The sequence below is a fragment of the Corylus avellana genome, chromosome ca2 (genome assembly GCF_901000735.1).
Source record: "Corylus avellana chromosome ca2, CavTom2PMs-1.0".
Lineage (NCBI taxonomy): Eukaryota > Viridiplantae > Streptophyta > Magnoliopsida > Fagales > Betulaceae > Corylus > Corylus avellana.
This window is the reverse complement of record NC_081542.1, coordinates 12,898,935-13,039,093: the sequence shown is the minus strand read 5'-3', so window position 1 is coordinate 13,039,093 and position 140,159 is coordinate 12,898,935. Positions and strand designations below refer to the sequence as shown.

The window sequence follows — 140,159 nt, the reverse complement described above, 5'->3', positions numbered from 1 at the left end:
AAGACATATGGTGGAATGGATGATATCTATCTCATTACTTCTTAGAGTTGAGAATAACTTCAATGTAGGTGGTACACACACCATTTACCATCTCACACACCTAAAGAAAAAAACACAACCACATTGAATCAAGATGGGTGGCCACGCGCCAACCCCCACGAATCTGGGGGTGGCGCTGTGGGGGGTGGCTACAGCCATCCCATGACCTGGATAGGGTGGCCGAAGAGCCACCCCATGGCCTAGGGGTGGCCGACCAGCCACCCCAAGTGTTGGAGCAGTCACTCCTTCAATTTTTATTTATTTATTTTTTTTACAAAAAATTAATTAATTTTTAAAAAAATTTTGGCTTATATTTGAGATGATTTATTGTGGTTGTATTTTTTTCTTAAGGGTAAGCTTGGTATAACGGGTTGAGGTGTCATCAACTAATTGGTGGCACAGAAGTCCCCTTTTGTGCAAGGACTACACAAAGATGCTCTGAGTAGTATTCATATTGAGCTCTTTAAATACAGGCTAAATTTGAAGATAAAAAATAACTTTTTTAAATTTGAAAAGTCACTTTTAAAATGAACCAAATATCAAACTCTCTATATCTTCCTATACTTTAGTTAAATTTTTTTTTTTTTTTTTGGTTCTTGTAGATGAGAGAGAAGGAATGAAAATCAATATATATAAGATTAAAAAATTAAATAACTTTCACTTTTTGGCACTTAGTATTTGAATAGCCTTGTTGATCAAAATTAAATTTGAAATAGAGTAGAGAGCATGTTGAATAACTCTTTTCGTGAGTTTTTCAAATTTTTGAAGAAAATCCAAATTTAAAGAGCTTAACGGGATACTCTTATTTTTACAACTCAAAAGTTTAACTTCATAGGTTAAGGATAAAAGTCATTTAAAAATATATGTCATTGAATTTTACAATTAAATTTGTCATGTGGGACATATAACGTAAGAAATAAATATTTTTTTAATAAAATATTTTTCAATTTTTTTTAGTACCATTAAAAAATCATATATTTTTTAAGACACCAGCGGCCTTGTTCGGCAAATGATTGTGTCTTTAATTATTATTGTAATAGAAAATGATTGATGTAATATAAAATTTTGAATTATTTTCATGAAAAAGTGAAAAAGTTTTGACTAGCTTGTAATGATTTTTTTATTTTAAAAAATAATAAAAAGTAAATGATGTGATAAAAAAAATAAAAAAAATTAAAATGTTTTGATGTTATTTTTAACGAACAGATGAATATTCCTATGTGCCTAATTAACTGGAGAAATGCATGGATTTAATAACAGGAGAGAGAGAGAGAGAGAAAGAGAGAAATTAAATATATATGAAGTTTGTAATTAAATTTTGAACTTCATAATTAGTATCACAACTTCATTGCAAAGTTCCTAATGAAAAGAAAAAAAAATATATATGTAAAAAAGATTATAGGTCTCAAGAAAAGCCAAATAAAATCCAAAGAGACAAAAAAATCCTTTGTAGATAAACCCAAATTAAGGGCAGCAACTGCTCACATAACAGTGCAGGTCTTAGTGTTATCATCACTTAAAGAGTGGTAGACGGAGTTCCCAACTGGCGGATCCGGCGGTTTATAGCAAGGAATATCATAGCCATAATCATAAAAGCCAGGAGGAGGCGGCGGTGGCAGTGGCAGTGGCGGCTGATGGTGATAGTCCTCGTACCCGTGTTGTGATCTAGCTGGAGGTGGCACTGCCGGAACGTACCGGCTGTAGCCTCCGGTTGCAGGAGGAGGAGGAGCAGCAGCAGCTGGAGGATTGCAAAACAGCCTGCCTCCATTAACATTCTCTCCATTGGCATGCACGTTGTAATGTTGTGGATGGTGATGATTATGATGATGCCTATGATGTACATCATGTTGATGGCCATGGTCATGCTGCATCGGCTTCATTTTATGAATGTTATGATGATGATGATGATGATGATGTGGAAATTCACCACTTTCATTGTGAACCACATGATCATCATCATCATCGTCATCAAAGCTAGAATCAGAATCATGGCAATGGGTACTATAAGTCTTCTTGAACGGGTGATGATTTGGTACTTTCTCTGCCTCTGTTTTCCCAATATTTTTTACTGCAGGCTCCCTGAATTTCATTGGGTTTTTCTTACCAGAATGATAATCTTCATGGGTTTTCTTCCCAATCTTCTTTACTAGAAGATCCTCCAGTTTAACTGGATTTACCTTCCCAGAACCATCTCCATTGTTTTCACCAGACAAACTATGTGTTTTCCCAATTACCTTTTTTACTGGATCCACGAGTTTAGCTGGATTTACCTTCCCATAATCATCTTCATGCTTTTCACCAGACAAAACATTTGTTTTCCCAATGTTTTTCACTGGATCATCTTCACGGGCACTGTAAGGGGATTCCTTTACATATTGCAAAATCTCTGCCTTCTTTTTCACGGTGTTTCTTATTGCCTCAATGAGCTTGGCTGGGTCTACCTTCCCTTTACCAATTACTTGTCCTTTTTCTTCATCTACGGTGATGGAACTCACTCCTAGGCCAAAAATCAAAATAACCAAAGAAAAAATAAAATTATAAGAACGTATTAAAGTATTGATTAAATTTACTCTATAAAACAAGAGAATCCGTCAATTCTTATCAAATATATTATTCAAGAGATTGTTCAAACAAATAGTTCAACACTATTAAGGAGAGATAAAATCATCGGTGGCTTGTTAACTTGATATCAGAGCTAAAGATTTTGAGTTCAAACCTTAACTCTGTCAATTTATCCTTATTTCAATTAAATATTTCATATATTAGAAGGGAGTTTGAGCCCATACTTTTCTTATAAACTCAAGTTTTTAGGAAAAGTGACGATAGAATAAATAATTCATCAAAAGTAGGGGAAATTGTAATGTAAAATAATATTCTAGAAAATAGAATATGTACCGAAGATCTTATGCAACTTTTTCCTCAGTTTCGCAGGACATGCCTTGCAACAATTAATATTCACTTTAAGCACACAAAAATTCTGCAAAATATCAATCAAAGAACATCATTCAAAAAAAAAAAAATTATATATATCATTGAATTTTACAAAATTAAATAAAAAAGAGATTGATAGATGATATTATATATATATATACCGGAGGAAAGGTGTTACTGGGCTTTGCTTCCATGGGAAGCAACTGCATGGAATACCTCAAGAACCCTAATGGAGATTGATTAGTTGGGTCTTGAAGAAGACAAAGAAAAGTTCACTGCAGGAAAATTCGTTCAAATATATATATATATATATATATGCCTGAGCTATTCTAGAAAAGAAAAATATATATTTTTGATTGAAATATATATGGCAATTAATTAAGTCCTTCCTTCCATACGAGTTCTTAAATACATATATTTATTCGAATTTTAATTAGGTCTAGAATATTTTGTTTATTGTAATAAGTATCACGATCGAGTAAATGGTGCATAGATTGGCTCTTAATTATTAACATACCAATAATAGGATTTTTTAACTAAATGGTATCACCGACCCATAAATGGTTAACATCACCTTAGAATCTATATAAGAGATTCAATCCAAATTTAATTAGAAGAGAAAAAATTATATAGACCTATATATAGACTTTTTTTTTTTTTTTTTGACATGTCCGCACAAGAGGAGGAGGGAGATTCGAACTAGTGACCTCCACTTCATTAGGCGTGGTCTCAGCCAATTGAGCTACCTCTTGAAAACATATATAGATTTTTTTTTGGAACATATATACAAACACTTTCACTGCTACTTTTTCGTCTACGCATTAGATCGTTAGCTTCCCCCTCTACTTCTTCACTAGATGTCCAAAGCTAGTATCCTTTCTTTTTTTTTTCTTTGAAAAACCCTAGATTTGGTTGCAGTACCTGTTTTGGTGTCCACCAAGCTTTTCCTGTTGGGTACCTCTCTTACCGAACAACGTATTTATAAGTTTCTCTTCGGCAACTCCAATTTAATTTTCAGTGCTATTTTTCTTGTTGTGGTACGTCTTTTCGCTTGTTGATGTCGTTGTTGTTGAGTAGATATAGTTCCGTTTTTAGAATATTTTCTCTACAAACTGCCCTTTGTGGCTACCCCAATTCATCAAATGGGCAAGATCATTTATTAGTAAAGTTTTTTTGCATTGATTTCTAGTTGTTTTAGGCTCTTGTTTAAGTTGTCCGCCCTTAATTTGTTTGTATTTTTTATGATGTAGTCCATCCTTTCCCCTAACTAACTAAATTACCAAGCAATATTGAATCAAAATAGGAAGTTGGGAAAAATGGTTAGTTATCTCCTATAGTATATAATAAAAAGAAAAAATATTAGACTTATAACTCTTTTAAAACTTATTGACACATGTCAGTATGTGATTGAAAAGTATTAAAAAAAAAAAGCAATTCAAGTGTCTAACGTGACTTCATTCACATGTTAACACATGTGAGTAAAGTGTAACATAATCATATGTATAACCAAAAAAAAAAAAAATTTGTTAAAACAAAAATTTTTAAAACATGGCCCAAAAACAAAAAATTTACAAGAAAGGAAAATCTTATGGAAATCTATATCTTAGATTAGCTGTTGACTTAATCTCATAGTAGAGAGACTTAGACCTGCAAAAGGAAAAACCATCCATGCAACTTGATAGGGCGGCCCAAAATAGACGAAAAAAAGATCTGCTCCTCCGCTCTGGTGTTGCTCTTAGCTTGGAGTGGAACGAGGACACGATAGCTAATCAATAGGGATAAAAATTAGGGGTGAAAATGCGGTTATAATTAGTAGTTATTGGCTAAAACCGCTAACCGTAACCACCTAGGCGGTTAGTGGTTTTCCTAACCGCCTTTAAAAGTAATTAGAGGTTAGCAGGAGGTTATTAACCACTAGCCACCCGCCTTTTTCACCCCTAATAAAAATAATGGTTTGATTTAAAGGGGAACTAGGAAAATTAAGCGGAAAATTGATACCTTTTTAGGCAAAATGCAATAGTTGAATGTGTGAAATCATTGTATTGTAATTTTCTTTTCATCTCTCTTTCTTCAACTTTCCAAAAGTTGGACAAAATATATAAAACTAAGAGGTAAATGGGTGAGAAAGAGATAGGCCAAAACTTCTATCAAACACTCTCCAATTTAGGGGTGTACATGCAGATGTGAATGTGATTATTTGCAGTATCCACATCTGTATCATGTTTTTACTATTTGCATCCATGCAGTCATTGAGGTTATTAAATGCGATTATTATTCGCTATGTGATGTCTGCATATTAGGTAATGGGCCTATTTTAGTCTCTTGGGCCTTCTTTGGGTCTCTATTAAGGCCTATTCTAAATAATTGTGAAAATTATTTGAGCTTCTTTCTTCTTTTTTTTTTCTTTTTTTTTTTTTTTTGAGTGTTTTAGGCTTATTTTAATTTTTTTAAGCCCTAATGTTTTGAAAATATATATATGTTTTTTTATGTCGGGGAACCTCTCCAAGGCAGGGACCTTCGAACCTACCCCTGCAAAGTAAACCCCGGTCCCGTGCACTGCACCCTCGAAAATTTTCCTCCACGGAATTGGTTAAGTCATTGGCTTTTCACGAGGGAGTGTGACCCCAAGGAATTATTTTCACCCATGAGGTGTTGAATTTGGGATCTTGAAATAAGCAATATCTTAAGACCAAAACTTTCACCACTTGAGCCAACCCCTTGGGGTGTACATACATAACCTAAGCACAACAAGAACAACAGTGAATAGCACAAAAAAACATAGCTATCTATTTAAAGCCAGGTTATGTGACATGTTGTTTGGCACAAATATGTTGGTTGTTTCTTGATTGATTGAACGTTTCTGTGTTTGGAGGACGTACTCATGACTATTTTATTTTTCTGTTATGAGATTTTTGTTTTTGGGTTTCAAATTTCTACGTGCGTGGGTATGATTTGTTCGAATTTTTGAAAGAAAATCTTCACAAAAATGACTAAAGATTGAATTCTTTTGAAGTTTCATATTTAATAATGTTTTTGTGGTTTTGGAGATTAATCTTATGGGTTTTGATTGTGTAAAATATAATATTTTTAACCAATTTTGAAGTCTTTTTTTTTTCTTTTTCTTTTTTAAGAAAAAATCCGGCCATGTATTTTGTTGAAAAGATGATTTCTTTTCATTGATTTTAAATACCCATATGTTTTTTAACCCACAAGTCAATAGATTTTATTATTTTGGACGAAATTCATGCTATTAAATGGAGTTTTAGTGTGAAAATTCAAAGAAGAAGAAAAAATGAGAAAAATGGTTTAGAGAATAAAAACTTATATCTTTTGTACTTTTCAGCAAGGGAATGACACATGCATGGAACATACAAATTAAAAAACACAAAAACACCAGATTATTTGCTATTATCTTCTACAATCTTTTCTAAACTCTCAAATTCTCATTTCCCCCGTGCCATTCCAACACTACAGAAATCATGCAGAATAATTAAAAAGAACACCCAAATCCATTTCAAGAAAATAGATTTTTGGACTATCTCTTTTTCACCTTCAAGTTGTGACCGATAGAAAATCATGAGCTTATATATAGATCATGTGAGTTTTTTTTTAAATTTTAAATTTTTATTTTTTTTAAAATAACGTCAACGAAAAAAATTGATACAGTTGCTGATATGTTATGATTGGCAATGAATTTTGACGTCGTCACTAATAGGTATATATATATATATATATAACACCTAAAGATCACAATATCATGAACATAAGCTAAACTCAGCTGGCAATATATTAATTTTATATTTTGATTAACAAAATACAAATTGTAGAAATGGTCTCTCTCTGTTAATCAAAATATAAAATTAATATATTGTCAGCTGAGTTTAGCTTATAATGTTCATGATATTGTGATCTTTAGGTGTTATATATATATATATACTGTTGGCAAAATGGCAACCCTCTCTTTATCCAGAACGCGCGGTACGTGTAACTAGCGATGGAGCCGTGGAGGAAGGGTCTTTCATTCTCTCATGACGGGGGCTCTTCTTTTAAATATCTATGCACGAAACCGTGTACAAAAAGTCATGGATGGGCTATAATGTGATGGTTTTTTTAGTTCTATAAAGAATAAAATATAATCAAGTGGAAAATGGATCAATGGAAAAAAGAGAATCCATTGAAAATTCCTCCAACTAGCTCACCTACTCCCAAGAGTTTGGGGCGTTGATATAATCAAGTGGAAAATGGATCAATGGAAAAAAGAGAATCCATTGAAAATTCCTCCAACTAGCTCACCTGCTCCCAAGAATTTGGGGCGTTGAGTCTTTAAGTCGCCCTCTCTGTGGGGTGCCCTAATTACACTACAATTCAGACATTCCAATTGTAAATAATCCTAGCCTTCAATTTTCATAATTGTTGACTACGGTCATCTTTGATAGCTCCTCAGTGATGACCCATGCATACTCGTCGCTAATAGCCTCTTATGAAGGTAGAGTTGTGAGCATGATGAGTAATGTTATAAGTTACCCTTGTGTCACATTAAAATTTAAAAATGATATGACTCTTAAAATTATTATTAAACTTGTGATTGATCATTATTGGATTTTGATCAAATAGTGATTTTAAAAGCCACATCATTTTTAGAGAAACACAAAAGTAACACAAAAGGGATTTCTAGAATTACCCAAATATTATATTTATTAATTCTACATCATACTTTTTTTTTAGAGTAAACAAGTCAAATAAGTACTTTTAAAGTTTTACCAAACATACCAACTTTTTGAATACTTTTCCTTTGTTTTTTTGTTTTAAATGTCCACCTTTCGGTATGAGATGTTGATCCAAGGAAGGAATTAAGACATTTGAACATCTTTATTAATGAAGCATGACTTTTATTAATTCCACAATGTCACATTGCTGTTCTAGTTACGTGGTTAGGAGAGTTTTGATAATTTCCTTAATGACATTCCTGCATCGGCTCAAACATTTGCCGTCACATCCTAATGCAACGACTATTTCCAAAGTAGCACCTTTCGGTATGAGATGTTGAAACCTAAAGTCTCTATTTAGATCTATTAATCTTCAAGGAGCATCGTAAGGTTACAATTTTTTATTTACCTTTTATTGATGTTTGAGAGGGAATATAGTTTTAAAATAACTTGATCTTCAAGTGGTGCAGACACTTAGAAAAGATGGAAGGAGTTGGAGTTGCTATGGACATATTATTGAGGAAGTTTGAGGGGTGTTAAGTAGTCTACAAAGATAGAAAGTTAATCATGTTAGACGACATCTCAATGATGTCGCCCATTGTCTTACGAAAAAAGCGCTTTCTCTCACCGTGGAACAAGGTCTTATTGAAAAAGTTATTCACTGTATTTCAGATATTATATTTGTAGAGCGTTGTGTTTAATATAGTTTTCAATCTATAGAAATTGCTCTATTCTTTACCAAAAAAAATTAAAAAATAACCTGATCTTAGAAATAGATTGGTGTTGAAGGTAGATTAGGAGTTTTTGCACATTCATAGGGAATGCTGTTAGGATGTCAAAAATGCATATGCAGAGTATATTTGTTCTATTATTTTCCATAGTTCCTTTTTCTTTTCTTTTTTTTATTAAATCTGAAGTCCCCCCCCACCAAAAAATGGTGACCCTCAAATAGGGATATTTTGCAAATATCCTCAATCTGACACTTATCTGTTTGGTTTTGAGGATAATTGAGGAAGATGTATGTTGATATGACTATTGGTTTTGGGTTACTGTTTTCTTTCTGCTTGAGTTCTCCTTTGTTTGATTGTTTGGGTGCTGAGAAAAATGAAGAGAAGTGACATAATAGAATTTGAGTATGTTTTTTATTTTTTTGTTTGTTTGTTTTTTTTTTTTTTTTAACGTTTCCTGAGTGGCTGAGTGTTCCAAAAAGAGAAGTTTCCCTCGACCAAGCAAATATGGGGGCAATCATTGGGGGAAGGGTATTATTGATTTAAGAGAGATCCTTCTGGTGTAACTGTGTAAGGCCTGATGGGGATGTTTATTTAAGAACAAGGCAGCTAAGTTGTGAATGTGGTCATGTGACATGTTGCCGTGATAATGTGATTCTGCTATTAAATTTAACTAGCTTATAACCCTATGCGTAAGATTCTTTATTATAATTTAATTTTAAAATTTAAATATATTATTTTTTATTATAAATTAAAAAAATGTATAAAAATATATCTCACATCTTTAATTAAAAAATAATAATTAAATATTTGTTCCTATAAGCATATATAATTTAAAATGAATAGTACAAATGAATATATATAATATTTTATTATTATTTTTATTAATGGGACAAATGTCTTATTTATGACCTTAAAATCTTTTTAAAGAAATTTTAATCATTAACTAAATATTGTCCGATCTAAAGAAGACCGTGTTTAGTGGTACAAGCCCACCATATTGTGCCATCCAATGAGAGATTAATACCCCGCAGACAATTAGTGTCAAAATTGTCTACGGCTTCTATTTCTTGGGCCATTTCCACCAAAAACAAACAGCAAACAAAGTACTACAAATGTTTATGTTGGTTTCCTTTCCCTTCTTGTTTCTAAGGACAAGTCTTACTTTACTATTTACAGTCAACCCAAGCAGCTTTCACGCATAAATATGAGTTGGGATCTGACTTTTGTGATTAGAAGAAGAAGGATCGGGTAGTGATGGGGGTGTCTGTGGAGGCAAGTGAGCTTTGGGAAGGGGTACTGGAGCTGACCAAGACGGCGCAGGACAAGAAGAGCGACGCGCTGCTCTGGGCGGTGCAGCTAAGCGCCAGCCTCAGCGCCGCCGGGGTGGGCCTGCCCTCGGTGGAGCTGGCCCATCTCATGGTCTCGCACATCTGCTTCGGCAATCACGTGCCCATCGCGTGGAAGTTCCTCGAGAAGGCCTTGGCCCTCAAGATTGCCCCTCCGATGCTCGTCCTCTCCCTCCTCTCCATCAGGTCCTCTTTTTTCAACTTTTTTGCTTTTATTTTTTTTTCTTCTTCTTAAGAATGTATTTATGTTTGGTTTGGCGTTCATATTTTCCTCTATGAATTGCATGTATTTGCGTACATCAACTAATGATTTATTGGGCTTCATATGCTTCAACTGTATGGTTTTGAATTGACATCCGCTGCTTTTCATTGTCCGTGACAGGGTCATTCCGAATCGGCAAAACCAGCCTGGAGCATATAGAATATATATGGAGCTTCTCAAGCGACATGCATTTTCATTTGCACCTCCAATCCTTGGTCCAAATTATCAAAAGTAAGGCTCAACTTTTTATTATTATTTTGTTGTACAAAGATGCGTTGATGGTCTCTTTGTCAGTGTTACATTCAAGATTTACTATCAGTGGACCTATGATACATTGCAATCTCTAAGGTTAGTTAAGTTGGCTTAAAAGCTAAACAAAGAAAACTCGAACACTTCACAATACAAGAGTGCTAAATGAGAAAGATCTTAGTGATTTGTCCTTGTGTTATTAGATTTTGCACTTTAAATTCCTTAGTATGGCCACTTGTTGGCTCGCGTTATGCAGCAGTGGCTGTTTTCTAATGTCAATTGGCATTCCACTAAGGACATAAATTTCCTTCAAACTGGGTTGGAGTAATAAACCACTTAGAGGCCAACTCAAAGTGGATCATGATTTTGGGCCAAGTTTTACTAAAAGAGAGATCACAAGATCCCCATCACAATGCTCATCTTTTATTGGGGGTTGTCCATTCGATTTCTAACATCTGGACAACAACGAAAAAAGTGTCCCACCAGACTGCTGCAAATATGATTAAGAATATCAAAACACTTTTTAGAGTATGATTTGTTAGTATTTGGTTGAATACACTATCTTTCTTCGAGCGGTTGTATTCTTTCAAGTTACGTCATGGAGAGGGAGATCAATTAGGATGTAACCCGTCCAAGAGGGGTAAGTTTGAGGTGAAGTTGTTATATAAAGTGTTAATTGGCTAGGATAGTCCTGCATTTCCATGGAAGAGTATTTGACAAGTAAAGGCTCCATCGAGGGTGGCATTTGTTTGTGTGGACAACAACTTTAGGGAAAATATTGACGCATGATAATCTGCGAAAGAGGAATATTGTGGTGGTTGAGTGGTGTTGTATGTGTCAGAAGAGTGGGGAGTTTGTTAATCACCTTTTGCTTTATTGCGAAGTCGCAGGCGAACTCTAGAGTTACATTTTTATGTTGCTTGGCGTAGAGTGGGTTATGCCTAGATGGGTAATGAATTTGTTGACAAGTTGGGGTGGTTCGATTGGGTGCGGTCTAGCTAAGGAAGTATAGAGGCTGGTTTCATTGTGTTTAATGTGGTGTATTTGGCGTGAGAGAAATGCTCGGCTTTTTGCAGACGTAGAGATTTTGGTGGTAGAGTTGCGGAAGTCTATTCTTAATACGTTACATATATGGATAGCGGCTCATGATAGCTTGGATTTTCCTACTTTTGCAGATTTTTTGAATTTATTTTCTTTTTCTTCTTATTAGTTGTTCTCATGTATACTCCTCCCTGTGTACTAAGGGTAGCGCCCCTCTATGCTTTATTAATGGTATGAAATTACTTATTAAAAAAAAAAAGTATTTGGTTGAATAAGTAGCTTGTTGATGCTCACTTGAATATTACTGTATGTAAAAAAAAAGAATTTCTACATTGTGAGTGCTCTTCAATGCTACCTGTCCTGAAAATCCTGAAGGCATCTTCGTTGACAATGAATGATTGTGTTCATGCTCTATTATTTTCTCTTAATAAAGTCTGTTTTCATCGGATTCCACACCTTCCCCCCCCCCGGGAAATAAAAAAAGCATGAAAAACCCTTTGTTGTACTGATGAAATACGCTGTCTTTGGTTTCATTTAACATGCCTAAAGAAAAACTTGAAGTCTTATCTTGACCTCTCTGTTAAGTGGTCTTTTTTATTTTTGTTTCTGTTAGATACCTTTCTTCTGTAGATTTAAGTACTGAAATACATTTTGGATGAAATTACAGGATCATGAAATCCATTGATGATGTTCTTCATCTTTCCCAGATTTATGGCCTTCAAGTGTGTGAGCCTGGGGTGCTTCTTGTTGAATTTGTCTTTTCAGTTGTGTGGCAGTTACTTGATGCCTCTTTAGATGATGAAGGGTTGCTGGAACTTACCCCAGAAAAAAAGTCTAGATGGCCAACCAGGTCACAAGATATGGATATAGATGGTCATGATAGCTTTAGTGAGAAGAGAGCAGATCACAATGAAGGGCTGCAGAAAGTAAATACTGCAATGGCTGTTGAGATAATTGGAGAGTTTTTGCAAAACAAAGTGACTTCAAGGATTCTATACTTGGCACGTCGAAACATGTAAGAACTTATATTCATAAGTGAGAACTGAAAAACAAGCAGCTCATTGAGTGGCTTGTCATTTTCAACCCAAATAATACCTAACATCACTGCAGTAATGTGATTAAATAAACTAGAGTGTCCAATTAGAATTTTGAGAAATCCAATGAATAGAAGGTACTTGAGGCATAAATATTTTCTTCTTGTAGGCCATCACATTGGGGAGTTTTCATCCAGCGAATGCAACTGCTTGCAGCAAAATCAGCAGTCTTGAGGAATTCAAAACACATAAGTCCTGAGACCCTTCTGCAGTTGACATCTGATACACGTGAAGTTTTGTCTCGAGAATGCAAAACAATGTCAGGGAAAGAGTTTCATGCTGTCATGGCTTCTGGGTCTCTGATATCATCTGCTAATCAATTGCATGGGATAGGTTGCTCTGCTCTTTGGCTCCCTATTGATCTGTTCCTGGAAGATGCTATGGATGGATCACAAGTGGCAGCAACTAATGCTGTTGAAATTCTTACTGGTAGGACTCAATTTTTGATTCTAATGTTCAAGTCATTGATTTACCTGGAGTGGAGGATACTTCAGTTCTTCTAAGCAGTGTAATTGAAGAAGAATTACTGTTGCAGGTTTGGTACAGGCTCTGCAGGCTGTTAATGCTACCACATGGCACGATACATTTTTAGGTTTATGGATTGCAGCTCTACGACTAGTGCAAAGGGTAGGAATTAATTTGTAAGGAAGTAATGTTTACCTTTAACCATTGATTTTTTCTATTTTGTTGGAAATACAATTCTTAAAGAAGAGACATTTCAAACTAATCGAGTTGCTTATGTATCAAACAAAGGAAATATTGAGAAATGATCAATTTGGCAGTCTGTAAAGAAGTTGCATGATACACTAATTAAGCTTTAACTTCCTTCCAATCTTATTTGGAATATAATTTTTCTTCATTTCCCACCCAGTAGGGCGCACCTATGATAATCAGGCATGCTGAACACTTGAGGATGAGTATTCAAACCTCTTTTAAATATTTATGAGAAATGTCCTTATTCATCATAAAGAAGTGCAGACTTATCAAGGGAGTACGTGTTTTCTTTATGGAATTTACATGTGATGAATGTTTGTGTGATTCTTTTTCTTTCTTGCCACCTGACACACATATAAAATGTTTAAATATTATAATTTCAGGAAGACACGTGTATAAACTCGGTCCCCTGTCTAGACTAGAATGCAGTTGGATCTCAGGAAGCATCATTCTAAAGATTCCCCTATGTCCTATATAACTTCAGTTTCTAGATATCTACATTGATCTGCCTTCTCCTTTCTTTTTTTTAGGAGAGAGATATCTGTGAAGGTCCTGTGCCTCGCCTAGATACTTGCATGTGCATGTTATTGTCTATTACAACACTTACAGTTGCTAATTTTATTGAGGAAGAGGAAAGTGAACTGATTGATGAAACCGAACACATCCCTACCAATCAAAGCAAAGAAAAAGAGGTTCAGGGAAAGCGTCGCAAGGATTTAGTTACCAGCTTGCAGCTATTGGGTGATTATGAGGGCTTGTTGACTGCACCCCAGGCTGTTAGTTTGATAGCTAATCAGGCTGCTGCCAAAGCAATAATGTTCATTTCAGGCCTTCCAGTCAGTAGCGGGTACTATGAATGTGTGAGCATAAATGACATGCCAATGAACTTTTGTAAGTAAATTACTTTCAGCATCAGTACTTGATTTTGTGAAGGCTTTTAGTTTGGTGCGCAGAAGATAGGTGTAACAATAAATATTCCTGGATGCACCTGATCTTGATTATATATATATATATATTCCTGGATGGGCTTGCCTCTGCATTTGTTTTGTTGCAAATCAACCTGATTGTTGATTCTGCATTCTCCCCTGGAGGTTACCTCAGATATAAGTTTCATTAACAAAAGATCAGGTTGATTATGCTGAGTTGCATTGCTTTTGTTGGACCTTACCAATGATGGTTTCTCATGTTCTGTTTTGTCTTGCAGCTGGAAACATGTGGCATCTGATTGTTGAGGCTTGTATCGCCAGGAATCTACTGGACACATCAGCATATTTATGGCCAGGTTATGTCAATGTTGCACGGAGCAACCAAGTTCCTCGTAGTGTTCCTGGGCAAGCACTTGGTTGGTCGTCATTGATGAAGGGGTCCCCTCTAACTCCGTCATTGATAAATGCTTTGGTTGCCACCCCAGCTTCTAGGTATAATATCAGTTGTATCTCTTATTTATTTCTTCTTCTTCTTCTTCTTCTTCTTTTTTCTTTTCTTTTTTCCTTTTTGAGACTTTGGGGGGATTTAAGGAAAGTAAGCTCAGATGGTAGCATTTCTTCTTTTGACGCCATAGAAAAGTATCACTACAACAAAAGAGACCACATGGTGGTTAAAATCCAATCTCCAAGTCCAAAGCCTGCCCCTCTTTAGAGAGATGTCTTCACAGTCACAGCAGTATTGACCTTAAAGCATATGCAATCAGTCAAAAACTTCCATGGCTTTCCCCCTTTTTCATTTATTTCTGTTGTGGATAATTCCTGTCATGTACAGTATCTTCTACATTGCTGGTGTTGAGCCGGACAAAGGACTAGGTTTGCAGACTATAGTCAAAGTCATCACACACCTTATGCTAGTTCATCATGAGCTGATCGCATTTGGTTGGGACTAAGGTTTTGTCAAGATGAGTATGATGTTCCATGTCAAAGAATACCAAGATGGGGGGGTGGGAGATTAAAGAAATTAAAGATTATTACTAACGAAATAAATAAACAATTTGAAAAAGTCATCACACGCCTTGCAATTTATTTTTTCACGCCTAGCATTAATTTATTAACACCATATTTTTTTCAAATTGTCTTTTTGGAAAATCTGGTTAACTGTTTGGCAAGTTCCTTTTTGTTGGTCTCTATCATTAGGATGGTAATTAATTTTTTTTTTTTTTTTTCCTTAAGCAAGGATCTATTGGCATATTTCCTAAATCTATCACGACACAAACTTGTTTAGAATTCGATTGACGCTCAATAGAATTATTGTTGTTTTTCATAATCTCAAGTATGTAATAAAAATTATGTATATTCTTCAACAATTAATTTAAAAGAGCAATCTAAATATAAAATTCTGCATAGTCAAATTTATTATTTACTAGTAAATTTAAAATATATCTGTATAAAAATTTGATTACATACTTGAAACCTTTCAAGAAAGAGAGAAATTGTCAAAAGGGGATGCCTTTCGCCTTGTTCCATGAACTATCTTTTCACCGCACACCTCCTAACCTATAAAAAAAATAGCTAGTTACTTGATTTGTTGATCGGCATGAATTTTTAAGCAAGTTTGAAGAGAGGGCTAGAGGTTGTACCATAATTGTTTGACAATATTTTTTGGGGACTCAAAATTTTGATTTTTGTTTCACAACTCACAAGTTCCATATTTACTAGGTAACTAGGTCGGTAGTTTTTTCATTAAACACTAGGTTTCCCAAACGATGACGTTTTCAGTAAACACAGTGAAATAAAATCGAATGTTATTAAATGTAGTGTTTAATGAGCATGTAACAGTGTGGTGTCAAATACACTAGTCTAACATAGTAAACACTGAAGGCTCAGCATGACCTAGCAATGTTATCGTTTGTGATTCTAGAAACGCTTCCAAACTCATGTCAGTGTTAGGAAACGCGTTGCCGGTAATGTTAGGAAAAGCCAATAACACTAACCGGCACTAGTAATGCTATGAAACTCATTGCCAGAGTGTATTATCGGCCATGGGTGGTTTGGTGTCAAATACATTGACTGGCGCTGGAGTGCTTAGTCTGTTGAGACTGAGAGATATAGCCGGTAATGTTGATGGCCTTGAGCGAGTAAGGGTGGGCAACCAGGACAACTGGGGAAACTTTTCCTGGGCCAAAGAAATTTTTTGGCCAGCCAGGGGGAGGCGTTTGCCCCTCTCGCCTTCTGCTGGCTCCACCCCTGCCATAACCAATACACGCATACATTCATGTGCATATGTCTTAAGAGTATATGTATATACATATAGGGAAATGCTAGGTGTTCTTCTAGTGTTCTCCCAACTGTGATGTGGCTTTTAAAATTAGTGTTGAATCATTATTGGCTTTTAATCTATTGGTGATTTTAAAAGTCACATCACAATTGGGAGAACACTAGAAGAACACCAAGCATTTCCCATACATATATATGCTGGAGATGGTAGGTGTCGAGTTAACTATTATAATTCCTGACTGTCACCTGGTCTTCAGTTACGCCCTTCTTTTTCCTGAAGCCAGGTATATCAGATGCTCTTTTTTGTAAATTTACCAGGTATATCAGATGCTCTTTTTTGTAAATTTACCCGGTGGTAACACAACTAAATTTAAGCTCATGGATTTGATGGAAGCTTAGCGGAACTCGAGAAAATATATGAGATTGCAGTCAATGGTTCTGACGACGAGAAGATATCTGCTGCTACTGTTCTCTGTGGGGCATCTCTGGTTCGTGGTTGGAGTATACAGGTAATGTGTAGGCCATAGACTTTTTACTAGTTTTGTGCAAGAGCAGATTACTTATCTTCTTTATTGCATAAGAAGATTGTCTCCCCCCCCCTGCCTGTCCACTTATTTTAATTTGTTATGATTTCAATTGTTTGCAGGAGCACACCATTCTTTTTATTATGAGATTGTTATTGCCTCCAGTCCCTGCAGATTACTCTGGGAGTGATAGCCATTTGATCAGCTGTGCTCCATTTTTGAATGTCCTCCTTGTTGGAATATCAGCTGTAGACTGTGTTCAGATTTTCTCCTTACATGGCTTGGTGGGTTGCTCTTTAAAATGGTCTACTAACTAAGATATGCTTGTGGATGTTGCATTTGAATTAGTTACTGGAACGGTGTTTGGGAGGAGGCAAGATTCCTTCTTCTGCATCTGCATACACTCACACAGAATTAGTGAATATACTTAAACTTAATTGAAACAAAAAGAGAGGATAGCATACGTGGACCATACAAAGAAATTAATAACTCCATTGCTTTCATGTTCTCCATGAACTGATATTGTTTTCCATTCATTGCCAGGTTCCATTGCTTGCAGGTGCATTAATGCCCATCTGTGAGGTTTTTGGGTCTTGTATACCCAATGTGTCATGGGCTCTCACAACAGGGGAGGAACTCTCTTGTCATGCAGTGTTCTGCAATGCATTTACACTTCTGCTGAAGTTATGGAGGTTTGATCAGCCACCTGTTGAGCATGTGATGGGAGATGCACCGCCAATTGCTTCCCAGCTAAGTCCTGAATACCTCTTATTGGTTCGGAACTCACAATTATCATCCTTTGGAAGATTACCTAAGGATCAGATGAAAAGCAGAAGACTTTCCAGATTCTTAAGTTTTTCTAGAGAACCTATATTTATTGATTCCTTTCCAAACTTAAAACTCTGGTACCGGCAGCATCAAGAATGTATGGCTTCCATCCTCTCTGGTCTTGTACCTGGGACCCCTGTTCATCAGATTGTTGATACACTCCTCGATATGATGTTCAGAAAAATAAATAGAGGCGGTCAGCCTTTAACTCAAACTTCAGGAACCACTAATTCCTCAGGATCTGGGGCTCTGGATTCCTCTGTTAGACTCAAAGTGCCTGCATGGGATATCCTGGAGGCTACTCCCTTTGTGCTTGATGCTGCTCTTACGGCCTGTGCCCATGGAAGACTCTCTCCCCGTGAACTTGCTACAGGTATATCCAGTTTTCTTAGAATCTCTAGAATTCAAATTTTATTAATCTTCATGCTTTAAAGGTTATCAAATCATAAGAACAAGAATTTTAAAGAAAACAGGCAAAGCACTGACCCTGGATGTGTGAGCAAGTTGAACCTTATTTTATTATCACAATTTCTTTTTCCTTAGAATTTTTAATATAAATTTATCCACAGAAGTCTGGTCACACTCGTGACGAAATATGTGGTGAATTCGCTAAAGTTGGTGTTTCTATATATCTTTGCGGTTCAATAAAAAATTTACAATCCTCCCTTTACCTAACAAAAAAGAAATGTATGGCCCTTTCCAAAAATAGAAAAGGACTTTTGGGAATGACTGAACGATTGATTTCCTAGTCGTGTCTTCTCTTTGAACTTTTAGAAAAAGATTATGTTCTATTGTTAGATTGTTGATTGAATTCCTCAAGACTTGACGCTCTTCATCCCAGGAGTCAAAGATCTAGCTGATTTTCTTCCAGCAACTTTGGCTACCATTCTAAGCTACCTTTCCGCCGAAGTAACACGAGGCATATGGAAGCCAGCTTTTATGAATGGAACTGATTGGCCAAGCCCAGCTGCAAACTTATCCATTGTTGAGCAACAGATTAAGAAAATATTAGCTGCCACTGGTGTTGATGTCCCAAGCCTTGCCGTAGGTAATTCCTTGTATTCTCTAGATAATGGATTGTCATTATGGGTTGTTGAATATGTGTTATTTAACAAATGAAAAATCTCCATTCACTCTGCCTCCACTGCAAAGATCAAATATCCTATCCTAAGTGACTTTTCAGCAAAAGTTGGGACGGTGGACTCTGAACCAAATTATATATCATATATTGTGTAAATCTATTGGATTATATGGAAAACACTTCATCGAAGATCAGTAGATTATTGTAATATAAGTAAACCCTATAATTATTGTTGCACAATGATCTTCTCATGGTGAAGATGCAGGAAAATGGAATTTTCTGAGCTTGCATGTAATTTTAACATATGTTGGACTAGAAACTTGGGGTTTGACAAGTCAATCTGTCGTCATTAGAGCTAACTGTTTTCTTTGCAGGTGGGAGCTCTCCAGCTACACTTCCTTTACCGTTGGCTGCCCTAGTAAGCCTCACAATTACTTATAAATTTGACAAAGCCACTGAACGCTTCCTCGGCATGATTGGCCCAGCCTTGAATTCCCTTGCTTCTAGTTGCCCCTGGCCATGCATGCCGATCGTAGCCTCTTTGTGGGCCCTGAAGATAAAGCGTTGGAGTGATTTTTTTGTGTTCTCAGCTTCGCATACTGTTTTCCACCATAACAGTGATGCTGTGGTACAGCTTCTTAAAACCTGCTTCACATCCACTCTTGGGCTATGTTCCTCCCACATTTACAGCAATGGTGGTGTGGGTGCCCTCCTTGGCCATGGCATTGGCTCCCACTTCTCTGCTGGGATCACTCCAGTAGCCCCTGGAATTCTTTATTTAAGAGTGCATCGGTCTATCAGAGACGTTATGTTCATGACGGAAGAAATTGTCTCTCTGCTAATGCATTCTGTAAGAGATATTGCAAGTAATGGGTTGCCTAAAGATAAAGTGGCGAAATTGAAGAAGGCCAAGTATGGTTTGAGATATGGGCAGGTTTCTCTTGCTGCAGCAATGATGCGTGTCAAGCTTGCGGCTTCACTTGGGGCTTCATTGGTTTGGATATCTGGTGGATCAGGTTTGGTTCAATCTTTGATCAGAGAAACCCTACCTTCTTGGTTTCTGTCAGTCCATGTGTTAGGGCAGGAAGTTGAAGAATCTGGAAGTATGATTTCTATGCTGGGGGGTTATGCTCTTGCATACTTTGTGCTGCTTTGTGGGACATTTGCTTGGGGAGTTGACTCGACATCGACAGCATCAAAACGACGGCCAAGGATTCTTGAGGCCCACTTAGAATTTCTTGCAAGAGCACTAGATGGAAAGATATCTCTTGGTTGTGATTGTGCCACTTGGCAGGCATATGTATCAGGGTTTGTGAGCTTGTTGGTGGGTTGCACCCCAATGTGGGTGCTGGAGGTTGATGTGGATGTGTTGAAGAGGCTGAGTAAAGGATTAAGGCAGTGGAATGAGGAAGAATTGGCTTTGGCACTGCTGGGACTTGGAGGGGTAGGTGCAATGGGTGCAGCAGCTGAATTGATAATTGAAAGAGAGTTTTAACCAAAAAATTGCTGATTGAATTTGTGTGTTCTGTAATCTTTAACACTATAGGTAGAGGCTTCATTAGAATTCATCTAATTACACTATATAGCTTTCTGTACAATCATAGCTCTAGTAAAATCTCAAGGAGGTTGTAATGAAGAACAGAGATTTCCTCTATAATTTTCATGGTTATTTTGGTTATCTTGGCCCGCAAGGCAGGTAGGATGGCTCTTATTAAAGCTGTACACAGAAGATCTCTATATATATAAACATTAAGATGGCTCCAAAATCTCAAGGAGGTTGTAAAGAAGAACAAAGATTTCCTCCTCTATAATTTTAATGCTTATTTTGGTTATCTTGGCCAGCAAGGCAGGTAGGATGGGTCTTATTAAAGCTGTACACAGAAGATCTCTATATATATAAACATTAAGAAGGCTGCCTTTGGGAGCCATTTATCCTGTCTTTTGGAGTTGATCAACTAACTTATTCATTTCTTTTGCAGCATAATCGTCATTGTTTATATTTATTTATTTTTGAAAATCTATATTAATAAACATTTATTTAATTATTGTTAAGATTTTATCATTCAAGTTAATTTTCTTTATAAACTCGTAAAAATTATGGATAAATGCAAAATTGGTCCATGGGTTGGCCTAATTTATAAATGACATAAATTTCCTCCAAACCGGTATGGAGAAAATATCCTCAAACTCATGTAAAATAGTCTTAAGTATCTATAAATATTTAAAAGGCACATTAAATTCTTAACCTCATTAATGGCAGTTTACTAATTTATACTAAATGTAATGTGCCTTTTAAATGTTTATAGACATTTGGCACTATTTTACATGGATTTGAGGATATTTCCTCCATACCGGTTTGGAGGAAATTTTTGTCCATTTATAAATCACTCCATGTGGTTTAAAAAATAATTTATAGGTCCTTAGGGTAAGCCAAAATAACATTTTACTCTTTGAACTCATTTTTCGTTAAATGACTTAATAGAAACCGTTACATTGCCACATCACACACAATAAAAATAAAACACGAGTTTTTTTTATTTTTTTTTTTTATTTATGCTTTTAAAAAATGACAAATAAGCTTTTCCACGTCATTTTGAGGCTCCAACACACGCTCCCCGTCAAATTAAATAAACATAATCACTCTATATCTCTTGTGCCACCGTCGTCTTCATCTTTCCCAACGATTCTTGCCGTCGTCTTCATCTTCCGATGGGTGTGATCTTCGATTTGTGAGTTACTCTGAGATTTTTGAGCATCTGCGTTTTTGGATTAGTGCATTTTTGGGCAGTCTTCCTATGGAAATTCGGATTTGTTTTTGGGCATTGAAGCATCTTCAAAAATTGTTTCCGGGCATCAGAAACAATCTATTCCCCTCTCTCTCTCTCTCTCTCTCACAGTTTTTTTTGGGGAAGATGAAGACGACGGCAGCAAGAATCTCTCTCTCTCTCTCTCAGTTTTTTTGGGGAAGATGAAGACGACGGCAGCAAAAATTGATGGGAAAGATGAAGACGTCGATATAAAGACGAAGATGAATATGACAGCAAGAATCGTTGGGAAAGATGAAGACGACGGTGGCACAGGGAATATAAAGGAGGGATATAAAGGGATTATGTTTATTTAATTTGACTTGAAATGTGTGTTGGAGCCTCAAAATGACGTGAAAAAGTTTACTTATCATTTTTTAAAAGCATAAATATTTTTATTGGGTATGATGTGGCAATGTAACGGTTTCCGTTAAGTCACTTAACGAAAAATGAGTTTATGGAGTAAAATGTTATTTTGGCCTACCCTAGGGACCTATAAATTATTTTTTAAACCACATGGAGTGATTTGTAAATTAGGCCAACCACATTGACTAATTTTGCATTTATCCCTAAAAATTAATATCACCAATCTTAGATTTGTAATAAATCATATAATTGTTTTTTTTTCAATGTACTATTTACAATATCTTATAACCATATATACAATTTTAACAAGCTATTCTAGAATCATCTCCATGCTTTTCACCAGACAAACTATTTGTTTTCCCAATTACCTTTTTTACTGGATCCACGAGTTTAGCTGGATTTACCTTCCCATAATCATCTTCATGCTTTTCACCAGACAAAACGTTTGTTTTCCAAATGTTTTTCACTGGATAATCTTCACGGGCACTGTAAGGGGATTCCTTTACATATTGCAAAATCTCTGCCTTCTTTTTCACAATGTTTCTTATTGCCTCAAGGAGCTTGGCTGGGTCTACCTTCCCTTTACCAATTACTTGTCCTTTTTCTTCATCTACGGTGATGGAAATCACTCCTAGGCCAAAAATCAAAATAACCAAAAAAAAAAAAAAAAATTATAAGAACGTGTTAAATTATTGATTAAATTTACTCTATAAAACAAGAGAACCCGTCAATTCTTATCAAATATATTATTCAAGAGATTGTTGAAACAAATAGTTTAACACTATTAAGGAGAGATAAAATCATCGGTGGCTTGTTAACTTGATATCAGAGCTAAAGATTTTGAGTTCAAACCTTGATTATGTCAATTTATCCGTATTTCAATTAAATATTTCACATATTAGAATGAAGTTTGAGCCCATACTTTTCCTATAAGCTCGAGTTTTTAAGAAAAGTGGTGATAGAATAATTAATTCATCAAAAGTGGGGGAAATTGTAATGTAAAATAATATTCTAGAAAATAGAATATGTACCGAAGATCTTATGCAACTTTTTCCTCAGTTTCGCAGGACATGCCTTGCAACAATTAATATTCACTTTAAGCACACAAAAATTCTGCAAAATATCAATCAAAGAACATCATTCCAAAAAAAAAATTATATATATCATTGAATTTTACAAAATTAAATAAAAAGAGATTGATAGATGATATTATATATACCGGAGGAAAGGTGGTACTGGGCTTTGCTTCCATGGGAAGCAACTGCAGAATACCTCAAGAACCCTAATGGAGGTTGATTAGTTGGGTCTTGAAGAAGACAAAGAAAAGTTCACTGCAGGAAAATTCGTTCAAATATATATATGCCTGAGCTATTCTAGAAAAGAAAAATATATATTTTTGATTGAAATATATATGGCAATTAATTAAGTCCTTCCTTCCATACGAGTTCTTAAATACATATATTTATTCGAATTTTAATTAGGTCAAGAATATTTTGTTTATTGTAATAAGTATCACGATCGAGTAAATGGAGCATAGATTGGCTCTTAATTATTAACATACCAATAATAGGATTTTTTAACTAAATGGTATCACCGACCCATAAATGGTTAACATCACCTTAGAATCTATATAAGAGATTCAATCCAAATTTAATTAGAAGAGAAAAAATTATATAGACCTATATATAGACTTTTTTTTTTTTTTTTTTTGACATGTCCGCACAAGAGGAGGAGGGGGATTCGAACTAGTGACATCCACTTCATTAGGCGTGATCTCAGCCAATTGAACTACCTCTTGAAAACATATATAGATTTTTTTTGGAAACATATACACAAACACTTTCACCGCTACTTTTTCGTCTACGCAGTAGATCGTTAGCTTCCCCTTCTACTTCTTCACTAGATGTCCAAAGCTAGTATCTTATTTTTGCCTTTGAAAAACCCTAGATTTGGTTGCAGTACCTATTTTGGTGTTCACTAAGCTTTTCCCGTTGGGTACCTCTCTTACCGAACAAAGTATTTATAAGTTTCTCTTCAGCAGCTCCGATCTAACAATTTTCAGTGCTATTTTTCTTGTTGATGTCGTGGTTGTTGAGTAGATATAGTTCCGTTTTTAGAATATTTTCTCTACAAACTACCCTTTGTGGCGACTCCAATTCATCAAATGGGCAAGATCATTTATTAGTAAAGTTTTGTTGCATTGATTTCTGGTTGTTTTAAGCTCTTGTTTAAGTTGTCCGCCCTTTGTTTGTATTTTGTATGATGTAGTCCACCCTTTCCCCTAACTAACTAAATTACCAAGCAATATTGAATCAAAATAGGAAGTTGGGAAAAATGGTTAGTTATCTCCTATAGTATATAATAAAAAGAAAAAATATTAGACTTATAACTCTTTTAAAACTTATTGACACATGTCAGTATGTGATTGAAAAGTATTAAAAAAAAAAAGCAATTCAAGTGTCTAACGTGACTTCATTCACATGTTAACACATGTGAGTAAAGTGTAACATAATCATATGTATAACCAAAAAAAAAAAAAATTTGTTAAAACAAAAATTTTTAAAACATGGCCCAAAAACAAAAAATTTACAAGAAAGGAAAATCTTATGGAAATCTATATCTTAGATTAGCTGTTGACTTAATCTCATAGTAGAGAGACTTAGACCTGCAAAAGGAAAAACCATCCATGCAACTTGATAGGGCGGCCCGAAATACACAGAAAAAAAGATTTGCTCCTCCGATTTGGCGTTGCTCTTAGCTTGGAGTGGAACGAGGACATGATAGCTAATCAATAGCAATAAAAACTAGGGGTGAAAAGACGGTTACAATTAATGATTATTGGCTAAAACTGCTAATCGTAACCACCTAGGCGGTTAGTGGTTTTTTCTAACCTTCTTCAAAAGTAATTAGCGGTTAGCAGAAGGTTATTAACGGCCAGTCGCCTGCCTTTTCACCCCTAATAAAAATAATGGTTTGATTTAAACGGGAACGGGGAAAATTAAGCGGAAAATTGATACCTTTTTAGGGCAAAATGCAATAGTTGTATGTGTGAAATCATTGTTTTGTAAATTTTTTTTCATCTCTCTTTCTTCAACTTCCCAAAAGTTGGACAAAAAATATAAAACTAAGCGGTAAATGGGTGAGAAAGAGATAGTCCAAAACTTCTATCAAACACTCTCCAATTTAGGGGTGTATCCGTGTATATGGATGTGATTATTTGCAATATCCACATCCGCATCATGTTTTTACTATCTGCATCCTTGCAGTTATTACGATTATTAAATATGATTATTATTCGTTATGTGATGTATGCATATTAGGTAATGGGCCTACTTTAGTCTCTTGGGCCTTCTTTGGGTCTCTATTAAGGCCTATTCTAAATAATTGTGAAAATTATTTGAGCTTTTTTTTTTTAGTGTTTTATGCTTATTTTAATTTTTTTAAGCCCTAATGTTTTGAATTTTTTTTTTTTTTTTTTTTTTTATGTCAAGGGAGAACCTCTCCAAGGCAAGGACCTTCGGACCCACCCCTACAGAATAAACCCCGATCCCATGCACTGCACCCTCATAAATTTTCCTACATGGAACTAGTTAAGTCACTAACTTTTCACTAGGGAGTGTGGTCCCAAAGAATTGTTTGCACTCATGAAGTGTTGAACCTTAGATCTTAAAATGAGCAATACCTCAAAACTAAAACCTTCACCACTTAGGTCAACCCCTCTAGGTGTACATACATAACCTATGCACAACAAGAATAGCACAAAAAAACATAGCTATCTATTTAAAGCCAGGTTATGTGACATGTTGTTTAGTACAAATATGTTGATTGTTTCTTGATTGATTGAACGTTTGTGTGTTTGGAGGACGTACTCATGACTATTTTATTTTTCTGTTATGAGATTTTTGTTTTTGGGTTTCAAATTTCTACGTGGGTATGATTTGTTCGAATATGTGAAAGAAAATCTTCACAAAAATGACTAAAGATTGAATTCTTTTGAAGTTTAATATTTAATAATGTTTTTGTGGTTTTGGAGATTAATCTTATGGGTTTTGATTGTGTAAAATATAATATTTTTAACCAATTTTGAAGTCTTTTTTTTTTCTTTTTCTTTTTTAAGAAAAAATCCGGCCATGTATTTTGTTGAAAAGATGATTTCTTTTCATTGATTTTAAATACCCATATGTTTTTTAACCCACAAGTCAATAGATTTTATTATTTTGGACGAAATTCATGCTATTAAATGGAGTTTTAGTGTGAAAATTCAAAGAAGAAGAAAAAATGAGAAAAATGGTTTAGAGAATAAAAACTTATATCTTTTGTACTTTTCAGCAAGGGAATGACACATGCATGGAACATAAAAATTAAAAAACACAAAAACACCAGATTATTTGCTATTATCTTCTACAATCTTTTCTAAACTCTAAAATTCTCATTTCCTCCGTGCCATTCCAACACTACAGAAATCATGCAGAATAATTAAAAAGAACACCCAAATCCATTTCAAGAAAATAGATTTTTGGACTATCTCTTTTTCACCTTCAAGTTGTGACCAATAGAAAATCATGAGCTTATATACATATATTTAAAAATAAACCAAGACTTTTATCCATGATAAACTAATGCGTCCTTTCATTGAAAGAGACAACTTTAACTTTTATTTTATTTTTTTAATTTCAAATAGACTATGAGCGACACCATTTTGTTGTCACTGATCGATCATGTGAGTTTTTTTTTTTATTTTTTTTTTAAATTTCTTAATTTTAAAAATAACGTCAACGAAAAAAATTGATGCAGTTGCTGATATGTTATGATTGGCGATGAATTTTGACGTCGTCACTAATAGGTATATATATATATATAACACCTAAAGATCACAATATCATGAACATAAGCTAAACTCAGATGGCAATATATTAATTTTATATTTTGATTAACAAAATACAAATTGTAGAAATGGTCTCTCTCTGTTAATCAAAATATAAAATTAATATATTGCCAGCTGAGTTTAGCTTATAATGTTCATGATATTGTGATCTTTAGGTGTTATATATATATATATATATATATATATAGAACGCGCAGTACGTGTAACTAGAGATGGAGCCGTGGAGGAAGGGTATTTCATTCTCTCATGACGGGGGCTCTTCTTTTAAATATCTATGCACGAAACCGTGTACAAAAAGTCATGGATGGGCTATAATGTGATGGTTTTTTTAGTTCTATAAAGAATAAAATATAATCAAGTGGAAAATGGATCAATGGAAAAAAGAGAATCCATTGAAAATTCATCCATCTAGCTCACCTGCTCCCAAGAGTTTGGGGCGTTGATATAATCAAGTGGAAAATGGATCAATGGAAAAAAGAGAATCCATTGAAAATTCCTCCAACTAGTTACGTGTTTAGGAGAGTTTTGATAATTTTCTTAGTGACATTCCTGCATCGGCTCAAACATTTGCAGTCACGTCCTAATGCAATGACTATATTCAAAGCATCACCTTTCGGTATGAGATGTTGATCCAAGGAAGGAATTAAGACATTTGAACATCTTTATTAATGAAGCATGACTTTTATTAATTCCACGATGTCACATTGCTGTTCTAGTTACGTGTTTAGGAGAGTTTTGATAATTTCCTTAATGACATTCCTGCATCGGCTCAAACATTTGCCACGTCCTAATGCAACGACTATTTCCAAAGCATCACCTTTTGGTATGAGGTGTTGGAACCTAAAGTCTCTATTTAGATCTATTAATTTTCAAGGAGTGTCATAAGGTTACAATTTTTTATTTACCTTTTATTGGTGTTTGAGAGGGAATATATTTTTAAAATAACCTAATCTTCAAGTGGTGCAGCACTTAGGAAAGATGGAATGAGTTGGAGTTGCTAGGGACATATTATTGAGGAAGCTCAAGGGGTGTTAAGTAGTCTACAAAGATAGAAAGTTAATCATATTAGGCGACATCTCAATGATGCAACCCATTGTCTTACGAAAAAAGCGCTTTCTCTCACCATGGAACAAGGTCTTATTGAGGAAGTCTCCCATTGTATTTTGGATATTATTTTTGTAGAGCGTTGTGTTTAATGTGGTTTTTCAATCTATAGAAATCGCTCTATTCTTTACAAAAATAAAATAAAAAATAACTTGATCTTAGAAATAGATTGGTGTTGAAGGTAGATTAGGAGTTTTTGCACATTCGTAGGGAATGCTGTTAGGATGTCAAAAATTCATATGCAGAGTATATTTGTTCTATTATTTTCCATAGTTCATTTTTCTTTTTCTTTTTAAATCTGAAGTCCCCCAAAAAAAAAATAAAGGGGACGGACGCTCTAATAGGGATATTTTGCAAATGTCCTCAATCTGACACTTATCTGTTTGGTTTTGAGGATAATTGAGGAAGATGTATGTTGATATGACTATTGGTTTTGGGTTACTGTTTTCTTTCTGCTTGAGTTCTCCTTTGTTTGATTGTTTGGATGCTGAGAAAAATGAAGAGAAGTGACATAATAGAATTTGAGTATGCTTTTTTCTTTTTTTAATGTATCCAGATCAGGAGTTTTTAAAAATCATGAGTGGCTGAGTGTTCCAAAAAGGGAAGTTTCCCTCGACCAAGCAAATATGGGGGCAATCATTGGGGGAAGGGTATTATTGATTTAAGAGAGATCCTTGTGGGGTGTAAGGCCTGATGGGGATGTTTAATTAAGAACAAGGCAGCTAAGTTGCGAATGTGGTCATGTGACATGTTGCTGTGATAATGTGATTGTGCTATTAGATTTAACTAGCTTATAACTCGCGCTATGCGTGAAATTTTTCATTATAATTTCATTTTAAAATTTAAATACATTATTTTTCATTATAAGTTAAAAAGACGTATACAAATATTTGTTCCTATAAGTATATATAATTTAAAATGAATAGTATAAAGAAAAAAAAATTAGCGAGAAGAATACATGAATTATAATATAGTTAACGCAATTAATGACGTCATATAGATATATAGATATAATTAATATAATTAATTATATTGAAATATAATTAAAGCAATTAATCATGTTAATATATATATATATATATGACGGCTTTTTTTTTTTTTTTGAGAATCCTAAACTTATTAATTTACATATTAAATTGACTAAACGTATTAATACATAATAATTTGATTTATATTATTTGTTTCCTTATTTGATTCGGACATTAATAATTCTTAACTTATTAAACAATTTATATATGGAAAACTCTTGAAATATAATTAATGCAATTAATGATGCTAATTAATGACCGTTAAAAAATTATGCCTTAAAAAACGGTTTAGCCTTTAAAAAAAATGGGTTCATGCCATATGTCGCAATTTTAAGGCATTTATGGGAGGGATTTTGGCATAGCATAGAGTGGAATTTTTTTTTTTTTTTTTAATTATAATTTACTCAAAAAGTCTTTAAATAAATAAGGGGCAAGATAAAATCTAATAAAAAAATTATAAGAAAAAAATCATAATCTATTATATAACCTTAAAAGTCAATGTTTTTTTTTTTTTTTTTTTGAAAGAAATACATTCCAATTTCATTGATAATAATCACGAGTATAAAGCAATTACATCGCAAGAGCACAAAGCCCTGAAAATGCAAATTATAACCAAAGCTATAAGGATACAACATCACCTAAAACCTCCGTTAACCTATGACTAGTTTTCAGTTGAAATAACAGATCTGCATAAGACAAATGCAATCCAATGCATAGGTAGCGCAAATTCTTCCTCGACCCAAAAGTCAGGGTGAAAGTTCACGTCCACAACTCGAAGCTTTGGACTAAAATTCACATCCACGACCTAAAAGATCTGGAGCAAAGTTCAGTTCACATCGAAGCAGGCAGATCGAGTGGTCAAGCCTTATTACAAAACAGAAGCAAGAAAACCGAAGTAAAATGTGGGTGAACCAAAGAGGCAGGGCCTTATTACAAGCAAATAACAAGAATGAAATGCATACAAGGAAAATTATGAACAAAGACAATACAAGGAAAATAAAACAAATGGGAACAGGCACACGTAGTGTGGATGCCGATTGTGCACTCGCCGAAAACCAACACTGGACGGGAACGATGGAAGCTCGACGCGGTGGGGACGCGGAAAAAGCCCAAAACAGTGGACGGATGGTGGCGAAACCGATCGCTAGTTGGCTAGAAAGCCATCGCAGCAGGGGACGTTGAAGCTCATTGCTGGAGCGGCACGAGGAAAGACCCAGCATTGGATGGTGGGCGGCAGAGCGGGAGGAGGAGATCGGCGGCGAACACAAAACAAAACCGGGGGGAGTTTGAAAGAAACCCCCAAAATCAACACCCACACCGAATGGCACACAAGCAAGGCTACAAGAGCATCACACCAAAAACATAGCAAAAAAACAGAAAGGAAAGGAGCAGAAAACAACCAGAGAGCCCTGCCAAGGACAAAAGCGGAACAAAGGGGAAGGGACGGCAGAGAAAGGGTAGGGAGGAGGCAACCTAGGTCAGGAACATCAAGTAAACTACTAGCACCCGGTGCAAGGGCAGGCGAGGGGGAGGAGGGAGGCAACAAACGGCCATCCCTCCTCCCCTCACCATGGGGGAGGGGGCTTACCTGAGGCTGCGGCACTAGAGAGAAAGTGAGAAAACCCTAATAAAACAAAGTTGTTAATCCTTAAAAGTCAATGTTGTTCATCAATCAAGCACATAAACAATGTGCATTACACATAGACAAAAAAAAAAAAAAAAATGTAATCAATAAGCAATAGTATAAATTAAAAAATCGTCATATCTAGTACCAAAAGTAATAGTAAACTCTTTCTCTCACTGTTATTTTCCTAAATTCAGTATAAAATTTACAAAGCAAAAATAATCAATTTGAATAAAAAAATAATATAAAAATTAGAACTGAAAATAAATAGAGAAAAAAAAAGGGAACGGGGTAACAGAACCATAGAAAATAATGACAAAAAAGAGAAAAATATGTACACTTTTCTTGGTTCCTATGAAACCTTGAAAACCAATTTAGTCAATCAATTAACCACATAAACAATGTGCATTTGTTTTTCTAATTACACACATACACACATACACAAATAAAAAAACAACTCGATGAACACAAATATAAACAAAAAAAATCAGCATACCTCTTACCAAAAATAACAAAAGAAAACTCGCTCACCATCATTTTCTTGAATTTAGTGTAAAATTTACAAAAGGAAAAATAAGCAATTTAAATAAAAATAAAAATATATAAATTATAACAAAAATAAGGACAAAAAACGAAAACGAAAGAGCATAACCACATAAATCAAAGATTATAAATTATAATAGAAAATAAATTTATTTCTCTATATAATTTACAAAATGAAAAATCAGCAATTTGAATAAAATAATTATAAGTTAGAATAGAAAATAAAGACAAAAAACGAAAACGAAAGATCAGAAGCATAGAAAATAAACACAAACAAACGGAAAATGAAAAATACTAATATAATAAATAAAAAAACTATATATCTTTTTTGTATATTTTTTTTTGGTTTCAATGAAATCTATAGGTATAGATAGTCTTTCGGCAATCTTTTGCATATATAACATAAAAGAAACTGCTTTAAGAATAGAAATAAAAAATAATAATATATAAATTAGAACAAAAAATGAAAACCGACAAATAGAACCACCGAAAATAAAGAGAAACAAACGGAAAATAAAAATATTCACATAATAGAAAAGATTTATCTTTTTTGTATACTTTTTTCCGGTAGGAATGAAATTTATAGGTATAGGAAGAATTCCATTCAAAGAGAATAACTTCTATGGGGTTAGCATACAAGGAATATGACCTTCTCCGATCCATTTTGGACCAGAGAATATTCAGGCTAAAATTTCTTATCTCACTAGCAAAAAATAATTAAAAAAATATTATTTTATATTAAAAAAAAATTAAAATTAAAATAATAAAAAAACTAAGGGGTGGTTGGCTACCCCATCTTAGCCATAGAGGGTGATCGGACCACCTCATTATAATTGGGGTGGGGGTGGCTTTCAAGCCACCCCCAATGGTTGGCTAAGAGTGACTGGACCACCCCATGGCCCTTAGGAGTGGTCCGGCCACCTCCAATGGCCAAACTAAAAATAAATAAAAAAATTTTGGCCACCCCTAAGGGCTAAATAATTTTTTTTTTTTTTTTTTTATCGTTTGGCCCTTAAGGGTGTTCGAACCATTCTCTTTGGGCCTGAGGTGGCCGAAGCCACCCCATGTCCCTTGGGGGTGTTTCGTGGTATAAACTCACCATATTGTGTCATCCAATGACCTCACCTTAAAACAACTTAACAAAAATAAACAAACATACCAAATCATACTAAATCTACTAAAAATAAAAAAGACCCGCACGCTGCCGCCCAGTCGGAGGTCACCGCCCCTGCAGACACCACCGCCCACGTCACTACATGCGGCCCACCCCGGATTATCAAAAGATCTATCTTCATGTATATAAAATATAATGGAGAAGACACTGAAATCAATGGTTTGCACAGTATCTAGTTTTGTTAGTTGATTTTCCTTGAAAAGATGTTTACCACTCTACTTTTTCAAAAGCTCGAACTAAAATAGAATACAATGTGTGGTGTGGAGTGAGATGTCAATCTCTCTCGTTGAAGAGCACAAAAATATAACTTTGTGCTACAACTCCATAGACATTATTCTCGTATATGATGATTGGCTTTAGATGGGAATATATAGATCATAGATGGTACTTTAACCAAACCAAATTAAAAACATTCAGATTCCTATTTGTTACAAATTTCCCAATTTTTATTTCAACATCCTCTAAATTAAGATATTCGAAATCAAAGAAGATATATAGAGTTGGAATATTGTATGGGAAAGAATCGTGTCGCACTATTCTAATACTTTTGGAGAAAAAGAGTCCCACGCCAGGAAGTTAATTGGAAGACACAACCGATCCCTGAGAAATTGACAATGACATCAAACATATTCAATTTCGAGTACTGTCGTTTTAAGATTTCTTGGGCCATTTTCACCAAAAACAAACAGCAAACATAGTACTACAGATGTTAATGTTCGTTTCCTTTCCCTTCTTGTTTTTAAGAACAAGTCTTACTTTACTATTTGCAGTCAACCCAAGCAGCTTTCACGCATAAATATGAGTTGTACTAGATACGCGCCTCCGGGGTCTCAATGAAGCTTTGTAAAGGATCCGACTTTTGTGATTAGAAGAAGAAGAAGAAGAAGAAGGATCGGGTAGTGATGGGGGTGTCTGTGGAGGCAAGTGAGCTTTGGGAAGGGGTGCTGGAGCTGACCAAGACGGCGCAGGACAAGAAGAGCGACGCGCTGCTCTGGGCGGTGCAGCTAAGCGCCAGCCTCAGCGCCGCCGGGGTGGGCCTGCCCTCGGTGGAGCTGGCCCATCTCATGGTCTCGTACATTTGCTTCGGCAATCACGTGCCCATCGCGTGGAAGTTCCTCGAGAAGGCCTTGGCCCTCAAGATTGCCCCTCCGATGCTCGTCCTCTCCCTCCTCTCCATCAGGTCCTCTTTTTTCAACTTTTTTGCTTTTATTTTATTTTTTCTTCTTCTTCTTAAGAATGTATTTTCCTCTATGAATTGCATGTATTTGCGTACATCAACTAATGATTTATTGGGTTTCACATGCTTCAACTGTATGGGCTGGTGAAATTATTTGGGATTTTTGGTAGTGATTTTTTTTTTATGGTGTTTGAGTTTTGAAGGAAATTTTTTTTTTTTTTAAAAAAAAAACTTTGTATAGTTTATATGTGATTGTCATTCTTATCATTGTCAATTTAGTTTTTTCTATTTTTTTTGGGTGTCTTTGTGACTTTGTGGAAAGGAGTTTGCTGAAGTTCTCTCATTTGGCTATGTGCACTCTTCCACTGATTGAATTGACATCCGCTGCTTTTCATTGTCTGTGACAGGGTCATTCCGAATCGGCAAAACCAGCCTGGAGCATATAGAATATATATGGAGCTTCTCAAGCGACATGCATTTTCATTTGCACCTCCAATCCTTTGTCCAAATTATCAAAAGTAAGGCTCAACTTTTTCTTATTATTTTGTTGTACAAAGATGGGTTGATGGTCTCTTTGTCAGTGTTACGTTCAAGATTTACTATCAGTGGACCTATGATACATTGCAATCTCTAAAGGTAGTTAAATTGGCTTAAAAGCTAAACAAAGAAAACTCGAACACTTCACAATACAAGAGTGCTAAATGAGAAAGATCATAGTGATTTGTCCTTGTGTTATTAGATTTTGCACTTTTAATTCCTTAGTATGGCCACTAGTTGGCTTGCCTTGTGCAGCAGTGGCTGTTTTCTAATGTCAATTGGCATTCCACTAAGGACAGAAATTTTCTTCAAACTGGGTTGGAGTAATAAACCACTTAGAGGCCAACTCAAAGTGGATCATGATTTTGGGCCAAAGTTTTACTAAAAGAGAGATCACAAGATCCCCATCACAATGCTCATATTTTATTGGGGGTTGTCCATTCGATTTCTAACACGTGGACAACAACCAAAAAAGTGTCCCACCACACTGCTGTAAATATGATTAAGAATATCAAAACACTTTTTAGAGTATGATTTGTCAGTATTTGGTTGAATACACTATCTTTCTTCGAGCGGTTGTATTCTTTCAAGTTACGTCATGGAGAGGGAGATCAATTAGGATGCAACCCGTCCAAGAGGGTTAAGTTTGAGGTGAAGTTGTTATATAAAGTGTTAGCTGGCCAGGATAGTCCTGCATTTCCATGGAAGAGTATTTGACAAGTAAAGGCTCCATCGAGGGTGGCATTTGTTTGTGTGGACAACAACTTTAGGGAAAATATTGACGCATGATAATCTGCGAAAGAGGAATATTGTGGTGGTTGAGTGGTGTTGTATGTGTCAAAAGAGTGGGGAGTCTGTTGATCACCTTTTGCTTTATTGCGAAGTCGCAGGCAAACTCTAGAGTTACATTCTTATGTTGTTTGGGGTAGAGTGGGTTATGCCGAGATGGGTAATGAATTTGTTGACAAGCTGGGGTGGTTCGATTGGGTGCGGTCTAGCTAAGGAAGTATAGAGGCTGGTTTCGTTGTGTTTAATGTGGTGTATCTGGCGTGAGAGAAATGCTCGGCTTTTTAAAGACATAGAGATTTTGGTAGTAGGGTTGCGGAAGTCTATTCTTAATACGTTACATATATGAATAGCGGCTCATGATAGCTTGGATTTTCCTACTTTTGCAAATTTTTTGAATTTATTTTCTTTTTCTTCCTATTAGTTGTTCTCATGTATACTCCTCCCTGTGTACTAGGGGTGGCGCCCCTCTATGCTTTATTAATGGTATGAAATTACTTAGTAAAAAAAAAAAAAAGTGGTTGGTTGAATAAGTAGCTCGTTGATACTCACTTGAATATTACTGTATGTAAAAAAAATGAATTTCTACATTGTGAGTGCTCTTCAATGCTACCCGTCCTGAAAATCCTGAAGGCATCTTCGTTGAAAATGAATGATTGTGTTCATGCTCTATTATTTTCTCCTAATAAAGTCTGTTTTCATCAGATTCCACACCTTCCCCCACCCCCCACCCTGCAAAAAAAAAAAAAGCATGAAAAACCCTTTGTTGTACTGATGAAATACGCTGTCTTTGGTTTCATTTAACATACCTAAAGAAAAACTTGAAGTCTTATCTTGACCTTTCTGTTAAGTGGTCTTTTTTATGTTTGTTTCTGTTAGATACCTTTTTTTCTGTAGATTTAAGTACTGAAATACATTTTGGATGAAATTACAGGATCATGAAATCCATTGATGCTGTTCTTCATCTTTCCCAGATTTATGGCCTTCAAGTGTGTGAGCCTGGGGTGCTTCTTGTTGAATTTGTCTTTTCAGTTGTGTGGCAGTTACTTGATGCCTCTTTAGATGATGAAGGGTTGCTGGAACTTACCCCAGAAAAAAAGTCTAGATGGCCAACCAGGTCACAAGATATGGATATAGATGGTCATGATAGCTTTAGTGAGAAGAGAGCAGATCGTAATGAAGGGCTGCAGAAAGTAAATACTGCAATGGCTGTTGAGATGATTGGAGAGTTTTTGCAAAACAAAGTGACTTCAAGGATTCTATACTTGGCACGTCGAAACATGTAAGAACTTATATTCATAAGTGAGAACTGAAAAATAAGCAGTTCATTGAGTGGCTTGTCATTTTCAACCCAAATAATACCTAACATCACTGCAGTAATGTGATTAAATAAACTTGAGTGTCCAATTAGAATTTTGAGAAATCCAATGAATAGAAGGTACTTGAGGCATAAATATTTTCTTCTTGTAGGCCATCACATTGGGGAGTTTTCATCCAGCGAATGCAACTGCTTGCAGCAGAATCAGCGGTCTTGAGGAATTCAAAACACATAAGTCCAGAGACCCTTCTGCAGTTGACATCTGATACACGTGAAGTTTTGTCTCGAGAATGCAAAACAATGTCAGGGAAAGAGTTTCATGCTGTCATGGCTTCTGGGTCTCTGATATCATCTGCTAATCAATTGCATGGGATAGGTTGCTCTGCACTTTGGCTCCCTATTGATCTGTTTCTGGAAGATGCTATGGATGGATCACAAGTGGCAGCAACTAGTGCTGTTGAAATTCTTACTGGTAGGACTCAATTTTTTATTCTAATGCTCAAGTCATTGATTTACCTGGAGTGGAGGATACTTCAGTTCTTCTAAGCAGCGTAATTGAACAAGAATTACTGTTGCAGGTTTGGTACAGGCTCTGCAGGCTGTTAATGGTACCACATGGCACGATACATTTTTAGGTTTATGGATTGCAGCTCTACGACTAGTGCAAAGGGTAGGAATTAATTTGTAAGGAAGTAGTGTTTACCTTTAGCCATTGATTTTTTCTATTTTGTTGGAAATACAATTCTTAAAGAAGAGACATTTCAAACTAATCAAGTTGCTTATGTATCAAACAAAGGAAATATTGAGAAATGATAAATTTGGCAGTCTGTAAAGAAGTTGCATGAAACACTAATTAAGCTTTAACTTCCTTCCAATCTTATTTGGAATTTAATTTTTCTTCATTTCCCACCCAGTAGGACGCACCTATGATACGTAGGCATGCTGAACACTTGAGGATGAGTATTCAAACCTCTTTTAAATATTTATGAGAAATGTATTTATTCACCATAAAGAAGTGCAGACTTATCAAGGAAGTACGTGTTTTCTTTATGGAATTTACATGTGATGAATGTTTGTGTGATTCTTTTTCTTTCTTGCCACCTGACACACATACATATTTAAAATGTTTAGATATTATAATTTCAGGAAGACACTTGTATAAACTCGGTCCCCTGTCTAGACTAGAATGCAGTTGGATCTCAGGAAGCATCATTCTAAAGATTCCCCTATGTCCTATATAACTTCAGTTTCTAGATATTTACATTGATCTGCCTTCATCTTTCTTTTTTTTAGGAGAGAGATATCTGTGAAGGTCCTGTGCCTCGCCTAGATACTTGCATGTGCATGTTATTGTCTATTACAACACTTACAGTTGCTAATTTTATTGAGGAAGAGGAAAGTGAACTGATTGATGAAACCGAACACATCCCTATCAATCAAAGCAAAGAAAAACAGGTTCAGGGAAAGCGTCGCAAGGATTTAGTTACCAGCTTGCAGCTATTGGGTGATTATGTGGGCTTGTTGACTGCACCTCAGGCTGTTAGTTTGATAGCTAATCAGGCTGCTGCCAAAGCAATAATGTTCATTTCAGGCCTTCCAGTCAGTAGCGGGTACTATGAATGTGTGAGCATAAATGACATGCCAATGAACCGTTGTAAGTAATTATTCCTTTCAGCATCAGTACTTGATTTTGTGAAGGCTTTTAGTTTGGTGCGCAGAAGATAGGTGTAACAATAAATATTCCTGGATGCACCTGATCTTGGTTATATATATATATTCCTGGATGGGCTTGCCTCTGCATTTGTTTTGTTGCAAATCAACCTGATTGTTGATTCTGCATTCTCCCCTGGAGGTTACCTCAGATATAGGTTTCATTAACAAAAGATCAGGTTGATTATGCTGAGTTGCATTACTTTTGTTGGACCGTACCAATGATGGTTTCTCATGTTCTGTTTTGTCTTGCAGCTGGAAACATGTGGCATTTGATTGTTGAGGCTTGTATCGCAAGGAATCTACTGGACACATCAGCATATTTCTGGCCAGGTTATGTCAATGTTGTACGGAGCAACCAAGTTCCTCGTAGTGTTCCTGGTGAAGCACTTGGTTGGTCGTCATTGATGAAGGGGTCCCCTCTAACTGCGTCATTGATAAGTGCTTTGGTTGCCACCCCAGCTTCTAGGTATAATATCAGTTGTATCTCTTATTTATTTCTTCCTCTTCTTCTTCTTCTTTTTTCTTTTCTTTTTACCATTTTGAGACTTTGGGAGGATTTAAGGAAAGTAAGCTCAGATGGTAGCATTTCTTCTTTTGACGCCATAGAGAAGTATCACTACAACAAAAGAGACCACATGGTGGTTAAAATCCAATCTCCAAGTCCAAAGCTTGCCCCTCTTTAGAGAGATGTCTTCACAGTCACAGCAGTATTGACCTTAAAGCATATGCAATCAGTCAAAAACTTCCATGGCTTTCCCCCTTTTTCTTTTATTTCTGTTGCGGATAATTTCTGTGTCATGTACAGTATCTTCTACATAGCTGGTGTCGAGCCGGACAAAGGACTAGGTTTGTAGACTATAGTCAAAGTCATCACACACCTTATGCAAGTTCATCATGAGCTGATCGCATTTGGTTGGGACTAAGGTTTTGTCAAGCTTAGTATGATGTTCCATGTCAAAGAATACCTATATTCCATAACCCAGTGGTAGGGCCAGTATTTTGGTTTGGGGGGGGCGGAGATTAAAAAAATTAAAGATTATTACACGAAATAAATAAACAATTCGAAAAAGTCATCACACACCTTGCAATTTATTTTTTCACGCCTAGCATTAATTTATTAACGCCATATTTTTTTCAAATTGTTTTTATGGAAAATCATGGTTAACTGTTTGGCAAGTTCCTTTTTGTTGCTCTCTATCATTAGGATGGTAGTTAATTTTTTTTTTCCTTAAGCAAGGATCTATTGGCAGATTTCCTAAATCTATCTCGACACAAACTTGTTTAATTCGATTGACACTCAATAGAATTATTGTTGTTTTTCATAATCTCAAGTATGTAATAAAAATTATGTATATTCTTCAACAATTAATTTAAAAGAGCAATCTAAATGTAAAACTCTACATAGACAAATTTATTATTTACTAGTAAATTTAAAATATATCTGTATAAAAATTTGATTACATACTTGAAACCTTTCAAGAAAGAGAGAAATTGTCAAAAAGGGATGCCTTTCGCCTTGTTCTATGAACTATCTTTTCACTGCACACCTCCTAACCTATAAAAAAAAAAAGCTAGTCACTTGATTTGTTGATCGGCATGAATTTTTAAGCAAGTTTGAAGAGAGGGCTAGAGGTTGTACTATAATTGTTTGACAATATTTTTTGGGGACTCAAAATTTTGATATTTGTTTCACAACTCACAAGTTCCATATTTACTAGGCAACTAGGTCGGCAGTTTTTTCATTAAACACTAGGTTTCCCAAACGATGACGTTTTCAGTAAACACAGTGAAATAAAAACAAATGTTATTAAATGTAGTGTTTAATGAGCATGTAACAGTGTGGTGTCAAATACACTAGTCTAACACAGTAACACTGAAGGCTCAGCATGACCTAGCAATGTTATCGTTTGTGATTCTAGAAACGCTTCCAAACTCATGTCAGTGTTAGGAAACGCGTTGCCGGTAATGTTAGGAAAAGCCAATAACTCTAACCGGCACCAGTAATGCTAGGAAACTCATTGCCAGAGTGTATTATCGGCCATGGGTGGTTCGGTGTCAAATACATTGACTGGCGCTGGAGTGCTTAGTCCGTTGAGACTGAGAGATATAGCTGGTAATGTTTTTTTTTTGATAGGTAAAATTGTATAATGGCCTAGAAGGGTGGGCAACCAGGACTACTGGGGAAACTCTTCCTGGGCCAAAGGAATTTTTTGGCCATCCAGGGGGAGGTGTTTGCCCCTCTCGCCTTCTGCTGGCTCCGCCCCTACCATAACCAGTACACGCATACATTCATGTGCATGTGTCTTAAGAGTATATGTATATACATATATATGCTGGAGATGGTAGGTGTCGAGTTAACTATTATAATTCCTGACTGTAACCTGGTCTTCAGTTACACCCTTCTTTTTCCTGAAGCCAGGTATATCAAATGCTCTTTTTTGTAAATTTACCAGGTATATCAGATGCTCTTTTTTGTAAATTTACCCAGTGGTAATACAACTGAATTTAAGCTCATGGATTTGATGGAAGCTTAGCAGAACTCGAGAAAATATATGAGATTGCAGTCAATGGTTCTGATGACGAGAAGATATCTGCTGCTACCATTCTCTGTGGGGCATCTCTGGTTCGTGGTTGGAATATACAGGTAATGTGTAGGCCATAGACTTTTTACTAGTTTTGTGCAAGAGCAGATTACTTATCTTCTTTATTGCATAAGGTCTCCCCCCCCCCCCCCGGCCTATCTCCATTTATTTTAATTTGTTATGATTTCAATTGTTTGCAGGAGCACACCATTCTTTTTATTATGAGATTGCTATTGCCTCCAGTCCCTGCAGATTACTCTGGGAGTGATAGCCATTTGATCAGCTGTGCTCCATTTTTGAATGTTCTCCTTGTTGGAATATCAGCTGTAGACTGTGTTCAGATTTTCTCCTTACATGGCTTGGTGGGTTGCTTTTTAAAATGGTCTACTAACTAAGATATGCTTATGGAGGTTGCATTTGAATTAGTTACTGGAACGGTGTTTGGGAGGAGGCAAGATTCCTTCTTCTGCCTCTGCATACACACACACACAATTAGTGAATGTACTCAAACTTAATTGAAACAAAAAGAGAGGATAGCATACGTGGACCATACAAAGAAATTAGTAACTCCATTGCTTTCATGTTCTCCATGAACTGATATTGTTTTCCATTCATTGCCAGGTTCCATTGCTTGCAGGTGCATTGATGCCCATCTGTGAGGTTTTTGGGTCTTGTATACCCAATGTGTCATGGGCTCTCACAACAGGGGAGGAACTCTCTTGTCATGCAGTGTTCTGCAATGCATTTACACTTCTGCTGAAGTTATGGAGGTTTGATCAGCCACCTGTTGAGCATGTGATGGGAGATGCACCGCCAATTGCTTCCCAGCTAAGTCCTGAATACCTCTTATTGGTTCGGAACTCACAATTATCATCCTTTGGAAGATTACCTAAGGATCAGATGAAAAGCAGAAGACTTTCCAGATTCTTAAGTTTTTCTAGAGAACCTATATTTATTGATTCCTTTCCAAACTTAAAACTCTGGTACCGGCAGCATCAAGAATGTATGGCTTCCATCCTCTCTGGTCTTGTACCTGGGACCCCTGTTCATCAGATTGTTGATACACTCCTCGATATGATGTTCAGAAAAATAAATAGAGGCGGTCAGCCTTTAACTCAAACTTCAGGAACCACTAATTCCTCAGGATCTGGGGCTCTGGATTCCTCTGTTAGACTCAAAGTGCCTGCATGGGATATCCTGGAGGCTACTCCCTTTGTGCTTGATGCTGCTCTTACGGCCTGTGCCCATGGAAGACTCTCTCCCCGTGAACTTGCTACAGGTATATCCAGTTTTCTTAGAATCTCTAGAATTCAAATTTTATTAATCTTCATGCTTTAAAGGTTATCAAATCATAAGAACAAGAATTTTAAAGAAAACAGGCAAAGCACTGACCCTGGATGTGTGAGCAAGTTGAACCTTATTTTATTATCACAATTTCTTTTTCCTTAGAATTTTTAATATGCATTTATCACAGAAGTCTGGTCACACTCGTGACGAAATATGTGGTGAATTCGCTAAAGTTGGTGTTTCTGTATATCTTTGCGGTTCAATAAAAAATTTACGATCCTCCCTTTACCTAACAAAAAAGAAATGTATGGCCCTTTCCAAAAATAGAAAAGGACTTTTGGGAATGACTGAACGATTGATTTCCTAGTCGTGTCTTCTCTTTGAACTTTTAGAAAAAGATTATGTTCTGTTGTTAGATTGTTGATTGAATTCCTCAAGACTTGACGCTCTTCATCCCAGGAGTCAAAGATCTTGCTGATTTTCTTCCGGCAACTTTGGCTACCATTCTAAGCTACCTTTCCGCCGAAGTAACACGAGGCATATGGAAGCCAGCTTTTATGAATGGAACTGATTGGCCAAGCCCAGCTGCAAACTTATCCATTGTTGAGCAACAGATTAAGAAAATATTAGCTGCCACTGGTGTTGATGTCCCAAGCCTTGCCGTAGGTAATTCCTTGTATTCTCTAGATAATGCATTGTCATTTTGGGTTGTTGAATATGTGTTATTTAACAAATGAAAAATCTCCATTCACTCTGCCTCCACTGCAAAGATCAAATATCCTATCCTAAGTGACTTTTCAGCAAAAGTTGGGACGGTGGACTCTGAACCAAATTATATATCATATATTGTGTAAATCTATTTGATTATATGGAAAACACTTCATCGAAGATCAATAGATTATTGTAATATAAGTAAACCCTATAATTATTGTTGCAGAATGATCTTCTCATGGTGAAGATGCAGGAATATGGAATTTTCTGAGCTTGCATGTAATTTTAACATATGTTGGACTAGAAACTTGGGGTTTGACAAATCAATCTGTCGTCATTAGAGCTAACTGTTTTCTTTGCAGGTGGGAGCTCTCCAGCTACACTTCCTTTACCGTTGGCTGCCCTAGTAAGCCTCACAATTACTTATAAATTTGACAAAGTCACTGAACGCTTCCTCGCCATGATTGGCCCAGCCTTGAATTCCCTTGCTTCTAGTTGCCCCTGGCCATGCATGCCCATCGTAGCCTCTTTGTGGGCCCAGAAGATAAAGCGTTGGAGTGATTTTCTTGTGTTCTCAGCTTCGCATACTGTTTTCCACCATAACAGTGATGCTGTGGTACAGCTTCTTAAAACCTGCTTCACATCCACTCTTGGGCTAAGTTCCTCCCACATTTACAGCAATGGTGGTGTGGGTGCCCTCCTTGGCCATGGCATTGGCTCCCAATTCTCTGCTGGGATCACTCCAGTAGCCCCTGGAATTCTTTACCTAAGAGTGCATCGGTCTATCAGAGACGTTATGTTCATGACGGAAGAAATTGTCTCTCTACTAATGCTTTCTGTTAGAGATATTTCAAGTAATGGGTTGCCTAAAGATAAAGTGGAGAAATGGAAGAAGGCCAAGTATGGTTTGAGATATGGGCAGGTTTCTCTTGCTGCAGCAATGGTGCGTGTCAAGCTTGCGGCTTCACTTGGGGCTTCATTGATTTGGATATCTGGTGGATCAGGTTTGGTTCAATCTTTGATCAGAGAAACCCTACCTTCTTGGTTTCTGTCAGTCCATGTGTTAGGGCAGGAAGTTGAAGAATCTGGAGGTATGATTTCTATGCTGGGGGGTTATGCTCTTGCATACTTTGTGCTGCTTTGTGGGACATTTGCTTGGGGAGTTGACTCGGCATCGACAGCATCAAAACGACGGCCAAGGATTCTTGGGGCCCACTTAGAATTTCTTGCAAGAGCACTAGATGGAAAGATATCTCTTGGTTGTGATTGTGCCACTTGGCAGGCATATGTATCAGGGTTTGTGAGCTTGTTGGTGGGTTGCACCCCAATGTGGGTGCTGGAGGTTGATGTGGATGTGTTGAAGAGGCTGAGTAAAGGATTAAGGCAGTGGAATGAGGAAGAATTGGCTTTGGCACTGCTGGGACTTGGAGGGGTAGGTGCAATGGGTGCAGCAGCTGATTTGATTATTGAAAGAGAGTTTTAACCAAAAAATTGCTGATTGAATTTGTGTGTTCTGTAATCTTTAACACTATAGGTAGAGGCTTCATTAGAATTCATCTAATTACACTATAGAGCTTTCTGTACAATCATAGCTCTTGTAAATTCTCATGGAGGTTGTAAAGAAGAACAGAGATTTCCTCCTCTATAATTTTCATGCTTATTTTGGTTATCTTGGCCAGCAAGGCAGGTAGGATGGCTCTTATTAAAGCTGTACACAGAAGATCTCTATATATAAAAACATTAAGAAGGCTGCCTTTGGGAGCCATTTATCCTGTCTTTTGGAGTTGATCAACTAACTTATTCATTTCTTTTGCAACGTAATCGTCATTGTTTATATTTATTGATTTTTGAAAATCTGTATTAATAAATATTTATTTAATTATTGCTAAGATTTTATCATTCGAGTTAATTAGATAAGTTAATTTTCTTTATAAACTCATAAAAATTAGGAATAAATGCAAAATTGGTCCTTGTGGTTGACCTAATTTATAAATGACACAAATTTCTTCCAAACCGGTATGGAGGAAATATCCTCTAACCCATATAAAATAGTGTCAAGTATCTATAAACATTTAAGGACAAAGTTTTCCTCCAAATTGGGTTTGAGGAATTTCCTTCAACCTAGTCTATAAAAGTGTCATGTGTCATTTTTTTTTAATAACATGTGATATGCAAATTTTTTTTAATAAAATTTATTCTAATTTTGTCCCTACTATTAAAAAAACATGTGCATCTCACATGTTCAAGGAACACATGTAACTTTTATAGATTATGTTGGAGGAAATTCCTCCAACCCAGTTTGGAGGAAAATTTTGTCCAACATTTAAAAGGCACATTAAATTCTTAACCTTATTAATATCAGTTTACTAATTTAGACTAAATTTAATGTATCTTTTAAATGTTTATAGACACTTGGCACTATTTTACATGGGTTTGAGGATATTTCCTCCATACCAGTTTGGAGGAAATTTCTGTCAATTTATAAATCACTCCATGTGGTTTAAAAAATAATTTATAGCTCCCTAGGGTAGGCTAAAATAACATTTTACTCTCTAAACTCATTTTCCGTTAAATGACTTAACGGAAACCGTTATATTGCCACATCACACCCAATAAAAATAAGACGTGTTCTTTTTTATTTATGCTTATAAAAAATGACAAATAAGTTTTTCCACGTCATTTTGAGGCTCCAACACACATTTCACGTCAAATTAAATAAACCTAATTATTCTATATCCCCTGTGCAACCGTCATCTTCATCTTCCCCAATGATTCTTGCCGTCCATCGTCTTCATCTTCCGATGGGTATGATCTTCGATTTGTGAGTTACTTTAAGATTTTTGGGCATCTGCATTTTTGGATTAGTGCATTTTTGGCCGGTCTTTCTATGAAAATTCGGATTTGTTTTTGGGCATTGAAGCATCTTCAAAAATTGTTTCTGGACGTTAGAAACAATCTATTCCTCTCTCTCTCTCTCTCTCTCTCTCTGTGTGTGTCATTTTATTTGGGGAAGATGAAGACGACGGCGGCAAGAATCGCTGGGGAAGATGAAGACGATGGCATGAAGATGAAGATGAATACGACGACAAGAATTGTTGGGGAAAGATGAAGACGACGGCGGCACGAGGGATATAGAGGGATTATGTTTATTTAATTTGACGTGGAGTGTGTGTTGGAGCCTTAAAATGACGTGGAAAAGCTTATTTGTCATTTTTTAAAAGCATAAATAAAAAATATCACGCGTCTTATTTTTATTGGATGTGATGTGGCAATGTAACGGTTTCTGTTAAGTCATTTAACAGAAAATGAGTTCAATGACTAAAATGTTATTTTGGCTTACCCTAGGGACCTATAAATTATTTTTTAGACCATATGGAGTAATTTGTAAATTAGGCCAACTACATAGACTAATTTTGCATTTTTGCATTTATCCCTAAAAATTAATATCACCAATCTTAGATTTGTAATAAATCATATAATTGTTTTTTTTTTAATGTACTATTTACAATATCTTATAACTAGGGGTGGGCAGATTAACCGGTTACTGATTACCGACTAATTACCGAATTTAACCGAACCGATAGTAACCGTAACCGATAGTTATCAGTCAGTAATCGGTTAAAAATTTTATACCGATAAGCTTATCGGTCGGTAATCGGTCAATTAATAATTTGTTATCGAAAAACCGATATGACCGATAAGATTTTTTAATTTTTAGTTTTTTATAATTTTATATTTATTATTGAAACCAAAATGACGTCGTTTTGGTTTTTATTTTATATTGTAGTGGATCAGTATAAAAAATAAAAAATAAAAAAAAGCTTCAATAAGCTATTTTAGCCAAAAATATACCCCAAAATAACTAATTTTTAATAAGTTATTTTTGGCTTTAACCCAACAAAACGTATTTGGGCCTCCAAAACAATTAATTTTTAGCCCAATTAGCAACCAGTTAAAAGCCCACCAAAAGCCGATTTAACTGACCAGTTAACTGATTACCGATATGACCGATAATTTCAGTAACATTTCTTACCGGTCGATAATCGGTTAGGATTTGGTTAACCGATAGCTTATCGGTTACCAACTGATAAGACCATTAACCAGATCGATACCGAGCCCTACTTATAACATCAAGATTTACAATCACAACAATTCAAGTGATATCTATAACATTAAAAAGAGAATTTCCTTTTATCTTTTAAAATACTAGAGATATTTTTATTATAAAGTTAAAAACAAAACTATACAAAATAATGAAAATAAAGTAATATGAATTCAGACGAGCTTATACGAATTGAACCGAGTTTATAGATGTTCAGCTCGTTTTAATAAATGAGATAAGTTCAAGCTTGATTCGTTTAATAAATGAACTAAACTCAAATCAAGATTATACAAGTCGATTCAAATTGTTTATAAATAATTCGATTCATTTACGACCCTATTTGGATTCACTCAAGCATATCTAGAATAATTTAGAAAAATGCTTTCTTTTGGACTGTGAGACATTTGTTTGTTATTAAATATGAGTTGAGAGATAAATACTGAGATAATAAATATAAATTATTTAATTAAAAGATAGTTAAAATTTTAAGAACTCTACTGAAATTTTCCAGAAAAATCAATGGGGGATCCAAATCCGCTGAGAGGAGCCCAAAGTGAGTGGCAAATCGCAGTCGTTGTCAGGCCCAAGTACATGCTAAAATGAAGCATTATTAAAAATATAAGGAAACTTCATTTTCGTCATTTGAGCTTTCACTCAATTTTACAAATTCATCATAAACTTCTAAATCTCTCATTTTGAATTTTTGAATTTTCAATTACTCTCAATGTGGACCCTTTCGTCAGATTTTAAACGTTACATGATATTTATACTCCTGACTTTTGTATAAAATTTTAATTTTCAAATTTTTTTTATTTTTTAAAAAATAAAAACCAAGGATATTTTATATTTTTAACGGTTAAAATTAACAGAATGATTATAATTAAGAGTAATCGAAAGTTTAAGGATCTAAAATGAGAGATTTGAAACGTCATAGAAAGAGTTTGTAAAATCGGATAAAAGTTTAGGGGTTAAAGTACATGAATATAAATATCCTATTAGTTCTCTCTGGGAGGTATCTCAGGAGAAAATGGAGGCAAGGGTCCTGGAGCTAATGTGCTTACTACCTCCACCGCCATTATCAACTCGCTCTGTTGTCCTTGCAAGGCTTCCAGTATTTCCATACCCGTCTCCTTTCAAGCCTAAATACTCAACCCACTCAGGTTAGTACCCGCCACCACAAATACGGCTTTTGCTCCTTTAAAGTTCAGATTTTGCCAATTATACAAGCTTTTTTTTTTTATTATTATTATTATTTTTTTTTTTTTTATCTTTTTCTGTTGTGGATTTGATAATCAGTTCTGAGGAGGAGCACGAGTAAGGATGAGCCGCTCATAGATGGGCTTCCCAAGGAGTATTATGATGATGTATGTAGCCGTTGTTATGAGCTATGAAATGCTTTGCACTTTTGCTTAGTTGGGTGTTTCTCATTTTCTTGTTTTGCTATGTCGATTTTCGGATATTCATTACTTTTGGAGGATTCAGCTGAAAGGGTGTTCAAATTTCTCGGTTTCCTGAGATGGGTCTATTGTAGATTTAGTTATATGTATTTTTGTCCATAGATATAGTGTACGATCAAAGGTTTAATTGCAGCCTCTATGCATACATTTGCTAAAGGAAATTATTGTAATGGGCCCTATTGGTTTGTTTTTGAGTAGATAACTAAATGACCACTGATTGTGGTCAACTTAGTCCTGACTACAAGCAAAGTTGTGGGTTGGATTACATTGATATCACAAACTGAGCAAGTTACTCCGGATTCAGTTGCACTTCACTTAGCAATGTTGAAGAATTTAGTAGGTCTGACATTGATTAAATTTTATTAATGTATGTTTGCTATACATCATGAATGGTCACCCAGCAACTAAGAAAAATATCACAATAGCCTAAGTTGAGACTGTTCTCGTGGTCAATTAGAAGTGCCTTCCATAACAACCTTAACATAATGCCTTTACAGCTTATAAATTGCGTAATCTGAGTTTATATGTTTCTGCAATTACAAGTGACATCCAAGTTAAAAGATGAAGCACTTTTCACGATCAACTCTTAGGAGTTAAGAAAAATTGATTTTGAATATTATTCACCTTTCTTTGTCCTTCAAACTCAAGCTTGATGTATTTGATAGTATGGCAACAACTACTTAGAAGTAAATCAACTAGATCATTTCATTTTGTGTTCCCCATTTTATTACTCTTATTATCGTATTGTTTAGTCCAATGTTAAGCTTCCTTACTCTTGATATATTTTGTTCAATTATGAGTAATCCTCAATTTAGGATCATCTGGCCTTGATTTATGGACCACATGGGTCCTGATTTATGAATATTTGAATAGTGTTCATTCTATATATAACAATTTGTAGCATGAATATAAAACTTAGATTGAAATTTTTGTTATGTTGAGGTCATTGTAATATGCGTTATTTGGAGTTGGCATTAACCTTCTTTAGGTTAGGAATGGCAAGCCAGGCAACGTGAAAAGACAAAGGAGTTGCATCGAAGACGTCAAGATGAAGAGGAAGAAGAGGAAAGAAAGGTCGAAGAGTATCGTGAAATTGGCATGCGCTTGAAGGGGTATCCAGAAGAAGATGTCAAAAAAGCACGGAGACTGGTTGCAAGCTTCATCCTAGCTGCTGAAGAAGTGGAAGAGGTAATCAGAAATTACAATAGCAAAAGCCATTACCTCATGAATGGCTTAATCTGTCAAGAGATTTAGGCTTTACAAGTTGATATAAATCCTTCTGTAAAGGAAAAGCCCTTTCTTTTTTCCTTTTTTTGGCTGCTTTTCTTTTCATTACAAAGTAAAATTTTCTGCCTTCTAATTAAAGACACCCCATTTCAATGTTGTCCATCCTCATGCATTCTTTGTGTCATTTAACTTTCTTGTATGCAGAAAATTGAGGAAGCTGCAGAGAAAGGAGAACTCACTGAGCTTGTTCTAATGGTCATATGGAACCGCCGCGATCTTGCTCGACGTGATGTAAGTTGGTCTTTTATTATCTTTAATATTTCCTTGATATCTTTTCTTCTAATGCAATGTTGTTGTAGTGTAATTATCTCCATACATTCTTTATTTGTGAATTTACTTTTTAATGTTCACTGTGAGTGTTTGTCATCACTGTTAATTTTCAAATTTGACGGCTGCAGTTATAACATTTCTCTTTATCTATAGGAGTGTTTATTGCTTTCCAGCATTAGTTTCATAAGTCTCAAAGATTTCTAAATAAATATGCAAATGCATTTTTGTGAAGGTCAGCTTTTACACAAAATTTTGAAGAAAAGGATTTGTATCATTGATTAGACCTGGAATTTCTATTCCTCCGGAAAAAAACACCTGGTTACGCAAAATTTTGAAGAAAACGATTTGTACCATTGATTAGATCTGGAAGTTCTATTCATCCGGAAAAAAAGGGCCTGGAATTTCCAAATCACAATAATGTCCCAGAATCCTCATGTGGTAGAGCAAATAAGTGAGAAGTGCTATAGAAGACAGAATAGTAGTTGAGTCTTTTAAAATATAGAAGGTGGTGACATCAGCTATTTCTTATGAGCAAGCCGTCCATATTAAGGACTCACGACAAAAGTTACTCTGTATTGTATTAAATATGACTGTTTTAAGAAAGAGGGAGTTAAATGTCTTCTTCTAGGAGTTTCTCTCACTTGCAAAAGAACAAGGTATCATGCAAGTAGAAAAACAAAAGACTATTGAACCTTCAGTGTGAATATTGATATCCAACAAAATATCTGTAATCATATATGTCTAATAAACAAAATTACCTGAGACATCTTACTTTGTATTTTTCTTTTAAAGCAAAAATTTTGGAACTCCTTTGTTCTTTTCAGTATATGGATTTTCCTTTTCCTTTTATTTCTTCCTTGTAAATCTTTCTACTATAGTATGAGGTCAATAGGATTTCTGATAGTGCTCTCTCTCTAGTGCTGATTCAAATATTTCTTTCATTTTTTCCAGGAAGAAAAGGATGCTATAAGAAGTCTTGATCTGTTATACAGAAGGGTTGAGGTGTGCATTATTCTTCATATATAAGAGCTGCCAGGCCTAAAGTTGTGAGTTTCAATATGCAAATGGCTTTGGACCTTCCTAAACTTCTCAAGAACTTGAGAAAATAATTCTACTTCCGTACAATATTTAGCTGTAAATAAGCTTTTAAAAATTCTAAAAAGCAATTCTTGTTGTAAACTTTCTTAAAAATTTTCCTCTAACCTTTCTAATGCTGAATTTTAAAACCTTGATAATATTTCTCCTCTCTTAATAATGCTTTCCAAGTATTTTGTATCATCGGAATCTCAAAACATGTTGTTTTGCTTATGTGTCATTCTCTCCTTGTTCTTCATTCTTTATTCACATTGCATCCAACATGCACCTGGGATTTGGGAATGTCTGCCTTCATTTATAAAGCATTTTGTCTCTTAAAAAAAAAGGTAGTTTACTGCATTTCTTAATCTGGTTATGCATCAATCGGTCTTGGTTGAAATAATAACCTTATTTGTTTGGCTTTTTCTGCAAGATTTTTGTTATGCTACTTGGGATTAGTTTGTGGACTGGCTTGAAATTTGAGATATTTGAAGTTGAAACCAAATGTTGAACTTCATTAAATCTTGTTTGAAATCATGCTGATTTGAAGTTAAAACCCTTACAGAATTATTCCAGCCTAGCACATCTTGCACCATAATTATTCCTTTAGCCCCTTTCTTTTCATTTTGTAGTTTTCTTTCATCTATACCTTTCTTGGGGGGAAATGAATCACAAGATCTGTACTTTACTTCATATAGACTGAGATTTTGAAAAGGGAGGCCACTCCTGCCATGAGACTGCTCAACGATCTTTTGAATATGCATGATGGGTTTGATGACGAAGGCTGGCTGAAAGAATGCAAAAAACGCATGATTGATACCTTTCCAAGAGAAGATCCATTTAGCATTCTTGTTCCAGCAGGATTTGACATTGATAAGGTATACTGCAAAAATGACTTCTTCTTTTTTTTTTTTTTTTTTTTTTAAGTGCAAAAATGAAAATTGAATGGCTTATGGTTTTAGCTGAATTACATGATAGACACAACTAACAAGTATGTTTCTTTTGGAACTCAAGGATCTGTTTTAACATCTTACAATCAGCTGTTCCTTTTTCTTTTTGGTCCTGAATGCGTGGATCTTAGGTTTCGTCTCAACTCTATGATGCCTTTTGTTTTAGCTGATACCAAAGAAATCTTTCTTTAGAGGTATACATTGACATATTGGTGATTCTAAAAAACCATTCTCTCTTTAAATGTGTGTTGAATAATCAGGAGTGGCATCAGTCCCTCTTAAGTCAGAACCAGAACCATCTCTCCATCGAGGGACAAATGCATCAACTATTTCTTTCATGAAAGCATAGGTTGAGATATTATAGGAGTTGGTATTGATTGTGAATAACATGTAGAAAATTCCTAGACAGCTAGACAAAATGGGGGAAAAAACGAATTTCTCTTCCATTGGGGAGAAAATGGAAAACACAGTTCTCCCAACATCCAAGATGGTAGAATTTTTTCTAATGGGAGATTATGTACCGTTTCAGGATAAGATTAACCATCCAGGGATTGCTTCATTGAACTTTAGAGCAGATGATATATGTCAACAAGATTGAATATGACCTAATGATCAAATTAAACTATGTTTTATTTAGCTTCATAACAGCTTGCTTCTTTTTCTTTTTTTTGACAGCATCAAGGGCCACTTAGACCTCCACTTGAAGCTGATGATGCACTTTTAAGGGTAGACTTTGTTAGAGAGGTTGATGCATTGCTACAAGAGGTAAAGTTTGAACAAAGTGAAGCACAGAATGCACAGGGGCTTGATCCTGAATCTGTTGCCAGTAGGTTGAAGAAACAGGAGAAACAACAAACCATACGCCAAGTAGAAGCTCTGTTAGACCTGGCTATAAATTTGAAATGGTAGCCATCCATACTCAGGTCCCTTCTGTGGCCAATTCCCCTTGTAGGAGAGAGGCTGGGGGTTTTGGGAATCCCAGTTTTGCCACTTGGTTCACCTCTAATTGGTTGTGTTAAAGACTTTCGACCAAATTTGTATGTTATCCACAGTTTGATGAAGCATTTGTATTTGTATTATGAACTTTCTACTCCTATTAAGGTTAATCTGTAAAAAGGTATGTTTTGCCCACTATTTTGAATTGGAGTTTGTCTCTATTCTTCCCTTCATGGATAAAAGGAAATATCATTAAACCAAGCTGAAAGAGTACATGAAAACGACTCCAAGCTTCATATTTAAGAAAATATTGGGAGGAAACGATTAAAATGGAAAACAGCAAAAAAATTTCTTCTTCTTCAAAGAACTCAGTGCTGTTATGTTAATGAAGCTTATTTCAGTGAAACAAAACATGCATGGTAATTGTCTCATCCATTCTTGTAAAATTTGTCAAATTTACCAACCGGTGGACCAAGATAATGGGAATTATTTTCTCCATGTTGTGATGCAGTAAACTCAAGCAGTGATCATTTATACATTGAGTCATGTATACCATGCTGTATTGAATATAACTTTTTTTTTCAGTCTATTGGTCCTGCATAACCAAAAATTATAATGTCACGGAAATCCACTTTTGCACATAATGGTGTGTTCATTGGTGAGAGTGCTTTAACCCCAATTTATGTCGATAATCGCTCGAAGCAGTTTAAAAAAAAATTAATTTTTTATCTTGTAATTTTGAACATACAAGTGAAGGAAGACAAAAATAATTTTGACATCCTTTGCTCAAAATAAAATAATAATCCTATTGAAGAAATTGATGAATATACACAGGGTTTTCTGCAGCTATTGCCTACTTTAAGGACATTCTGATCTGATGCACTTAAGCTTATTCTCACATTATCTACATCAGTAAGAGTTTAACTTCTAGTTTGCATTTTGGAAGGGGAAGAGGGGGTAGGGGAAGATTTCAGTTACTTATTAGGCTGCTAGCTTCAAATAGAGCACAACTGTGAGGCTTCACCTCATAAACAACTAATCCTGCCATCTGCTCAAGAACGGGTTCACCATTGGTTGAGAAAAACCCTGGGAATGGGAGGGCCGTGTCGACCAATCGGCGCCATGACATTCTGTCTGGAGGTGGGGGTAGAATAACACTCTCTGAACAATCAGCTGCATTGAAAGCAATAAATAAATCACCCTTTAGATGTGAAGATTCAGAGCTCAAGGGGCTCTCCACTTTGTCAGCCTTCAATGTCATGGCCAGGAATTTGCAGGATGGGTCTGACCATCTAGGTGGAGACTGCTCACTTCCATGCCAGTCAATATTTTCTTCTTTCAAGAAGTTCCTTTTCTGAAGTAGGTCACCTCGCCTCATTCTAAATGAACTCAAAAATGAGACGAATTGCGTGGTTTGAACGGCAAAACCTGTCTGTAGAACATTCCAATCAAAAGGCTGTCTGTCAGTATATGAAGGGGAACCGCCAGAAGATTGACCACATTCATCTCCCATGTTAAGAACAGGAACACCCAGTGAAACAAACAAGACAAAGAGAAAATTTCGGATTTGTTTAAGCCTTCTTTGAAGGACAGTGATGTTATCCGTAGGTCCTTCTTCCCCACAATTCCAACTCAACTGTGAAGCTAATGTATCATTACTGAAGCTGACTAAGTCCACAAGAGATAGTCCAAAATTTCTGGCAACAAAATTGAAAGAGAATGATGGGCCTCGCCCATCTGAAAAGATGTCTCCACTCCCACAAAGCCGTGTCGCAAGGTCACTAAGAAGACCCTTACCCCTCCAAAAGTTTCTCATCTCATTACAAAATTTTGTATTCATTTCTGCCCATCTCTTCCAATGAGGAAATCGAGTTTCATTGGGTAGCATGTCATGTGGATCCCAGCAATCTGCAATGATCTTAGTCTTTGAAAGTAGTGGGTCAAAAGCTATTGCTTCAACCAGAGGAGGTCGAGACAAGTACTCTCCATGAAACCCTCTCAAAAGAGATGAAGCATTTATGAAACAAAATCCATCAACATGAAACTCAGTCACCCAATGTCGAAGACTATCCAAAATCATTTGTTGCACAATAGGATAATTACAATTCAAAGAATTTGTTGCTTCCAAATCTGCAACTCCATTCACACGATAATAGGACAAATCATCAATTCCTTGCAGTGCTCCTTCAGCAGCAGTATGAGTGAAAACAACTTCCAACAAAACCTCTATCCCATTGGCATGCAATTTTTTCACCATCTCTTTCATTGAGTTGATAGCAGATACAGATCCACCAGAAGGCCCATATAGGTTCATGGGCGAAAAGAAATGACAAGGAAAATATGGTCCTTTTTTCTCATCGAATGAGAAAATTGGCTCCAGTAAAATGGTGTTCAAGCCGAGATCTTTAAAATTCTGCAACTTCTCTGTCAAACCAGAGAAGGTCCCTGCTACATCGGTAGGTAGCTGACTAGAGTTGTGCTGAGTACAGTGCTTCACATTCACCCGATAAACCACTAGTTTTTCCATTGGTAAGTCAGGATGAACATCATCACCCCAGTCAAAAGCAGGTTCCTCGCATAATCGTCCAAGATACTTCAGAACCGACCTAGATCCATCACTACTAGGAGCAGAATTCCCAATGATCTTAGCATATGGATCCAGAAGAATTTTCCCCGCATCAAATTGATCTTCATTTCTCTGAAGAAGGGGCCCTTTGCATCGATAACCATAGCTCACAAACGTCCACGCACTTTCAAATGAGGCATGCCAGACATCACCTGATCGATTGACGTAAGGATCTAGATCAAGCTCTAAAGTGGGTTTATCTGCTGTTGTGTCATCAAACAAACATAAAACCACACTTTCTGTGTTTCTTGTAAAAATTGCAAAGTTCATGGAACCATCAGATGAAAAGGAGAGGCCCAAAGGAGAAGGATAGCCTCTGTTAAAACCAACTGGCACACAAAAGTTCGTCTTTCTATGACTTCTAATTTCAATTTCTGAGCTACTCGGATCAGAACCTAAAGACGGTTTTACAACAAATGAGAGATAGAAGGGAATTTGTTTTGCTTCAAACTCCAAGTCAAGTACCAACCTGCCAGAAGCTGTATGCATGAATGGGGTTTCCCTGGTCGTGGTTCTACTATCTGGCACTGAACTTCGAACATCCAGAGGCATGAAGCATGATGAATCAGCTCTATACATACCCCAACTCAATACCAGTCTATCATAACTGCTTTGTAGTTGCAAGGATGAAACTTCAATATACACAGCATATTTGACATTTTTCTTTCTAACTGAAACTTTCACCTGACCACCATCTTCTGTCCAAAATAAGTAAGTTGATGCCCTTTCCAGATCTTCAGCTTCAGTAATTGTAGCGACTCTCTGTTCAGTTTCCTCAATAAAAACTCGTGATGTAGCATAAACTTTTGAATCAAGACGCTGGTAAGAAGTTTTTCCGACAGTCTGCGCAATTTCTTCACAAACAAGCTTTCTCTCCAAATTAATTTTTTCGAAGCCATATCTGATTTGGTTTCTACATATATAATGACAGGTAGGTGACAGCTTAGAAGATTCACTGGTTCCACACTTTAGACAGTAGGCCCTAATAGCAAGTGATGGTGGAAGCGTTGCCATCTATTGTCCCAAATGCATATAATCCCAAAACAGAACAGGATAGGATGTTCACAAGTGACGAGGAGACTGTCCTAAATTTGAAACACTTTTCTGATCAAAATAGTAAGAAATTAGTTAATCCATGGATCAAAGCAAAACATCTAATGTAGTGGCCAATTTCCGCAATATTAAATTATAGCAATAAACACACTAAAGAAAAAATGTTTTACTTGAATGACTTAACTGCATAACCAAACTCAATCAGTATTGTTGGAGAAAAAGAGCCCGACTAAAAAGGCTGAATTACATGCAGTAACGGAAGAAAACTTAACATATAGTTAAAGCGAAACACAAGTCAGAAGAATAGTAGCAATTGACCACCACGATCACCAGAATAGTTTCCAAAATATGTACAGACAAGATATTGATTTTCCTAAGATGCAATTATGTAAAATAATCATTCACAGCAATGCATAGACTCATTTTAACTGCTAACATAAAAAACAAAATAATCATTTTAAATTCCACCTAAAATGCAATTAACTGATTCAATGTCCACAAGATGTCCTAACACCCTCAGAAACGGATGAGAAAATACATTACAGTTTACCAACAATTGCACGATCACAGATTTCTGAGGGTAGACAAGTATAGAGATTGCAAAAGAATCCAAACTAAAATATAATACATGAAAATTTAAATTGAACCATCCCGGCATAGCTTCAACTAAACAAAAGAAAAATAAAATATGTATACGTGTAATGGAACAAAAATCACACTTCAAGATCTTAACGAAGGATCCATGGAAATCAAATGGCTAAAGTAACTTCCCAAGATATGATAATTTGAATTCTGTAGAAAAAAAATAGAGAGAGAAAAAAAGGCAACCACTGAGAATGACCAAAGGGTGTTTGACTGATCATAAATAGAAATATGATAATACAATCATTAACGAGTTCATCAACATCCAAGCAAAAAAGAGAAGCTAATAAACTCTAAAATTGAACTATACCCAATTGAAATATGAAAAAACATAAATCAGAGAAAAGCTAGAGTACAGAAAAAATACTTCAAATCATCAAAACAATGATACCCAGAAGCCCAAAACCAAAAATTTAGCACAATCAAGTGAGAGTGGCAATGAAACTTACACCATCGACTGAGAAAACCCGAAATTTTCCATTGGATAAATGGGGGGAGAGATTGAGAGAGAGAAGAAAAGTTGAGAGGAAGACAAAGTATGCAGGGACAGATTGTATTGTCACCGCACAACGCAGCTAAGCTGATAGAGATGAAGAACATGGAAGTGCTAGTGTTCGTTAATCGCACTTCGCTTTCCCTATAAGAACACCACAGGTTGCTCAATCCTGGCCGTTAGATCTTGAGACTTTGAGAAGGAACAGTTTTTCCTTGTGGATCGTATTACTCGAGTTCCACTTTATTCATATGAGGTCACGTTTTTAGAAAAAATTTCATGGCATAATAACAAAAATATTATTATAATATAAATTTACTAAATTCAAGCCTTTGATAATTCATACTTAACACTTTATTCACATGAGGTCACGTTTTTAGAAAAAATTTCATGGCATAATAATAAAAATATTATTATAATATAAATTTACTAAATTCAAGCCTTTGATAATTCATACTTAAAGTATAATTTCTCCATTTTCTTATATATATATTTTATGAGCGAAAATGGTAGATCGGGAAAACTCATTGTAGCTATCATGCTTAGGCGTGATTAGAGTAGCACCTATCCGCACAGGAGGGTACTCCCTAACCATAGCTTGACCCAACCCCATCAGAGTATTAAGGAGAATCCAATATCGCTAATACTAATAATTCATACTTAAACAAATTTACTATACTGCTTATATTAAGGTGATGATATTGTCTAGATTTTGTTTGTTATTTATGAAGCAAGCCAAAAGTGTGTCAATGTTGGCATAAAAGTTTAAATGCCCAAAAGAAAGAGAATGCAATCCTCATTTAAATGACCTTAAGTGACATATATTAAACCAGATTTAAATCTTGTGTAGTAAGGTTGAAGCTGCTCGAATTCCAATTGTTCAAACCGTTTAAGCACTTGTTTTAATAAGTAAGGTTTGGACAGTCTTTTACATGAAGTTACCCAATTGCGGGAGATCTCGGTTCATGCTCAATATTTCTGTTGGCAGGCTCTGGTTTGGATTGAAAGGTGAATAAGTTTCAATTTTCTCTTGGAGATAAAATTTATAGGGAGCTTACAAAAAGGGCTTTCTATTAACATGATTGAGGAACCATTTTACTAACCGGAGAATGCTTATGTTTATCAACTAGTTTTTGTGGCAAAAAAAAAAAAAAAAAACTAGTTTTTGTGGCAAGGATTGCTTGATTTTTGATATTTTTGAAAATTGTTTTCTATATTTTTTTTTTTTGGTGGGGGAGGGGTTTCTTTTGTCGGAAACTAATATGTGAAAGGAAATTGACAATCATGTTGCATGGATCTTTGTTGATGAACTTGGTTGATATCACATGAAGATTGGACTACCATCAATTGTTTCTCACGGGATACAATGCTAAGTGACATTGATCAAAGGTGGTAGGTAGGATCAAATCGAGTTTGTGAGTCGTGACAAAAATTATCAGCCATAAATGTCTTGGGCCAAGTTCGTGTCGTGTCATAGTATGAGTATAAAATTATGTAGATTAACCCTAACCCGACTCATTAAATTAAACAAGTCAAACCCTTCAACTATAACCTGCTAATTTCGTGTCGGATAGACGAGTCATATAAAAAATTACCCACCCTACTTCTAACCTGGTATATTCCCAAATTTGAATAAGAAACAAAAAAAAAAAAAAAGAAAAAAAAGAAAAGAAAAGGGAAATGTAATATCATCACTTTATGAGCATTCATGAGGGAAGAATATTAAAAATCATTGTGCATCTACAAAGAATCCAGATGACATTTTTCCTATCATCTCAAATATCAGCTTCAGGACTGACTTCAGAACCATGTTTACTACCAAGATGAGAATTCCTCTTTGTAGGAACAAGTGGATTGTTTTCTTCCTCATCCATGGCTACTGGTATGTCCAACTCACCGCCCTTGAAGACTGGGTGTATGTAAGCATCCTGAAGATAGGCTTCCAGGTTCAGGTTTGGTTCAGTTGCCCTTTCAAGTGTATCCTTCACCATTGCTTCCTGTCGTACAAAAATCTTTTAAGAAAAATTATGGCCAAGGAAAAACAACAATTCCCCAGTAGTTCATAATAAGGTGGTGTTGGTTGTTTAACTTGTTTTTATCAGCTTCACTCAGCTTTCTAAGGACACCATTGGCAACCTCATCTGGTGTATTAGGCTAAGAGCCTGTTTGGGTATGCATTTTGAAAGGCCTGAAAGTACGTTTAACACTCGAAAAGTCTGTTTAAAGAAAAAAAATACCCGTTTTGTTAAAAAATTGAAAGAGCTTTTAAAGGTCCAAAAATGACTAAAAAACGTTTTTTTAACTTGAAAATTTTATTTCTCAAATACAAATCCCAATCATGCTCTAAATGTCATTCATAGGAAATTGGAAAATTTGCTGAATTGGTCCCCTATTGTTTGAACTTATAACAAATCAATCTGTGATTTCAAAATGAACTTATGAATCCTGGTAGTATGCCTTTGGCATGTTATGAAGAATGTGATTTCAAAATGAACCGTGTGTTATCAAATGAAGTGGAGAAGTTTGGAATCAAAATCAATTAGTAGGAGGATTAGGCTTGCCCTAAAAGGAAGCCTATTTTCCATAAGAGGTCCTAACACAAAAAGGCATGTAAAAGAATTCCTGCTTTGATCTTAGTCTCCATTTTAATCAAAATCAGAAGTGAGGGTTGTCCTTTATGTAAAGATGATAACTTGAAGAAACCAGAATGAAGCTGCTCCACAACCTCAGGATATGTCGGTGATATCATCAAAACTCAAAAAAGGTTACTTATATTTTTACCATACTCTTATGATTTCACTATTATCATAAAGATGGAAGACAAATGCTCAATGCAACTCGGGCCATTATAACATAATTTTTGCAAACAATCATACTTAAAGGTGTTTGCACTAACCTGTAATGGAAATTTTACAAAAGCAGATTCGAAACGTCCCTTGCAGAATTTATGAAACCAGATTGTCAAAATTGGTTGAGCAATGAGCCATGGTGTTGTTGATTTATCAGCACCTGTCGCACTTAACAATCCCATATGGAGAATTTGAGCTATAATCAAGCCAATAAGTATGCGAAGATGCACATCTGGCCAAAATGCTGCCCCACTTTCATATTTCTGGTCATACACATTGATAATCTTGAAAAAAAAAAAAAAAGGCCAAAAAAGAAGAATTAAGGCCATGAGACCATCACATAATGAGTTAAAATCATGAATACTCAAGTAAATTCATGGCATTGAACGAAGCTCATCAATACACATTCATTTGATTCATTATCTCTTTGCTTTTTCTCCACAGACCACCTCCTACTTTATGCATTTATACACACATGTTAAAAGATTTGAAGATGCTAGCCAATTATGTTCATTGATGTACCTGATGACGGAAGACCACAAAGGAAAAAGTAAAGAAGGCAACTATGAAAGGAAGAAGTACTGGTGTTACTACTGAATACACAAGCCCCAGCAAGAAATAAAACTGTATCCGAGGTTCAGATGTAGCAAAATCCAAGCAACCAGGATCCATTGCCTGCTCCCTGTCTTGATCAGTCTTAACCAAAAATGTGTTCTTTATGTGGAACATAACTAATGGAACCAATCTGAGGATCTCTACAGCAATTCCAGACCAGCCATCAACCATTATATATGTGATGAAGAATGTTGCTTTCATTGGGATTGACATACCAATGGTTTTGGGGAAACTGCAAGAGCAGCCAGTAGGAAAATAGGTTATGATATCTCCAGAGATTAATATTATGAAGGCAATTAAAATTCTCTGCAGTTTACATAGAGCAAATAAAATAAGAGAAGACTTCAAAAAATATACTTGATATTAGACCATTTTTACAAAGGAGCAACATACTCTCCTGTGGGTGCCTCAATAAACTGCTTAAGCTGCTGAAGTGCTGTTCCAGCAATAAGGCTTCCAAGAAACACATTAACAAGTATGAATAGATGATATTTTGAAGCTGATCTCTTCTCCAATGATGAGAGTGATATAAAACCTTCTATTTTGGACATAGTCATAAGAACTGTTGGAAGTAAAACAAGAAATATCTTTAATGCAATGCCAGGGAGAAATCCTTGGATAAAAGACTTGACAACATCCCTGCAACAAAGATTTCAAACATTTGAAGCTTTAGCTATTTTTCAATACCCACCACCTGAAAGTTGGAAATGGCTTTTCTACTTTATATAAGGTGATAAGAGGAAGGTAAAAGATACTCTACATTTTTTTTGCAATAATTCAGCGTACAACTAAGGATAAACAGTATAGATTATATGCAAAGTAAGAATAATGTGCCATACAGAAAGAATGCATTAAATAGTAGAAGAAAAAGACACTTACTTTTCTATTAGTGGCTTCAAGAAAGGAAGAACCTTCTCAATGCCCTCAATGTTGGCAAGAGATTGAACAAATGCTATTGGTATCATGTAGAAAAAAGTAAGGAAAAATAGAGCAACAGCCATGAGCAATCTTCGAATAGTGAGTTCGACATATGGAATTGCAAGATTGTCCCAAAAGACATCACGTGGCTCTGGAGCCCATTCTGTCAACCAAATTGTAGGGTTACTTGATTGCTGAGTTTGAGCACAGACTGCTGCTCCCCATCGGGTTTTGAATGAAACGAATGCTGCAGGAACTATAGCCTCAGAATCACTAATTACCCTTTCTCTTTCTGCATCTTCCTGAATGAAGTAACATTATTAAACTTCTAGAGGAGACAAAAGAGGAATCATAAATCTATTAATTAGATCATGTCAGCTGAGGTTCTCTCTTCTAGTTTTACATAAAACCATAATTAAAATCAAAAGGGTCTGCGTTATATAGTAGGATCACCACAAATGGCTTAAAAACTCTTATGTGCTTTCTTCTTCCACCAAATCACCAAGACAACTGTATGTTGACAATTGTTTAATCCATGTTGTCATATCTCCATATTTTATTTTATAATGCTGAATTTCAAACAAATATGATATAGGATGGACTATTTACCACCAACACAGAAAAGGCAACAATGTAAAACCCACCACATGACAGAGAATGAGATGGAACTGCAACATCCTTTGCTATATGCTTGCAGACATGGCCATAGATAATAATAATTATGAAGAATAATGTAATGATAGCAAAGTAAGAAGCTTAAAGAAATAGTGCACTAAATGATAGAATCTTAAAGAAGGAAAATAGAAAAAATCAAGACTTACTTCTTCACTCAACTTCCCAATCTCAGTAGTGTAGTAGTCAATTGCATCCACTTTACTCCCCCAAAGTCCCCAAAAGCCTGTCTATATGTAATGGAATATGAGATGATCTCATGAATTCTCAACCATGATGAAATATTAGATCATTTTTATTTGTGTAAAGTACTCTTTGCTCCTCCAAACTGTCACCCCAATTGCACTAACACCTCTAAACTACAACTCACTAAACTATCAAAATGTTTGGCATTGCACCTTGTCAAATTTGGCCGTTATTTTGGATGTAAAACATCACACCTAACTAGCATGTGCATCGGAGACATTTCAAAGTGACTAATTTGCCCATATTTTGTGTGGAAACACAGTTTTTTAATAATAATGATTAAAAAAAAAAAAAGACATTTCCATTTGAACATTGCATCAACTCTTTTTTTTATCACTATTTCACACAAATGAAGGCAAATTAGTCACTCTGAAATGTGTCAAATGCATGTGCTAGCCACATATGATGTCTTCCATCTAAAATAACAGCCAAATTTAACACATGGGACAACTCAAAATATTTTAGTAGTTTTAGGTCCAAGTTCCAATGAGTCATAGTTTAAAGGTGCAAGTACAATTAGGGCGGTAGTTTAAGAGGAAAAAGTGCAATTTACCCTTTTCATTTTATACAAGACAAAAGGAGATCTCAGTTAGAAAACCATATAGATTCTGCAAGAAAACTAGTCAAACATGTTGAGAAAAGTACCTTTGTAGTTGGTTTTTTCGAGGGATTTCTCTCATGTTTATTTTGGTAATAGACAAGCCAGTTTTGAAAGCTCTTCTTCTTTGCAACCAATTTTGCAAGCTTAACTGCATTGTATACAACCTACAAAACTTAAAAGACATGATGCTTCATGAGCTGACTATATGCTACTTCCTTCATCAGTCAAAACTATGGTAAAGTTACACACTTGATGTGTCAGATAATGATCAGGATGATTTACACAAAAGAAATGTTCAATGTGCTCACTGACTGGTTCATCTGGATCCGGGGGAACATTTCTCACAAGAACCTGCAAATGGACTTCAGAGTCAACATTATAAACTGCTGGCTAAAATCAAAGCTAATGGGAGCAATAAATGGGTATCTATACATGTTTGCATTTTGCTTGGGACATAACTATTTGCAAGAATATTTTATATTCCTCCAGGAGTGCAATTTTTATGCAATAAGCAGCTTAAATCAACGTTGGGTAAAAAGTTAATTCCGGAGGATCTATAATTGAAAAGGAAGACAGAAAAATGGGAAAGGAAAGCGCCCCTTTGTGCTTTATTAATATATACAATTACTTATCAAAAAAATTGGGAAAGGAAAGATGAGAAATTTATTCCCAATGATATGCTTCTTACATTTACACGAGTTTAAATAGAAAATTTTACAACCAATTATCAAAATACACTTATGTATTACAATAATAGGAATCAAATAAACGCATATCATAACTTTCATTTCCTTCCTCAACACATTTTCTTCTTTAACATTTCTCTAATTTTCCTTTCTCAGCAGTAAGTTTTCTTCTTCAACACTCCCCCCAAAGCTAAGGAAAAGATGTCTTGCATGCTGAGCTTGCACAATGTTAAATGAAGAATGCTACTAGACACTCATTTTGTCAATATATCCACAAGTTGTTCCCCGGTCATCGCATTAGGTGTACAAATCAATCTGGCACATTGTTTGTCCTTGATAAAATGTCTATTAATTTCAATGTGTTTGGTTCGATCATGTTGAACAGGATTATGAGCAATATTAATGGTAGCCTTATTGTCACAATATAATCTCATTGAATCCTTATAATTATATCCGAGATCTGTTAGTAGTATCTTCAACCATAATAATTCACATATCTCGTGGACCTTGGCTCGAAATTCAACTTCCGCACTAGATCTAGCAACCACCGATTGTTTCTTACTACTCTAGGAAACTAGATTTTCTCCTACAAAAGTCCAATATCCTAAAGTAGATCTTTGATCTGTGATTGACCCCGCCCAATCAGTATCTGTATAAGCTTCTATTTTCAGATGATCATATTTAGCAAACAACAGCCCTTTACCTAGTGAAGATTTCAAATATCAAAGTATTCGGTAAGCCACTTCCATATAAGATTCCCAGGGTGAGTGCACAAGCTGGCTCACAACACTAACTGCATAGGCAATATCTAGATGAGTGTGAGACAAATATATTAATTTGCCAACTAATCGTTAATACCTACCTTTATCCACTAAAGAACTTTCATCACTCTCTCCTAACTTATTGATTTGCTCTAATGGGTTGTAAACTGTCTTGCATCCAAGCATCCATGTTTCCTTGAGTAGATCAAGCACATATTTTCATTGAGAGACAAATATCTTATGTCTTGATCTAGCTACTTCGATGCCAAGAAAATATTTATGACTTCCCAAGTCTTTGATTTCAAATTCATGGGCAAGATATTTCCTTAACTTTTGTATTTCTTCATTATCATTCCTGGTCAGAATTATGTCACATACACTTTTTTTTTTTTTGTGTGATGTTGGAGAACCTCTCCAAGGCAGTGCTCTTCGGACCCACCCCGACAGAGTAAACTCCGGTCTCGTGCACCGCATCCTCGGAAGTTTTCCTACACAGAACTAGTTAAATCACTGGCTTTTCACCAGGGGGTGTGGCCCCAAGGAATTGTTTACACCCATGAGGTGTTGAACCTTGGACCTTGAAGGGATGAAACATCCACATACACAATTAAGACAGTTACCTTCCCTTGTAAAGACCATTTGATGTGTGATTAGCCTAGCTCTGCTTGTAGTTACACTTTCGCATAGCTCAAGTAATTTTTTCAAACCACGCCCTAGGAGATTACTTTAATCCATAATGTCTTTTCAATTTTCACACTTTACCATTAACCGTAGAATCATGAAGTCCAAGAGGAATCTCCACGTATACATCTTCCTCTAGGTCTCTATGAACGAATGTGTTCTTTACATCAAACTATTGGAGCGGCCAATCTAAGTTGCTGCCAACGAAAGCAACACCCTTATAGAGTTCATCTTTGCCACCGGAGCAAATGTCTCCTCATAGGCTATCCCATAAGTCGGTGTGAAATATTTTGCAACCAACCTAGCCTTGTATCTTTTGACTGAACCATTAGCTTTATGTTTTACTGTATACACCCATTTGCATCCTACCTCCTTCTTTCCTTCAGGTAATTCAACTAGGCCCCATATGTCATTTTTACAAAGAGCTTTCATCTCTTCCTACATTGCTTCCTTCCACTTTGGTCCCCAAGTGCCTCCTGGGCACTTTCAAAAAGAGACACAATGACAATTTTGAAAGAAAAAACTTGATAGGGTAATGAAAGATTATTATAAGACACAAAATTGGATATGGAATGTTGGGTACAAGATCTAATTCCTTTATGTTGAGCAATTGGATATGTTTTACTATATACACCCACTTGCATCCTACTGCCTTCTTTCCTTTAGTTAATTCAACTAGGTCCCATGTATTATTTTACAAAGAGCTTTCATCTCTTCCTACATTGCTTCCTTCTACTTTGGTCCCCAAGTGCCTCCTGGGCACTTTGGAGAATAGACACAAATGACAATTTTGAAAGAAAAAAAAAAAAAAAAAAAAAAAAAAAAACCAATAAGGTAATGAAAGATTATTAAAAGACACAAAGTTGGATATGGAGTGTTGAGTACAAGATCTAATTCCTTTACATTGGGCAATTGGAATATCAGTATCATGAACTGCAAGTATGGATGTGTCCAAAATGGATATAGGATTACCTTAGTCAAGAGTCAATGAGAGGAGGCTAAAGGATAGTCTTATTCTTCATACGTTAAGAATTTTTTTGATAAGTAAGTAGCTGATTTTATTAAAAGCGTATGAAGAATACAAGGAGGATCACCTAACTAAAAAGGGAAAAACGTTAAGAATAAACTCATAATTCCTCCACGAGTGGCTTAACTTGCTCACCAACATTTTGTTGTGGTTGTGGTTGTGGTTTTTTTTTTTTTTTTTTTTTTTTTTTCTGATATCAGGAAACCTCTCCAAGGCAGGGCCCTTCGGACCTACCCTTGTAGAGTAAACCCCAGTTCAATGCACCACACCCTCGGAAGTTTTCCTACACGGAACTGGTTAAATCGCTGGCTTTTCATCAGGGGGTGTGGCCCCAAGGGATTGTTTGCACCTATGAGGTGTTGAACCTTGGACCTTAAACGGAGCAAACCCTGAAGACCGAGGCCTTCACCACTTGGGCCAACCCCTTGGGGTTATTATAATCTATCATTATAGATAAAAGATCTACTGGGGATTTCTCTTCTCTTCCTGTCTGAATGTGAAGAGAAATCTCAAAAGAACAAGAATAAGGTTGGGACTAAAAAAAGTGACATCCATAGAAATAAAATGTTTTCGCATAGGATGATGATAACACCGATAACCCTTTTGAGTTGGTGAATACCCTAAGAATATACACTTAAGACCTCTAGGATCCAATTTACCATGGGAGGAACTAGGAAGATGGACAAAGCAAACACAACCAAAAACTCAAGGAGGAAAAACAAATAATGATGAAGACAAGGACGGAGACAACATCAACGGGCGTCTTAAATTTCAGGACACGTGATGGCATTCAATTAATGAGATGTGCCGCATTAAGTAATGCATCACCCCAATAGGACTTACAAATATGCATGTACATCAATAATGTTCGGGTTGCCTCTAGGAGATGGCGGTTCTTTCGCTTAACAACACCATTCTATTGTGGAGTATGAGCACAAGTTGTTTGATGTATGATACCGTTCTCCCTAAGTAGAACATTATTCTCCTTCGTTCTCTAAACAAAGAATCTTAATGGAGGTATTGAACTGAGTGCGAATAATCTTATTGAATGTTTGAAAACATGACAAAATATCACCTTTATCCTTCAACAAGTACACCCAAGTAGTACGAGAATAATCATCAAAAGTGGCAACCAGAAAGGGAAATGACAGGTGATGGACCCCATACATCAAAATGAACAATAGCAAATGGTTCAATACTTCTAATACCATGAGCAGGAAAGGACACTCAGTGATGTTTTGTCAGTTCACTAGTATCACATTGAAACTGGGATAAATTATTCTGTGAAAACAAAGAAGAAAAAAGATATTGTAACAAAGTGAAAGAAGGATGCCCCAATTTGCGATGCCAAAGCCAAATTATTGCCATGGAATCATGAGTATGTGTAATGTGGTATGCATATTTAAGCCAACCAGGTTGCTTTATTTGCGAGTCCAAAAAGTAAAGACCATCATATAGGCTACGACTGCCAATCATCTTCCCCATGACTAGGTCCTAAAAGAAGCAATAACTTAATTAAAAACTACTTGACAATTCAAATGAACTGTAATTTGAGCAATGGAGAGTATATTATTTGTAAGATTAGGCACATGTAAAACAGAGGAAAGATACATAGATGCAGTTACAAGGATTGAACCTTTTCCAGAAACATATGACAGGGATCCATCAGCTATTTTAACTTTTTCTTTGCTTGAACAAAGATGATATGAAGAAAAAAGAGCTGATAAACCAGTCATATGGTCATATGGCTCTAAATCAATTATCCAGGGATCATTAGAATTGTCTATATTCCCAGTGGAAGTTACATTTAGAGATGAAGCTAACTATGGAGTCGCCAAAAACTCTCTCGAATATGGCATGATTTATAGCAGTGATTACAAAATAGCTTGTCATTCTCATCCTGAACAACATCAATTGCTTTCCTACTATCATGACTCTTGGAGTCTCCTTTTCCCATGTGATGAGATGTGGTCACCAACGCTGGTCGTTCATGGGAAGAAGAATGGAGCATGATACTTATGCAGCTCTCCTCTTTGTGAACATAGGAAAATGCCTTTCGAAATGAATAAGCTCCACATTATCTTGGTACCCATCTCTTGGTACCCCTACCATTTCTCATTACAATAATAGGAATCAAATAAACGCATATTGTAACTTCCCTTTCCTTCCTCAACATGTATTCTTCTTCAGCACTTCTCTTCTTCAATACGTAATTTTCCTTTCTCAGTCGTATGTTTTCTTCTTCGAACTTGTGTTAACATCTTGACATTTCCACGTATTTATCCATTCAAATTAAAGAGGCTACAGTAACTCTTCTACTTCTATGAATATGGTATTTAAAAATATTTAAGCAATTCAATTCATCTAGTTCAAGTACTACAAGAATTTGACTTTCTGTATGTATACAAGCCATGAAGAAACAACAAACCATAATGTAGGGAAAGTTTGTTGAAATATACCGTGAATTGATCAGGATGGCGATTTTGAGATGCCAAAAATTCCAACCTCATAGTAGCTATTATCTTGTATTCCTTGTAAAGAACATAACATGTCCAAAATGAACACACATACGACATTAGCAGATGTGCCCAAAACCTGGAAGAAAAAAACTTAAGATTCATTTGTGGAAAGAATGAACCAACACCATAATTTTTTATCAATGGTATTTTGTTGTTTTTTGTGCAAAAGAGGGACATTACAACCCCAAATCCAATGATAGTTTGGGAAAGACATTGCACAAATTGAAAGTTCAGAAAGACATTGCAAATTACTTGGTAGTAGAGGGAGTAAATGTACTTTTCCAAAATATTATAATCCTAAGAGAAATGAGGAAAAAAACACAACTAATCATTTAAATTATATGTATATATGTATGTCTAAGTATATCATTTCTCACCTTTTCGATCCTGTAGGAACATTGGATATTGAAAGCTTGTCGATATTGCTAAATGTAAGATTTTTAAACTGCTCTAATTCTAATGTCTTCCCAGTCCAGTTGACAGGTACCAAAACCACAAGAGTAAGTATGGTAATGGGGATGAATATTTTCAAACTGCAAAAACAAATGTCTTCAAATTAATCGATCCATCAGGACTAAAGAACAAGATCAATATGTAACCGTGCAATCTATGTCCACTTCAAATTACTTAACCCATCAAGATTGTTTTTTTTTTTTCAAAAAAAAAAAAACAACACACACACCAGAAACAGAGTCAGCTATTAATAGTGGATGTAGTAATTTGTGTACTCGCTAGCATTAGTATCCCATGCAGTGGAAATACGTACATGAAAATTCACTGGAAATGTAACCCATAAACTTACCCAAGAAGGTAAATCCTAATATATACAGCAGAATCAAGCCCTGCGTGATCAATAAGCTCAGGTTCTGGCATCCTCAATGCGGCAGGCATCCAATTCAAAAACCTTATGTATGTTCTGAAATCCAAGTTGACAAATCTGCTTAACGACCCATAGCTTATTGGGCTGCCTCTTATCCCTTTGAGGTACCATTTTGGGAAGTAAACTCTATCATTAATTGGTTGCAGCCGCAGTATTGCGAAAGCCACAAGAAATGTAACTGTAGATAAAATATTAATAGCAGCTGAGACAGCAATATCTTGAAGGGTGGCCATTTGATTCCTTGAAAATTATTGATCTGCTAGATTCAGAAAATATAAACAAAGGAGGAACACCTTAGTTTCTGACAACCAGGCAGCTATAATTGTGACAAATATATTACCATATCCCATGTATTTGATTTTCCTTTGTAAACTTTTATTCCACCTCAATGAGTGAATTTAACCTGTTATACAAAGTGTTATTATGTAAAAGTTGCTATCCTCCTGGGTATGTTACTTAAAAGGTTGTGGGAATGAATTAGAATTTTTCACTAGATTTGTGTCTTATGTCAATTTGATATTCAAATATAAAAAAATTTCTAACCCTCTCATGCCATAATACACATTTCAATGAATCCATAATACATATGCCATAATAATTTTAAAGCCCCACAAACTACAACCAATAACTCCAGCTTATGCTCAACATACACCACCAAATAGGAAAGATGTATGATGTAATGAAGAAACAACAAAAACAACAGAAAAATGTGCCACATTACACAAATCAAGGAATCATCTTTCTTTCTTTTGACTATGTCAAAGTATTAACGCACAAAGAATATAGTATAAGCACATAGTGGAAAAAAGATTATAAGAATCAATGTCGTTCGTTCCTCTTAATTCTAAACAATTCTCAACTGAACCAAGATAGAGAAAACATAAGGAATCAGAAATATGCATTCAATGAAACTAACTTGATATTAAAACACGTTTTTCCCTTGTTATTTTCACGGGAAAGAAAACTACAAATTCTGATCCGAATGTTTTATATTGACCTCGTTTCCTGAACTTGTCACACTCCCAATTTAGCCAGAAACACTCTTCATTGGTATAAACATGCTAATCTTTCTTGTGCTTTTCAGGTCCCAAAAGAACCCCAGAATCATATTCTCTTCTATTTTCCCACATTTGACCGGGAACCAAAACGTACGGAAAATAACGAATGTGAAAACAGAGGAAATACCTGGCAATGTCGCTACTTTCAAATTCTGTGAAAGCAAAATCGGGGGAATTCGATATTGTTTTGATGAAGAAATGGAAATTATGGTTTCTTTTGGGGATCAAGAATTAGGGAATCTGAGAGACTCAGAGCTGTTGCATGGTGACAACAAGCTTGGAGGCGTTGTTGGCATTGTTTTTTTTTTTGCCATCTGTTGCACTCACGCTTCGTATAACCGTTTATGGTGGATATCAGAACACATAACAATTGATCAATGTCTCTTGAAAATTGATCGGTGTCTCTTGACCATGGATTGATGGCAAATTAGTCTAATAAAGGAACATGTATTTCAAAAATATGTGAGAAAGCTCTGAAAATTAGAAAGATCTCAACCATACAATCCAATAATCATTTCCACTAGAAAACGTAACTAATAATAAAGACTAACGACCAAACATAACTGTCAGAAACAAAAGAAACGAAGAAACGACAAAACAAAAAAAGAAAAAGATAAAGATAAAGAAGGATTATCCACTAGAATATCACAAGGCCATGACCGACCCGAAAATCAACAGAAATTATACCAAAAAAAAAAAAAAAAACTTTCATGAATGTGAGCAATTAATACAACTCCCAAAGTCAAACAAACTAAACTACGCACTCTCGAACAAATAAAGTACAAGTCTATATTCCACGTCAGCAAAAATCTGTTACATCCACCCTCCTAGCACCTCCCCTCCCCCGAGAGGAACCAAATTCTGCTGGTCAAATCTCCATTTTTACTCGGTCAATCCCATTGGTGACCGTCCGATCCTCATCGTAATCAATCACACGGACCCCACCATTATCATCGCTGCCGTAATCTTTATCTTCATCGTTATCCTCCTCTTCCTCTTCCTCTTCAGAACCCTCGTCATCGGTTAAGGGCACGAGCCAACACGTGCCGTACAAGTGCCCATTCAGACACACGAAGTAGTCCAAGCCGCCATCGTGCGAACCGAGCCGCCTGGCGGCGCTCCTGGGGACGAGACGAGCCGTGGTCATGCTCCACACGCGGGCCCCACAATAAGGACAGGTCACCCTTTCCTCCAGCGCTACTTGCCGTCCAATCAAGCACGCCCTGGTTCTCGATCTTCTAAATCCCTTAAATACCCCTCTATAAATCCCCAAATCATCTTCCTTCTCGCCCATTGGGTGCTCACACGGGTCGCTCACGTACAACAGGTCGCCTCGACACTTCTTGGTCAGGAAGCTCCGACCCGACGTCTTCGAAAACCGCGAGGCCTTCACGAAGTGACCCGGCGAGGGCCGACTCATCTTGAAATGCCGAGTTGACTCACACCCACAGCAAAAGAACATCAGCTTCGCCAGCGCGTGCCACCCACCGGCGAACCGGCCGTTGAGCGCGCCGTTGGCCAATGTCTCTATCATGTGCGGCGCGCGGTACTCGCAGAGTTTGCGCCAGAGTATCCGTTCCGCGATGGCTCGGAGCTTCCGGTTGACCAAACAGGCCAGGCAGAGGGTGTGAATGTCCCATTTCAGGGACTCGAAGACGAGGACGAGTATCCACTCGTTGTGTATGCCCGACTCGGACGAGTCGGACCCTTGGCTCGGCGGGTTCGGTCTCACTCGCTGGTTCGCACTCATATTGCAACAATGCTGGAGTTTCGCGAAGCGACGGATTTCTACCCGGTTGTATATATATGTGTATGAGTTGGACACGTGGCGAGCAGGTAATGGCTGGTAAAGTGACTTAGATCCTGGTTTGGGAGAGGACAACGTGTCCCGTTTCTATACGCTAAAGGACGCGTGTTGGTATTCTATTGCTGAAGTGCCGTGGTAGAGAATCAAGGAATAACGTCAGCGGTAGGATTGAGGCAGGCATCGGACGCCACGTGTCCCATTGGGTCTGAGATTCGGAAATATCTTTTTCGTGGCTCAAAAATATCTCAGGTTCTACGTGTTGGACTCATCTTCCGCGTTTTGACACGAGTCCACCTTGATTTATCCTTCTCTTTTCAAATTTTATTTTAGGCTGCTTATGATGCTTCCAAACACGTGGGCAAGGCCTGAGCTGCCACGTATATTTCCAATATTTTTCCGAATGGTCCTTTTCTATTTGCATCACGTGGTCAGGGTATGGACCAAAAAGGCCAAGATTAATATTTAAAGAGGGACGTGGTTAGTCAGTGCGCACAGAAGAGAAACCAAAAAAAAAAAAAAAAAAAAAAAACCAAGAAGCAAAATTAACGTTCACTTTGTCAGAAGCATGACGTGGTCTGACATCAAGGCCAATGATCAGTTTCCCTTTCCGGGGGGTGTGCGTGACACAATCGCTCGTTTTTCCATTTTCCTTTTTGGGGGTGCCACAGTGTCTATTTTATTTTATATTTTTTAATTATTTTTTCAGAAATTTAAAATAAGGAAAGACAATATGGTTGGTCGTATTAAGCATGGAATAAGAAAAAACTAATATATTCAGAAAATAACTTTGTGCATAATGCCTAATTAAAATTGCTCACTTGCAAATGGAAAGTTAAGGTACGCGCTTTGAGAGAGAGTGGACTAGGAAACTTCATATGCCAGTAAGAAGGAGACATGGTCACAGCAGTCATCCCTTGATTCACTACACAACGTAGTGCGTAACGCACAACATGCTCATAGTCTAAAACGGTACGATTTTGAATTAGTATAATCTGACGTCGCATATTGTGCCGCGTGTCCAAAAGAACTACTTGAGAAGGGGGTACGTGGTAGTCCCCAGCTTCTTCTTGTTGGGTAATCCGAAATATGTAGTGAAGCGACTGTGTGTTGTACTTCAGGCAACACGTGGTGGGTAGTGAGCAACCCATTAGTTTTTGTCTGGAGACGTGGCGAATTTTAAACAGTAATGGACCACTGTATTCCTGATGCTGATGTACCATATAATAATTTTCTTTCTGTTATAGTTGGTTTTAGAGAAACATATACATATATGCTCACGTCGTTTTCGTATTGATCAGATAAGAGAATAAGCGGATCAAAAAATCCCCAATTACACGTGTCATGATTAGCGAGAGTTCGTAGCTATAATATTCCAGTATCTCAAATAGTATAAAGTTTTTCTGTTGATCCAGATTCTTTTAATTTAGTTAAATTTTTAATAGTTTTTTAAATTTTTTTTAAAATATTTTTTTTATTAATTAATTAATTATATGAACACGTATCAAACTGTGGTTAATGCTAACGTAACATTCTGTTAAATTTTAGACGAAATTTTGAAAAGCTCAGACGGACTGGCATTAGCCTCTCTAATATATTCTATGCTTTCCCCTTCATTTGATTTAAAGCATGCAAGCGTAAAAATCAAGAGCAGCCAAGACAAAAAGAGTCGCATCAAAATTAACTTTCAACAACCCCACCGGCGGCGAAGACTATGGGAGGGTTACCGTTGGCTTGAACATGACAGATGCCCGAGGCTATTTATGTACATACTACTTTGGTCGCAACTGACAACCTAACTGAATTAAAAAAAAAAAAAAAAAATCTAACATAACTTCAAGCAACTTTAAAAATTGTTTTTGACCAATGGTTATTAAACTAATAGCATAATTTAATCCAAAACCAAATCAATCCACGCGAAAATATCTTCAGATTTTGTAAAATATCTTCAGATTCGAAGGAATATAATATTAGTGGAAAATAACCACAACGACCGCTTTGTAACGGTACACACCACTCCAGTGAAAATAAAGTCACCTTATTTCTTTACATTACAAACAATTTTTTTTTCATTTTTCTCCAAAAAAACAAAAAAAAACACATTCGATGAACTTTAAGAGCATTCTTTAAAAGCTCGTTACTATGGAGTTATAATTCATCTCAAACTTCTGCCGCAAATTGCCAAATAATAGTCTCATTTGATTTGTTCATTTTTTTTTTATTATTTTGTCTTTTATTTTCTATTTTGAAAATAAAAATACTAACAAACAATACAAACACAAAATAATCTTAAAAATACAAAGAGCCTGTTTGGGATTACATTTTGAGAAATAGAGTTTTTTAAATCAAAAAAAGCTTTTGAGCAAAAGCTTCATTTTTAAGCTTTTGCTAAAAGTGCATTTTAATCATTTTTAGGCTTTTTGAACCCTTAAAAACCCTTTTAATTTTTTTTACCAAACGAACATTTTTTTATTCGAACGGACTTTTTGAGTATTATAGCACTTTTAGGCTCCTGAAACGCAATCCTAAACAGGCACAAAAACTAGACTGAAGGGCAAGCCACTCTTCAAAACAGCTTCGAGAATTAAGGATTACTTTTTGATGGGATTATGCCCCAAAGTGGCCTACATTGTCCATTAAATCAACACATGCCTCTAATTACAATACTTGAGGGGTCCAACTTTGAAAACGAAGACTTCACTCAAAGTTCTTCCATGTCTTTTTCCTTACCTATCGAAGATATAGAAACAGATGATGATGATCCGATCAAATTGCTTTGCAAAAGAAAGCGACATACTCAACACAAGACTTTGATCAACAAAAAGTTTCAAAACATTGATTGAGAAATAGTTCAAGAATTTTTTTTTAATGCATTATTTTTCTTTTTTGTTTTAATTAGAATTCAGACTGTTGTCAATTTATCTTTTTAAGGTTCAAAAGCATCATGCTTACAAACTAAGTAAATTGTATGCGACATTTTGATCGAATATAATTACTAGAATATAATAGTTGCAAATGAAGATGTTGATGTAATTGTTTTTAATATTAATATTACTGTAATTGTTCTTAAGTTTTCTTAGCACTCTATGAATCAACAAAGTTTTCTACTAGTTTAAGTTTTTGGGGCTTTTGGGATAAGTGAACAACCTCGCACATGGTGCGGGCTCTAAGCTAGTTTAAGTTGATTTGGGCGTCCTAAGAGCTGTAATTGGACTCAGGCTCTCCTGCTATTTAATTAATAGCTCTGTGGGCTTGTTATTAACCCTAAGATCCAAAATCTGATGGGCTTGTAGAGCAATTTTATTCCAAACAACTAATATACATACTTAAATTTATATAAGTAAATTTTAGTAATATATTAAAATATATTTGTATTATATACATAATATATATGAACAAGCTAACGAGTCGGGCTAAAGAGATAGGCGAACGATCGTGTTGAGCTTTAAACGAGTTGAGCTCATGAGCTCCTATCGAGTTTCTCAAACGAATTAGGTATGTATCACTTACTAATCGAGCGAGTTTCTACAGTATTCAGCTTGAGCTCGGATCGGGGTAAACCGAACGGGTATCGAGTGAGTTATCGAACATACGAATTTATTTTATAGCCCTATATGGAGCTCTTTGGAAGTCCTTTAATCGAAACACGTCAGCCCCGTGAGCTTCAAAAATTTAGTATTACCCAGGTCTTGGCCCATATTGAAGACCAAAATCTCCCATCTAAACAAGAAGAACCCAAAATGTCAGTTGTTTGTGTGGGTAATGAGCCCAAGCCCATGTAGAAGAATATTCTTGTTTTTAGTCAAAGCAGAAGAGTTTTGAGTTCAGACTAGAAGCCCACTCCGGCACGGGTCTTACTTCTTTTAGTTGGTAAGTAGGTCACGTGTCCTTTGCACAGATAGTATCTAAAACCGCTCAGAAAAAAGAAAATAAGAAAAAACAAAACAAAAGGGGGAGTATCTCAAACTAAAACCGTAGATTCATGCCAAGCACACACGCGGCGTACGTTAGCCCACTACTCGTACGCCCCCGTGCACATTAGCCTGCCTCCGCACCACCTAACCAACTCATATCTCTGTGTGAATCCGCTTCTTCCACAAAATAACTCACTCTCTATCTCTCTCTCTCTCTCTCTTCCCCGCCCCCCCTCTCTCTCTCTCTCTGTGAAATTAGGGTTTCACACAGACTCAGTCGCTTCCCCTCTTTTTCTCTCTCTTCTGTCTTTCTCTCTCTCTCTCTGAAGCCCTCGGCGATTTCATTCAATGCCTGGGAGTCCCTGCCTGAAAATCCGTACACAAAGCCAAACCGCTCAATTTCACGGGCTGTTTGGGCGTGCTTCTGGGACTTTCGCGTCGAATCGGTGGAGCTGATTTGATTGGAGAGGATTCGAGTCTTCGATGGCACCGAGCCGGAGGAAGGGCGGTAGCAAAGCCGCTGCAGCGGCGGCGGCCCGCCGGCAATGGAAGGTCGGTGATCTCGTGCTCGCCAAAGTCAAGGGCTTCCCTGCCTGGCCTGCCAAGGTATGCGCTATGCGTTATTTAGGGGAAAAGTTGGGGGGGGGGGGGTTTGGGTAATTTCGCTTGTGAGGTATATGCCTCAGCTAGGGTTTTGGATAGCATGTGGATATATTTTCTTAGTTTGTATATGCTTAGTTGTCTGGTAGAGTATTGGGGATTGTTTTGATGGATGGTGTTGTGAAGGAAAAAGTATATACTTGTTGGTGTCATTGGGGTTTTAATTGCATAATATGGGTATGATAGAAAATAAAATTGGATAAGTTGGTATATGCCTCAGATTTTAGTTCTATACCAATACACTTAGTATCAGATCGTTGAGACTTCGTAAGTTGAAATACAAGTTAAGGGTGAATTGTTTGATTTGGGCTGGGGATGTTGAAGCTGCCTTCGAAATTTGCTGTAGACAATTCAGAAAAGCTTTAAGAATAGGGGGAAAATGATTATTCAATTTAGCTTATCAAATTGGTTGCTGATGGCAGGTAGGAGAGCCTGAGAGTTTGGGTTTCGCAGCTGATTGGAAGAAAGTAGTCGTCCACTTCTTTGGAACCAAGCCGGAACAGATGTAAGTATGTTTTTGAATACTTTGGTACAATTTGGTATTAGTACGCCGGGATTCTGGTAGGTTATGTTGTTGTTGAATGCTTCCACACCCCCCACCCCCCCACAACAATCAATTTCTGCTCTTTTCAATTATATAGAACAAGGCTGGGATCTTCTTTTGATTAGGATTCTAGTGTTAAATGAGAATTAGAAGACGTTTGAAACTGAGGTGTAGTATTGACATAGTGTTGCCATATTGTCTATGTTTGCCTTTATGTGTGGTACATACATCAAGGAAAAAAAGTGATTGGGATTAACAGCTTTTCCAGGCTTAGGATCCTCAATCTCACCTTAACTTAACAGAAATGAATTGGTTTGTCACATATCGATGGTACCAGGGTACCATACATATTCCCTGTATTTTTCCAATTATGAAAAGGCTGTTTGTTTTTGGTTGGATTGACCAAAAGCCATAATTGGTTTCTAAGACAATAAATATGAGGGACATGCATTACCCTGCTTTAATTATATTAGGAAAATAAATGAAGATTGATCTTGAAGTTTCAATTGTTAATTTCCAATTCATTTGCCATTTTTTTTAGTTCATTGAAGAAGGTTTCCTTTAAGGGGGAGGTTTGGGCTGGGTTTGAGATAGAAGCTACTAATGCTGTTCTTGTTCAGGCTGGAGCTTAAGCTGGTCTTTCTTCATGACCTTGTATGTTTCAATTTTTTTTAAAGGAGTTGACCTTCTCTGGTTGGTTTGCGGTAGTGGTGTTAGTGTGGTGAAGGTGTCCTTTGTGGAGCTCTAAGGTGTTTCCATCCTCATTTCCACATTTTAAATGATGCACTTAAGTACATATTTTTAAATGAAGAATTTTGATATCCAAGAATGTAGCGCAGAGAGCTGTTTTTTATTTTTTTCTCCTCCTTTTCTTCCATAGCTAAATGCATAACTCACACACACTGGATTGAAACAGTTACCTCCTTACCATCAATTCTTTACTTATTAGGGGGGGAGCAGATGCGTTTTAGTCTAAGGACTGTTGTTGGGAAATAATCTTGTTTGTATCTTACTCCTCATCCGTACCATGTTATATGGAATGGCTCATGCCATCATCACCATTTTTGGAAAAGAATGTCAAGAATGGTTTTTTTATTTTTATAAGTAATCAAAAAATTTTATTGAAAGAAAAAGGTGTCCCTACGTACGAAGGAAGTATACAACATGAAACACCTAACTAGAATGAGCAAAAAAAACTTCCCCCCAAACACCCCCAAAACCATACAGAAAGCAACCAAGGGAAACCCCACAAACACCACCCTAAAGATCCACAAAACACGAAGCGCTCAACGCTAAAAATGTGAGCCTTGCCTTTTCCACAACTAGAAGACACGCTTTATATATCATAGTTGATGGAGCATTCTAAATTCTTTAGCTCCCTGTTGCCTTTAAAACCGGAGAGAGAAGCCAATTCCTCCCGACAATGATCCTCTTCAAGGGCTGTCAAGAGAGCCAAAGTCGTCTGCTCATGACCCACACACGAGATCCCTACAACAGGACAAATGTCCTTAACACAGAGCACAGCCCAATCTGAGTACTCGGATTCTCCCAATGGGACAAGGGGATAGATACCTAGAGGAGAATCCCCATCCACCCCCATCCAGGAGACACAGACCTCCCCATCTTTGCCTTTCTCTCCCATATGCTGTTCACCTCCCTTATCCCTCACAACCAAAGCCGCCGGCATAACCAGACCTGCCTGAAACTAGAGTCGGAATGGCATGCAACCCAGCCCATGTTTTTACCCTCCAATTGCTCTACGCACATTGGTTTTTCGAATTTTCATGTTCTTAGAAGATTTGCTTGTATTGTTGAAATGAAGTCGGTCTATTTCGTTTTCCTGCAAGCTTTTGGAACCACAAATTCATTTTGCATAGTCTATGCTTAAAATGATTGTGTTTGGCCTTTGTTTTGTGGACCAGATTATTCATGATAAGTTGCTATGATGATAAGTAGTAAATGATGTCAGTGTGAAAAGTCAGAAGTGATCTTATATATTGTACAAAATTATTAAGTAATTTTAAATGTTATTAATAATTTAATAAAATGATTACCTAAATGCATCCTCATAAAAAAAAAAAAAAAAAATCTCCAAATACATAATGTTGGAATACTGCCAATGAGCTCTAGTTCAACATCCTCTCTGAGCTAGGTGGAGGTTGAAAACGTGGGTTCAAACCGTCTGGATAGTGATTCTTGGCCCCCTTATATTTTTAAAAGATGGATGTTGGTTTACTCCTTGTTCTTTTTTCTTCTTCTAGTTGGGCGGTCCTCTTGTATACTCCTTGTGTACTAGGGTTGCACCCCTCTGCGCTTTTGATATATAAACATTACTTATCAAAAAAAAAAAAAAATGAATGTTGGTTGTTAATTATGTGCACTGAAGTGGCTCATCTTTTATGGGTTTGACGTCTGGGATAACTTGTTTTCCTCTATAATCAAGATATGTAAATCTTTTTTATATATTGCACTCTTTCTATTGTGTATGTGAAAATTTACTCGTCTAGGATGTGGTCAACTTAATCAGTTAATTGTCTGGGATGCGGTCGAGAATTGGTGGTTTTCTGTTTTGCTACAAATGTCTTTAGCTGTAGGTAGAGATTTGCTAAAAGTCTACATCTGTTTGGCTTGAAACTCAGTCATCCTAAATATGACATTTAGGCTTTGGGAGGTCTCAATCCACACCTATAGTTTTATGGTTGTTCTCATAGGCATTTGGTGGACCACAATCATGTTTGCTGCTTTGCCTTTCTTGTATGGGATGGAGCCTTAATTATGTTGGTTTGGGTGTCTTATTTCTGTTTCATTTCTACTTGTAAAAAAAAAAAAAAAATCTGTTTCATTTCTAAATCTCGACGTGGCTAGTCTTCTGATGTTCTAGGATTTAAGGGAGAAATGCTTTGCAATGTTGTCTATCTAAGCTTCTTTATGTGGGTTGGGAAAAGACCCAAGAGTCAGTTTGGGGGCTTTCTTCTGAAGTCTTCAATGTGGCTTGATTGTTTAACACTGTTTTTGTTCAAGTTCCTACTTGACTGGGTATCTTCTTTGTTAGATATCCTTTATTTCTTAGCCTTTCTTTTCTTGCTTGTTGGTTTTCTGATATTTCCCTGCATTACTCTTCTTTTTGGTGTTCTGTCTGATGTTTAGTTATTCTCTCCACCAACCCCCCCCCACAAAAAAAAAAAAAAAAAAAGATTGGTAAGTTGCACACACACTAGTGGGTCTTGAACCAACAACGTCATCCTTTACCCATTCTTACAGGGGGAGGAGATGATTTTGCTGGTATACCCCTTCCAATCCTCTTCTTTGTGATGCTCAATGTAACTCTAGTAGTTCTTCTACTTCCTTTGTCCGATGAGTGGCTCAATTGCCTAATGCACTAATTTTAAGGAGAAGTAAACATGTCAAACTATTGGTGTAGCTCTCTAAATCTGTCCTTTTAAAAGTAATCACCACGTAAATTGAGGTGCATAGACATTCTTCTATAATAAAGGGCATTATGGGAATGTGTTCATTTTTTTAAAATGGATATACATCATGGGACGGGAAAGGCAGATTGAGCCCCTCATGATGAGAGGGAGTGTTCTTGTGCAAATCGGATGGGGAGACTATCGATCATCTTCTTCTTCACTGTGAGATTGCTAGTTCTTTATGGTATGCTATTTTCAGTCGGTTTGGTTTGTCATGGGTCATGCCTAGCAGTGTGGCAGGTTTGTTTGCTTGTTGGTGGTTGGGAGGTCGTTCTCGGAGTGCTGTTGTGTGGAAAATGGTTCCTCAATGCCTCATGTGGTGTTTATGGTTAGAAAGGAATGCGAGATGCTTTGAGGATTCTGAGAGATCCTTGGAGGAGCTCACGGCCTTCTTCTTTTACACTCTTGTCTCTTGGACAACAGCTTGACTTGCTCCTTTAGTGATTAACTATCTTGATTTCCTTGTTCTTTTCTCTTCTTCTAGTTAGGCGGTGCTCTTGTATACTCCTTGTGTACTAGGGTTGTGCCTCTTTGCGCTTTTGATATATAAACATTACTTATAAAAAAATGATGAGAGGGAGTGTTGTTGAAGAGATTCTATTAAATTTGAAGTAACATTGGTTCTGTGCTTCTTCTGCATTTGTTTGTCTACTATTTTATCTTTGGATGTCCTCTAATACTGTACCGCTTGAAAGTTCAGAGCGTCCAAATTTTTTGTTTATTTTTACTTTTCTAATGCACCCTTTTGTGTATTGAAGTTAAGTTTGAAACGTGTGGCAGTTTTAAACTTTATGGCGCTTTCTTCCATTGATTCTTAAAGTCTGGAATGGCTTTATAATATTTAGTGAGATGGAGTTGCAAAATAGTTTATTGACCCATGTATTCTTTGTAATTACTGATTCTCGTACCTAGAATGTGTTGGCACGTCTGCAAAATTGACTTGCAGCTTACAAATGCTGAATTATAAACTGTTCTTTCAACAGTTTGTGATTAACTTCCATTTTTCCTGTGGAAGGCTATAGCCTCTAGTTTCACTTTGATGTTCAAGACCAAAGAAAATTAACTTTTCTCTCTTCTAATTCTTCTTTCTCCTTTTTCTTTAATTTCTCTTGAGGGCGGAGGAGAAAGCATGCAAATTTTCTTATTTAAAATATTGTTGAATTGTTATTTTTATAATTCTTATGTGTGTTGTGTGGTTTGACATATTTAATCTTCAATTCATGTTAGGAAGATAACTATTGTTTCTTTCTGAAATGCATCATGCTGTTGTAATGTCATTGCGATGTGCTATACTAATAATTATGACTTATAACTTTTATGTTCAAACTTTTTTCTAATTTTTTTTAAGTAATCGACACATATCATTAAAAGCGTAAGGCGCACCTAAGTTCACAAGAAGTATACAAGTGGAAATTTTTCAACTTTTTTTTTTTTTTTATTATGTATATATATAAAAGAGAGTTAATGCAATATGGATTTTGATATATGAGCTTTTCATTGACCTGGTCCCACTCTCTTTATATGTTTTGTTACTTATCTGGGTTGGATCCATTTTGGTGGGGAATGCACTTGTTTGGCTTGGATATCGGTTGTTTAGTTGATTTTAGTCACCTCTGTGCTTGTTTTTCTCAAAGTTTGCCTAATTGGAGTCTAATTTGAAGTGAGGTAGCAACTTTCCCTTATTCTAATATATATCTTGTCATGCAGAGGCTTCTGCAACCCTGCTGATGTTGAAGCATTTACTGAAGAGAAGAAACAATCTCTTCTGGTCAAACGTCAGGGGAGGAGTGCTGATTTTCTACGTGCAGTACAAGAGATTATTGACAGTTATGAGAAGTTAAAGAAACAGGACCAACTCAATGATTTTAACTCTGGTGATGAAGTTACACCAGCTAAGAATGAGAATTCAGTTGACTTATTGCCCGACTTTGGATCAAATGATCAGACCGAAGTTCCTGAAGTGACTCCTAATTCACAATTAAAAACTTCATATTCTACAATGGATAAAAATAAGCCACGTTTTCCACTTGAGGATACCTTAGCTGCAACAGCTACTGTTGCTTTAATTGATAAAGAGGCCTTAGGGGAGGAATGTACTGATAATGCGGTGGTTACAGAAACACCTTTGCCAACTACGTACTCTTCCAAAAAAAGATCTAGTCTCTTACAGCCACAGAGTTGTGTCACACACAGAAAGGCTCAAAGGTCTAGAAGCTCATCGAGACTGGAATCTCGTAGATCACAAAACTTCACAATGCCATTTAATGATGGTGGCAAGAATGCTGGAGACATATCAGCCAATATAGTTCGGGATGGTTCTATAAGAAGGAATAAGCGAATCAGGAAATCACCAGATGTGTCCGAGTCGGATGATGCTGATTCTACTGCTTTTGTTTCAAATGGTAGCGTTGAAGAAAATAGTTATGAAATTGTCACAGTTGACTCTGACACATTTAGTCAAAATGAAGGCAGCACTATAGAGTCTGGTTGTAAACTTGAGCAATTGGACACAGTCGTTGAGTGTTTGGATAGAGATGTTGAGTTGAGTAAAGGGCTTGATCTCCAAATAAAGGCTGTTTTCATTAAGAAGAAAAGGAAACCAAATAGAAAGCGAGTGACTAGTGATACAGCTGGGGCTCCTGCTACATTGGACAAGGAGAGAGGTCTGGAGGTTGGGGAGCAGAATAATTGTCAAAATTCACAAAGATGCTGTGAAAAGATGATGGAAACTTGTTTGAAGGATGATGGAGATGAGCACCTTCCATTGGTGAAACGGGCAAGGGTGAGGATGGGAAAGTCATCTTATGTGGAGGAGCTCAATGGCTCTTTACGCACAGAAGAGAGAACTATAAAGGAAGTTGCGGTTGATCCATCAGGGGAGATCAGCATGTATGCAAAATGTGATGATGATAATCTTGCTGACAGAGACTCACTTGTTGTGAATGGAGCTCCGGATAATGTGTCATCACCTTCAAAGCATTCCACTCAAGTTTCGGTAGGTAGACCTCAGCTTTGGAAAGTTAAGAAAGAACAATCATTTGGCTGCTCAGTGGATGGTGAAGCTGCTTTACCTCCGTCTAAACGCCTGCATCGTGCTCTGGAAGCCATGTCAGCTAATGCTGCTGAAGAAGGTCAAACATGTAATGAAGCTTCCCCAACCTTGAAAACTGTAGGTGATGTTTCTTCTATGGAGAGAAGCCCTCATATGGCTGTGGAAAGCAAAGCAGGTAATGGTCTGGGTCCGCTGAGCATGGACTCTGTGTGCAATATTTCTCCTCAGGCTGGTGGTTCTGGATCATCTACAAGTTTAAACCCAATAATCTCGGAGGACAATGTTAAATCATTAATGGAGGTGGACTTTTGCAATCAACCAGTTGATTTTTTGAAGATCCAACAGCATGAACTTTCCAAGGATATCTTTGCTGATGTTAGGGATGATGTTGGTGGTTCTTTTGTTAGTCATGCTGTTAGAACTACAGTCCCTTCTCAACGTATAGGATATTTTTCTCCTAACCTTGATGACAGACAGGCTAATCCTGGTTCCAATGAGACTTCAATGCACCCTTTGTCGCCTCCAAAGGATGAAGACGATACCAAAAATAATGAATTGAGCAATTGTAAAGCTGAAATCTTTGATAAAGAAGTTGGTACTTCAGAAAATACTGGTATGAGTTTGGTTCCTGTCCCTCGCCCCAATAAGAGTCTTCAAATTTCACCTAGAAATGGTACCAATGTGCTTCAGTACAGTGCAGAGGGTACTGGTTGTGAGGATAACAAGTGTTTGAAGCCTCCACTGGATGACAAAGGCGAAGTAAATGGCATGTAAGCATATGTTTTATGCATCTCTGTAGCTTTACAGCAATTTAATAGAATCTTTATTGTAATAATATATCACAAAGGTTGGGTCCTTGCCATTTCTTTTCTTATATCTACTTTGACTCTTGCCGTATCATAAAGCAAGTTTTCCTCCTTGGTAGACACAAATGTTGAGGAGACAGTACTGGAAAAATAAAAAATGTTAATAGTTGAGAGTTGATTGTTAGGTGAAAGTCTTATAAGAAAATGAAAAGTTTGAAAGAGGTCAGTTATAGTGGGGTCTAGCGTGCAACAAATATCATAGGGTATCTGAACTCAATTTTTTTTTTCACAGAACTGAATCTAACCTCTTTAGTCTGTTCAATTCTAATTGTTTATTAATCTTGTACTTATTTGATTTAGGTATGAAGTAATAAAAGAGCTCAAACATTATCAGACACTGGAGGATCCAAGCTCTAATTCTTTTTCTGATGATCACCTTGGTGAAAAGGATATCTCGGGTGTCCGGTCAAGTCCGTCTCTAACAGATGCAGGAGATTCTCTTCCTCAGGCGTCTCCACCCCACACCTCAAACTACAACATGTCTACTTCAGATAGTTGTAATTTTGTTCAAAATAATGGCAGTTGTAGTCCTGATGTGCATTTACACCACAAGAGAACTTTGTGTGCTCCACTTGATGAAGAAGAAAAGATAGAATCATCAATGACTCAAAGGCCTAAATCTGTAGGCAAGCATGGGGAAGCACATGTTGCTCTATCGTCCTTTGAGGCAATGCTTGGAACTTTGACAAGGACAAAGGAGAGCATTGGTCGAGCAACACGCGTAGCTATTGACTGTGCAAAGTTTGGCGTGGCTCCTAAGGTAGGATAATGTCATTCTAGATTTCCTATCTAATTTTCAGTTCAGTAATTGGCTAAATCATGGATATTTTGGATTTAGCTAGAAAATGTACTACCAAAAAACTCCTTATTTTTTCCCCTTTTCTTCTCCTTTTCTTTTCCCTTTTAACTCATGAATATTTTTTACATAATAGTTTTTGGGATGTATGACCCTCCTCTTTAGCTGTGTCTACCTTTAAACGTGGTATGATTATGTGGAAATACTGAGTCTAATTGTTAACTTGTGAAAGTGATTGTAGTTAGGTAAATTTGGAACAGAATAAATTTAATATTTGAGATTTCCATTGGTTAGTATGAATAATTCAGCGTTGGAAATTACTTGCTAGAATTAGATAAATTTGATGCTTTGCCTTTGATGCATTACTACATGGCTATGTTATCTGGCCTATGCCAATAAAGTAAAATTTTTACGAGCCCTTGTTTCCTGATTGGAATTATGTTCTTTAAACTCTTCGCTTTGCACCTTGATTTTTACCTAGAATAAATTCATCGGTCATCTATAGAATTGGAATTTGGAGTATCTATATGGAAGATTTATGAAGTTATTAGATGGGACGATCAAAATGTACAAATGGGAAAGGGGTATTCTATCATATTTCAAGAGGAAAGGGTAGTTTTAGCATGCTATGATATGAACAAATCTTGTTTGTGTTTACTTGACCACAAACTAGGGTGCTTGTATATGTCTTTCATTTAACTGTAATGTGGACTATCTTTCGTTTCACTTGACTTGCATCTATTGCCTTATGGCCCTCTTCTACTTCACTGTTAATTTCAGTGGAGTTTCAGCCTATGTGGTTTTCTTTGTTGAGGGTGAATTGGGTGATGCCTAGGACAGTTCTAGGTTTGTTGGAAGGTAATGGAATGGAGGTTTGGGATGAAAAAGGGTTGTTTGGGCTGGAAGATGTATTGCAATGTTTGGAGCTTCCTTGAGGCTTAGAAAAGCTTTTTAAGTTTGCTGTTTGGTAATATTTTTAAGTTACTCTCTCGTCGACCGTGTTTGACATCTTCTTTTGTTTGTGTACTCTTTGATGCTGGCGTGGTTGTAGCCTTTGGTTTTCGTTATCTATGATGGGTTTCTTGAGCTTTTTTTGGTAGAGGCTAAAGCCTTTGAGCTCTCTCTAGCATAGGGGTGTTAAGTTCTTCGTTTGGATGAAAGGATCCAAGGGGTTTCCCAAGTAATATTGTTGGGTCAGTTAGGTGTTGTTTGGCTGTTTTACTTATCAAAAAAAAAAAAAGGTGTTGTTTGGCTGTCGAACTTGGTGGAGGAATTGGTTGGAATGGTGGAGGGATGGAAGGCATTCATAGCTGGGATGCTCTTATAGGTCCGGCCAGTTTCTGGAGGTGTGGAGTTTGGGAGTAGGGGTCAGAGAGGCCTTATCGTACTTTCGGAGAGGGGCGAGAAGAGAGGGGATGGAGTAGCTTTGCCACTGAGATGAGAAAGGTGGTGTCTTTATTCAGATTCCCTTTTGGCAAAAGGAGCATAATTCTGCCTATTAATGGTTCGTAGTCAACCGTTGTGGGCGGCTATTCCTTGTCTTTAACGGTTAAGGAGATGATGAAAGATGGTGGCAGAAGGACCTTCCCGGAGGTGGTAGCTTGGTAGGTAGGGCAGGGCAATTGTAGGGATGCCCTTCAGCGCCGGGTGCAACGGTGGAGCGAGCACCTTGTACATTGGGCCACGACCTTTGCCTCCGTACCTCAAGCTCAGAAGGAGGGTGCTTGAGACAAGTTTGCAGGTACGTCTACTCCCAGCTTTCATACAAGGGGATGATGTGGTGGATTTTGATGGGAACCTTCGAAAATGGAGAGGTCAACTAGAGAAATTAAAAGGGGAAGTGGACCTGGCTTTTGAGATAGTGGATGAGGGCTTGATCTCTTTTGGGCTGGAAGGGTTTAATCTTTTGAATTAGGCTGTTTCTAGTTCAGCGAAGCATTTAGAGAAGGCCCAACCTGTATTCACTTAAAAAAGCCCAATTTCAAAAGTGAAAGGGACATGCAGATAAAGAAAAAACAAGTCCCCCCTCCATAACAAGTGAAACATGCTTTTCACATCAAGCCTAGCCTTAGGTGGATTAGACTCTCAAAGGCTGGTAAGGCATCTTCTTTGGGTAAAAACCCGGTTGTGGAGTGGGCTTAGAGAGCCCGAGGTGGTTTGTGCTTCTTCGGGCTCCACCATGCCTGGTGGTCCTATGGTGATGGTCTCGCCGGCTGACGACAATAAGTGGAAAGCTCATATTCTTCAGTCATTGATAAACAATGTTGGACAATACTCAAAGATGGTTCCTAATTCTGATTGTGATAGAAGATATTTATGGGAGGAATTGGCCTAGAGGGGACTCTGGTAGTATTTTGCTTATGCAGGAAAGGAGGATTGTGGAGAAGGAGGGGGGGGCAGGGGGTTTGTATGCTCCTTTACAAACATTGAAGATGGTGCGGGGGTTTATGGGTCTAATTCCGATTGTGATAGAAGATATTTATGGGAGGAATTGGCTGGCTTGCTTTTTTTGTGGAACCTGTCATGGTACATTGGAGGAGACTTTAACGTCACCTGTTTTCCTAGTGAAAGATTGGGTGAAGCTCGTTTTTGTCCAGCTATGATGGAGTTCTCTGATTTTATGTTTGATTAGGGCCTCATGGACCTTCCCTTTGTAGGGAGACTTTTACGTGGTCAAATAATCGGGACCCCCCTTCTTGGTCAAGAATTGATAGGTTTTTTGGTCTCTCCGGAATGTGAAGCAAAGTTTCTTGATTTATATTAGAAAATGTTGCCTAGACTGTGTTGAGACCATTCTCCATTCTCGTTGATTGTGGTGGTATTTAGGGTGGCAAAAGATGTTTCAAGTTTGAGAATGTGGTTTAAGGCTGAAGACTTTGTGGACAATGCGAGACAGTGGTGGACTTCTTATCGCATTCAAGGCTTCTCGAGCTTTATTTTGGCTCGTAAACTTAAGGCCTTGAAAGCTGATTTAAAAGTCTGGAATGAGCATGTATTTGGTCATGTGGAGATCAATTAAAAAAAACTGTTTTGGATGAGTTACGTGTTCTTTGATGGTTTGGAGGAAGTGAGAGCTTTAAATGGAGAGAAATTGATGAAAGTATAGTTATTAGTGATTTGGAAAAAGATACATCATTGGAGGAGATAAGTTGGAGGTAGAATTTCAGGGCTCTATGGCTAAAAGAGGGTTACAAATGCCCGAATTTTTCCATCTGGTAGCCAACTCAAATAGGAGAAACAACTCCACTGAGTCGTTATTAGTAAATGGCTCAGTTTCTTCTGATCAAACTGTAATCAGGGATGGCATTTGTGTAATTCTAAGACTGTTTTCTGCACAGTTTAGTTGGCGGCCCAAACTGGATGTAAGGGTGGTAGGATTACTCAAGAGCACCCTTTCCAATTTACCCTAACTTTTCTCTCTTTGTTAAGTGCATGTAAATGTGTGTGTACAAAAATCCTTTTCTAGAGCACTAAAAGGAGCATTTGTTTTTGCCTAATGAAGATGAGACTGCAGGGTCTTTCTTTGTATTAATATTAGGTTGCATTTGAAGTATGACACTCACACCATGTGTTTTTCTTTGATGTATTTATCAAAATTAGGTGGTGGAAATTCTTGCCCATAATTTGGAAACTGAGTTGAGCTTACATCGGAGGGTGGACTTATTCTTCCTTGTCGATTCTATAACTCAATGCTCTCGTGGTTTGAAAGGTAACGCATCTGTTGTTATTCTGTACTACTACATTATTAAAAATAATAATAAAACTAACTAATTAACAAACTGCAAGTTGTCTGGTCTGTGTTTGGTTTTTGTTGATGTTAAAATGGAGTTTGAATTTTCAGGTGATGTTGGTGGTATATACCCCTCTGCTATCCAAGCAGTGCTTCCACGCTTATTGTCAGCTGCTGCTCCTCCTGGAATTACTGCCCACGAAAATCGCAAGCAGTGTCTTAGGGCAAGTGAATTCCTTTCGAAATAAGGAAAATTCACATTAATTGTATCCTCATCTACTTATAGTTGTTCACTTATTGTTTACTGCTTACCCCTCCCTATTTTCCGGTATAGGTTTTGAGGCTTTGGTTGGAAAGGAAGATCCTTCCAGAATCCATTGTACGTCACCATATGCGAGAATTGGACTCCCTTAGTGGTTCATCTTCTGCTGGTCCCTACTCTCGACGCTCGTCAAGAACAGAAAGGGCTTTAGATGATCCTGTTAGAGAAATGGAGGGTATGCTTGTTGACGAATATGGAAGGTTTGAATTTACTTGATCTGTAACTTTTATCTCATATACTCTTAAAATGCCCTTTTTTGATATTTTTTCATCTTGCACAGCAATTCAAGTTTTCAGCTTCCTGGGTTTTGTATGCCCCGTATGCTTAAGGATGACAATGAAGGAAGCGATTCTGATGGAGAGAGTTTTGAGGCGGTCACTCCTGAGCATAATCTTGAAGCCCGTGAAGAACGTGAATCAATCCCAGCAATCGAAAAGCACAGACATATCTTGGAAGATGTTGATGGTGAGCTTGAAATGGAGGATGTGGCTCCCTCTTGTGAAGTTGAAACAAATTCATCTTTTCATGTTGCTGATGTCGATGCTGTACGGACTTTGCATAGTCAATGTGAGCATGTTCCACTGCCATTTGCACCCCCACTACCTCAGGATGTGCCACCTTCATCCCCACCACTACCATCATCCCCCCCACCTCCTCCTCCACCCCCTGTTCCCACTCCATCTGCTATGTCTGATCCCTACTCCAATGGTGCTGATTCAAAGCTTTACATGGATACACATGTGCGTTCCCATTCTTGGTTGCCTTTTCTTTCTTTTCAGTGTTTATATAGAAGAAGTGAACTCATTATGCACTCTTTTCTTTTTGATTTGCATGTACACATGTAGAATATGCGAGACAACTTAGTTCAATCTGTGGTTCAGCAGCCCATTGCACCAAGAGTTGACCAAACTATGCATTATCGTTCTCCTGAATTTAGAGATCCTCAAATGCAGATGCCTGAGTCTGCCTCTTGCTCTTTCAGCAATTATTCTGTGCAACCAGTGAATAATGGTCGACATACTAATGGTGCTGCCACCTTGCATGATAAGGCCTACACTTTACCGCCGCCTCATCCTGCACCATCAAATCAGTTCTCTTATTTTCATGGAGACCAGCATGTAAGACCTCGGAGGGATGCCCCGCCACCTTCCTACTCCAACAGATTCCACTTTGTGCAGAATGTTGAGAGGGAAAACTCTTGCAATAACCATGAGAGAATAAAACCGCCCCCATATGACCGTCACGAGCACTGGAGGTTTCCAGCACCTCCTTTTTCTGGTAAGGTTCTTAAGTGCAGTTCTGTGAAAAAAAATAGAGGGCTCTGGTCAATGGCACTGTTTGCTTTGATATTTTTGGCACAACTTTTAATATTCATGCTTTTCTCTCCACCTAGGTCCAAGATATCCCGACAAGGGCAAAACATCTTATGCACATGTTCCGTATGATGGCCCCCCATATGAACCCACAAGATTACCGGGCCAAGGATGGAGATTTCCCCCTCGGACGATGAACCACAGAAACGCCATACCTTTTAGACCTCCATTTGAAGGTCCAATTCCTGTGGCAGGCAGAGGTGTGTGTGTGTGTGTGAGTGTGTTTTGGAACTTATTATTTAATGAGAGTCAGCAAAAGATAAACGATAGTTGTGGGATAGTTGTGGGATAGTTGTGGCTTAGGTTGGCAAATGGTTGGGGTTGGGTGGGTGGGTGAGGATCGAGAGAAAGGTGTCTGCTTCGTCTTATCAAATATAAAATTGCTAGTTGGCTCTTTTCCTTTAGCCTCCGTTTGGTTTCTTCACTCCTGGTAGAGAAGTTATTTTCCAAAAAAGTGATTTTTTTGAAGTACTTATCTGAGAAGTAACGCTTGTTATGGTGCTGGAAAAAGTGGTGATTTGAAACTGAAAAGTACTGAAAAGTAGTTATGCTATTGATATTCTTTTTTGGGTATGACCAAAGAATAATAATACCCTCTTTACAAAATATTTTTTTGTAAATGGAAAAAGAAAAAAGTAATACAAATATAAATCTAAATCAAGGTATTATTATTAGTATTACTGCTCTTGTTGTTATATCTACCCTTTCTATTTATATCTTCTTTTTTTCAATCCTATTTTCTTATCTTTTTTAAGAGGACAGCGGCAGACCTAGCCAGACCACCCCCCCCACCAAAAAGAAAGAAAGAAAAAGGAACACCATCGGCCCTCCACCTTTCTTTCTTTGATCGCCACCAGAAAACCCATAAATGAACAAATTCCCCCACCTCATTATTTCTTTCTTTTTCCCTCTTCTCAATTTTTGTTGTCTTTTGTTGATGTTGTGATAAAATGGCATTAGAGTTTGGGTGTGGCTGTGGTTTTATGGAGAGGATTGGACAGTTATGGTGGCAAGTGGTGTTGATGTCGAGATTTGATGGGTTTTAATGTGTGAGAGAGAGAGAGAGAGAAGGGGTGACTGGTAATGGGGCTCAGTGTGGGTGAATGTAGGTGGGTCGGGAAGGGGTGATGGCCAACTGCAGTTACTGGTCAAGGGTTGGGGGGGGGTGAGAGGGAGATTAGCATGCATGATTAGATTATAGCCCAGATGGGTACGGCAAGGGTGACATTGGCATAGTGATGGATGAGTTTGGTGGCTTGTTGAGGGTGGGTATGTGAAATGGGGATAGGAGAGAGAGGGAAAAAGAGCCTGTTTCTACCTTTTGGAAAAAGGATTTTGAAGAAGTAAAAATTTTAAACTTCTTTTCTTTATTTAAAATAGAGGAAACCCCAAATGACTTCACCTTAAAACTATAAGATGCCCAATTTGAACAAAAAGTGGCTGAAAACTAGTTAAACAAAATGGGGGGCTTAGCCATTTGGGTTAGTTTTTTATATTTCTGTGCCATGCTATCAGCTTAGCAATAATTGGATAACCACATACTCTGATGATATTGTATTTCATTATAGGTAAGTTGCTAATTTTGGGCTATAAGGATATCTCCTCATTGTGTCGTGTGTGTTTCAGGTCCAAGCTTTTGGCGGCCGAGATGAAATTAAATCTAGCTACTCTGACTGGTATGTCATTGTAATATCTCCATCTCTATTGATTATCCCATTCCTCTTCCCTAGGAAAATATCATATCCGACTACCATACTCCCCCTTGGAATGCTAAATTTATATTAATCACATTTGCTGGTCAATAATTGTTTAGGTATTGACCCACTTTTTAATCTGGGTTCTGCGGCTTGTTCAAAAGCGTCAGTTATTTATTCTGGGCCATTGATGTTTGCGCTGCAAGGTACAGATCTTCAGAAGAGGGTTTGGCACAGAAGAATGGCATATTGGCATGCCAGTTCTGTATATATCTATTCTGTCATCTCTTCTGCAAATGCAGAGCGGAAGACGGTCATTGTAGAGACGGTGGAGGAGAGCTGTAACTTACTCTAGGCTGTCATTTGTTTTTTCAATCTCCTTTTTTTTTTTGTCATTATTAAATTTTCTCTTCAAATTTTTAGTATATTTTATTTATTGGAAGCCCTTCATAGGAATTCTATCAATATATATATAGTTTTGGGGCAGTTGTCGAAACATTTACTTCCCAATGCAATCCTTTTTGGGTATTTCTGGTTTTTCCTTTTCTGTATCAAAAAATTTGAGAATAGGTTGCGATAGATCAATGAATGGTTCATTTTATTTCTGTTTTGTTTTGTTAGTTTTTCCTTTTTTGTTTAATGTATTATGGTGGATGGCTGTTAAGGTGGGAAATATAACAAATAAAGCCAAATTATAAGATTCAAAACTCTTGGTTTGTTTTCATTTTGTTCCAATCATTTCTGTGTATTAAGTATAAGAATTAGGAGGACTCTCTTCGAAGAGGTGTGATTGAAATTATTAAGGTTGTTGGTGGCTGCAAATGCGTCAGACTAATTGTAACGTGGGAGTCATGGTTTAATGTTGGATCACCTAACTTCATGTGTTAGGTTTCACCTAAGTTTTTAGTAGTGAATAATTTTGCAATGTCATTGAGGGAAACAAGAAAAGAAAGAATTAGGATCATTTGGGTGTATTTCTGTCTTCTCAAATAATAAAAAGACAAAAATACCCTTTCAATATAACTGTCCGTATATAAATGAATCAGATAGGATCCTTTTCCGGTTTCAACAAAGGCTTATGGCTTATTAATGATAATTGCAAAATAGGAATTACAACTAAGTGGCCAAATATTGTTTATGGAGTTGGACTTGTGAGTTGATAGATGGAGACACCAAAGGAGACTCATTGGTTAGCTGCAAAATGGTGGCCAAATATTGTTTGTGGAGTTGGACTTGTGAGTTGATAGATGGAGACACCGAAGGAGACTCATTGGTTAGCTGCAAAATGGATCCTTCTTTTTTTTTTTTTTTTTGAAAGATGCAAAATGGGTCCTAAGGTACATCAAAGGCACTTTGTATCTTAGTTTATTCTATGCTTATGGTGATGAAGCAAAATTAGTTGATCATTTGGATAGTGATCGGAGATGTGACAAAGATGGGAGGAAAAGTACCACAGGCTATATGTTCTATTTTAGTTTTACAGCATTTAGTTTGGACATCCAAGAAACAAGGAATTGTAGCCTTGTCTACCCGTGAGGCGGAGTATGTGGCAACTTCGTCTACTGTTCGAGAAGCTATAGGGCCTAGGAACCTCTTGAAGGATCTGAAACGTCCACAAGAAAAAAAAAAACGACCGTAATTTATGTGGATAACCAATTAGCTATAAAAGTAGCAAAGAATTCAATGCAACATGGGAGGAGTAAACATATTGTCACGGTTCGACTTTCTTAGATACCATGTGAATTAGCGACAGTATTGCCACACCATTGAACAAGTAGCAAATATATTTACTAAGCCATTATCAGGTGCAATTTTCATGAGGCAAAGAGACAAGCTTGGCATGAGGATGATTTTGATTTGAAGGGGCATGTTGGAAACTCTACAAATCAAAACAAACATAAGAAGGTTTAGTTTTCTAAAGTGTAGAAGTCATTAAGTTCCTTTAGTTTTCTCAAATGATGTGTTTTTCAGTTTTTCAATGGAAGCATCAACTTAGATGAGTTTCTGTTGTCTTTGTATGCCTATATTTATTAGGCTTTGTAAGGTGTTTTTTCCTAAGTGAAATATGAAGAAGAATTCCTCTACTCTCCTCTAGTCTCATTATTTGTTCTTTGTCTTTAGTAATAAAAGAGAGAGAGAGGAATTAGGAAAAAAAAAAAAAATTAGAAAAAGAGAGAGAGAGAGAGAGAAATAGAAATTAAGGAGCGACTAGTTGGTGAATTATTTTTTGTTTATCTTTAGGAAGACAAGAAGATTAGATTGAGATTGTGAGCCAGAGATATGGCCCCAAACAGCAAAAAATAACTTTATAAGCAAATGTAAAAATGGGCTCCTCGCTGCAGTTCTCCCTCATATCAAGAGGTACTCGATCGACACTTTGATATTTTGCTTTATTTCTAGTGAGCTTTTGTTCGGATCTGGTATTGTATTTGGTTGCTTAGAAAAATGAGGAAGAGAAACGTTTTTTTTGTAAAATTTGTTAGTAAACCTAGCATTTTTCTTGATGTTATAGTTTTTAGTTTGATGAAAAGCTAAAATCATTTATAAGCAAAGCCAAAAAATAAAAATAAAATAAAATAAAGAGAAATATTATATATACTTCTTATAAGGCTGTAAGCGAGCATAGATACTCGTGAAAATGTTCAGACTCAACTCGAATTAATTCGAGTTAGGATCAGTTCGTTTATTAAATAAACAAAGCTTGAATATATTTTTAAGAGCATGCCATACAATATATATATATATTTTTTCTAATCAGTATATATAATAGACATTTTTTTAGAGTTTAAATATATTATACGTACACGTTATATGTATAACTTTCTAATTAGTTTAGTTGCATCTCAAGTATTATTCGCTGTTGGATTACTGATCCAACGGTTGTTAGGGAAAGCTATTGAAGTGTAGGGTTGAGATTTTTTATGATTGTTGCTAATGGAGCAACCAACTAACCAAGCATTAAAACTCAACAAATAACTCCAAGAAAAGCTTCTAGAGAAAGCTTGAGAATAGTATGAGCATGTTTTCTCTCTCCCACATTCCTTTTTACGGATCCGGCTTCTATGCAGTAGGCTGTTATGCAAAACGACATAGTTTTGCATAACAGTTCATGCAATACTGTGCCGTTTTGCATGGAGTCCAAGGGGGTGTTTGTTAAACCACATTGCACTTCATGGATAAAAAGAATAAAAAAAAATAATGATTAGTATAAAAAAATGAAAAAGTGGTATCGGAAAGTAAAAAATTTTGTTTTGTAGTGATTTTTTTATTTGAATAATAAAAATAAATAAATGATGTGATATAAAAAGTGAATGATTTAATATAAAAGTACGAATATTTTTTTTGGAAAAAATAAATTGAATAGTGTGGTGGATGTGGGAGAACGTGAGAGGGGTTTAACAAACACCCCCCAAGTGCTGTTTTAAAACTCCACACGCCGTTTGAAACCAAACGTCAGACTTAAAAACAGCTGCTGCACAAGAGATAACATCAGACTTAAAAACACACAGCTGCTGCACAAGAGAGAGGAAAGTTCCAAAGGATGAAGAAACCTGCAAAAAAAAAAAAAACCGACCATAAAGATTCCTTAAAAAAAATAACAGCAGTGGAAATTCAACAACTTTTTGCACACAGATGAAATTAAAAATCCCCAAAAAAACCCAAATCAAGCAAACCCTTTTGACTAATTAATCAGTCAAAAGCACCAAACACATAAACTATCTTCCATTAAACAATAACCATAAAACATTGAATTTCAACTACGGAAAAATACATAAACACCCAGACGCCAAAATAGCTCAAACATAAACACCCTTTTGACTAATTAGTCAGTCAAAATAATAGCTCAAATTGCTCAAAATAATAGACAAGGAATTTCAACTACGGAAAAATAAAAATAAAATAAAAAATCCCATTAATCAACATATAAAACATTGGAGGACATCGAAAAAAATCCCATTTTAACTACGTGGTTGCCTTGCTTGTCGGAGCCTTGGAGGCGAAAGAAATGGAGGACATCGAAATCAAATATACAGAGAGAGCTCGTGAGGTTCTTCAGAGGAACACCCTTCTCTATGTGAACCCAAATCCATGTTTCTCAGCCACCAATGTCAGCTTTCTCTCACTGGATCTGCAAGATTTGAAGTGACAAATCCATGTTTCTCAACCACCAAGACTTCATTTTTCTTCTTCTTCTTTTTTTAAGAAGAAAGTTGGTTTTAAGTCTGATGTTTGGTTTCTAACCGCGGGAGGAGTTTTAAAACAGCACTTGACTCCATGCAAAACGACACAGTTTTGCATGGACTGTTATGCAAAACTGTGCCATTTTGCATAACAGAAGCCAAATCCCCTTTTTACTATATTGTTAACTGAAAAGAAAGAAGATTTTTTGCTTTGAGGGGATTTTGGTTGGATGCTTGTATTGGCTTGTTTTAGGCTAAGATTTGCTTCGGATTTGAGAAAAAAAAAATTTGGTTGTTGATTTGTTCAACGAGGTCAAAATTGCTTAAAAAAATTAAACGAGCCCAGGCTCGTTGTTTTGCATTTCTCTACTGAGTTCGAGCCGAGCTCGAACCTATACAAAAACTATTGAGCTGAGCTTGAGTAGGAAGACTTGAGCTCAAGCCGAGCTTAAAGAGGCCAAGCTCAACACAGTTCGATTACATCCCTAATCCCTCAAGAGCTTCATTTCAATGTACTTAGTTTGTGAATTCGAATTTTAAATCTTTTTTAAGTTTTTTGCTAGTTTCAATTAACTACTATGAGTTTTTCATTCAATTTAGTAACGCTAGTTAATGTTGAAGTAGCGTTTTTGCCACATATTTTTTAAAAAACAATATTTTATTTTATTAAAAAAATTAAATCTAAAAAAAAAAAACACCCCCCTCCACCTCGCATGGGGGGAGATGACCACTCCAATCGCACGCTCCCTCTGTTGGATCGGGATCCTCAGCAATAGCTGGGGAATTGTCCATAAAAAATGGATGAAATCCTAGCCATTAAATTTCATCCAATGGTTTATAGTTTGCCACATATCTCTTTAATTAAAAAATACTAAAATATTATTTAAGTTTTAAAAAGAAAATATTAAACAAAATAATAAGAAAAGTATGGGGTGGCCAAGGCCAAACCCTTTTTTTTTTTTTTTGGGGGGGGAGTTTGGCCCAAGGGGGTTGCTGAAAGCCACCCCCAAGTCTCAGATGGGGTGGCCGGCGACCCTAGGGGTGGCTGTCCACCCCATACTTTTTTATTTTTTATTTTTTTTATTATTTTGTTTTATATTTTCTTTTTAAAACTTAAATATTATTTTAATATTTTTTAATTAAATGGACATGTGGCAGTGTATAAACCATTAGATGAAATTCAATGGCTAAGATTTCAACCATTTTTAATGGGCAATTCCTCAGCTATTGCTGGGGATTCCGATCCCCCTTTGTTTGGGGTGGCTTGTGCGGGCCAACCCCTATGCTTGGGGTGACTGCATGTTGCCACGACTAGAAATGAGGTGACAAAAATGTTGACGTGGAATAACGAGCATTACTAAATTGGACAAAAACACAAGGAAGTAGTTAAATTATATTTGCGAAAAAAATAAGGATTTTAATTTGGGATTTAGAAACGAGGGACTAAATTGAAATGGTGCATTTACTCATAGAAGCTGGGAGTTCACATTGTGGTGCTGTGGCTGTCAATCATTCAATGCCCAGAGTAGTAAAGCACGTTCCTGGACCAACAATGTTTAGTAGAAATGCAGGGAATTTGACTAATTTGGAACACATTAGACCATTTGCAAAAGCATTGCTAGAGAATGTTTGCGGATTGCCTTTGGCCCTCGTCACCATGGGAGCTGCTATGAGAGAAAAGACGAAGGTCGAATTGTGGAAACATGCCTTAAATGAATTGCAAAGACCAGTCTTGTCCACTAAACATCATGGACAAGATCTATAAGCCATTGAAGTGGAGTTATGACTCATTAGAAGGTAAAAATATAAAATATTGTTTCTTGTATTGCTCTTTGTTTCCAGAGGACTTCTCAATTGCGATAAGTGAACGGTGCTGGTTAGCAGAAGGTTTGCTAAATGAGCAAGAAAACTATGGGGATTCATTCAATTGTGTAATTCATTTAATTGAAAACTTGAAGGATTCTTGTTTGTTAGAAGATGGTGCCTGTGAGGACACTGCAAAAAATGCATGATGTTGTTCGTGATGTTGCTATATGGATTGCTTCGTCATTTGAGGATGGATGTAAATCTCTTGTTCGTTCTGAGATTGGCTTGAGCGAGATGTCAGTTGTCAAGTTATGATATTCTCCTAAAAGAGTTTCGTTCATAAATAGCAAGATAATAAAGTTGCGAGATTGTGTGGTACAATGTTCAGAGGCCTCCACTTTGCTACTACAAGGTACTCGTCCCCTCGATAGAGTTCCTGAGAGATTTTTGCAAGGATTTGAAGCACTCAGGGTCCTGAATATGAGTGAAACCCGCATCCGCTCATTGCCTTTTTCTCTACTTCAACTTGGTCAACTTCGTGCTCTTCCTTTAGGGGGTCACTCCTATCTTGAATAGTTACCCCCACTGGGAGGACTAAGTAGACTTCAGGTGTTTGACCTTTCTCTCACTCGTATTAGAGAATTGGTGTGCCATTCTGTCAAACAAATCTAGTCTACAACCTTGCTTTCATCCAATTCAAGATAGTTTCGAACCTGGGTGCTTTTATCCAAATCAGAGTTCTATGTGATTGAGGTACTGTTCAACTTTTTTTTCCTTTTTTTTTTGGGGGGGAGGGGGGCTCTAAGTGTCTATAATTATTTATTGTTTGGGTTGTTTGTGAGAATTGTTGTATATGTAAGCGTTTCTATTTGTGTTCAAGTGCTTATTTTATTAAGTGTATGCTTGAGCAACATGTTGATGAAGAAGCTTTGCAGAATAAAGATAAGAGGCTTCAGATATCTTGATGAGTGGAGTCCGAACGCCAGAATGCCAATAAATTCCTCACCTGGAATTGTTTGTTGGTCTTGGCAATTCCCCTGCATTTAATGATGAGAAAACATGACTTATTAAATTCCTCTTGTTCTTCTTCCCCTAAGCACACATCAAACTTTTTTTTTTTCCTCTTCTTCTCTTTCTCTCCCACTCATCTTTTTTTCCTCTTCTTCGCTGGACCAGCGGTCCCGCCACCGAATCCCGCGCCGGTCGGCGATAACACCAGTGGTCCCGCCAAATCACCGAAACCCAGTTCTTGGCCGGCGATGAATTCTCTTTGGCCGATCTTTCGCAGGTGGTTGATATGCAGCAGAAGAAGAGTGCTTGAAATTTGGTTGGTGATTTTGGTCTCTTTCTTTCTTTCTCAGTTTTAGCGATGCCATTTCTTGAATAAATTGCTTCAATCAGAGACATTTTTTCCTTTTCTTTTTCTTTGGGTATTGCTGAGTCCCTTCTTCCTTTTCTTTCTCCCTTCTTCCTCTCACTGGGTACAAATTGCACGGCAGCTACAAATTTTTTTTGACAAAACACAGCACAGCAACATCAAACAATAATGGGGTTCTTTCTCTCTGTTTGCCGGTGAATGCAAAACAAAATCAACAAGGATTAACAAGGATTAACACTCAAAATCAACAAGGATCACCCATTCAGCCAAGAATACCCCAGAAAATCAACAAGGATTAACACTCAAAATCAAACTCTAAAACTCATGCCCACGGCTGGGTTTGGGTGTTCTTCTTTGTTGATTTTCTGGGAATTCTTTGGTGGGCGTCGTGGCGGAGCTGGTTCCGTAATGGCGGGAGCTGATGGGCGGGTTCGTCGGCGGAGCTGGTTCCGTGCCGGTCGTGGTGCGTGGGCGTGTTTGATGGCCAAGGATCGTCGAGATAGAGGAGCGTAGGAAAATTTTAGGGAAAATGGGGGCTGCCGGAGCTGGTGCCTTGCTGGCCGAGAGAGGGGGAGCAAGCGTTTGGGGAGAGAGAGAGAGAAAGAGGGAAAGTGAGGGTATTTTGGGCATGTGACTATATTTCCATCCAAAATGACGGAAATAATAAACAGATGTATTATTTTGCTAACATCGGATAGTTAGGGGGTCGTATGTCACTTTTGAAAGTTTGAGGTTAAAATTGTCACTCTACGGATAGTGTAGGGGGACAAAATATATTTTTACCTAAAGTTTTCTAAACTAATGTGTCTTAAGCATTAACTTAAAGCACTAGCAACAGATGCTTTATATGTCATTTCCTTTTTAACGTTTAAAAATATTTTTTCAAAAAAACTACAAAATACACCCACATCAAAAGCCCGATATTTAACTTACACCAAAGGGTATTTACAGTGTTTCTTAATGCATTGTAGATACCCAATGCTTTATTAAATTATTAACAAATCATTCTCTCTCCTCTTTCTTTCACATGTCCCAACAATTCTCTCACTTCTCTCATCTTTCATTGGTTGCAATAATAAAAAGATATAGTATTTAATTCATACAGGAAAAAATAAGGGAATCTATTGTGAAATGTTTTTTTTATAGAAAATCGAAAAGTAGTTTTATTCCCTAAGTTGAGGAAAAATGGTTGGGAAGCTGTTGCTAGTGCTCTTAGATGAGTTTTTTTTTTTTGTCTCAAAGACGTAGCTCATTTGGTTGGGACCAAGCCTAATAAAATGGAGGTTATTAATTCAAATTTTCACCCTTCTTGTGCGGACATATTAAAAAAAGAAAAAGAAAAAGAGTTTTTTATTATTATTATTATTATTTTTGTTTATTGCAATAAAGAAGGAGAAGAAAAGTCTTGTACGAGAGATAGAGAGAGAGAGTGAGAGAGGAGCGACTGGTTGGTGAACTATTTTTTGTTTATTTTAAGGAAGATAAGAAGACAAGAAGATTAGATTGAGATTGCTAGACAGAGACATGGCCCCAAGCAGCCAAAAATGTCTTTATAAGCAAATGTAAAAATGGGCTCCTGCATAACTCATCGTTTTCTCACTTTCTCCTCGATCTGCCTCCATCTCTTCCACTGACCCACTGTCACCGCAGTCCCCCCTGATATCAAGAGGTAATCGATGGGCACCTTGATATTTTGCTTGATTTCTAGTGAGCTTTTATTCTTATTTTGTTCGGATCTTATATTGTATTTGGTTGCTTAGAAAAATGAGGAAGATAAATGAATATTTTGGATCTTATGTTTGATTTTATAGTTTTTAGTTTGTTGAAAGCTAAAATCATTAGAAAAATTACAGTTTACCCCCTCAAAGTTGACAGCGTTTTTCAATTCGAACACCAAAGTTTCAATTTTTGCAATCCACCCCCCAAAGTTTCAAATTTTTGCAATTTGACCAATTATATCCAAAACTTTCCATATTGCCCATAATTTTTATTTTTTATAAAAAATTAAAAATAAAATTCGGGGTGGCCGTAGCCACTCCTTTGGCCATCTGGCCATTTTTGCAACTCCAAATTTATTTTTTTTCATAAAAAATAATAATAATAATAATAATAAATTAGGGGCAATATGAAAATTTTGGGATAATATTGGTTGAATTGAAAAAAATTGGAACTTTGTGGGAGGTGGATTGCAAAAATTGAAATTTTGATGTTCGAATTGAAAAACGCTGTCAACTTTAGGGGGATAAACTATAATTTTCCCAAAATCATTTATAAGCAAAGCCAAAAAATAAATAAAAAAATAAAAAATAAAGGGAAATATTATATTTACTCCTAAACGCTAAATTTTAAATGTTATTTTTACTCCTCATAGGGCTATAGGGCTATAGGGCTATAAGCGAGCGGAGGTACTCTTAAAAATGCTCGGACTCAACTCGAATTAATTCAACTAAGTATCGGTTCGTTTATTAAATAAACAAAGCTTGAACATAATTTTAAGAATATGCCGAAACTCGGCTAGCCTTGGAGTAAGCTCATGAGCAAAGCTGTATCGGACCTTAATTACTTCTAGGTTTGTGCATTTCGTGTGCTGTAAAAGCGTAAAAATGCTCATATATATTTTGGGAGGTCCGTAGTACCAAAACAAAACAAGACTAAGTTAATTAATGGCTAATCATAGCTGAGATATCATCCTCAGACATTGCATCTACTTTTTTCGTTTGTTACACTTTTCGTTATTTTCTTTGTTAATTCTTAGGTTCTTTCTATATTGTTAACTGAAAAGGAAGAAGATTTGTTGCTTTGAGGGGACTTTGGTTGGATGCTTGTATTGGCTTGTTTTAGGCTAAGATTTGCTTAGGATTTGAGAAAAAAAAATTTGTTTCTTGATTTGTTCAACAAGCTCAAACAGGCCGAGCTCGGCTTGGCTCGATTACATCCCTAAACCCTTAAAAGAGCTTCATTTCAATGTACGCGGTTTGTAAATTTGAATTTTAAATCTTTTTTAAGTTTTTTGCAAGTTTCAATTAACTACTATGAGTTTTTCAATCAATTTAGTAACGCTCGTTAATGTTGATGTAGCATTTTTGCCACATACTTATAAAAAATTAAATAAATAAATAAATTTAAAAAGAAAACAAATATTTTATTAAAAAATTAATTCTAAAAAAAAAAAAAAAAGAACATCATCCCTGCACCTCGCAAGGGAGGGAGGGGACGACCACCCCAATTGCTAAGCTCCCTCTGTTTTGGGTGACTGCGCGTTGCCACAACTAGCAGTGGGGTGACAAAAAAATAAGGATTTTAATTTGGGATTTAGAAACGATGAACTAAATTAATTCTTTTTTTTCTTTTTTTTTTTAAATTTTATTATATAACTCTTTGCGTTCTTTAGCAGTTCTTTGGCTGTGAATTTTTTAAGCTTCTGGCATCTCACATAACAAATGGCAGGCATGGAAATTGTTGCAGCGGCGGTAGTAGCAACTGGCAAGTTTCTCTGTGGCTCTATCTATTCTAAGATCAAGGGCATTATCAAATTCCAATCAAACCTTGACATTTTGGAAAGGGAGATGAAAGGCCTCTTGGCTGTCAAAGATGAAGTGCAAACTGAAACAGATTCAGCTGAGAAAGAAGGGAAAGTACTGAGAACCCAAGTTATAGAGTGGCTTAAGGAGGTTGAAGAGCTTCAGCTTCAAGTCAATCAGATTCAAGAAAAAAAGCTTTCTCGACAATCCTTGAATTGCAGAAAACGGTATGGAATAAATAGGGAAGTGGTAGAAAAGCTCAAAGAGATAAAAAGACTTCTAGAAGCTGGGAGTTCACATTGTGGTGCTGTGGCAGTCAATCATTCAATGCCCAGCGCAGTGGAGCACATTCCTGGACCAACAATTCAAGATCAAACAACACCATCAAAGACTTTAGCCGAAATTATGACTTTATTGTCTGATAATGAAGTCCGAAGGATCGGTATTTGGGGTATGGGAGGAGTAGGCAAGACTACTCTGGTAAGAAACTTGAACAATAAGCTTAAGAGCATTTCCTCAACGCAGCCTTTTGGCATCATCATATGGGTTACTATTTCCCTGAATTTGGACATGAGAAAAGTCCAGGAACAAATAGCTGAAAGATTGAATTTGGAAAGAAAAATGGGAGAAAGTATGGAGAAGTTGGCTAGTCGACTTTATCAAAGACTTCAGAAGGAGGAAAAGTTTCTGCTCATTCTAGATGATGTGTGGGAGAAAATTGATTTGGACAATTTGGGTGTCCCACAGCCTGAAGATCATAAGGGTTCTACGATCATATTGACAACTCGATTTTTTGATGTTTGTAGGCACATGATGACCGATGTTCAAGTTAGAGTGGCTGTTTTAAATGATGAAGAATCTTGGCAATTGTTTAGTAGAAATGCAGGGAATTTGACTAATTTGGAACACATTAGACCATTTGCAAAAGCAATTGTTAGAGAATGTTGTGGATTGCCTTTGGCCCTCGTCACCATGGGAGCTGCTATGAGAGAAAAGACAAAGGTCGAACTATGGAAACATGCCTTAAATGAATTGCGAAGACCAGTGTCTTGTCCACCAAACATCGAGCATAAGATCTATAAGCCATTGAAGTGGAGTTATGACTCATTAGAAGGTAAAAATATAAAATATTGTTTCTTGTATTGCTCTTTGTTTCCAGAGGACTTCTCAATTGCAATAAGTGAACTAGCACGGTGCTGGCTGGCTGAAGGTTTGCTAGATGAGCAAGAAAACTATGAGGATTCATTCAATTGTGTAATTCATTTAATTGAAAATCTGAAGGATTCTTGTTTGTTGGAAGATGGTGCCCGTGAGGACACGGTAAAAATGCATGACGTTGTTCGTGATGTTGCTATATGGATTGCCTCGTCGTCTGAGGATGGATGTAAATCCCTTGTTCGTTCTGGGATTGGCTTGAGCGAGATGTCAGTTGTCAAGTTATCATATTCTCCCAATAGAGTTTCGTTCATGAATAACAAGATAATAAGGTTGCCAGATTATGTGGTACAATGTTCAGAGGCCTCCACTTTGCTACTACAAGGTAATCGTCCCCTCGACAGAGTTCCTGAGAGATTCTTGCAAGGATTTGAAGCACTCAGGGTCTTAAATATGAGCGAAACCCGCATCCAGTCAATGCCTTTGTCTCTACTTCAACTTGGTGAACTTCGTGCTCTTCTTTTAGGGGGTTGCTCTTGTCTTGAAAAGTTACCCCCACTGGGAGGGCTTAGTAAACTTCAGGTGCTTGATCTCTCTCTCACTTGTATCAGAGAATTGCCAAAAGGGATGGAAAATTTGAGCAACTTGATGCATCTAAGCTTATCCCACACTCAGAACCTAAGAACCATTCAAGCTGGAATTATATCTCGGTTGTCTTGTTTAAATGTTTTGGATATGACACATAGTGGTTATTGTTTCAGTGTGAAGAGAGATGTACAAGAAGAAATGGCATGTTTTGAAGAGCTAAAATGCCTCGAGCGATTACTTGTCCTTTACATCAGATTGGAGAGAATCCCATATTTCAGCGATGAAGATCTTTCCTGGATGTATAGATTAAGACAATTCAATTTTTCTGTTGGCCCAATGCCGAATTTCGTAGAACATGAAAAAGGGATGGTGTGGTCTCTCAGCAGTCTTGATCTTAATTCAGAAGAACGTATTGGGCCATTGTTGAGTAATGCAAGTTCTCTCAACTTACATAAATGTTTGGGACTGAGTGATATGCTAAAAGACTTGGTCATTGACTGCTTTGCTGGTTTAAAATCTCTTACCATTTCGTACTGTGACAGCAGTGTATTGGGAGGAGCACGTGCCAAGTGTGATCTACTACCAAACCTAGAGAAACTTTGTCTTCGACAACTGAAAAATGGAGAAAGCATTTCACAACTGTTTGTCCATCTTAGGCTGAGATTTCAACATCTAAAATTATTAGAAGTGGAGTTGTGTTCCAAAATGGAATATCTTCTTGACTATGGTGACGACTTCTTTCAGAGCCTGCCAAACCTAGAAGTAATCAAGGTGCGGGACTGTGACAGCTTAGGTCAGCTCTTTAGGCATCATTCCGAGCAAAGTATTGCTCCACATCTTGTTGTTCCAAGCCTACGGATATTGGAATTGGACAACCTTCCCCAATTAAGTACTCTTTCCCGAAACGAAGAGACATGGCCACTTCTAGAGCAAGTTCATGTGTTCAATTGCGATGGTGTTTGGAAGCTGCCTCTTACCGATCAAAATGCAGAAAACATAAAAGAAATAAAAGGAGACTCAAAATGGTGGTTTGCATTGGAGTGGCATACTGAGACAACCAGATCGAGTCTGCAGCCTTACTTTCATCGAATTCAACACAGAGTTCAAGGCATTTACCAACCTTTGGGCTATCCAGATGGGACATGAGAGTGATTGAGGTGTTCAATTTTTTTTTTTTTTTTTTTGCCTCTTAAGTGTCTCTATGCATTTATTGTTTGGGTTGTTTGTGAGAATTGTATGTTGTATTTGTAAGCGTTTCTATTTACACTAATTTGTGTTCAAGTGCTTATTATATAAAGCTTATGCTTCAGCAACAGGTTGATGAAGAAGCTTTGCAGAATAAAGATAAGAGGCTTCAGACATCTTGATGAGTGGAGTCCGAACACCAGAGTGCCAATAAATTCCTCACCTGGAATTGTTTGTTGGTGTCTGGCAATTCTACCTTGGAATGCTAAATTTATATTAATCACATTTGGGATTGACAGTCCATCTCATCTAGGCGTTTAAAATAAACATATTTTAAAATTTAATGAGAAAGCTACCCTCAAGAAAATTTAATGAGGTAGCTTCTTCATTAAATTCTGAAATATGCCTTATTTTAAACATTTAGATATGATAGACGACTGAAATTTATGAATTTGAAAACTTTAAATTTAAAGAAAATTATAGGGATCTGGCCAATAATTGTTTAGGTATTGACCCAATTTTTAATCTGGGTTCTACGGCTTGTTCAAAAGCGTCAGTTATTTATTCTGGGACATTGATGTTTGCGCTGCAAGGTACAGATCTTCAGAAGAATGGCATATTGGCATGCCAGCTCTATATATATCTCTTCTGCAAATGCAAATTATAACAATAATAAAGCCAAATTATAAGATTCAAAACTCTTGGTTTGTTTTCATTTGTTCCAATCATTTCTGTGTATTAAGTATAAGAATTAGGAGGACACTCTTTGAGAGGCGCGATTGAAATTAACAAGGTTGTTGTCGGTAGCCGCAAATGCGTCAAGAGTAATTGTAACGTGGGATTCATGATTTAATGTCGGCCCACCTAATTTCATATGTTAGGTTTCAACTAAACTTTTAGTAGTGAAAATAATTTTGCAATAACTAATTTAATGTCATTGGATTTGGGGGAAACAAGAAAAGAAAGTGGTTTCAACATAGGTTTATTAATGATAATTGCAAAATATATATTGGAACTTCAACTTGGTGGTCAGATACTGTCTACGGAGTTAGACTTGTGAGTTGATACATGGAGAGACCAATAGAGACTCATTGGTTAGCTGCAAAAAGGATCCTAAGGTACATCAAACACCCTTTGAATCTTGGTTTATTCTATGCTTATGGTGATGAAGCAAAATTAGTTGGTTATTCAGATAATGATTGTAGATGTGACCAAGATGAGATGAAAAGTACTACTGGCCATGTGTTCTATCTCTTAATTTTACAGCATTTTCTTAGACATCCAAAAAACAAGGAATTTCAAAAAAAAAAAAAAAAACAAGGAATTGTAGCCTTGTCTACCTGTGAGGCGGAGTATATGGGGGCTTCGTCTATTGTTCGAAAAGCTATTTGGCTACGGAATCTCTTGAAGGAACTGGAACATCCACAAGAAAAAACCGACTGTGACTTGCGTGGATAACCAATCAACTATAAAGGTAGCAAAGAATTCAATGCAACATGAGAGGAGTAAACATATTGCCACGGTTTGACTTTTTTAGATACCATGTGAATCAGTGCTAGTATTGCCACACCACTGAACAAATAGCAAATATATTTACTAAGCCATTATCCGGTGCAATTTTCATGAGGCTAAGAGACAAACTTGGCATGAGGATGATTTTGATTTGAGGGGGGGATGTTGGAAACTCAACAAATCAAGCGTAAGAAGGTTTAGTTTTCTTGAGTGTAGAAGTCATAAAGTTCCTTTAGTTTTCTCAACTGATGTGTCTTTTCAGTTTTTCAACAGAAACATCAACTTAGATGAGTTTTTGTTGTCTTTGTATGCCTATATTTATTAGGCTTTGTAAGGTGTTTTTTCATAAGTGAAATATGAAAGAAGAATTCCTCTACTCTCCTCTAGTCTCATTCTTTATTCTTTGTCTTTAGTAATAAAAGAGAGAGAAATAGAAATTAAGGAGTGACTAGTTGGTGAACTATTTTTTGTTCGTCTTTAGGAAGACAAGAAGATTAGATTGAGAATGCGAGACAGAGATATGGCCACAAACAACAAAAAATAACTTTATAAGCAAATGTAAAAATGGGCTCATCACCCCAGTTCCCCCTCATATCAAGAGGTACTTGATCGGCACCTTGATATTTTGCTTGATTTCTAGTGAGCTTTTGTTCGGATCTGATATTGTATTTGGTTGCTTAGAAAAAGGAGGAAGAGAAAAGTTTTTTTTTGTAAAATTTGTTAGTAAACCTAGCATTTTTCTTGATGTTATAGTTTTTAGTTTGATGAAAGCTAAAATCATTTATAAGCAAAGCCAAAAAATAAAAATAAAATAAAATAAAAGGAAATATTATATTTACTTCTTATAGGGCTGTAAGCGAGCAGAGATACTCGTGAAAATGCTCAAACTCAACTCGAATTAATTCGAGTTAGGATCAGTTCGTTTATTAAATAAACAAAGCTTGAACATATTTTTAAGAACATGCCATACCATATATTTATTTTTTCTAATCAGTATATATAATAGCCATTTTTTTAGAGTTTAAATATATTATACGTACAAGTTATGTATATTACTTTCTGCTGGATTACTGATCAAACGGTTGTTAAGGAAAGCTATTGAAATGTAGGGTTGAGATTTTTTATGATAGTTGCTAATGGAGCATAACCAACTAACCAAGCATTAAAACTCAACAAATAACTCCAAGAAAAGCTTCTAGAGAAAGCTTGAGAATCGTATGAGCATGTTTTCTCTCTCCCACATTCCTTTTTACTATATTGTTAACTGAAAAGGAAGAAGATTTTTTGCTTTGAGGGGACTTTGGTTGGATGCTTGTATTGGCTTCTTTTAGGCTAAGATTTGCTTAGGATTTGAAAAAAAAAATAATAATAATAATAAAATAAAATAAAATTGTTTGTTGATTTGTTCAAGGTCAAAATTGCTTAAAAAAATTAAATGAGCCCCGGCTCGTTGTTTTGCATTTCTCTGCTGAGCTCGAGTCGAGCTCGAACCCATACAAAAACTATTGAGCCAAGCTCGAGTCGGAAGACTCGAGCTCATGCTTAGGTCAAAGAGGCCAAGCTCGACTCAACTCGATTATATCCCTAATCCCTCAAGAGCTTCATTTCAATGTACTTAATTTGTAAATTCGAATATTAATTTTTATTTTTATTTTTTAAGTTTTTTGCAAGTTTCAATTAACTACTATGAGTTTCTCATTCAATTCAGTAACACTCGTTAATGTTGATGTAGCATTTTTGCCACATACTTTTTTAAAAAATAATATTTTATTTTATTAAAAAAAAAAAATCTTAAAAAAAAAAAAAAAAATGCCCCCCTCCACCTCGTGTGGGAGGAGATGACCACCCCAATTGCTTGCTCCCTCTCTTTGGGGTGGCTTGCGCGGGCCAACCCTTATGCTTGGGGTGACTGCATGTTGCCACGACTAGAAGTGAGGTGGCAAAAATGTTGACATGGAATAACGAGCATTACGAAATTGGACAAAAACACAAGGAAGTAGTTAAATTATATTTGCGAAAAAAAAAAAAAGGATTTTAGTTTGGGATTTAGAAACAAGGGACTAAATTGAAATGGTGCATTTACTCATAGAAGCTGGCAGTTCACATTGTGGTGCTGTGGCTGTCAATCATTCAATGCCCAGAGCAGTGGAGCACATTCCTGGACCAACAATGTTTAGTAGAAATGCAGGGAATTTGACTAATTTGGAACACATTAGACCATTTGCAAAAGCATTGCTAGAATGTTTGCGGATTTGCCTTTGGCCCTCGTCACCATGGGAGCTGCTATAAGAGAAAAGACAGGTCGAATTGTGGAAACATGCTTTAAATGAATTGTAAAGACCAGTGTCCTGGCCACCAAATATTGTGGACAAGATCTATAAGTCATTGAAGTGGAGTTATGACTCATTAGAAGGTACAAATAGAAAATATTGTTTATTGTATTGCTCTTTGTTTTCAGAGGACTTCTCAATTGTGATAAGTGAACTCGCGCGGTACTTGTTAGCAGAAGGTTTGCTAGATGAGCAAGAAAATTATGGAGATTCATTCAATTGTGTAATTCATTTAATTGAAAATTTGAAGGATTCTTATTTGTTGGAAGATGGTGCTTGTGAGGACACTGTAAAAATGCATGACGTTGTTCATGATGTTGCTATATGGATTGCTTCATCATCTGAGGATGGATTAAATCCCTTGTTTGTTCTGGGATTGGCTTGAGCGAAATGTCAATTGTCAAGTTATCATATTCTCCTAAAAGGGTTTCGTTCATAAATGACAAGATAATAAGGCTGCCAAATTGTGTGGTACAATGTTCAGAGACCTCCACTTTGCTACTACAAGGTAATCGTCCCCTCGATAGAGTTCTTGAGAGATTCTTGCAAGGATTTGAAGTACTCAGGGTCCTGAATATAAGTGAAACCCGCATCCGCTCATTGCCTTTTTCTCTACTTCAACTTGGTCAACTTTGTGCTCTTCTTTTAGGGGGTTGCTCCTATCTTAAATAGTTACCCCCACTGGGAGGACTTAGCAGACTTCAGGTGCTTGACCTTTCTCTCACTCGTATTAGAGAATTGGTGCGCCATTCTGTCAACCAAATCTAGTCTACAACCTTACTTTCATCCAATTCAAGATAGTTTAGAACCCGGGTGCTTTTATCCAAATCAGAGTTCTATGTGATTGAGGTACTGTTCAATTTTTTTTTTTGAGGGCGGGGCTCTTAGCGTCTATAATTATTTATTGTTTGGGTTGTTTGTGAGAATTGTTGTATATGTAAGCGTTTCTATTTGTGTTCAAGTGCTTATTTTATTAAGTGTATGCTTGAGCAACAGGTTGATGAAGAAGCTTTGCAGAATAAAGATAAGAGGCTTCAGACATCTTGAGTGGAGTCCGAACACCAGAAGCCAATAAATTCCTCACCTGGAATTGTTTGTTGGTCTTGGCAATTCCCCTGGAATGTTAAATATATATTAATCACATTGGATTAAAATCCTCTAAAATTCCTTTTAAATTTGAGATTCTCAAATTTATAAATATCAGCCGTTCATCTCATCTAAGCGTCTAAAATAAGCTATGTTTCAGCATTTAATGAAGATGAAACATGGCTTATTAAATTCCTTGAGGGTAACTTCCTCATTAAATGACTTATTTTAAATGTTTAGATGAAATGAATGACTAAGATTTATGAATTTGAAAATCTTAAATTTAAAGAAAATTCTAAAGGGTTGTTTAGGTATCGACCCATTTTTTAATCTGGGTTCTGCGGCTTGTTCAAAAGCATCAGCTATTTATTCTGGGCCATTGATGTTTGCGTTGCAAGGTACAGATCTTCAGAAGAAAGGAAATGCTAAACATCCCAAATTTTTTTCTTAAAAGTTGTTTCTCAAATGATGTGTCATCATCTCATGAGTTGATGACACATTTTCCAAAATAATAAATCTCTATGACACATCATTTAAGAACTAACTTTAGAAAAAAAAATTTAAAATATATAGCACTCCTCTTAAAAGAATGGCATATTGGCATGCCAGCTTTGTATATATCTATTCTGTCATCTCTTCTGCAAATGCAAATTATAACAATAATAAAGCCAAATTATAAGATTCAAAACTCTTGGTTTGTTTTTTCATTTGTTCCAATAATATCTGTGTATTAAAAGAATTAAGAGGACTCTCTCTTTGAGGCGTGATTGAAATTAATAAGGTTGTTGGTTGCTGCAAATGCGTGAAGAGTACTTGTAACGTGGGTTGCATGATTTAATGTCGGCCCACCCAACTTAACATGTTAGTTCTGGCACCCGGGTGGGGACCATCGTTTTCTTTTTTGAAAAAAAAACATAAAATTATTAAGTACTTTTAGAAAATTCTCATAAATTTTAAAAACTCTTAATTTCATCTCTTAAACTTTTAATTTGATACAATGTATTCTATTTGTTAATTTTTAAACGTTAAAAGTAATAAAATGACCTTTATACCTTTAATATTTTTTTTATAAAATTCTAAATTTATCCTTAATTTCAAATTAAAAATTTTAAAAAAAATTGAAGAGTAATTTAATCTTTTCAGTCATTTCTGTTAGGGGTTAACGGCTGAGTAAGGGAGTCAATTGTATCAAATTAAAAGTTCATGAGATTAAATTGAGAGTTTTTGAAATTTATGGAAGTCGTTCAAAATATGTGATAATTCAGAGTCTAAAGTAATTTTTTTTTTTTTTGGAATTTATATTTTTCGAGATTTATTATGTTATATCAGAATTGAGAAATTTCTTTGATAAAAATTAATGCTGCATTAAAATTCAAGAAAGATTTATTATGTCTCGCTCCTCCTTGGGTTAAACAAGAAAAGAAAAGAATATCAATTTTTGTCCTCAAGTGGTAGTTCAATCGGCTATAAACCACACCTCATAAAACGGAAGTTAAATGTCTAAACATGTAAAAAAAAGAAAAAAAAAAAAAAGAAAGAAAGTGGTTTCAACAAAGGCTTATTATTAATGATTATTGCAAAATAGGAAGTAAAACTTAGTGGGCCGGAAACTTTCAAATACTTCATCACTCGAGGTTGAAGATTGACAAGAATTAGCTAATCACATTCTAAAGGATTCTTTACCATTCTTTATTCACGACAAAATACTAGAGTAATCTTTCATGACCACTATGTCTATAATATATAGCATTCTTCAGTGGGGTTTTAATGGATATTTTAATGAGAATTAATATTTTTATTTTTATTTTTGCTGGAATAGGCCAGAGGGTCAAAATACATTTGTTTTTAATTACCTATTTGTATTTTGTTTTGATTAAGGTAGACGACAACAATGGATTTTTGTTGGTTTTTTAATAATCGGTGAAAAGACTAAAAATTTGAAAATTTAAGAGCCACGGAGCAAATCAAGCTCCTCAACTTAATCCTCTGCCGTACTCCTCTTCTTGCTGCTCAAAACTCCAAAAGGAAACACCAATAAATCGGAGCCCAAAATAGTAACTCAACAGAAGAAGAAGAAGAAAAAAAGGTTACCCTTTTTGCCACAGAGAAAATGGGTGCTTCTCAGTCAGTCAAGGAGAAATCCATCCATGATTTCACTGTCAAGGTAATGATTTTGTCTTCAATCCAATCTCAAAAACCCCATCACCTCGCCTTCCTTTTTGAACTTTTTGCAACTTGGATCTTTTTTGGATGGAAAATTTTGCAGGACGCGAAGGGTAAGGACGTGGAACTCAGCATTTATAAAGGGAAGGTCCTTCTTGTGGTCAACGTTGCTTCCAAATGGTTCTTCACCTTTCCTTAATTTGCTTCTTTGGGATTTTGTTTTTTTTTTTTTATGATTTGGGTCTGAATTCAGTTAACTAATTTTATATGGGTTGGTTGATTTTGAATGAACAGTGGATTTACAGATACGAACTACACCCAGTTGACTGAGCTTTACAACAAATACAAGGACAAAGGTTTGTGTTCATTATATTAATTTTTTTTATCTGATATCTATATATGCCTATGAATGCATGTAAATAGCTTTGTGATCCACCCGTAATCGATTTTGCTGATTTTTCCTATTTTTATGAGAAATTATGAGAATCCCATGAAGTATTCTGCTTTAGTTTCGTTTTTTTGTCAAAGATCCCTGTCAGACTTTGCTTGTTAATTAATAGCAACATCAAAATATTGCTGCAAAAATGCCTTAATTTTATTTTTTGGCATTGCTAAGGGAAACTATTGTGTTATCACATCACAACTCTCATACATAGTTTTTGTTATGGCTTGTTAAGGTGATCAGATTCATGCATTAGACCTCCTGTAGATCGTTTTTATTAGTTTATATTGAATTTGTTTGCTGTTGATTGTCTTGGGTGATTGCAGGTTTGGAGATCTTGGCATTTCCATGCAATCAGTTTTTAAAACAAGAGCCTGGGACAAGCGAGGACGCCCAACAATTTGCATGCACGAGATACAAAGCTGAATATCCAATATTTCAAAAGGTAATTGGATATATATATTTCATTATCATGGGCGTTTCTGAATAGATATCAGTATCGCACACGTGCGAGCACACAAAAACGCACTGGCTGCTTTAGGTGTGGATTGCAAATTGAAGTATAATTATAGCTTTTTGGTGTCACATTTCAGAAAAATATGTTCCCTGTAAGAAAGCAATATTTTGAAACTTCCAAAAAAAAAAAAAAAAACTGAGCTAGAAGCTAATTCTCTTCTTTGTCAAATGTTGCAAGATGAATTTAAAAGTTCATGTGAATTTATCAAGGTTTTAGCTTTACTCTGTAATTCTTGAAAGAGAGTGAGTTTAATTAAGAACTGAAAGAGAGAGCTTGAGTGATAATTAATTAATTATTACTTGGGCAGTAAAATGGAAACTTCCTTTTCCAATCAATACAGAGAATTGGTAAAATTATTTGTATCAAGCATATATGAGATTGTATGCCTATATCCACTTCTTTATGGTTTAGAGCCCTTGAAAATGTCCTTTTTTTAAGGTTGATCTTTTAGAGTTAAGAAAGAGAGAAGCGGTTGCTAGACCACTTTCTGCCTCCTTATACGCACTACCCAGCAATTGGAATGTTGAGATTAGGTTCCATAGTTGCAGTAGTTGCTTTTGCATGCTAGAAGCTTTCCCGAGTCAGTTTTCTCTGCAAGTTCTGTTTTGGAGGAGGCACATGTTACCTCAAAGAGTTCTTTTGTGACAGCATGATTGTTACATATGTCGATTGGTATCCGTTGCTTGAGATGGATGGCATCACTCAGTTGTTTTGATTTATGCCAAAGGGACATTTTTTTTGGGAGAAAGATTTGTGCCAAAGATTTGTCAAAATATTTGACAAATCCCAAACATAGAATTGTAGACTAATCCCTAACAACTTCTGAACTTCCCACATCAAGGAATGAACTTATATTCTTAGCAAGCAGCTCTTTCCTCATTCTCACATCTATATTTGGTTTGTACCAGATTATGTTCCATATCTAGAGTAATGCCCCAGATAGGAATCATTCAAATCTCAACAGTTCCTAAATCTGTGCACTAAAAGCATATAGCTGTCCCTCCCATTCTGAATTCAGATGATACCGAAACCAGCCCAATTCTTCCATTTTGTGTAATTACCTTTGGTCTTGAGCACTGATAAGTAGGAGGAGGCCCAGTAATGGTTGGGCCAGCTTAATGCCCTGACTTCAGGGGTAAAACCTACATCCTGTGCTGATGAGGTGGGGGGCTGTATCTCCACTTTGTATCAAAATGAAAATCAGCACACCTTGCCAGCCTTGAAGCTTTCAACCAATGGAACAGTTTTATCTGATTATTTTTTCAGAAACCCTTCTGTTTTTTCATTTTGGTTCTTTTCAAAGTGATCAGGTGATGTACTTGAAGACAAATGTTGGTTACCTGCCTGGCAGCTACATGGCTCACCATATTGTGATGTTGGGTCCATACATGACAGGGTGGATTGCCTTGTCTTCTATTGGTGTAATCATTTTGTTACACGTTGCTCTTCATTCAGTTAGCATCGATTATGAAAGACTCTGCCCGGGGGATAAGTTTTCTGAAGTCTTTCCAACCATAATATGATTATTACTGTCTGCTGCCATAACTAATGGTTTACACAAAATGGAAGAATTGAGCTGGTTTCGGTATCATCTGAATTCAGAATGGGAAGTACAGCTATATGCTTTTAGTGCACAGATTTAGGAACTGTTGAGATTTGAATGATTCCTATCTGGCGCATTACTCTATAGATATGGAACATAATCTGGTACAAACCAAATATAGATGTGAGAATGAGAAAAGAGCTGCTTGCTAAGAATATAAGTTCATTCCTTCATGTTGGAAGTTCAGAAGTTGTTAGGGATTAGTCTACAATTCTATGTTTGGGATTTGTCAAATATTTTGAAATATATCGGATTAATTTGGATTTCTTTTATTTGGTGAAGCATTGGAGATGATTTTGGGAATCTTGGGAATGTATTACATACGTCGAGGTTTCTGAGAAGTTGACAATCAAGCTTTATTGGGCATTGGAAGCAACCACTAAACAGAATAGAAGTCATGAAGCTACTTAACAAATTCTCTTCCTTGCTCGGTTACTTTTAACAATTTTTCTTTCCATTCTCGTTCCTAATTCCAGAGGGTAAAAGACTAGATGCCAAGTTCAGTTTTTTGGGTCCAAAGCAAATTAATGACACTGGACTGTACGATCAGACTCTTAAAGCCAGATTCAGAGACTAATGCAATGGTTCCAAAAATGGTTTTTCTGCTTCATGGAGAGAGTAGTAGAAGTTGGCATGACATGAGAACTACATGTTTTACCTTTCATTTATGAAATTGCTTATATTCATCCTTTATGATTGTACCATCCATGATGGCTGTTCACCCATGCTTATTGCTTGCCAAGTGAGATAGCTGCAATCTGTGATGTACCTTGAATTCACTTGTTAACAATAGATCTCTACTCTATTTTCTATATAGATTCGTTGCAATGGACCAGATACAGCGCCTCTCTACAAGTTCTTAAAAGCACGTAAAACTGGATTTATGGGCTCTAGGATAAAGTGGAATTTCACCAAGTTCCTGGTGGATAAGGAAGGGAATGTCATCGAACGCTATGGCACAACCACTGCTCCTCTGTCCATTGAGGTACTCTCTCTCTCTCTCTCTCTCTCTCTCTCTCTCTCTCTCTCTCAAGTATGCTCATTCTCTACCAATTCATTGTTATGTTTGACACAGGCTGACATCAAAAAAGCATTGGGAATTGCTTGAAACTTTCAGAAGTCTGTTGTGATCGTATGAAGATGTTTAATTATAGACACCAATAAAATGGTGTATGTATATTGGCGCCACTATTCTCTGCTGTTGATTATTGTTAAATATTTTTTTGTCTTGATATCTGTATTTTCTTTTTGACGCGTTATTTCCTCTATGTCAAGTGTTTATTGTAATTGCCAAGTGCTAAGTTTTTGTATGGCTTAAATAGCATTTTAATAGAAGTGCGAATCATTATGTATGGTTTTTTGTTTTTTTGTTTTTTGGCAAGATGAGATTTCCATTGCATCAAAGGATAAATACAAAAAGTAGCAAAAGTAAGGCTTCCTACAATCATTCCTGCCTAACCAGTCCAATGCATGTGGATACATTAGGACATTGGAAATAGGCCAAAATCCAATCCAAAGGAATCTTAGTGTGCATGAAGATAAGGGCTACCACAATAGGTGGTTTCACAGCCAATGGTGGGAAGATGAACCCTGCGGTTGAGCCAAAGGAGGTGAGATTTGTGGTGGCAAGTAAGTGGAACTTTGACATGGAGGAGCAAGGGCGTGTGGGGGAGGGGGAGGGGGAGGCTTGTGTGTGGTAGGTGCATGGAGAAGAAAAAAAAACAAGGTGGGGATGGGTGGACGGGTTAGGTGAGGGGCATAGAGATCGAGTCCCAAGGCCTTTGTCATGCGTAGAAAGCACACGCACGAGGGAGGGGATGGCGGGAGTAAGGCTGGGAGCGGAGGAGAGGTTGGGGTTGGTGTCGGTGGCAGTGGCAGTGGACCGAGAGTGGTGGGCTCAATGACAATGAAAAAAGAGAGAAGGGAAGAAGGGAAGAAGGAAAAAAGAAAAAAGAAAATGAAAGAAAGAAATAGAAGAGGGGTAGAGTAGGGAAGTAAGGGGAGGGAGGAGGAGAATCTCCTCCTTTTTGAAACTCTCATGGAGGAAAGATGAAGGGCTCTCGATTCTCGAAGGGGGAGGGAAGTCTCTCAGGAGGAGGAAAAGGCTCTCTTGCAGAAGAGACCAAATCTGTTGGTGGAAGAGAATAGTTGTTTGGTCAATAATTATGTATGTTTTTTTTAAATTTTTTTTTTTTTTTAAAACAAATGAGTAATTGAGATAAAATTACATTGACATTAAATAAAGTACATGAGGAGGGGGTGGGAGCTAACAAACATCCCCAATTTAGTTAATACAGTGCTCGAAAAAGAACTTTAAAAACATAGAAATAGGTCAACGAATTTGCCCAATTTAATAAGTTATTGGCCCGAAGGTCAAGAAAGGAGTCATTAACAATTTCTTAAGTTGCCCAATGAATGAGTTGCTTGGAGAGTCACTTGCAGTGACAGTAAAAGAACTTGAATGTAATAACAGAAAAGATTGTATTGAGATCAAAAAATGAATTGTTTGGAGAGTTGCTTGCAGCGACAACAACAAAAGAACTTGAATGCTACAACAGAAAAGATTGCATTGAGATCAATTGAACCAGAGCGTCGAAGAGAAACACCACTCTTAACGTCTGGCGAGAGAAGTGCCCCGATGATTATATGCGAATGGCATCAAATCTATATATATATATATATTCCCACTTCCATTTTTTGTACTCATGTAGGTACGTATAATGTTGCCAACACCTCTCATCTGGGTATCATATGAATTATTCTCTGATCCCTAATCATCATCACACCAAGTGTACGGCATGAAGCCTTCTATGATGACGGCATTGACGGGATCACAATCTCTCATCTGATCCTTAATTATTATTTAAGTTACCGTCAATCTCACGGTAATCGTACTCACCAATAGGAAACGGTTCGGCACGTGGGCAGGCCGGCCCCTGAAATAGAATCTCTCATACGTAGTGGTCCATGGAGAGAGAGAGAGAGAGAGCCGGAGCACACGTTCCTCTCTGCAAAACCAAGTAACTTGAAAAGGGGTGCCTCAGACTGGGGTCAACATGTCTCAGCCTTATAGCACCGAGGGGTCAACCATCGGTGTTGGGTGAAAGACGGATGAGAACCGGTGGGGCCATGAAGTTGCATGGAAATGACATTGAACTGGTTTGTCACTGCCGGCAATCATAAGTGGCCGGCCGGCGTGTCGGATTGACGTGGACAAACTTACCACGACATTATGCACGTGGTAATGGAGTTTTGTGAGGGTACAATTGCCCCAATCCATAAGCATAAGCCCAACTAGAGTGATTGTAGCAACACCTCAATACACGGTCAACATGAATGAGCCAGCTAATATGATGGAACATCCAGGTTGGGGTTTTTGGCTAGTTTAGATGATGGTCCTCATTCACTTCTAACCCATCATTTCTTTATTTATAAATGATAGCTTCCCATCAATGAAACACCCAAGTTTTGTGATAATATTATTAATTAATATCCTACTATTTAATCCCCACTTTCACATCTATTATCCACGTCACATTAAAATTAATGTTGTTACAACCTCACGAGAACCATAATATTAAAAATTTATACCTTTTATGAACTACCCTTTTTGTAATCTAATATAATTAGTTGTTTACCTCAAAAATAAATAAATAAATAATTGTTCATCAATTATTCTCTTCCTAGCATTTATGTGATGATTTAGAAGCCAGTAATAATAAGCTCATGATCATGTGAAAAAGAAATAACACACAATAATAACTTATGTAAATAAAATTATAATCAGGAAAAAAAAAAAAAAGTAGTCTCAGTTTATTTCTAAATCTTAAGCTCCATTTGTTTCGATATAAAATATTTTATAGGAAACATTTTTCTTATTTTTCAGCATTTGATACGACTGAAAATCGAAGTCAAACCGAAAACATTTAGGTTGACTAAGAAAACATTATTTAATTTCCATAAAATGATTTAAACTATTTTTCGAGTTTAAGCTTCTTCTTGACCCACACAGAATGCGATCGACCTCCTTCTCACACACTCTCTCTCGGAGAGGCCGAGGCCTTAATATAAATATCTTAGAGCTTAGAGGCATGCACCAACTACATTAGGTGTAGGATTTGCAAAAATAGGAATAATAAGAAGAGGGAAAAAAAAATAATGGATATGGTTATAATTATTGAAGGAAACATGCGTCCATTGCATCCATGCTAGACAGGGGTGACCCTCCATAAGCAAGAGTTGATGGTAAGTCCCCATCATGTGGAGACAAGCTAATACCTCTGCTTTGTCATCTTACTTAGACCATTGCCCCAACCAGGGGCCAACATCTGTCACTCACCACATACTTGATTCTCTCATATCTTCCACTGCTCCCCCTATATAACCCCCAACCTCCATTGCCCCCATTCAAACCACACTACAACTTAATTCAGCAAACTTCACCCACCAACATTCAACCTCTTCTTCCACCTTGCAGCATTAGACATGGCAGCTAACACATTCTCCACAAGAAGTTTGAAGTTCCGGCCGTGGGCGAGGTGTTCGAGGCAAATTCGACAGCAGCGAGCTCGGCTTTACATCATATGGAGATGTACAGTCACTCTCCTTTGTTGGGATGACTGAACCTAGAGAGAGTTGCTGTTTTTTTGGTTAGAAGGCAGAGAGATATATGTATGATACAAGTGTACTATAGGAACAAAGCCGAATCTGTAACATGTCTTTGTTTTGTTTTTGTTAATGTATAGAGCACATTTACTATGTTTTAGACTTTCTGCATCTTCACTTTCAAAGGCTATAACGTTTAATCCGGTGACCACTAACTTGCAGGTAGGAGAGACCACAAAACTCTATTTAAGGCGGGAGAACACCTAAAATGATAAAATTTCAAATAAATTCTAATCCTAATTAACCCCAAATTCCAACTCAATTACTAAACATAGTCACCCTAATCTTATCCCTATCAGTATCTCTGCCAAATATAGCTAGCTATCTTTTAGCAGTCAATGGGTGTATTAAAGATGGAATATTGCAGTCAACTCTGCTATTGCCTAAATGGGTCTTCTTGTACCAATCACCACAACATAGGTCGCAGTTCCTACACAAGTTTCATCAACTTCAATTTTGATCTGATTGAAGAAAGTCTTTGACTTGGGCAAAGCAAATTTTTGTTTGTTTTTTTCTTCTACGCATCCTCTCCTTTTGGGGCCTGGCAATTTGTTTAGTTGATCCATTAGTTGAAAAAGCATCTTATCAATTTGACTGATTCGGGTTTTAAGCCATGAGATATGAGAGTTTAGGGCCTGGCAATTTGTTTAGTTGATCCATTAGTTGATAAAGCATCTTATCAATTTGACTGATTCGGGTTTTAAGCCATGAGATATGAGAGTTTAAGCAAGAGAGACTTCTTAGAAGAAATTGGCACAGTTTTTGCTTGGTCGTGTAAATGAATTTACTGGTCCATTAAATCGCATCTGGACCAAACAGGCCTTTAGGAGAAACCCATTCATTTTCTTTAAAATAGTAGGGAGCGATACCCAATTACTGATGAGCTCAATATACAATCCATAAAATCAAATGTGACTTTTCACTTGGCAAAGATAAGGACTTTATTGAAGTAGGGCAGTGTGGGGCATATCATATATTCTAACACGTCGAGTCTGAATGGGACAACACAGGCTAAGAATTCGACAGCAACACATGATTGAATCCACCATTTCTGGACCATAGAAATTTAGTGTTGCAGCACCATGTCAAAGGCTGCTCGGATTCTAGTAGGTAATAGAAACGGGGTTCCTACACTGCCACTTAAAAAAGGGTCGTGAAAGAATCGATTATCAGTACTTAAAACTTGCCTAAACTTGAAATAGAATTCTCTCAATTTTCATGGTTTATGCGTTTAAATGTCCAAATAATGTGACATCATATACACCGTTCCATTTGGTCTTGAAATATCTAAAAATCAAACATTCATTTATATTTCATGTAGAAAAACATCAGCTTTCACTACCAAAACTACTTGTATTGTGCATGCAGTCTTAGCATGCATTTGTGGCTATATTAAAAGGAACCATATAAACAGGTATGGAGATCTTAAGACTGATAGAATTTTCCATTTATTGCTTCTTCTTTTTTTCATTTGCACTGTACAAACAAAATCAGGAAGTAGTAATCAGCCACCAATATACTATATATAATCCACAGTACTAAGATGAAAATCCTAATTGGGAAACGAAATTGAAAAAAGGTAGACAGCTGACCACTACAAATAAAACTTGTAAAGAAGGCTCATGAGTTTTATTTTGTTTGTATTGACAATATATGATGCACCTCAGTTGTCCAATTCTGCATCTTGGTCAAAGAAATCCCACCCTTCATCCAAAAGCGCTTTAACAGCTCTGGCTGCTTCCTCTTTATCTCCGCTTCCCAGTGATGGGCTGTGAACAGAGGATGTTGGACTCGTCTTCTTTGGGGTCTCAGATGACTCCCCTTGCTCAGGTACCGCACTAGTGAGGGATGAGCCTGAAGAAGCTAAGCTGCGCCCAGGAACCAAATCAGATGCCATGCTTTTCAAGGATGATCCAGATGTAGTAGCTAAGATGCAACTAGTCTGGCTCGAAGAAACGGATTTGCTTAATGGGACACGGTCATCAAACTTCTCTTTCAACAGCCTCACGTCCTGACAAATAACAGAAATTTCTCCTCTGCACAAAGAGAAATAACTACATAAATAAAGAGCTTAACAGATACATACAAAAACCTTGATACATATATGTTTATTCGCAGCAAGGGATACTGCAATTATGAGGCTTTACTCAAACAAGAATTTGTGTCTCAACAAATGAGGCTTTACTCAAACAAGAATGTGTGTCTCAACAAATGTTTCCATTTAAAAACAAAAATGGGAAATCAGAAACCGGAAAAGTAAAAATGCAAAATAACATGTTCTGCATTCAGGGTTCAACTAAGTAGATACTAGCATTAAATTAAGTTCAAACAATGCAGAGGAAAAAGATTCACTGCCAAAGAAAAAGGACAAGAATTCAGTGAGAAGAATAAAGAGTGGAGATTTTTAAAAATAAAAAAAATTATGTGCTCAATGCAACCACTAATCTGACCCCATATTAAGGATGCTGACTAACATGTGAAATAACAAAAGCAAAGCACTAAATTTTAAAGAAATGTAACTTTCCTACAACAACCAAGTGTGCCATATATACGACTTCAACAATGTATCACAGACTTGGAATATCCCAAGCAACATTGAATGCATCATTACAACTGCCATGTTCTGCATGTGTGCGCATGTTCACACACACCAGTTTTTCTGGGGGGAGGGAGAGAGTATTTATTAATGTTCAAAATATTTAGCACGTAAATCACTTTGGATAGGGATGGAGAACCACTGTTGAGTGTCTGAACAGTGAGGCACAGATTCATCTAAAAGAAACAGAGACAAACTTACTGCAAAATATCAACAGTGCGACCTCGGTCCATCAGAAACTCCCGTAACTGCAATAAAGCACAATTTGACTAAGTCATAAATTATTGTCATTCCTATTTACTTGAAGAGGTCCATGGTGAGTAGAAAAAGTTTGCTACCTTGGAATTCTCCTCTGCCTCCTGTTCTAGCATCTTTGACTCCTGAATTACCTTCTCCATAATAGCTTCTTGTTCAGCAAAAGCATTTCGTGCAGACTCTTCTTTTTCTAGCCTTTCCTGCTCAGCTGCTTTCCTCAACTCTTCTGCTATGGCTAGTCGTGCTTCTAGAATTTGGTGCATCTGGAGAGAGAGAGAGAGAGAGAGAGAGAGAGGGTGGGGGGATCCAAAAGAAACAAAATCTTCAATGTGATTACATTTCCCTTCAGACACTTTTACATAGAATTATCATCATCCATGGGTAGTATTACTGAAATTACACACACACACACACACACACACACACATACACATACACATAGGGTTACATGAACCTTAGTTTGGAGAGTTGAAACCAAAATCAATTACATTGAGTTAGGTCAAGGATACAATGTAAAGCTAACGGGCTCGTTTGGTAACACTTATTAGGGTAGCTTTTCGCTTTTTAGCAAAAAAGCAAAAGCATTAACAAACAATTCAAAACACTAAAAGCTACTTTCACATTTATATCAGTCACATCACAACCAAAAAGCAAAAAGCACCCTTTAAAAAGTTTTGCCAAACAAACCCTTTCTTGCATTTCTTGGCTGTTTCTGACTTTTAGAAGAAACCTTCAGCAGCGTGGATTAATATGTCATATAACATATTTAGGTAAAATAAACCTCGTGAAGGTTTAAGAATCAGACACAGTGGCAATGATAGAAAATGAAGCAAGGAAAAAGGAGGATTAACATCCTTTGGTACAGGGTAGGGGAAAGGGAAAGTGAGATGAATCTTATATCAAGCCTCACCCTTTCAGGAAAAATCAGAAAAGGGTGCTAGAATTTTCTATCTGTGTGTCTATCTCCTCTCCCTTTTCCACCCTCTTACTAAAGAAATGAAAAACAGGCAATAATACTCAGAGTCAAACAAATAAATGCATGAGTAATTAAACATCAATTACATTAGTGAGCATTAACTAGTTGTAGAACAAGGAACAGTATTGGCAGTGAAATATAACGAAATGTTAAATACCTCATCAAGAATTGCAAGGGATTTATCCCTTTCATCAGACACGCTGAGCAGGCGAGACTGAAGCTCCCTCACTTCAGTTGCTAAAATTGCCTTCTCTCCATACACTTCTCCCGCATGCTGCAAAAGTACAGATTTAGGCTCAGCTTTTATCATTATTAACTGAAAAACAGACCAATTCAGAAAATCTGTAGTTCTAAATTCTATATTTTATCTAGTATTTCACAACCATGTTATTTGCTTCCTTTGCATGTGCCAACATCTGTTTCATTTCTTCCACCTTGATCAGAATATTCAACTCTCCCCTAGAAGCTTCCTCTTTAGCTTGTTCAGCAGCTTTCTCCTGAAGTTCCACTTCTCTCATCATGTTGATCACTCTCTCCATAGCCAAAAATAAGGTTTTCTGCACCATTGAAATGAAATTAGTTATTTTCAATTTAAATATCTATAACATACAGGGGGCAGAAGGGAAGAAATGTTTTTCACTTATATACTTATATGTTACTCAAAATATCTGGATGCATTAAATAGAGCTAGCATTCTGTATAGATGACTTTGCGGCACCCAAAATCATCCAAACCCAGCTTGTTCAAAACAAGCTGAAAGATCACCAAACCAGAATCATACTCTTGGTCAAAGTACACCCGAAGGTCAACAGTCACATTATGCATCATTCCCTATTCAATATTTCAAGGTAAGATTGCAACACATTTCACTAAATGTAACCACCAAAAAGAAAAACATGGTTGTAGTCAAATTTTTCGTGGAAGTCCAACGACCCTTACAAATGAACACAAATCAAAGATTTTGAACATTCAACCACCAAAATAGCCTTCTCTCCTATTCTGTGAGGAGATAAGCAAAGGCAATAGTTTATACTTAATTTTTATCTAATAAATCTCCTCAGATCCTCACTTCTATTCTTTATCTGCTTTATCATCTACCTGTGTATGTATCACTAATCTAAGAATTAAAAATCTTCATCACTTCTCAAAGTAGAGAAGGGTACATGAGCTACAATCCAGTTTATGATTTGCATTGGTGAAGGTTTGGCTATATATAACCCTACAGCAAGGTGCTACAACATCAAGTATCTTCATCACCTCAAGGAATTTGAATTTAACTAGGCAAACAAACCGATTGGAATATAGCCATATGCAGAGTATTATACAACTGGCTGCCAATCAGGAGAGAGAAAATTTACAGGACTCTCCTCCAACTGCTTATACAGAAATGCAGAGAAGCATTGAAAATGATATTACTGCGTTGAAAAGCAACAAAAATCCAATATCAACTGACTTTCAAACAGATTAATCAATACATCTTGCAAGCTTCAATGTAAAAACAAACTGCACATAAAGAATATCAGGAAGCAACATTTACTAGCTACCATTTATTGAATCAAGTTTAACTATAATTAGATTTGATGTACTGCTCATGAGTCACGACAAACAGTACAGTTGGAATTTTACTTAAGTCAAAGGCTTCAGCCAGTATTTAAAATTCACAGGCTTAGAATGCAGTAAATCTAATAGTACCTTGTTATTCTTGGCATCTTCAATAATCTCTTCAAGAAGATCAATTTTACATACTTTGCCAGAATGGGTAACCATGGTGTCCCTTTTAGGCTCATCTTCAAGATCACTCATTTCGCTAACAGAAGAGTCTTGCTTCAGAGTAATATCTGAAGAGCCACCAGCCACTGGAGTATGCCCTTCAACAGATAGGAGAACCAATTGAGCCACAACATTTCTCACCTCAGTGCTATCAGAACACGATTCTGCATTGTGGCTTTCTCCATGAATAACCGCATGGTCCGCATCAAAGTTATCAGCCATAGGAAAGTCAAAATCTTTCCAATCATTTTCCAGATCTTCTTGCCATTCATTTACTGAAGAGGTTGTCATGGCAGGGGGGGTCAGCTCTGGCCCAACTTTAGAAGTTCCCCAAGAAATCAATTCTTCACTTTTGGTATTTTCACAAATTTGCTTCTGATCATTTGATGTCGCAGGGACAATCTGATTCAACCCCACTTTGGCACTGTTTTCTTGAGCCTTCCCCAATAAAATCACTTCCTCGTTTTCTGTATATACACATGATTGATCATTACCGTCATTCGCATCATAGAAATCTGAAACCAAAGATTCATTCAGCGCCTCAACCAGAGGTGTTGCATCAGCATGAAGGACACTGCCTGTATGATCTGTCTCCTTGGCAGCCTCACCATCTATTGGAAGTGGTTCTGAAGAAGGTCCCACGTCTGGTTTTTCAATGACCTGCTGCTGGCTCAACAAGTCCATCTGCTCCTCAGATTCAACTGCACGTTCAGAATGTAATATATAATAAATTGATCAAATCAATTCACCAAATCTAATGGCAACCATTTTTTAACCAAATTAAGAAAGTAAGGAAAGTAAGAGAGAAAACCCAACTGCAATCTATTGGCAGACGTAACACAAGATGAATTAAGAATTGTGAAAAATAAACAATTACAACAATCAACTGAATCATAATTCCAGAAATTGTAAAGGGATGTGACTTTCAATAACAGTAGACCATACCTTCATTATCCTCGGTAAAAATAGTAGGACTGGTGGACTGACCGGACAAATAAGGGATGATCTCCTTAAGAACAACATCCACAGCTTGATCAGCATCCTTGGGATGTTCAATAGCAACAGCCCTCAGCAAGCGAGAATCAACCTATGCAGAATGAGATGCAAAACATGTCTTCAGTCAGAAATTGGAAGAAAAAAAATGTAGAAAAATTAGATTAGACAGGAAAAATATCCCGTATAACCATAGGGGAAATTACAGTTGATCACAAGACAATCTATGTGAAGAACAATCGCAAAATCTTTCATCATCAAATAAAAAAATAAGTAAATACTTAGAATTTAAAGCTTCCAAGGTCATTAAAAGATCAGGAAAAAAAAAAGGTTCAAAGAAATTTCCAAAGCCACTCTTTTTCACTCATCCACAAACGAATTTAATTGATGATATCTCATTCTATTTAATCAAAAACTTCAACGTCCACGAAATTTTACGCCAGGAACAAATTGGTATAGATAACCCAAAAAAAAAAGTGAAACCTTAAATTGTTTATTTAATTGATATACCAAATGCTTCAATGTAGTGAGAGTAATACCTTTGGAAATACCTCCTGCAAGCATCGGTAAACAAAGTTGAAACCCATTTCTAAGGACTTCCAATCTGCAAATAAATCAAAAAAAAAAACAAAAACAAAAACAAATTCTTGCATTTAATTGGGAATCCCAAACCGTAAACACCAAATTGCTAATAATCAACAAAATGAACAACGAAAAAAAAAAAAAAACAGAGTGGTCTAACTCAACACCCACGAATTAATTTATACTAACGCCAAAAAACATTAAAAATAAAAAATAAAAAACCCCTTATCCCCTGTTTTGTTCTCGAGAAAAAAACATAGCAAACAAAAAACAATTGTTTTTCTTTATTCAATTCTTAACTAATTTTGGTGCGAAAAATGAATAACTACCACCACCACTCAAGTGAACACAGATTTCATGTTCATCAAGGACGGACAAGCTAAGAAAGAAACCAAAATGCTCTGCTTGGACGCCCAGATAAAAACAAATGATTTAGGGTTTTCAATTTCACCTTTTCACTCAGAGACACAGAAAAAGAGAGAGACGAAGAAAGGATTGGTAAGGTATTTGTAATGCAATTGCAGTCTTCGATTAAATATATATATATATATATATATATATATATATAAATGAAAAATGAAAAAAAAGGAGACCTTTGTAGCTAAGAAATCGGCAGGGGGTATAGGCGTCATTTGATTAATTGTTGCATGGTGGAGATGCGTACGTACGATCTTGGAAATTTCATGGTACTTTCTAAATGCTACTGCGCATTTTGTCATTACTTTTTACTTTTGGTAAAATTAGAGTTAAAACAAATTCCTAGGGTAAAGTTGTTCCACTTTGAAGACATAATTATCAAGTAAAGTGAAATTGATTATAAAAACTTATTAAAAATAAAAGGAAATTGATTATAAAATAATTTATAGGTATTTTATTTTATGAGATAAGATCGAACTTTTATAAGTGATTTTTGAAAACTTTAATTACAGTTTAACTCGGCATTTTGAAATGATAATAGAGATAAGATTAATCATTTCCTTCAGTTGTTACATTATATTTTGCTTTCATGATGTTAAGTTACAACTTTAAAGATTAAAAAGAGAGAGAGAGAGAGAGAGAGAGAGAGATAAATGGTGATAAAATATTGATTAAATAAATGATTTTATTTTTTATGAATTTAAAAGTGTCATCATTTTTATAGGTTATCAAATAAATAAATAAATGTATTATTTTTTTTTATAAAATTTGAAATTTAAAATAATTGATAATTTAAGGTAATAACACAATTGATATTTTTATTTTTATTTTTTTAACATGTCCACACAAGGGAAGGGGGAGAGTAGATTCGAACTAGTGACTTTCACTTTATGAAACGTGGTTCACAGCCGATTGAGCTACCACTTGAAAACACAATCGATATCTTTCGACTACGTTATCTTCGGTATAAAAACTTGGATATTGGATAAATCACCGATACCAAGAAATTTGGGTGCTTTTTAAAGTTGCTGGAAGGTAAAAAGTCACATTCATTCCTTTTATGGTCTTCGGAAATGAAGAAAACATTGTGGACTAATAATTGCTCAAAATCTACAGTATAGGGTTGGATGGAAGAAAAAAAAAATAGAGGTTTTATTATTATTATTGTAATGTAATATAAAAGTGAAATAAAAAATAATTAAAAAGAAAAAAAAACCCTAAAAAGTGTTCCTAAAAACCTAAGGGTCGATGGAGTAGAAACCAGAAAGGAACCAAACCCCTAAGGCTCTGTTTGGCAATGGATATAGTAAATGATTTTTAACTTGTAAGTGATTTATGTGATATAATATAAATAGAAGTTTTGAATTTTTTTAATGAAAAAGTGAAAATAAATAAATAAATAAATATTTTATAATGGGTTTTTTTGTTTGAATAGTAATAAAAAGTTTTTGATGTAATATCAAAAATAAGAATTTTAAAAAGTTGAATTTAAAAAATATATATATTGGGACTTGAGCCAAATCCATTCCCAAAAATTGATTATTGTGGGCTTTAATCACATCCATGATATAAAAGTAACTCCACTCATGGAATCCCATAATTAAACAATAGATTGAACAAGTTAAGTTGCATAGAAATCCTAAATTTGGTAACCCAAAAACTGAATAATATGGTTTTATACAGAAGCCTGCTAAACTTTCTTAAATGGTAAATGAAAATGGTAACTAATGATTTATTTCTCCAAATTTTCACATACTAAAGTACCAAAACTCAGTATGCACATATATGACACAGAAAAGATAAAAACCCTAAAAACTATACAATTTGCAATCCACACTAGCAGGTGTCCTACAGAAATAAAAGCCTACAACTTCATGGCCAATTTTCCCAAGCAGAACTCTTAATTCATCTCTTAATGCCCAGAAGAGGCTCCCCCCTGGATTCCCTGAAAACTTCATTGTTTCTTTGGGGTTTGCCCTTGCCTACCTTGACCTCCCTGAACGATAACCAATATATAATCAGATAAATCACATAAATCTCAGATTAGCTCAATGCACTAAACAGATGGTGCATGGGTTGTCAACCCGGGCTTTCCACTTGTAAGGCAGTTTGGAATCCTGCCATTGGCTAATGTGTATAAACGAAGTTATTTTATCCAACTTTTCTCTGAATTACTTTTTCAGACTACCACAAAGATATATGAAGGTAAGAATCATGAGATGTGGGCCAGGCACATTAAAAGCTAAAGAAAAAAAGTTGGAGTCATGCATCCTGTTGAGAGATCTGGTCAAAAACAGGAATTCCAAGAAATACATAGTTGATAAGTTTTTTGTTAATGGGGAAGAAAACGAAATTTTATGGCTACCAAAATAATTTTTCATGTAAGCTATGGCTAAAAACAAGTGTTCCCAGAAAGCAGAACACCAAATAGGTTTGTTTCTGTGCCCCACCTTTTTTTTCTTTTTTTTTGGGAGAAGTTCACATTGATATTCCAAATATGTTTTTGAATCATGTCCAAATCCTACCCCACTTTATGGTTCTAGTTTATCTTCCCATGCTAATGATCGAACAATACTCATGAAAATGTAAAATTAACAGATAAATGATGTTTAACTCACTGCTGGCTTTTGACCAGTCAACTTCCGATATGATGGAGGACGTGACACAGATGATACAGCCGCAGCGGCTGCAGCAGCCACACGTATCCTGCAAAAGTCATTATAAATTTCACATTAACTTAATGAATCATGACTAAAAATAATAAACCCAGCAAAATCAGATGACATCATACCTTTTATGTACATCAATATACACATCTGTCTCATCTACAATTTCCTCCTGCAAAAATAAAAATAAATAAAAAAAAGTTTCCATAAATTATGGAAGAAACAAATTGCAAAGTGAAACAATATAGTCACTTCTTTTTGAAACATCTAATATTAAATTGTGAACAACCCACTCGAGGATCATCATATTGTATTTTTGTCAGAAGATTGGATCAGGTTGTAGAAGCATCCACAAGGTACACTTTTCTGTGAACCTGGGATGCTACTTAGCCAAAGGTCCATCAAATCAATAGAGATTTTCAGATCTAAGTGGTGGAAGCAGAGCTTACTTGCAGAAGCTCTTCAAAAACATCCTCCAGGGTGATGATACCAATGACTTCTCCGTCCTCAATATCCTCAGATAAATGGTGGAAGCTGTTTTTGGCAGCACCATAATGTTGAACATTTTGCTTGTTTGTTATAGATCTTGGAGGTTTATCAATGTCAATGGCAACACTTTCCGATTTATCCTCATTACCAGTTAGCAAGGGGGTAGTCAGTTGAGAATTCCCATTGGCAACTTTGCCTTCCTCAAATTTCTCCCCTTCACCTTTAGTTTTAAGGTTCTTGTCTTTTCCTTTAACCTTCACTACAGCTGCCATATGACTGCTTCCCTTTTGGAACTCATTGAGGATATCATACAGAGGCATATCTGATGGAACCCTGGGACAGCAATGCATGAGAATTCATATAGTTTTGCATCAAGAAAAAGAAAGTAAGAGATACTGGGTACAAAAGGGCCACACCTAGGAATTCTCCGAATGGAAACGGCGCTGACTGGAGTTTCTGTTTCTGCTCGTACAGTGAGAAGACTTTTCACCTAAACCCCAAACAAAGGAATATTTACAAAAAGGAATAACCAATTCCACAAATCAGCTGGCTACCAATATAAAAAATAATTTTTCACATTTTTTTAAAAGAAAAAGACAAATATGCCATAGGTTTTCATGCCCACCAGTAAGAGACCGATAATGTTTTTTGGGTTTCCAGAATAGACGGGGACACGGCTATGACCTCGTGCAAGAATTTTCCCAATTGCTTCCCTGCTTAAGAAAAGTAATAAACATTTTTTATGAGTTTACTTCCGATCTTTAAAGTGGATATGTGAAACTTAAGATATGAAACTGTCCTTATTAACAGGGAATAAAACAGAATGGATATTTCCATCGGTGGCAGGTGCTCCAAGAAGTCCATCTTGTTTCCCATTACAATTGTGCTCAAATAGGCAGCAGAGACAGACAATAAGCGTCCAGGAATTGTCCTCCAGATTTGAATAAGGTTTTTAGGCCTTAACTATATATAACTATGGCTCTCATTAATCATTGCTAGCACATCATGTCCTTGGCAATGTCCATTACCAAATTGCCTTTCCCATCTCAAGCTGCACTATTAACTTAGAAAACCGGATAAACCCTTTTTCTTGCATAAGAATGACCAACTTCATTTTAACACAATATAAATACAGAATACATACTCATACAGGCTGACCATTATCTGATGAAAATATATATTTTCACTCAATTTTGTTATGACCAACAATAACTCCTAACAACTAATACAGTTGCCATCCAGATGCAAAATAGAAGGAAGGTTAGACTTTCTGTCATCACTATTTCACAACCAAATTGAACAAGAAGTTTGGAAAAAGATCAAGCCGATGCAAACTGACCAGTCCAATTTCGAATTGACATCCAAGGAAAATGTTGATTCAATTGGTGTCATAGCCTCCTCAGCAGTCTGTGTATCCCAGGGAACTTCAGTATTATGATCATTTTACAGAACAAAAGGCAAGGTAATAAGCACAGAAAAAATTTATAGTTATCTCATAGTTAATTACAGTCACAAGTTTGAAAATTGTATTCAAACTAAAATATTTTGGAGCAGGAGCATCAGAAATTTTTACTACAGACAAATATGCAAGTAGAGAAAACATTTGAAGCCTTTAGAATGATTTTTTGATAGCACTAGTTACCTTTTCAGTCAAATCTAGTGCTCCACTGATGATGGTTGTCTCATCGTGTGTGAGTTCACCCCCCTTACCAGCCTAAAATTAAAAAATAGCAAGTTAAAATGAAAAATCAAGAGAATTGAAATCTTAGTTGTTGCAATTTCTGCACACCTGTACAAATTTAAATACAAAGTCATGGGCACAAACTCATGAGCTAGTTCTACCATGCTTTCTGGTAAGTTAGTTGAATCATGATATCGCTTCTATTCAGTGATGAAAACTATTACCAAAAAATCTGGGTAAATAAAGTAGAAACATATCATACAGACTTCCAATATGAGTAGGTTACCTCCTGGCTATGGATAGAGACAAGGGCTTTCAATTGAGCTCGTCTAAACAGAGCGTCATTATGACCAAGTACAGCATCCAGAACCTGAAACCACTTTAAATTTAATATATGCTCAAAATGCAGTAAACATTGTGAAAAAGAAGTTCAAATTTTGCAGCTAGCCAAACTCAAGAACCACAAAAATATGAAACATTGTAGGAAGTGTACAATGTAATTCTAAAACACTAATCCACTAAGGAGAAAAGGTGTCTGCTCATGTGCATTGGGAGGTGGACACACACACACACAGAGCATTCAGGTGTTACAGTCCACCGAGTTGGGCCTCGCCACTTAATGGGTCCAACAACTAAGATCGAATGTAGTAAATACCAACTAACATCTAAAGCGCTTAATTTAAGCTTCCTTGTAGACTCTCATATGATATGAAAGAAAGAAAAATGAAGAGGTTCATTTCATATCCATTTCCATTCTTTGCCACATACCATCTTTCTAGGTGAGACCTATGCGTATAGCAGTCATTGTTTTTTACTAGATACCAAGCATTAAATGCTTAATCATGTCTAAGTACTTATACATCAGAGCAGCTGCCATATTGTTGAACATCTTTCTCAAGTTCAGTGAACTTTGACAGTCGAAAGAAGAGAGACATGTTTATGAGGGTGGTCTCTCATTCCCTCCACTTGACAAAGCATATGTGGTTCCCACGTTCTAGTAGCTCACCAAATCTCGTGGAGCATAAAGAAAAACGTATCAACTTCTACCCTTTCAGCCTAACCACTGTAAGCTTATTCACAAATGGTGAAATATGATGGAGCTGATGAGAAGAACAGTGATGAATTCAGTGATTCAAGTTAAAAAGTTTGAGAGTTTATGAGCTGTAGCAATATCTAAAACTGAAACATCAAAGGAATTCTCTCCTTATCATGTTTTTCTTTTTAAGAAGTTTTTTCCAGATTGGAAAACATTTTATATTATGTAAATTTGTAACCTGAAAAAAGTTATCTCCGTCCTAATGCAATAAATTCTTCTTCTTTTTCCCTTGATTAGCAAGTAATTCATGCACTCCATGACTTAAACCCAAGTCCTCACCGACACCCCGTAGTTATGGAGGTGGAAGTGCCATTTGACCCAAAGGCTATTGCCATCATAATGCTAAGGACACCAAAAACAATTATGCAGCAATTGTGGTATTTTACTACATAGAAACATAAGGAACCATGGTGATCTTTTCTATGCTTACAAAGTACTTCTATTTCTTTCTTCTTTTGGCCAGGGATCTATAGTCGTGTGATGTAGAAGTTTCTGGTGAGAAAATTAAATCCAGCTGTCTACTCTAAACATTACCTTTCCAATAGGGTAAGCAATTGGATAACAGATGATCATCAGAATGCGCACAAGCCAGACAAAATTCGCACCCACAGAAAGTCCATATCTTGAGCATATTGCTTGTGGAATAATCTGATTCAATAAGGTAAGTTAAAAAGTCACTCCCGGTTGCGGCTATAGTAGTTGCAACTTGAAGCATTACCAATCATAGAAAATACACTGTACCTCTCCAAAAGCCAGAACAAAAGTTACAGACAGCAAAACAGCCACAAAGGGATGAAAAATTTTATCCAGGTATATAGGAAGGGCCTGCAAAGAGCAAAAGCCGAGAGGGCAAAATCACCGGAATGCTATCTAACATGCAAAGCACCAACAATAGTCACTCACATTTGAATCTCTCACGGTTATTACTAATTGGGTTCAATTGTAAATATACACCATAAAGTATACACCAATTGTAAATATTCACCATAAAGTATACAGCCACCTCAAATTCAATTTCATTTTATAATGCATGCCATTTAGCTAAAGCATAAAGCTACCTCAAATTCAATTTCATCCTATATAACGCATGCCATTTAGCTGCTTCAATTACCACTTCTTGTCAGCCTACCTCTATGTCTTAATCACAACCCAATAATCAAAATAGCATTTTTATTACAAATAACACAAATTTCTTTCCTAGTCTTATCTGGGTTAGCTCTCTCTCCCACAAGGCACAGCTAGTCTTTAGCAAAACAGCAAAAATTTACAAAATTCTTTAAATTACCTCCATAGCACAAGCATTACACAGAAGCAAAGTAACCAACAGCTGGTGCTGCTTTTGCACCACGGGCAAAATAACCGCTGCAATCGTGAGAAAACCAAACAACCAAGAATTAGCAAAACCGAACAATTTTCGAGCTCTGAAAACGCAAAAGAGAGTTTTTTTTTTTTTTTTTTGTGATTGCACTCCACGAACCTGCTTGCTTCTTCTCGGCGGAGGTGCCGCTGCGCTGGAGGATCTCGAGCTCAACGAGGCCCAACGACATGAGGCCCAAGGTGAGGCCGGACATGATTCCAGCGAAGAGCACGAGCAGGCACGACACCCCGATGTAGACAAACCACCAGAGCGTCCCGAATTGGATGTCCTCGGCCTGTAAAACGACGACGCTGATGGTCGGAGCCAGGGCTAGCGCGTGCAGCCAGAGCATCTTCCCGTTCTGGTCACGGAGAAGAGAGGAGACCAGACAACCTAAGAAGAAGAGAATGTGACCGTTTCTGTTGTGTTGTGTGAGTGAGTGAGCAAAGGGAAATGTTAAATGCGGTGGAGTTTAGGGAAACATCTCATACGTTCGTCAAAAGGTCGTAATGAGGATTTATGAACGTGTGACACAAAAGGGGTCGCTTTCTCATATGTTTTTTTTGGACCCAAGCGGAAGTTTGGACCCAAGTGGAAGTAGTGCCTCTTGTACCATCCAATTCATTGCCAATTTATCCACCATTAATTCATATTAAAAAAAAATGATATTAATGTGCAAGTGACCACAGTCCTATACTCATAAATAAGAGAAAAACAGCCTTGTTAAAGAAAATAAATAAATAAATTGGTATTTGAGTTTTCATCTTTAGAAAGTTAAAGATTTGGATCATATCAAGTAATTTCAAGTATTTTAAGGGCTTTAAATTTTAGAATTCAAACAAAAAAAATTTATGAAAATAATACTCTTTGAAACCAACCCAACTCTCTTTTTCTAGGTTCCTTTCTCTTTTTCTCTCTCACACGCCCATAAAAATCGAGGCTTGTTTGATTCATGGAATATACCCTTATAATAGAATGACTATTCTTATAAAATAGCAATTCTTGTATTTGGTAGGATTTATTCCTAAGCTATTCCCTTACAGAGAGGAATACATATTCCTCTAAAAAAAATGAATGGAATAGCTATTCTTAGATGAATTGACTATATTTTCTATAAAAAATAAAAAATAATAAAAAAAACTCTGCTTATTGAGGAATAAAAGGGAAGATTGGGAGTCGGAACAAGTTGGGCTGGGGTATAGAGCCGTAAGCATAGTGGGGGTGACAAAGGATGTGCTCGTACTGTTCAAAGAAGGTATAATCAACTCGTTGATTTTGGGAACTTTCACTCCTTTATATTTGAAATATGAGTGCGTCTTCTATGGGGTAGTGGCACAACCCACTCTTTGGTAAGCAACTTGTCCTGTCTTGCAAGCCAAATAAAATAGCAAATGTTAGGAGGATGATCGTAGATCAGAAAGGATTTCTATTGACCTATTAACTCAAATCAGAACAAAATATTTATTATTGAAGTGACTTGAATTATCTCGCCTAACCCCTAGCTCCTTCCGGGGTGTGTGAGTACATACCCTAGCGTCCAGTCTCACATTGTCTCTCTTCAGTTGACTAGTCTTGCTATTATTGGCAGGGGTGTCAAAAATTACCGGAGACCCTGCCACCCCTACCATTCTAGGTTTTTTTTTTTTTTTTTAATTTTGGTTCAACTCTAATTAGAATACGTACGTTGTTACCAAACTAAAGAATATGAATAATTATTTCATTCCACTTTCGTCTATTTCTAATAATAGCTATTCCTTTTCGTAACAGAATACCCAATCAGTGAACCAAATGAGGCCTAAGTTTTGTGGAATGCATACTTGGAACCCAATGAAAAAAAAATGATGCCAAATAACAGGATTAAAAGCAACATGTTAGAAATTATAATTATAATCAAAGAGTAAGTTGTATATACACCTTTTTTTTTTCTTTTTTTTTTTTGCTAATTAAAAAGGGTATGTTGCAATTGTGGCTATCCTACTTGGGCGTGACCATAGTAGCACCTACCCGTTGAGAGCCGCACAGGAGGGGCCTAGACGGTGGGAATTGTAGGTGCTCTCCCAAGTCTAACTGAGCCATAACTTGACCCAGCCCACCAGAGCATCAATAGGAATCCAAGGCGGCTAATATTAATCAAGCATATGTGAAAATTCTTCATTACGGAAATTCAAATCCACACTCTTGTACATGTCTTGACCACTTGGGAATGAAATATGGAGAGGATAAAATTCCTTGGGCCATTATAAACTTAAATGATATGAAATGTGTGTGTTATTTTATGAGTATTTAGAGCTCTAGTGTATGTTTGAATTTGAAATATGGAAATGCTTTTAAATTTTTTGTTGCTCTAGGCTCTTAGCTTTGTACAATGTTCATTATGTTGTTCTCTGCTGTCTAATCATTGGACCTTTTGCACCATCTCAGACTTTATTCCCCTAGTGCGTGGTTATGTGTTGGGGATTTTAACGAAATTCTTGTTAATGCGAAGAAGTATGGATCAATTAGGAGACCACGATGGCAGATGAATGATTTTTAGTAGGGGTGCAAAGGCGGTTATGGTTAGCGGTTAGTGGCAATAACCGCTAACCGTAACCGCCTTAGCGGTTAGTAGATTTCACTAACCGCAATCGCTAACCGCCTAACGGTTAGGGTTAGCGGTTAACCGCCGGTTAGCGGTTAACCGCCAGTTAGCGATTAGCGAAATAGATAACCGCCTACTAACCGCTTTTTTAAAATTGGGCTTTTTAGGCTTTCTTTATGGCTTTTTGGGCTTTTTTTTACCCTCATTTTTTTTATTGTATTTTTAATTTCTTGGGCCCAATTGCTATAAAAAGAGCCCATATTGAAAAATTAAAAATATTTGACCCAAAATTTACATTTACTTCTACTTGTAAAAAAATTTCCTTAAATATTAAATTATATTGTTTAATTCAATTGAATCAATTGTGATTATCATTGTACATGAATCATATGATTAACTTGTAGACTTATGACTTATGAATTATGTCATATTATATATGTATTATTTATTATTATATAATCATATGATTTAATGATCAAGTTATCATGTGATATAATCATATCAATTATAATGATAATATATAAATTACTAAAATTATAATGATAATACATTGATACTTAAATTGTGTTTATAAGTAACACATTGGTCATTGTTTAATCTAATGTCAATTATTTAATTTGATATTATACGAATCATATCATCATTGTACATTAATAATATGATTCACTTGAAGTCTTGAATAAAGTATTTGAATTGTCATTGAATCATATGATTAAGTATTGATATTATACATTTATATTATTCATATGCATATATAGACTTATATAGACTTATAACATATATAGACTTATAAGTTTATAACATATATTGGAAATAAGTCTCTAGATATTTAATTGTTGTATTACTATGAATTGGTATACTTATGAGTTATGTCATATTATATATGTATAATTTATTATTATATAATCAAATGATTTAATGATCAATTGATCATGTGATATAATCATATACATTATAGTGATAATATATTAATACTCAAATTGTGATTTAATTATTTTAAAAAAAATTGTGATTTAATGATCAAGTGATTATATGATATAATCATACAAATTATAGTGATAATATATTAATACTCAAATTGTGATTTAATTATTTTTTTAAAAAATTGTGATTTAATGATCAAGTGATTATGTTATATGTATAAATATTTTTATAATTATAATTATAAAAATATATTATATAAAAAGGCGGTTAGCGGTTACGGTTAATAAACCCAATAACCGCTAGGCGGTTATAATGGTTAGGCGGTTAGTGGTTAATGCGGTTAAGCGGTTAGGCGGTTAGCGGTTATAACGGTTGGCGGGGCCTTTGCACCCCTAATTTTTAGACACCCCGAAGTTTTGCAACTTAAATGATTTGGGTTTTTCGAGACCTAAATTTACGTGGTGTAATATGAGGGAGGGAGCACAATACACAAAAGAAAGACTAGACCGTGCTACGACTAATACTCAGTGGCAGGAGATTTATTCTTTCTCTTTTATGGAAGTTTTGGCAACTTGAGTTTCGGATCAAGCCCCAGTTCACGTTGGGGTGAAAGACTGGATGGCAAGGAATC

General features: G+C 36.4%; 11 protein-coding genes across 18 annotated transcripts; 6 read left to right on the top strand and 5 right to left on the bottom strand.

The window, feature by feature from the left end:
• Window positions 1-9,567: 9,567 nt before the first annotated feature.
• LOC132168714 (mediator of RNA polymerase II transcription subunit 33B-like) lies at window positions 9,568-20,581 on the top strand. 2 transcript variants are annotated; one of them, XM_059579738.1, is made up of 12 exons: window positions 9,570-9,939; window positions 10,136-10,246; window positions 11,973-12,320; window positions 12,509-12,828; window positions 12,935-13,026; window positions 13,644-14,004; window positions 14,318-14,531; window positions 16,711-16,825; window positions 16,963-17,124; window positions 17,384-18,041; window positions 18,510-18,716; window positions 19,124-20,581. In XM_059579738.1, the coding sequence occupies exons 1-12, from the start codon at window positions 9,662-9,664 to the stop codon at window positions 20,242-20,244; spliced, it is 3,987 nt and encodes a 1,328-aa protein (XP_059435721.1). In that variant the 5' UTR covers window positions 9,570-9,661; the 3' UTR covers window positions 20,245-20,581. The 2 variants fall into 2 exon arrangements, with proteins under 2 accessions (XP_059435722.1, XP_059435721.1); XM_059579739.1 differs by lacking the exon at window positions 18,510-18,716 and having other exon boundaries at window positions 9,568-9,939.
• A 12,267-nt stretch (window positions 20,582-32,848) lies between these two features.
• Window positions 32,849-44,176, top strand: LOC132170251 (mediator of RNA polymerase II transcription subunit 33B-like). 2 transcript variants are annotated; one of them, XM_059581156.1, is made up of 12 exons: window positions 32,852-33,457; window positions 33,862-33,972; window positions 35,712-36,059; window positions 36,248-36,567; window positions 36,674-36,765; window positions 37,389-37,749; window positions 38,061-38,274; window positions 40,338-40,452; window positions 40,591-40,752; window positions 41,012-41,669; window positions 42,137-42,343; window positions 42,751-44,176. In XM_059581156.1, the coding sequence occupies exons 1-12, from the start codon at window positions 33,180-33,182 to the stop codon at window positions 43,869-43,871; spliced, it is 3,987 nt and encodes a 1,328-aa protein (XP_059437139.1). In that variant the 5' UTR covers window positions 32,852-33,179; the 3' UTR covers window positions 43,872-44,176. The 2 variants fall into 2 exon arrangements, with proteins under 2 accessions (XP_059437140.1, XP_059437139.1); XM_059581157.1 differs by lacking the exon at window positions 42,137-42,343 and having other exon boundaries at window positions 32,849-33,457.
• A 3,321-nt stretch (window positions 44,177-47,497) lies between these two features.
• Window positions 47,498-52,669, top strand: LOC132170632 (protein PALE CRESS, chloroplastic). The gene is made up of 7 exons (XM_059581679.1): window positions 47,498-47,650; window positions 47,787-47,854; window positions 48,941-49,135; window positions 49,379-49,465; window positions 50,456-50,506; window positions 51,277-51,456; window positions 52,204-52,669. The coding sequence occupies exons 1-7, from the start codon at window positions 47,518-47,520 to the stop codon at window positions 52,435-52,437; spliced, it is 948 nt and encodes a 315-aa protein (XP_059437662.1). The 5' UTR covers window positions 47,498-47,517; the 3' UTR covers window positions 52,438-52,669.
• A 595-nt stretch (window positions 52,670-53,264) lies between these two features.
• LOC132171482 (isoamylase 2, chloroplastic) lies at window positions 53,265-57,452 on the bottom strand. 2 transcript variants are annotated; one of them, XM_059582802.1, is made up of 2 exons: window positions 57,235-57,452; window positions 53,265-56,194 (listed from the first exon to the last, which is right to left on the bottom strand). In XM_059582802.1, exon 2 carries the CDS (start codon window positions 56,102-56,104, stop codon window positions 53,435-53,437), a length of 2,670 nt encoding a protein of 889 aa, XP_059438785.1. In that variant the 5' UTR covers window positions 56,105-56,194; window positions 57,235-57,452; the 3' UTR covers window positions 53,265-53,434. The 2 variants fall into 2 exon arrangements, with proteins under 2 accessions (XP_059438785.1, XP_059438787.1); XM_059582804.1 differs by having other exon boundaries at window positions 53,265-56,189.
• Window positions 57,453-59,053: 1,601 nt separating this feature from the next.
• Window positions 59,054-69,966, bottom strand: LOC132169077 (CSC1-like protein At4g02900). The gene is made up of 11 exons (XM_059580165.1): window positions 69,656-69,966; window positions 69,231-69,386; window positions 68,794-68,929; window positions 63,429-63,530; window positions 63,224-63,343; window positions 62,482-62,562; window positions 61,622-61,962; window positions 61,136-61,381; window positions 60,650-60,974; window positions 60,175-60,411; window positions 59,054-59,275 (listed from the first exon to the last, which is right to left on the bottom strand). The coding sequence occupies exons 1-11, from the start codon at window positions 69,964-69,966 to the stop codon at window positions 59,054-59,056; spliced, it is 2,277 nt and encodes a 758-aa protein (XP_059436148.1).
• A 1,693-nt stretch (window positions 69,967-71,659) lies between these two features.
• LOC132169076 (EID1-like F-box protein 3) lies at window positions 71,660-72,541 on the bottom strand. Its single transcript, XM_059580164.1, has one exon. It carries the CDS (start codon window positions 72,539-72,541, stop codon window positions 71,660-71,662), a length of 882 nt encoding a protein of 293 aa, XP_059436147.1.
• Window positions 72,542-76,659: 4,118 nt separating this feature from the next.
• Window positions 76,660-93,621, top strand: LOC132171140 (protein HUA2-LIKE 2-like). 2 transcript variants are annotated; one of them, XM_059582378.1, is made up of 12 exons: window positions 76,660-77,115; window positions 77,592-77,674; window positions 82,891-85,005; window positions 85,402-85,861; window positions 89,498-89,606; window positions 89,739-89,851; window positions 89,962-90,149; window positions 90,230-90,689; window positions 90,795-91,227; window positions 91,343-91,522; window positions 92,949-92,998; window positions 93,229-93,621. In XM_059582378.1, the coding sequence occupies exons 1-11, from the start codon at window positions 76,993-76,995 to the stop codon at window positions 92,972-92,974; spliced, it is 4,290 nt and encodes a 1,429-aa protein (XP_059438361.1). In that variant the 5' UTR covers window positions 76,660-76,992; the 3' UTR covers window positions 92,975-92,998; window positions 93,229-93,621. The 2 variants fall into 2 exon arrangements, with proteins under 2 accessions (XP_059438361.1, XP_059438359.1); XM_059582376.1 differs by having other exon boundaries at window positions 93,136-93,621.
• An 8,295-nt stretch (window positions 93,622-101,916) lies between these two features.
• On the top strand, window positions 101,917-107,160 carry LOC132171792 (disease resistance protein At4g27190-like). 2 transcript variants are annotated; one of them, XM_059583192.1, is made up of 3 exons: window positions 101,917-102,050; window positions 103,829-106,802; window positions 106,956-107,160. In XM_059583192.1, exon 2 carries the CDS (start codon window positions 103,831-103,833, stop codon window positions 106,789-106,791), a length of 2,961 nt encoding a protein of 986 aa, XP_059439175.1. In that variant the 5' UTR covers window positions 101,917-102,050; window positions 103,829-103,830; the 3' UTR covers window positions 106,792-106,802; window positions 106,956-107,160. The 2 variants fall into 2 exon arrangements, with proteins under 2 accessions (XP_059439175.1, XP_059439174.1); XM_059583191.1 differs by lacking the exon at window positions 106,956-107,160 and having other exon boundaries at window positions 103,829-106,919.
• Window positions 107,161-113,705: 6,545 nt separating this feature from the next.
• LOC132171141 (probable glutathione peroxidase 5) lies at window positions 113,706-117,835 on the top strand. Its single transcript, XM_059582379.1, has 6 exons — window positions 113,706-113,922; window positions 114,025-114,101; window positions 114,216-114,277; window positions 114,690-114,808; window positions 117,301-117,468; window positions 117,559-117,835. The coding sequence occupies exons 1-6, from the start codon at window positions 113,869-113,871 to the stop codon at window positions 117,589-117,591; spliced, it is 513 nt and encodes a 170-aa protein (XP_059438362.1). The 5' UTR covers window positions 113,706-113,868; the 3' UTR covers window positions 117,592-117,835.
• Window positions 117,836-122,567: 4,732 nt separating this feature from the next.
• On the bottom strand, window positions 122,568-128,981 carry LOC132171297 (uncharacterized). Of its 2 annotated transcripts, none has more exons than XM_059582582.1 (9): window positions 128,914-128,981; window positions 128,278-128,342; window positions 127,691-127,832; window positions 126,668-127,446; window positions 125,359-125,532; window positions 125,133-125,249; window positions 124,083-124,262; window positions 123,946-123,992; window positions 122,568-123,184 (listed from the first exon to the last, which is right to left on the bottom strand). In XM_059582582.1, the coding sequence occupies exons 2-9, from the start codon at window positions 128,323-128,325 to the stop codon at window positions 122,812-122,814; spliced, it is 1,860 nt and encodes a 619-aa protein (XP_059438565.1). In that variant the 5' UTR covers window positions 128,326-128,342; window positions 128,914-128,981; the 3' UTR covers window positions 122,568-122,811. The 2 variants fall into 2 exon arrangements, with proteins under 2 accessions (XP_059438565.1, XP_059438564.1); XM_059582581.1 differs by lacking the exon at window positions 128,914-128,981 and adding an exon at window positions 128,772-128,857.
• Window positions 128,982-130,349: 1,368 nt separating this feature from the next.
• Window positions 130,350-136,498, bottom strand: LOC132172955 (putative DUF21 domain-containing protein At1g03270). Of its 2 annotated transcripts, none has more exons than XM_059584522.1 (13): window positions 136,147-136,498; window positions 135,955-136,031; window positions 135,411-135,494; window positions 135,204-135,317; window positions 133,860-133,943; window positions 133,535-133,606; window positions 133,232-133,299; window positions 132,518-132,608; window positions 132,309-132,382; window positions 131,853-132,225; window positions 131,529-131,575; window positions 131,356-131,443; window positions 130,350-130,733 (listed from the first exon to the last, which is right to left on the bottom strand). In XM_059584522.1, exons 1-13 carry the CDS (start codon window positions 136,376-136,378, stop codon window positions 130,692-130,694), a joined length of 1,446 nt encoding a protein of 481 aa, XP_059440505.1. In that variant the 5' UTR covers window positions 136,379-136,498; the 3' UTR covers window positions 130,350-130,691. The 2 variants fall into 2 exon arrangements, with proteins under 2 accessions (XP_059440505.1, XP_059440506.1); XM_059584523.1 differs by having other exon boundaries at window positions 132,518-132,605; window positions 136,147-136,497.
• Between the last annotated feature and the right edge of the window lie 3,661 nt (window positions 136,499-140,159).

Coding starts and splice junctions, on each gene's coding strand:
- LOC132170251 (XM_059581156.1), top strand. CDS start 33,180: ATGGGGGTGTCTGTGGAGGCAAGTGAGCTTTGGGAAGGGGTGCTGGAG. Junction 41,670..42,136: donor TCCCCGTGAACTTGCTACAG/GTATATCCAGTT, acceptor TCTTCATCCCAG/GAGTCAAAGATCTTGCTGAT. Junction 42,344..42,750: donor TGTCCCAAGCCTTGCCGTAG/GTAATTCCTTGT, acceptor TTTTCTTTGCAG/GTGGGAGCTCTCCAGCTACA.
- LOC132171140 (XM_059582378.1), top strand. CDS start 76,993: ATGGCACCGAGCCGGAGGAAGGGCGGTAGCAAAGCCGCTGCAGCGGCG. Junction 85,006..85,401: donor AAAGGCGAAGTAAATGGCAT/GTAAGCATATGT, acceptor TATTTGATTTAG/GTATGAAGTAATAAAAGAGC. Junction 90,690..90,794: donor AGCTTTACATGGATACACAT/GTGCGTTCCCAT, acceptor GTACACATGTAG/AATATGCGAGACAACTTAGT.
- LOC132171297 (XM_059582582.1), bottom strand. CDS start 128,325: ATGGGTTTCAACTTTGTTTACCGATGCTTGCAGGAGGTATTTCCAAAG. Junction 127,833..128,277: donor TGCAGGAGGTATTTCCAAAG/GTATTACTCTCA, acceptor CATTCTGCATAG/GTTGATTCTCGCTTGCTGAG. Junction 123,185..123,945: donor CGCACTGTTGATATTTTGCA/GTAAGTTTGTCT, acceptor CTCTTTGTGCAG/AGGAGAAATTTCTGTTATTT.
- LOC132170632 (XM_059581679.1), top strand. CDS start 47,518: ATGGAGGCAAGGGTCCTGGAGCTAATGTGCTTACTACCTCCACCGCCA. Junction 47,855..48,940: donor CCAAGGAGTATTATGATGAT/GTATGTAGCCGT, acceptor TCTTTAGGTTAG/GAATGGCAAGCCAGGCAACG. Junction 49,466..50,455: donor GCGATCTTGCTCGACGTGAT/GTAAGTTGGTCT, acceptor CATTTTTTCCAG/GAAGAAAAGGATGCTATAAG.
- LOC132171792 (XM_059583192.1), top strand. CDS start 103,831: ATGGAAATTGTTGCAGCGGCGGTAGTAGCAACTGGCAAGTTTCTCTGT.
- LOC132169077 (XM_059580165.1), bottom strand. CDS start 69,966: ATGGCCACCCTTCAAGATATTGCTGTCTCAGCTGCTATTAATATTTTA. Junction 63,531..68,793: donor GCCATCCTGATCAATTCACG/GTATATTTCAAC, acceptor GTCCATTTGCAG/GTTCTTGTGAGAAATGTTCC. Junction 59,276..60,174: donor TTGTAAAATTTCCATTACAG/GTTAGTGCAAAC, acceptor TTTGTACGACAG/GAAGCAATGGTGAAGGATAC.
- LOC132171482 (XM_059582802.1), bottom strand. CDS start 56,104: ATGGCAACGCTTCCACCATCACTTGCTATTAGGGCCTACTGTCTAAAG.
- LOC132171141 (XM_059582379.1), top strand. CDS start 113,869: ATGGGTGCTTCTCAGTCAGTCAAGGAGAAATCCATCCATGATTTCACT. Junction 114,102..114,215: donor GTCAACGTTGCTTCCAAATG/GTTCTTCACCTT, acceptor TTGAATGAACAG/TGGATTTACAGATACGAACT. Junction 114,278..114,689: donor CAACAAATACAAGGACAAAG/GTTTGTGTTCAT, acceptor GGGTGATTGCAG/GTTTGGAGATCTTGGCATTT.
- LOC132168714 (XM_059579738.1), top strand. CDS start 9,662: ATGGGGGTGTCTGTGGAGGCAAGTGAGCTTTGGGAAGGGGTACTGGAG. Junction 9,940..10,135: donor CTCTCCCTCCTCTCCATCAG/GTCCTCTTTTTT, acceptor TGTCCGTGACAG/GGTCATTCCGAATCGGCAAA. Junction 18,042..18,509: donor TCCCCGTGAACTTGCTACAG/GTATATCCAGTT, acceptor TCTTCATCCCAG/GAGTCAAAGATCTAGCTGAT.
- LOC132169076 (XM_059580164.1), bottom strand. CDS start 72,541: ATGAGTGCGAACCAGCGAGTGAGACCGAACCCGCCGAGCCAAGGGTCC.
- LOC132172955 (XM_059584522.1), bottom strand. CDS start 136,378: ATGCTCTGGCTGCACGCGCTAGCCCTGGCTCCGACCATCAGCGTCGTC. Junction 135,318..135,410: donor TTGTTCTGGCTTTTGGAGAG/GTACAGTGTATT, acceptor TTATTGAATCAG/ATTATTCCACAAGCAATATG. Junction 133,300..133,534: donor CACTAGATTTGACTGAAAAG/GTAACTAGTGCT, acceptor TGGGATACACAG/ACTGCTGAGGAGGCTATGAC.